Genomic DNA, 139798 nt, shown 5'->3' with positions numbered 1-139798 from the left:
CTGGGGTTTGGCCAATTTGAAGGAGGAGCGACACTGGGGTTTGTCCAGTTTGAAGGAGGAGCTACACTGGGGTTTGGCCAGTTTGAAGGAAGAGCTACATTGGGGTTTGGCCAGTTTGAAGGAGGAGCTACACTGGGGTTTGGCCAGTTTGAAGGAAGAGCTACATTGGGGTTTGGCCAGTTTGAAGGAGGAGCTACACTGGGGTTTGGCCAGTTTGAAGGAAGAGCTACATTGGGGTTTGGCCAGTTTGAAGGAAGAGCTACATTGGGGTTTGGCCAGTTTGAAAGAGGAAGGTACAGCCGCTATCTGCCTGGAGTTCGTTCTGACTAAAAATCTCATGAAGAAGCTCAGCTAGATTTGTCTTGTGCAGTTGAGGGCTTCTGCAACTTCTTCTCTTTGTCACCTGACCTCCATAAATAAGTAAATTCATGGAGCCCAGGATTGTTGTTGGCTGTGCTTGTGTGCTTTGTAATAGGTAATCTATAGAACTGAATCGATATCCAAATGGATGAACCCTAAAACAGACCAGCAGCCCACCCAGGGAGTCTCTCTGCACTTCCAGAAGTAACTAAGCATATCAAGAGAGTGAATCATAAAGAATTTGCATTCTTTACTGATACTATAAAAGACATGGCACATTTTTTTAAGGAATTTTTGCAGCTGCAACAGTTGACAATTGCTTTTAAAATCTGTTTTTAAAATAGGATTCTGTAACACTGTAAGTCTGAGCAAATTGCCACATGGATTGTTCAGTGTGCACAGACAGCAGCCATGTGAGAAGCAAGCGTCTGGAGGAGAGCACCCGGCTTCCGGAAAAAGCCGTCCCGGTGAGATGCCAATTCTGCTGCGGCTGCTCCTATCCCACCCTCACTCCTGTGCTCCTAAATCTGAGTCTTTAGGTTTTCATCTTTCCTGACTACTCCAGTGGGAGGGGCTTTACGTTCTGACATCAGCCGAAACCACATGGCCATGATGTAGCGTATTAGCTGCATCATTATTATGAATCATTAACAGTGCAGACACTATGAGCAGTTTGCAGACCTCATTTGACCAATCACATGCTTTTGGGGGCGAAGCTGCATTACAGGGAGTTAATTCAGCTCAAATTGGGGGTGACAGGAACCCCACTCCACCCATTACTATTATAAGGATTCAACCTTGGTGCGGTATAACGACGTAAACTGCACAGCATCTTTTCAAGTCAAAATGTATCAGTACAACATTTTCCATGTGACGCAAAAGTCTATGTGACCCAAAGCTTGTGAGGGACCGCAGAGAAACGTCAGCGTGACCTAATCACTCATCGAAACAGTTGCGTTACAATGCCCATATCAAACGAACCGGGCGACACAAAATTATCACTGTTCCCGTTAGGAGCAGATGTCGCGTGCAGCCTGCAGCTGTACTGTATTCAGTGTGTAGCGTCTTTTCTGGATGTAGCTTAATAACAAGTTTGCTTCTTTTAAAAATGAAAAAGACAGACGCTCTTATCATTCACATGACGACGAGCAGGCCGGGGAATATAAACACCCCCCCCCCATCTCCAACCCCAGGGTCATCTTCTGCTCATGATCTTCCTGGATTGCCTCAGCATGCTCGAAGCCCCCCACCCGGTCTGCCTCCACACTTGTCGCTCCTTATACAGAAGCTCCACTGCCTGCTTACATAGATAAGCCTCTTAGTCAAACCCTTTCCTCACTATAAGAAATGCAGCTGTCATTCCCCTCAGTACAAAAAAAAAAAATTTAAATAGCATATTTGTACACACGGTGTATCTCTGATATTGAGTTGTGGGGCAGCACGGTGGTTAACATTGTCACTTTACACCTCTGGAACCAGGGTTCGAGTCTCCGCCATGGTTCCATGTACGTGGAGTTTGCATGTTCTCCCCAAGTCGATGTGAAGTTTCCTCTAGGTACTCCAGTCCCACCCTCCCACAGTCCAGGAACACGCTGAGGTTAATTAAAGTTACCAGATTGTGAGTGCGCCTTGTGATGGGTTGGTGCCCCATCCTGGGATGTTTGCTGTCTTCCACCCATAGGCTTTCAGACCTGTCCCCCCCCCCCCCCCCCCCCGTGCAGTTACTGAAGATGAATGGATCCAGCTGTGGTCAAGCTGCATGTAGCCTGTCTCATAAGTGGGCAGGGGGGGTGGTCAGCGTTACAACAGACTCATCGCTTTCTATCAAGCATCCCTGCAACCTCTGGTGTCACATTATGACAACAAAACTGAAAATACTACTGGAAGAAAAGCCGGTGTCTGTTTCTGATGCATATGATGACAAGCGAGCAGATCTCAAGCTGAAGACTTAATGAGTATCGGTGACAGTGCTTCCAGAAGGTCGTGAAAATACAAACCATATTCAGCTGATTAAAAACGGATAATATGCATCCTTATAAATGGAAGCTTTGACTGAAAGAGATGCTTCCTGCTGCATTTATCTGAAGGGTTGCTCAAAAATCATGCTGAGTCAAACGGCCTTTATATAATTTAATTACAAGACTGGGTGCGTTTTACAGCTAACAAAACAGTCTGGAACAAAACATTGATTTTCTTTTTTAATGGTAACTGAGAGTCATGAAAAATCTACAGCACCGATACATCCCAAGGATATAATGGGCATCCGATAGTCATTATTGCATCAAAATCTAATAAAAGCTGCTGTATGGTCAAACTTTTTCCAAGATCATTAAAGTCTAATCAGCTTAGATTAAAGCAAAAGATGTGTATCTGGCGGCTGCATTGCATAGGTCGCGCTCAGGCGTCCATGGAAATCTCCATTGTAAAGGCGCGACTTTTCAGTTAGAAGGCCTGGATTTCATCTGTAAATGGAAAGAACAGGTATGAAACAAAAACTAAGGTAACATGCAGGTCATTTATGTTCATTTATACCACTTGTATAAGCCTTTAAATAAACATTAACTAGTCATTCACAAAACCACAATAAGACATTCATAAGCCTGTAGTTAAGGGCTAACTAATCTAATACTAATTTGCGAAACATTAATAAACATTTATAAGTGAATGAAGGGGGGAAATTAAAATAAACAAATCATTACTAAATGATTGCTACACCTGTATTTAATGATGAACAAATTCTTTACAAATGCTTAATCATTTGTAATCATTTGTTAGTAATGCGGTATGGTGGTGCAGTGGTTAGCACTGTTGCCTCACACCTCTGGGACCCGGGTACGAGTCTCCGCCTGGGTCACATGTGTGTGGAGTTTGCATGTTCTCTCCATGTTGTCGTGGGGTTTCCTCCGGGTACTCTGGTTTCAAAATGCAGTGCAAAGCATCTTTATTGCTTATACTGACCATTGTAATACATTATGAAGGTATCAATAGCGAATTATAGAAAAGAACTTCAATGGAGCTTACGAAGTATTATAATCAATGCTATAATGCCTTATGACTGGCAATAGATGATGCTGTAATGCTTTATTAATTCTTATACCGAACATTATAATGCATTATGAATCTATCTATAACACATTATATATGACAGCTTTAAGTAAAGTGTTCAAATGATCATTTCCTGTTTTAATAATTCACAAATGTTTAAGGTTTTGCAAATGATTTGTTAGTCCTCAACTACATGCTTATAAAAGTTTTATTAAGAATTTGTAAATGATTTGTTCATTATTAACTACAGGCTTCTAAATGTCTTATTGAGGGGTTGTAAATGATTGGTAAATGTTTAAAGGCTTGTATATGTGGTATAACTGAACATTATTGTAAAGTGTTATCAAAATTAATTTGGAGTACAACTGCCCACTTGATCAGGAGTTCAGGGCACAATCTTTGTACAACGCAGAACCCCCAGACCTGCAGTGAGGAGATATTTACAGAGAGCAGAGATTTTCTTCTTGATGAATCTGCATGTCTCTCCCGGCCCCTTCCAAGTCAGTCCTGATTACAGCCTTTCATGTTGCTATTATAAACTCATTCACTGACAATTACATTGTCTTGTGTTAAGAAATTCCAGTGTGTCAGACAGAGAGCTCAGTGACATATTAAAGTGAATTCTAGACACCGAATCAATTAAATATAAATTAAGCACTAGAACAAGTTTTATAACAACAGAGGAGGTGAGATTCATTGACTTTTATACTTTGTCATGATAATAAAAATGTGTCTTAGTTGAACCTTCTTATTTTAATGTATCAATTAAGCAGATTTGCTCAGCTGTGCACATGAAGATGTGAACCAGCCCAGCTGTGGTACTGTGGAGTCTGTCTGCCGGGGTTTTCTCTGGGACCTTTGGTCACTCTCCGGTTATTTCTATAAAAGATGCTCAGTCCATCTGAACGCCCTGTAATGGATGGAGGGATGGATGGCGATCGGAATATTAAGTATAATTTTGATGATATGCAAGAAACATCCTGTTAAATTACACACAGTTCATCTGCAGCACACCCACGAAGACGACGCTGCTTTCGGCTGCTTAATAAGCTCTTCCCATCTCCCATCTCCCATTTGCATCAAAGTCCTTCTTCAACTTGAGGTTCAACAAACAATAATGAAAAAACAAGTGAAGATGTTCCAGCCCAGTTTTGGTAAATATTAATTTATCAAGCCAAATCACTATGTAAGTAAGTATCCCTGCCTGCATTTGATGAGTTTTTCAGGATAAAATGCAAAAATTACACCATAACAACCTTTGCAATGTAATTGTATAAACCAAGGTCTCCCAGATATTGTGTAATATTTAGGGTTTTCCACAGCAGTCATTTGTCTTTTAAAATGGAATAATGCTCTTCCATTTATGACATCCTGCATAATTCATTTCCCATAATGCACTCTGTATTTTTATATTATTATCCCACAATGAAAGAATAATTCCTCCATTGTCAATTTCTAAAGAGGGAGATGATCATGAGTGAAAAATGTAAGATTTTAGGGGCAGTTACTGAAAACGAGGGCCAAAGTGCAGGTGTGATGCAAATGTTTTACTGAAAGTAGTTTTACTGGTGTTAGAATGGAGATATTTCGCATAGGAATGTTCCTTCTCAATATTTGGTGGATAAATGACAAAATATGGGAATGAGAGATAATTAAAAACACAGTTAAAACTAGGTGGAAATCCAGTCACTACAATGAACAGAAAACTTAATGAAAAACCTGAATGAGCTCACTCTCTAGATGTATGCCATCGGCAGTAGATCCAGAGTTCCGGAGACTGGAGAATATTTGGTGACCAGTCATCACTAATACTCATGAAACCCGAATCAAGGAGAGGAAAAGCTGGATCACTAAACAACAGAGAAACTGCATTACCTGAAGCAATATCGTTGCTGATTTGCCAACACTACTTCGGGGGCACATATACTTATTAGATACTCAGTTACTACTGAAGTACAAATCATGAACAAATATAGTAGCTACTTGTGTTATTCCTCATTTTTCCCTTCAGTAGGTCCTTCAGTAGTTCACAAAGGCTTACAAAATTAACAGATATAGTAACATATATAGCAACTGCTTGAGATAAAAGATGTGTGACGATTCATTCATGATGAACAAACACAAAATAAGTGTTTCACTTGTGTTATTCATTACTTGTTCCTTCGGTATTTAACAAAGGTTTGCAAAATTAACAGATATAGTAACAAATACAGTAATTGCTTGACATAAAACATGTGTACACAATTCATGAATGATGAACGAACATGAGATCAGTGTGTAGCAAAGACTTAGACTGTGGTTAATTAATGCACATGTAATAGCATAATCCTGTATTATTGGTGCCCCCTCAAGTAAAGTGTTAGCAATCAGGTTAATCATTACAAAACAGGGTACAATCAAACAACACAAATGTGATATTGTTCCTTTAGTTTTATACTGGTTGTGCATTAAAACCAATAGATATTTGCACAATCTGCTAAACTTTATTCAGCAACCATGTCAGTTGATCACCTGGAAGATCTCTACAAGACTTCAATTTCTTTTCGCCTTTTTCTAAGTAAATATTTAATTTGCTCACTATTTGGGATCATGACAAAAACTGACGGGCTTCATCCCTGTAAGGATCAGTCCCTCCTGTCTTTGTACTAGACCCTTGTGTGTTTCCCTGGCTCCCAAGACAGCCATGTAGCTCAACGGGCTGCCTGTGTGGTACAGAAACTGTAACCCTACAGTCGTGTATTTGAGGCCCACCTCATTCAGTCTCCAGCCCTTCAGATTGTTATTATTGTACTTTTAATTTAAGCACATGTTGCACACTGCACATTGCACTGCATGCACATTGCACTGTATGTGAGTTAATTTCATGCTGTGTATGGGTATAGTCTTGTACAGCATTGCATTTGTTGCATAACATTGCGCCTTTTATTATTGTACATGTACAGTTTGATGTTACTTTTTCTGTACACTGCTGTAGCTCTTTTGGAATTTCCTTCGGGATCAATAAAGTACTACTACCACTGCTAATATTGATACTACGATGACATTTTACCGTAATTTCAAAAATTGTACTAACACATTATGAACTTCACGTGTATAGGTGAATCCCAGAGAATGATCATTCTGTGTACTGTCCTGTTCAGGTTCTGACCTCAATGGGAAATTAAAAGCACAAAGTAGAAGAGAGAGCTGCTGAGCAGCTGACAATCAAACATCGTTCCAAGGTCAAAGTGGGCGCCGTGCTTTTCCGGCGAACGCGGCATCATTCTTTTTATTAGTGACATTTCAGAAAGCGGATGAGGCGGCAGAGTATGGGGATACCAGACCTTCTGGACAGACGAGGCTGGGAAGAATGAGCGCCTCATTCAGGCTAATTGTTTTATTCTTTATTGTATAAACGATTGCAGCACTCACCCAAGCAAAATGGGAGACACTTGTCTTCATTTTCATTATATTCAACATACAAAGGAGACGTCCAAGACAAGCTTCTCCGTGCAGAATTGAGTGCTCACATCTATTACATTTGAAATACTCCAGCTGAATCGTGCTGGGTTCATATTTACAACAGCACGCAAAGCTTAGTCTCCTGCGTTTCTGCTAGCGTGTGGTTCTGCTCCTTTGGAAAACAGTAAATAGCAGGATGGCCAGAACAATATCTCTCTCCTTACCTTTTACTCTGTGAATCTGAGGACAGGCTCCGGTTCTGTCTCACGTCTGGGGAAAATGGAGACATATACCTCTGACCAACTTTGCACGACACTGAGGACACCGAGCAGTTTTGTCCGTCAGCAAAACCATCTGAGCATTGCCGGTGTATGTATGTAAGTGATAATCCTCTCTTTAAAACAGTCTTACTCATTTATGGTGTGTTTTTATAAGCCTTACTGAACCACAAGGACTGAAGCTCTGTTTCAGCAGTGAAACAACACTGCCCCCTGCAGTGGAAAGGTTACTGGAAGGTCTTTCGTTTCATAAGCAATTTATGAGACATTTTATGGGAAAGAACCATAGTGACAGTGCAATACAGCATAATATATTTTATAGTACATATTTAATTTATGGAGCAGACACCTTTATCCAAAGTCTTCTTTTTTTGAACAAGCAGGGTCAGTCAGTCCCTGGAGGAATTGGAGGTTAGGGGGCCCAACAGTGACATTACTGTGCCAACCACGGGATTTGAACTGGTGACCTTCTGAGCACATGCAGAGTGTCCTGAAACTCTGGGCCACACACTGCTCCACTGCACATTTCACACGTGAGGAGTAATGCGGAGACGGTTATATTGGATTGATATATTGCAGCTTGCCAGTGTGGTGTGCAGTGAGATGGCTGTGGAAGGCCCTTGTCCTGGGTCTGGAGTGGGTGTTACGGACTCTAAGTGAATGAAGTCGCCCACTCAGACGTGCCGAAGAGCCTCCCGCTGTGGCGCCATAAGTGGGCAGCAGTATGTTTTCATGTATGTTTAACAGGTATGATGCAATTGTGCGTTTGCAGGACAAGCGCTGGAGTACTGCAGCTTGACGGTGTAATGGGAACAAATCTTATTAGAAGCCCTTATCCTTCTTTGGCGGCTGGGAGCCTCCGCAGCCCTTACAGCAGGCTCTGCATTCGTGCGGGACCTCAGTGCATTGATCAGTCCAGTTATAGTGCCATAGATTCATATTTAGCTTAGCTGTCAGGCAGTTGGGTTACATGATGGTGGCTGCTATCAACACATTGTCTTGGAATGACATGTCGATTCTGTGAAAGGAATTAATGAGCATCAGTGCAGTGAATGCTTCGAGTGCATTATTAACCCCAAACCCTCCTACTTCACAGGAAGTATCACTGTGAGATTCTGACACTGCAAGTTCCTTTATAGATACCACCGGAATATTGATTAACTAACACCAAGGGCTCCTGACTGGCTCCAGTAATGATCTGGTTAACCAGGATTCGAATGAAAGTCTCTTCTTAAAAGTCAATACACCAGACTATAGAATACTTTGGGTGAACACTGCAGTTGCTATGCTGGTGTTTTGCTTTTAAGGACATAAAACTTGATCACTTTTCAAAACAGAGTTATTATCATAATCAGACAGCATGTGCAGATGTGTCAAGGTGGTCCTGAAGATGCCGCCAAGGCTAGCAGCCATGAAATTACCCTTAGCCTGCTACCAGGGATCATGCAAATACCCCATTAATCTCACAGAAGACTCAAAACCTGTATGATGTCCTGCTCAGCTGAAAAGCCCAAAGGAATTACCGCAGTGTTCAGGATCGGACTCTGAGACCAGTAACACTCCACCTAACATGGAAATCCATAGGAATAAGTTAAAAAATACTAGAGACCAGCTAGCAGCAATTATCCTGAGAAGTGTTATGTTAACAGGGAGATATACATGAGTACTGTGGGAACATTATTTTCCCTGATGGCTATTCCACTCTACAGCTGTCTAATGCAGGTTTTATTTGTGTGGTGCATCCTATCAACAGCTTAAGTCAAATTAGCTAAGCTCTCAGTTGGACCTAACGAGTACATACACATGAGGAACCGGACTGAGACACCCAGAGCTGGGAGTATCCCAGTAAGGCATCAAACCATGGCACTAACACTCTGTCAACTGGGTCCAAGGGAACCCCCAGACAGGAGGGAGCAAAAATGTGTACTGTCTGTCAGGGAGCCAAGAGCTGGGAGGGAGCAAAATTGTGGACTGACTGGGGGTTCCTAAAAAAAAAAATCATATTCCAGATCTACTTCTCATTTATGTAATCGTAAAAATGTCAGCAAGTTAAAGTTATACAATAAAAATAGTCAGTTGTTGTTAGAATAGTGCATGAAATCTTCTGCACTTCCTTCAAAAACTTTGCTCAGATGCCACTGATTAATCAAGATAGTCACGTCGATATGTTACAATGTAAAATGTAATGAAAAAAATTGTGCTTTACATCTGAGCCACAGTAGCTAATAAATAAAAAATGTTCCTTTTTCACACAACCTCCATGGATGTTTGTTGGAATATCAACATTAACATTAGCAAAAAATACAACAACTAACAAGCTGGTCGGCATTGTAATGTGCAAATAGCCAAGTGGATATGGAAAAGCGATAATGGATTTTATAAACGTACATGGTGTTTGATATTAGCAAAGCATAGAGGCTGGTTTCCTGGCGGTGAGACGGTATTAATTACGGATTTAAAGGCAGTATGCAGTTTGGAGAGAGTGCCGGAGCACCAAGGGACCCGAGGTAGGGGAGGGATCAGTTTGATGCAGCCTGGAGTGATTTTAGTGTGGGGGATGTGAAGATGGGTAATGAGAGGTGACCGATCGCTGCGGGTGTGAGGAACCACACTGGCACATTGATTCTTCCAATCTGAATGTTTCATTTTGTCAATCAATTCTAACATTTAAAATGCAGATTTTTATTTTTTTTTTACATAGTAATTTAAATGTTTTTTATTTTTATTGGGGGCAGGACACCAACTACTCCGAGGGAGGGGGGAGAAAGGGGAAAAGGGACCAGAGGCATGAGCGACTAGTGAAATGGGCAGGTTGCTCCCCCGGCGTCCCTCCACAGATAGCAAACTACAGCCGGTTAAATTAAGAAGAAGATGATCAGGAAGAGCCACAGATTGGCAACAATCCTGGCCACAGGGAAGAAAAAGACCGAACAATTAATATGATGTTTTAAGTCATCCTTGTTAATCACCTGACACCCTAATTTGGCCACCCAGAGCGCAGAAAAGTACTGAGAACAAACGAAATAAAACACCGGAAAGAGGAACGCTTAATATCCGACTGATTAAGACCATCAATCTCCCGGCATTTTCACGCTGACTCAGCCGCGCCTCTCCGGTGATGTCGCCTTTTCTATGAAGTTATTATCTTTACAGGCAAATAATTTGAAAAAAAAAAAAAAAAGCAATCAGGAAAAATAATGAACTAGGCAATGATGACAATAATGAAGTGAGACAAAGAGGTTAAAGAAATTTGTACCATGGTGCTTGATGAGATTCTAATTTATCATATTTATAAATTTAGGTCCTGCGTGTGGAACCACAGCATCCACAGTGCCCGTGTGACAAAGTGTGTGCTGATAATCAGATGCAAAAAGCCATGGAGGGTGACACTGAAGAACACAACAGTGTTCCTGTGTTCCTCCACCTGACACACTATCAAAGACACCCACACTGCAGGCGTGACGCTCATCCGCAGCCTTAGATCACCTTTATACTGCTCCCAGATGTGAGGGGAAAATACGAAACGTACTTGAGAATTGAATAGGCGGGATACACCGATTTTAGTTACCTCCAAACCTGACAGACTTACTCTGATATTACTCTCTCTCTCTGCCCATTATAATTTGTAGGGTACAGCTCTTGTCATTCATGTTTTGCTACCTAGACATTATGATTCAGAGACAGAATCCAGTCAGGAAGAAATTAATGCACCACGACATCACCGTCCAGCACCTTACAGGCACCGCTGTCAGGGTCCTCCGGTCTGTCGGCACGGAACAGCACTGACGTGCCCGGTCCTTCGTTAATCGGGAGAATTTGCAGGGCAGTGGACAGGCTCCACTCTCACATCCCTCTCCCCGATTCCTCCGCAGAGTCCCCTCACCGCCTATGGAGGTGAATTTATACGCAGCAGCCTGGAGCAGCCGGTGTCAGCGGACCCCCTCTCTAGCTTCGCTGATGTGATCCTGCCCGAGGCCTCGTGACCTGCCCGTGTGTCCACTCACATCGCCCGCCCACCACCCCACATGCTAAATGCGTAACGTCCTGCCCGCAGGCTCCATCATTTTCGAGAAAAGACCCTATTGCCTTTCTTCCCAGCCCCCCTGCCAAATGTTGTTGGGCGCTTCAGAGAGGCCTTGGGGCGGCTGCATGGAGGAGGGGGAGGCCAATGCGGCCCCACAACAGTATCATGCAGCCAGTGCCCTCACCAGGGGGTGTGGCCTCAGCAGGGGGGCGGGGCAGCCCTCACAATGGGCACATCACCATTCTGATAGCTGTTAAGATCCGTACAGCAAGGGTGAGTCTTACCAAACCATGTGACCTGTCCTGACAAACTGGGAGGCTCACCAAGTCACTAACTGAATGACCTTTAACTGCTCTAATTGCACCAATCTGCCATATTTAGCACTGATTTCAGTGAAATTCGGGTTTGTTTGCTTTCCTCTCAGACTCTGACCTTTAATATCTGCCAGTGACTTTATTACAAGCAGGAACACGCAGCCTGTCACATCCTGGCTGCCACATCTGCCTGACCCTCTTGTCCCTTTCCTCACGTGGCCCTGATGGCCACACCTGACGCTTGTTGTATCTTATTAATCTCTGGATAAAAGTACCTGTTTGTCTCGTCCTTGCTAGTCCAGTCACTGACATCATATCTCCTTATTGCCTGTGCTCTGCCTCACTTCGATCCTACTGTTTTGATCCCTCGCGATCTTATTTATTCCCTGTTTATGTGCTGTGAGTTTAATAAAACCCCTTTTGTTTCACCTTACCGCCTGCCCACCTGCCTCCTTCGCAATGTGATGCAGAGTTTTCATTTAAAGGAGACACCAGAAGCAAGAGAGACCTCTGCCAGCATTGAGGATTGAGGTCCCTTATGAAAGAAATGCAATGATACTGTTAAACCAACATCAGTCACTCAAGAGAACCAAAGTTAGTGAGAAAAATGCCGGCTGTTCTGCTGGCAAACCCAGTCATACATGAGGGTAGATAACAATCCCAATCTTCCCTTGTATTGTAATCTTCCAAGCTACTGTAATACACTCTTATCAGCATAATCTCTCTGCAGTTCGGAGTCATTTTGTGAGAAAGGAGAAGATAATCCGTTTCCCCAGCAGGCACTGGGTCGGTCAACTGGCTGCTCCTCCACTTTAAGGCCTCATTCAATCATATACATGTACTAGACGTGACAGACACGCCCCCAGCTATCGGCCAATGGGCGACAAGTGTGAGGCCATCTTGAAGAAGTCGCTCCATCCATTGCTTGTACTTAAAACAATGTACACACAATTTTCTTGTAAATATCATACAGCTATGCACAGCATAGCTATGTCATTTCAGCTATGCTATGATATGGTGGCATTAAAAATTTATACTGTACAGGAAATCGTAACCAGTATATCGGATGAATGGGTATAGCGCCCAGTGCTGTTCCAAAGATTGCAAAATCTGTGTTTGCAAAGTAATATCACGACTGTCAATACAAAAAGATACAATAATGCGTAAACACACTAACCAGTAGAAGGTTATATCACTGGTGCATGATCCACCTGTTTCTGCAGCCAAATGCTGCAGTATGAGGTTTTGCTTTACCTTCTCCAGAGTGGCTGTCACATTGTTGCACTTTGCAGTCACGTGATAGCAGATCTAGTAAATATACATCATTAGCCGAAGCTGGAACAGCCAATTAGAGTGGGACAGGTCCCTCATAGGGAGGTTGTGACAAGCAAGCAGAAATACCACCTGCAACAACAGCATACATTTACAGGACAGGATGAAAGGATGGCACCTCGTTGGCATGGAAACACGGAGCACAGTGTTCTGGTGACAACTGGCAACAAGAAGGTCAGGGCAGCTTTCTACAGAATTTTAAAAACACACAACTTATGTGCTATCAACTGATTGATTGATTTTCCCTTGAAGGAGGAATCAATCAGTCTTTGGCCTCGTATTGAAAAAGCAGGATGTTTTCAAAGCTGTTGAATTATAAGTTGGTTCTTATTCAGTCCTATATTGACCATAATCTGAACTGGTATCAGAACTATGTACTAAAGCGATCTGATCAGTTAGCTGATCTTTGATGACTTGCTGTTCATATCGTTTGTGTCATTCTCCTTGTGCTTTATTATTGTTGTGCTGTAGTGGGTGTTTCTGCCTGTTTAGCTGAGAGCTTCAAACTTCAAAGCTTAGGTGAATAAAGTCCACAGCAGCCTTTGGATTCACTAGGGCCAGAACTGTACTGAACATCTCTGGAGAGCAATAGAGTATCACGATTGGCTTGGAATAGTGCCTGCAGGAAACATCCTGCGGTCCTGCCTCCAGTGAGCTGTATGGAAATAGCCAGTGAGACTCAGTCTCCAGCAGACAGAGCAGACGAATCCCACAAGCAAGACAGAAGGTTCCTTCTGTGAACCCAGGGAAGAAGCAGCCCTCAGTGCATCCTGCTTTGGCATCGGAGCAACTTCCCAGGAGGGCAGCTCAACGCTGCACGAGGTGAAATGCATTTGCTCGATTCTATCGATTTGCCCCAAGAACACCAAAGCCTCAAATGCAACAGATGAAAAGCAGAAAAGGCTCAAGGAAAGCCTGAAACACGGGCCAGAACCACTTACCTACTGAACTAAATGAGAAGGCAAGCTTTCCCACTCACATGGGACATTTCTGTCCTTCCAGTCCAGTAAGTCTGTCACTGCAACTCACTGGAGCAGCGACCAGCCCCTCCCACACCGGGCACTCAAGCCACCTGTCATCCGTCATGTCCTGCCGCCGGCGATGGTTAGGAAAATATTTCTCTCTCACTCCGACATAAGGGCCCATCAGGCGGAAAAGTAACACTCTCGGGCTGGGGGAAAAGATTATAATTGAGCACACACACCCAGTGACAGGGACAAAAGTCACAGAAATGGGGTGTGACATCATCGGGCTGCCAGCACAGGTGGGAAGCCCATGCAAAGATGGGGCTAGAGATGTGTTAGTGCTGACACAGTGAGCGAGATTTGGCTCTCATCCAGGGCCCCGCACACCAGCTTCAGGGGTTATCGGCATGGGTCAGGGATGCATGCCCCACCAAAAGCAGCCAGAAGGGGGCAGCATCAGGCTCAGGGCAGACGTAGGATCCTGTAGGTAGGGCGGAGGGACAATATTTGGTCTCAGCAGTTCAGATTCCCCATAGAGCTTCTAGGTGAACACACACATATGGCCTCCATCAAAGGGGACAATATCAAAGGGCTAAGAAGTAAATTAGCAAAGAAGCGACAGCCATTCTGAATGTAGCCAAATGTAGCACCTGGAATCAAAGCAAATATTTCTCCATTTCATTTGAGAAAGTCAGGTAGTATGTGTTTTATGGCAGGTGCGGCTGTTTCTGGGTTTCGAAACCCTGCTAAAGATCGACACCTGCATATTCCAGGTGGTGGGTTAAAACGGTTTCTGGGTAGGCAGAAAGCGCTAAAAACATTCCATGGCTAATGTCCCCCCCCCCCCCCCCAAAAAGGAGCATCTAATGCTGCCCCTAGGGCTCTGTATGCTGCACTAGATGGGCTCTGCAGCCATTTAATGTGCTCTCCAGACTAGGCTCTGTCTTCATAATAACATTACATCACTTCAACTCCAGCATGAAAGCACGACAGAGAGAAACACAGTACAAGACAAATAAATCAAAGCTAATGAAGCAAAAAGTACCCCTACAGCAGCAGCTGGTATGGTAGGAGTGTGTGCTTTCCATGCCCTGCAGCGCAGAGGGCAGGGGGTGATGATCAAAGTGCATTATTTCTTTTTTGGCCCCAGTGATAGGTGGTGTAAAAGCATTTTAAGTTGTACCTCTGATCTAGAGCACTTCAGTGTGAAGATCACTCTGTGACAAGAAAGAACTTAACAAAACCTTCGCCCACTGCAGGTTTGTCAGTATGGAAGGATGCCCTCCATGCCCATGGAACCTGCTCGTTTTTGACCCCTGCTTAGACGACACATGGACGGCAATCTCCTCAGAGCTGTACTGCAGCATTAACACTCATCGGATCTTCTCACAAGAAGCCGTCTCCCATCAGACAGCTCAGGGAGACTGCAGATGTAAGAGAGGGTCTCACTCCATCTCTGCCCCTGAGTGTCTACGGACATATCCACATGACCTCGCCTCTTCTCTTAACACATATTGAACAAGTCTCAGGTTGCAATTGTTCATTTTGCAGTTCAAAGATATACTGCTATTGTACCACTTTTTAAATGTACTTATTTTTTAAAATAGCAGTCCAGGAGTAATATTACAGACAAGAAAGATGCTTCAATGAGACACAATGAGATATCCAGGGTTTCTCTTGAGGTCCTGTGATGAGCAGTAAAATGTTCCTAAAGCATTTGTCACAAAACATCATAATCACATTACATGACATTGCAGCTCATTTATTTCAGGAATGCTATAATGTGTTTATGGGTACGTTGTCATTGGTTGCTGTTGTTCCTGTTTGTGTATTGCTTTGTTGCATTGTGTTGTCTGTATTGTAAACCGTCCATGAGTGTGAGGAAGGCGCTATGTAAATAAAACTTGCTACTATTATTATTATTATTATTATTACATATTAAGATGGTGCAGAGGCAGCAGAGATGTAGTACTTCAACAAAAAAGGAAAAGCAAAACATTCATATACTGTAACATAATGTATAATCACAACAAACATTTCCATGTGAAAACAAATTGCAGCTGCTTAAAAAATGTGTTACATAGCATTGTGCAAAACAGCACCGCCCTTAGTTTGATAAAAGGAACTTTTATGAAGCAAAACATTTTCTGCCTCACTAAGCTAATAGACGTCGATGTATCTCATCGTGTTCCATTTAGTAGTTGATTGAGTAGTTATGGAATGACGTGTTTTTAGACCCATCCAGTGATGCACGACTCGCCTTGTCTTTCCAATTATGTGGGCTTATGTTCGTTCCCAGTACGATGACACACATTTAACAGGACAGAACGATGACACACATTTAACCATTCAGAACGTTCAGCAATCCGGCAAGATAAATGTACTTGTTTGCCAATATTCCCTGTTGCTTTGTGAACAAGGAATTGGTATACTCTACGTGAAAGAGCCAAGAATTAAAATATTTTTAATTGTAAATATTATTCTTGGTGATTGATTGTAGCTAACCACAAGTATATACTGTAAATAAGATCGTTAATTTCTTTGTTTGGTTTTTTTATGCAAAGGGAATATGTCTGTGCAGTAGTGCAATTAGGTATTTTGGGAAATGTGAGGATTAGAGTTTGCACTTGTCCTGTATATTACCCAGTCGCTCCATACTGAAACTGAAACAAAAAATGCCGTCTCATTTTGAGCAAACATGCAACGCAACTTGTCTCGTATTTTTAGCCTGTGCAATTCATCCACTGGGTTCTTGTGGACCCGGATGGGTGGCGGGGTGGACTCCATAACTTGAATTTGACAACCCTAATGAGGACTGGAAGTCTCCATGACACGGTGAGGAAAATCCATGAGATTCTGAAAAGGCTGATTAATGCGATTTAATTCTGAGCTGTCAGGAGCTGGCATTTAGCGGAAAGGATGAGAGTGAAAACTCTGACAACAATGGAAAGCGAAGGAGTTTACAGGCGTGCTTTACCACGACGACAATATTCTTTTTGGATACTGTGTTTTTGTTGCTCATGTAATATAGAGCAAAACAATAATTACTTTGATCAATGTACTGCATTAATTTTACTTGTATTTCTATATTGATTGTATCTCAGGCCTTGTCCCACACATACATGGGTATTTTTAAAAACGTAGCTTTCTCTGTGTTTTGGCTGTTTGTCCACACGCAAACAGCCTTTTAGGTCACTGAAAACTGAGCTTTTGTAAAACTCCATCCAAGGTGAAGATTTTCAAAAACTATGTTTTCAATGTTTACTTGTAGACAGGGAAAACGGAGTTTTTGGTGAGTAACGTCAGTGTGCGTTGTTATCTACTTCGGTGTCAGAATGTGCGCTGTTTACCTTAGCTGTTTTTAGCCTAACAGAACTGCCAATAAAGCCTCCGATTGGCCAACGTGGCTTTCAATATTTAATGTCACAGCTTTATTTGTTGTCAAAGTTTTCAACATATCTCCCAAATGCCCTGAAAATCTTGGGGCCAGCTGTCAGATTTATTCTGGCACCAACACTACTGCAGAGAATCTTCACATCACAAAGCAGGCCGGACAGATTCCTGGCATTCCTGGGAATTACCTCACACAGTGTCTCCTTCCTAGCATTTTATCATGTCAACCACAGCAGGAAACTCCCTACCAAATGTGCGGGAAAGCACTTGACTTGATGGAGGGAGATAAGTGCAGAGCAAGAGTGAGACGAGAAAATGAGGAGGGAATGTGGGTTTGACTTAAGCCACAGAGACACAAAACATCAGGCAGGTCGATTTCCAACCGCTATCAAGAAGACCTCCCGTCCAATTTCAAATTCATGAGCAATTCAGAACAGACAAGTAACGTTTTATAGAATCCATCCATCCACTTTTAACCTGGAAAGGGTGATGGGGAGGGACTGCAGGCTATGCTAGACAGCAGAAGGACACAGGGAGGACATGCATAAAGCACACAGATACAGCAGAGGGTACCAGAGTACCCAGAGGGTACCTGCCTGGCACAGGGAGGACATGCATGCACCACACAGATACAGCAGAGGGTACCTGCCTGGCACAGGGAGGACATGCATGCACCACACAGATACAGCAGAGGGTACCTGCCTGGCACAGGGAGGACATGCATGCACCACACAGATACAGCAGAGGGTACCTGCCTGGCACAGGGAGGACATGCATGCACCACACAGATACAGCAGAGGGTACCTGCCTGGCACAGGTTTTCCTCTGGCTTTATGTTTTGCCCTGAATCGCTTGTAATAGCTGTTGTTTCAATATCAATTAACATAAGTTCTGTTCAATTTTAACTGTACAGCTTTTATTATTTAAAACCGCCCTATAAACACTGTCTGGAGGAAAAAATGATTCAGGTTGCCAAGATAAGAGATTTGGGCTTTTTACAACACCACTTCTAACTCACCAAATTTAATTTCTCTAAATTGATAAGACAGATGGTGTAGAGATATGTGGAGTTTTCATCTTGCCCTGCAGAAAAAAATCCAAGAAAAATATGCCAAATATAAAGCTTATGAAATGTGAAATATCACAGAGCAGTCGGTCAAGCAAACAGATCCATTCCTTCTTTCTAAACACTCTGGCCTTATTAATTGATTTGATGTCACAAAGGCTGAATAAGCTACCTAGCAAGGCCATCTGACCTATGGTTTTGTTTCTCTAATTTCTAGACAGACAAATTAACTATTAAAATCTGATATGATCCCGTCTTGTTTTACGTAAACAGCCCACAATATTCAGAGATTCCCTGTCAATTTCTACCATGTGTGTTTCCAGCAATGACCGACTACATACAGCAGCCAAATCCAGGTTATACAAACATACCCTGTCGACCTCCTTACTTCTGGGCAAATTGCGCTGCTTGTTTTGGTGCCTAGTTGATGCCCCCCCCCCCCTTATTTTACCAGTTGACACGTGCTGTTGGATATTCAGATCGTGGCCGGTACTGCAGCGGGTGTCCTCATGGGACAGGAACCAGCAGGCCCATATGCTAAGCAGCACACGGTGTTCTGTTGCCATGCTGGTACAATCAGGTGGTGCCCGGGCTAACGCAGAGGGAGGCCCTGCAGGGGGCGTGTTCACGCATCCGGGGCATTTCCCTTCTGCCCCTCAGAGGTGGCACAGTTCAGGTCCAGAAAGTATAAATCCAGACGAAAGTTTTGTTTCAACCAACCAATAGAGTATGTTGTGATTGTGACTCTTTGGCTCTGTCCAAATTCTTGGGCTGCACCTTTCTAAGGCTGCACTGGAAGACCGAATGCATCAGAGTGGTGCGACAAGGCTGTCCCATTTCGAAGGCCCCTTCAAATGTAGCCTAGGTAAGCGTCCTTCTTTTCCTGCTCCGTGAAGGATGCACCCGATGGATCCTTCACAACCCACCAGATCCCAAGATTCATTGCACAGAGGTAAAGTGGGCGTGTCCCAGACAGGCAATTGAAGCAGCAGTGGTGGCTTGATGGTTAGGGAAGCGCACTCGTAATTGAAAGATTGTAGGTTCGAATCCTCAATCAGCAAGGCACCACTGAGGTACCCTGAGCAAGGTACCGCCCCCAAGCACTGCTCCCTGGGCGCTGAATTAGCTGCCCCCTGCTATGTCACGACGTCACATATGGATGAATGAAGAGGACACAGTTCGTTGTTGTGCACTGTGTGCTGTGGTGTGTCAACAATGACAACTAATTACTAAATTGTAATTCAAGACTGAAGGGTCAGGGTGGGAACAGCTGGTGATGCAAATAGGAAATTATCTGTAGGCCAGACCGACAATGCTGCCTGTATGACCATCGCAGAGCACAGCCTGCAAAGGGATGCACTTTCATAGACCGTGTCCTTCGAAGGATGCAACCCCTGAATTCGGACACGGCTGAAAGAAAATCTCTGTCTGGATGTTTAAGTAAGTAGAGCTCTATTGTCATCCCAACAATACAGTGTATACAGTGAGACGAAAAATCGTTCTCCATGACCATATGTGCAACGTGAAAAAACAGCCCATGAGACCGGTGAAAGGGGCAATTTTAGCTTCCGGACCTGAACTACCCAGCTCTGCAGCTCCGTCTAACATATGAAAGTAACTCCCACCACGACTGACACTGAACACTCTTCATACACTTCTGCTTTTCTTCTTTACTCTTTTTCTTTCACAATAATAGCCCTGTCAACAGAAATATGACTTACTCATCAAGTGCCAGGTGGTTCTTAAAGTGCAGTGATTTGCCACAGCCAGAGAGACGCTTACAATCAATCATCAGGACCACAGAGGGAAGTGCAAGATTCGTATGTGAGATTTTTGACCGTGTGCTGAAGGATTAAACTGGCATGCAGTCCAAATTATGCATGTTCCCAAAGATTAAGAAGGGTTATGATTACACCTTAAAGGTGAAATGTTTCATAAAAGTATTCTATACTATAAACACCTTTTAAGTACTAAGGAAAACAGGAAAGTCCCCCGGTGCCTTCTGCTGTGATACGTCAATTGTGTTTCACAGTCTAAAAAAAGTGTGCACCTCTGCTGCCATCTAGTGGACAAACTAAGTGTCTAAATCGCAGGTATAGAGTGAGCATCTCCGGCAGGGGAATCACTTACTTGGTGCCCTTTGCTGCATGGGACATGCTCCAGGCTCATTGCCCGCCATGCATTATTTATGTGGCTCTAACAGACAGATGAAATCAATCAAACAGTCTCAAACAAAGTCTATGTACATGTCCACTGGGTGGTTGATAATGTGGTGTATATCAAACATCCAACCGACTTTCAACAATTCATTCAGTGCCTATCCCAGAAAGGGGGCATTCTAGATGGGATTCCAATCCGTTGCAGGACATATGAACATATTGCACACAACCATAGTTACACTCGTCCATAGTTAGACATGTCAATAGTTACACGAGTCCATAGCTAGCCATATCTGCAGTTATAGTAGTAGTATCGATGGTAAGGACATGCTCCTATCATTACCATGAAGGTGTCTGTTTGGGGGGTGGGGGATTCAGGGCTGATTTGGTTCCTACCAGTTCTGAAATCAAACCTAATCCCTTGGTCGTGCTTGTAACCTGCAACCCTGTGCATGCCCCTGGGGGGTGCCATTTAACAGCATGATCATCCCGCTTCTAGCATGGAATTCCACAAAATCTGCCCCCCCCCCCACCCCCCGGGTCTCTCTATTGAGGCGTGCAGAGCAGCCCACCCAAGGAAGCTCCAAAATACTGCGCGAAATGCAGCACTAAGCCCTGCCGCCTGTCGTCTTCCCAGTGCATGATTATTCCATCTGGCAGGGAGCACAGCACCCTCTGCACAGCACCCTGCATGGCAGTGGGCACATTCTCAAAGCCCCGCCCCCTTGGCTCCAGACGTCATTTTCATCCTCTTCCCCAAAATCCATCTCCCTCCTAATGGGCCTTCATTCTCCAGCTACAGGGCACTACAGGCCACCGGTGTCGACACATCATTGAGTGTAACCCACAGCCTGCTATCCTGTAAAGGCATTCTTCCAAACACACCAAGTCCCAGCCATATGACCTGCGGACTGAGGCCAGGAGCCCCCCCCCCACAATGCCATCCCAGCTGGCCAGCACAACGCCAGCTTGCCAGGACCCTGCAGGCTGCTGGTCACCAGCCGAGAGACCTGCCACGCCTCCCAGAATGGTGCCAATCAGGGCTGTAGGGGGCTGTGAAAGCGAATGAAGGCATGGAAGATGCATTACAGAAAGTACTGCGCTGTAGCACAAAAAGGAGCTAGAAAATGTGCCCAAACACAGGAGAAAACACAAAATGCTCAGTTTTATATTCAATTTTACCCTATTATTGTCCTCTAATATTGAATGTTAATTTCACTCTATTTCTTCTTTATTCCATGCATATAAACTATCAAATAAAATTCAGAGTATAATCTAATTTAAGTACGACTTGGAACATAACACAGGCAATGTTGCGTCGCTTAGCAACAGACTGGAGGCTGTTATGGTGTCACTAAAACTGGCAGAACAAGCTTCCCGCCCACTCTAAGGTTGCAGCCAGGTTGTACATTGAAACCAGCCTGTTAAACTTACAGTTAATCCATAACCCAGTGAAGCCAGTGGCTCTGATCTCAGCACACCTTATAGACTGCTTGTGGGGTAGTAAGCATGGTCTCTCTGACGACCGGTGAATTTTACTGATACCAATGTTATGCCATATATTCCTTCTATTTTAATGGTATTTATAATCAGACGTGGGTTGTAACGCACTACATTTACTCCATTACATTAACTCCGTTACATTTACTTGTAATTTCCGTGACTTTTTTGACTACAGAGAGCCAACTGCTGGTAAAGTTCAGCAGTCACATAAGTGACACATGGTGACAAATTTTCAACCCTACACAGGCAGCTGCACAGGCACACAGTATTTTATCGTACGCACAAAAAAAAATACATGTTGAGCACTGTTGCCTCACACCTCTGGGACCCAGGTTCGAGTCTCCGCCTGGGTTACATGTGTGTGGATGTTCTCCCCATGTCGTCGTGGAGTTTCCTCTGGGTACTCCGGTTTCATGCTGAGGCTGATTGGAGTTACTAAATTGCCCATAGGTGTGCATGTGTGAGTGACTGGTGTGTGAGTGTGCCCTGCGATGGGCTGGCCCCCCATCCTGGGTTGTTCCCTGCCTCGTGCCCATTGCTTCCGGGATAGGCTCCGGACCCCCCGCGACCCAGTAGGATAAGCGGTTTGGAAAATGGATGGATGGATTATGTTCATTTTAAGTATTACAAATACAGGTCTTTAAATCATATTCATATTGTCGATCTGTCGTTTTCATTATGCAGTCTCATCATCAACACTCTAGTCGTTTAGACATTTAAATCTGATCGACATAATAGGTAACTCGCTACCCGAGCAGTACTTTTAATTGATACTATGTTACTCTTACTCAGGTAGTTATTTGGATGAATACTTTTACATGTATTTGAGTAATAATGTTTTACCGCAACAGTACTTCTATGGTAATAATATAACTGCCAATGCCATACTTGCAAGGTTTAGCAGTTATCCTTAGATTGTTGTATGTGCTGAATTTTGGTTATACGCTTCGAAGAGTCACTATACTCTTGGGTGTAGTTACATGCATATTAGAATCCGCGAAGGAGGGTGGCGTTCACTTCCGGTTTGATTTTCTTTCGCTATTGGTTCCCTTTTGATGACGTCTTATTTCAGCGTCCAAACGTTATGAAATGGCAGAAAGGAGGGGCAGATATCAGTACGATATTTAGTCATTTGTACAGCAGATCTATTTTAACCCAGTAAACAAATACGCCTCGGAGTGATTTATACATTTCAGAGCTCGTTGCCAACTGCAGTCAGTCATGTCTGTGCATTTCGAGGAAAGGAGCGGCGTCGTGCCGTGTAAGACCCTGTGGGGGTCTTGGTATCAGACTATGGAGGAAGTTTTTATAGAGGTAAACGTATCTCCGGGGACTTCGGCCAAAGACATCAAGTGTAATCTCGGAAGCAGCCAGATCGAGCTGTGTGCGAAAGGAAAGGAGATCATTAAGGTAGGAGTGAACATTGCTTTAGCGTATCAGCGCACTCCTGGTCCGATCTGTCATGATGTGAGCCGTCCGGTCCCTCGGCTGGACCAGCATGGGTGTCTTGCTGAGGACCTGGCAGCCGTGAGACATTGCTCACTTTCTAGGTGTCTAGGCTGAGAGCCGTATGGATCGTGTCGCTTTAGTGACCCATGCTGTCTGCCCGTCGGGGCTCTGCTTTACTCGTCGTTTCTAGTGATGGCGATAGAGATAAAGATTGTAATGAAAATCATGACATGGTTAACGCTAACAGGTATAAGCTATCATTTAATTTCCGGGTACATTTTGTGTGACTGACTGTTTAAAAATGCCCACAGTTATTTTAGGTCCGATGTAACATCGATAGTGTCAAAAATGGTATAATGAAGATGTTAAGCTCGCATGGGGTACAGAAGTGCTCGTAATACATCCGCAGAATCTTACTTAAATACACAAGCGGCTCTGGTCTTTAATACTGGCACCTTAGTTTTAGTCTGTGTTGGGGCGGTTCTGGGGGCGGAAATAATCAAGCTTTTGGAAGCAGGACAGTCTAAAGAAATCAGAGTGAGTTACATATTTGTAGGAAGTGTAAAATGCTACTGCATTGCATAAATAACATCGGTTTTCAAAATTGTCTTTTGCTTCTTATTACTGGCAATCTAGTGTAAATAATACATGGAGGCCATTAAGGTCAAATTAATCTGGCCCCCCTAACAGGGCAACTGGCCCCAGTCTGTTTTTTTTTTTTTTTATAAGAAAAAGGTGTGATATCCCCTCATAAGCTGTGTAATCCACCCATTAGGAAAAAAAGATTCATCACTGGACTCTGTGTATTTGCACTGACTACTCTTTTTGCGTAATGTATATCTCTAGTTTGCATCTTGTTATATGTCCCAGCTCAGTCATTCTCGCTGTACTTACAGTCTGCACTTTATGCTTTGCATCACCTCATGCATATTTTGCATAGAACCATAATTTACACTTGTATATTTATTTGTATATTGTATATTTTATTTACTACCTGGTTAGATGCTAACAGCGTGTCATTGGCTCTGTATTTGTACTCAGTACAATGACAGTAAAGTTGAATGTAATATAATCTGATTTGCAGGGAAAGCTGTTTGGTACCACTGTTTCGGATGAAGCAACCTGGACTCTAGGTGAGATTATTTTTGAAAACCAGCAGCTGATGAAGAATGACCGCTCGATGTTATCAGTAAGCTTGGATACGTATTTCAAATTTTAAAGCTTTTTAAGAGTGTTTTTCGTAGATTAATTTATTAGCTGTAATTTCGGTTGATTTTTGTCCAGCAAAGCACCCACTTGGGCAGTAAATAAAGGGTCCATATTTTGCTTTTTTTGGCATGTGAATAGCGAGTAGTTTAGCAAAATATGCAGGTCAGGTTTTACTGTTATTTAGACTCCTTTGTTTGGCACCAGTACATGCGGAGTGTAGGTTAGAAAAGGATAAGGGGGCTGATTTGAAAATAGTTTTAAGAAATTTTCTTTTAAAAGTAAATAGTAATTGAAAAAGATAGCAGATGTGGTCGCGAGTAATACTAAGAGTCTGTAAGCTTCAGAATATTACTCGATCCTCACAGGCCACAAATCAAACTTCTGGTGTGGATGGTGAAAACACTATGTATGTAATAAACTTTTCTATGTATGTAATAAACTTTGTTACTCATTGATCAAAGAAACTTGGCATTGTGACGTCTGGGTCTTAAACATATTATACTTGAATATAGGATACATGTTAACATGAGAGCATTAGAGTCCATGATCCATGTTACCGTGTCAATGACTGCAGCTAACTGTCGTGCTGTCTGTCCAATCAGAGGACGGCAAGCTAATCCGCATCATTCTAATGAAGACGAACCGGGAGGCAGGAAATTGCTGGCTGTCGCTATTGGAGGGCCAGTATTGTGCCGACCCCTGGGTCCAGGACCAGATGCAGAGGAAACTAACTCTGGAGAGATTCCAGAGAGAGGTATAAAGACAGAAGTTGTACTCTTGGTTGAGCATTTTTGTGTGTCCCTGTAGATCATGGGTGTTTACATGACACACCTGGGAGTGAAGTGTAACAAAACAAGATGGTAGCCTGGGTGTGTGCAGAGGCTGTGTACTGCTATCACTGCCATCAGCTGGTTTCGGGCAATCTGGATAGGGACTTTATCGGCATAGAGATGAAGGACCAGGGTGTGGGAGTCATGGTTTGTGAATTTTTTGTAGTGACTTACTGCTGTGCCTTTACAGAATCCTGGATTTGACTTCAGTGGTGCAGCAATTTCGGGAAATTTTGCTGGTGGCGGACCAGATTTCTCGAACTTGAAGTGAGACATTTAAGGGTGACCCCAATGACAAAAGACGCAAACTGCAGTCTTCCATTACCTTCCCGACCCGTGGAGGACCGCGCAGTGAAATTTGGTTGGACGAGTTCTGTGGAGCTGGCAGCACGACAGGAGAAGGTGTCAGTGTTAGTTCAGTTCTGGGAACTGGCAAAGCGTTGTGACGCTGGCTAAATAAAGACTGCTTGTGATTAAATAGGTTTACTGTCTGATCTGATGAGTTTCATTGTGGAAAAATAAAGGGAAGCACAGTCTTCCATTTTACCGTAAGCATATAACCGGTTTTCACAACGGCAAAGGATGGATGAGACCAGGAACTGCATTTCAATAACATTTTATTGAAAGGTATATACTTGTCACATTCTGGCACTCTGGAACATCACACACACTCCCTCTGGGAGCCCTTAAAGACTGGGTGTGTTCACATGCATTATGAAGTACTACTGGCATCCTTCACAGTTTGGCTGGGTGAAATATTTCTGCATTTGGGGAAAATTCACATCTAGATAATGTTCAATCTGTAGTCCGTTAAGGAGAATCCAATTCAGAAAACTAAAATTCAGAGACACGTTAATAAAGTGCAGTTTTAATGTCGGAAATGACATCATATCAGTAACCAACTGTAGCTCTTAATTTTTAAACTTCATTTCACAGGTTTAGGATGCATTTCCTGGAAACTGTAGATACCTTAGTTTGTTTATGCTGCTGGCATGTTTAAAAAAAAAAAAAAAAAAAACACCTTGGGTAAGAGTGTGCACTAGGATAGTTCACTACCTAGGGTGGAAGTTAAGGGTTTTGGGCCCGATTTCTTGGTTCCATTTTGCACATCACAAAACCCTTCTCCCTCCTCTTCCACATGGTGGACTGAGGACCTAGGTGGTACAATACTTCACTGCTCAGAACCATCACCAGTGCCAAGACCTTCTAGAGGATCACGGCACCGATTCAACTGAGAACATACAAACGTAAGCATTAATCCAAAGTGGGTTTGAAAAAAAGAAAATAAATTACTAGCTTAGAGCATCTTAGAGGTGCTGGGATCGGATGGAGTAGGAGGTGTCCAAGGGGTACTCTTCAGGACAGGAGCCTAAACAGAATCAGTAATCAGACCATCTATTAGATTAGTGAACATTACACGCAAAGCGAGCATTTAATTGGATATGAATTCTGATGAGCCTGTCCAGATTACCTAACAGGAAGCTTCTGGGATGGTTGGAAGATGGGCGATCTTGTAATAGCTGTGTTTCAGTTGCCTAGCAGTCCTGCCTGAAATGATCCATCGCAGCTTCTGGCTGTTGGGTTTAAAGCGCTTGGTGGAGGAGTACTCAATCAGGCACTTGGCAACCAGTTCCCTCACGCACACCAGGTCTCCGTCTTTAATCTGAAGGAAAGAAATCTGTGACCATTAGCGAAATTTTAAAATGTCAAAATCGCTGTTGAGATGGTCAGCATGAAATACAGTATAAAATTTATATTTAGCTAAGAACCTACATTCGGGTTAAACCGCTAGATCTCCACACAGGTGACAGTGTAAACGCACGTTTCTCATAAGCCATCTGGGACCTTGAGTACAGACGTCCACCGGCACTTACACTGGAATGCTGCTGCAGGCACTGCAGGTCGTCAGCAGTGCTGTGTAGGCCTTGTTCCTGCACTTCCAGAACCAGCGTAGCCAGCGCTAGCAGAGAGGGCTGCAGGGACATTTCAGCTCGTCAAACACAGTGACGATATACCCACCTGTAAAGCTTGCTCTTTCCCGCTGTTCTTAAGTTTGGAGCATTTGTATGACTGTGACCACCAGCCTATTGTATTTGTCACTGGACATAAAGACATTGTGAATATGAAGTGCTCAAGATGTGTCGGCACAAACTATACAAACTAGTGTTGTATGAATTCTGGTATGAATGCTCTATATTGACAGTATTACTGCTGTCACATAATGACAGTTGATGCAAGGAATGGCAGCTGCTATACGGGACAGAGCGTGCGGCACGGCAAGGCCATCCTGAGAACAGCCCCCCCCCCCCCCCCCCAAGTGTACACCAACTCACCTTCACTTTCGAGAAGACAAAGGAACAGTGACAAGCTTTCAGCTGTGCCTCCAGCCTTTCGATGTTTAAAGCTTTTCTTCTAAAGAAAGAATCGTTTTGGAAATATTAAAATACTATAATAGAGTAAACAGCCGACGCAGTGCGAGTGACTCATGTCATCCTTACATTTCCACGTCCAGATGCTCCAAGATGTACGAGTGATAGAGCCTCAGGAAGTTCATGGCGGTTGGAGCCTTAACTCTCCAGCAGAGCTTCTCCAGGATTATCTTCTCCATCCGCATCATGTCGGAGACCGTGAAGCGGTTCTGGCTGATCCGGATCAGGTCGTGAGCCAGCGGAACATTCCGCTCTTCCTCTGTGGACTTCACGGCGATATAGAAACAGCAGAGTCCAACACAGGACAAGTGTTTCGGCTGAATCTGGGAGAAAAAAAAAAAAAAGTATAATGATGATGATAATAAAACCATTCAAAACTGACTGCCTCCAGTAACCTACCCTACACAGAGGCAGTGTCAGGCACTGAAAGCTCACAGGGAGAAACTGCACACAGATATAAATAGACTCTTCTAGGGTGTCACACACTACCTTCATCAGGGCAAGGAATCGATCTAGCAAGTTGACAGTGAGGGAAAACGTCTCTGCGCTGAAGCCAAAGAAGCGGGTGAGGGACAGCAGGTCCTTGACCTCAAAGTCGCGCAGCCTGGAGGTCATCCTCAGTCCACTGTCATGTGCCACCTCCAGGACCCTCAGGCCAGACAGCTTGGGCTGATAGCGGCTCTCCTGCTCCAGGAGGACCTTAAGCTGCATGGCAAGGGGCACTCCATCTTGTCCGTTCACAGTATCGATCATCTGCAATGTAGAATACGATGAAAATCAGAGAGGGGCGTTAACATACCGCTCCAGATTTCTAACACTGAGTCGGATTCCCATTTGTAAAAGGACACGAGCCGGGTACATGTGGGACGTGTCGTTTACAGTCGGGAGTAAAGATCACAAAGTGAGCAATAAGGGCAACGACGAATACTTCCAACGCGATAACGCAAAGCGCGGCTCAGGTTAGTAGGACTATGCAACTGTAAATGATCAGGCGGGCGGCTGGAAGTGCGCCACCACCGGGAAAAGAGCGACATCAGCGGCAAAGGCCGGGAACAAGCAGAGGTGCTATGCCTGGGCATGTCCGCGGCTCGGGGAGCGCAGCGCCGCTCACTTACAACTAAAACAGGCCGATTGCATACATTATTCATATATATACATATACACACATATATACAGAACGCACGAATTACTCTTTACTTTAATTCCTTAATGTACTTATACAGTGACGGTTGTTTTAAGGCGTAATACGAATATGGCCATGAACGCGTCCATTTCTATAAGGAAAGCATTTTCAACACATAAATATTCTACTACCACTACTAGTACTACTACTAATACTAATAATAATAAGTGCACAATTAAAATACTTACCTTTGTTGGGCGGAAAACGCGATGAAAATGGTGAATTAGCCAAATCCTATCAATTACAGATAGTGACTTGGTAGAAGTTATTTAATTTATAAATAAGTAAATACGAAATTTAAAAATAATAATAAAATAAGTATGAGCTCTTCGAGTTCTAGGCACTCCCTCCGCCCTACCCCTGCACACCCCTTACCCTTGGCGTACAGAACTCCCAGTGCCGACGCGTGACTATAAGTAGCATCAGAAACTATGCCCAGCCCGAGAAAGATGTCATTGGTTAATGATGAAACAACGCCCCCAAATCCTGGACGTTCATTGGTTCATACATCTATCAATCATCACGTAAGCACCACCTCTTGAAGCGGAACGTGCGAGAGCGTGGCCTATCACGTGCCCAGACCCAAAGCGGACGGAGGTAGCGCAAAGCAGCCATGGGCTGTCGTAATTATTAAAGCCTGTCAGGTTTTTGGCAAATAAATCTTCAGTTTTCTGCCTGGCTTTTGTCAGACCCATCTCGCAATTGACATGTAACTGCTGTTTTATAATATACAATACATATCGTTCACACATTTTATTCTGGTCGCACTAATATACCTGCATGTACGTCAGACTTTTGTATTAACAATGTCAGGGGCTAAGTTATTATTCCAGAGCACAAACTTTGGTCATCTATTTGTTTTAAATTTTAGTATGTCTTTTTAAAATGTAGAGCAACTACATTCTGTTTTGATTTTCAGACCATAACACATATGCAGGCATAAAGGGATCCAGACAGTGCCATCGCTTTGATGGCTTTTGCGTTATTTTTTAGACTCCCAGTGCAAAAGAACAAAGTATGTAAATAAATAAAACAGGACGAATGATTTAGCAAATAAACTGTTTGGATTGTGGTGAAATACCATCTCATTATTAAATTATTCAATCAATAATTAATAATTTATTAAATTACTAAATTAATTTTATGGCTGTTGTCTACTCATTCAACATATACACTGTTGGGCAAAAAGCGGGCCAAACCCAAATTGCACACCATTACGCTGAGACTCATTTTGCCCAGAAAAGAACATTAACATTGGCCTCGTACGAATATGCGCGTTAAATACAGTTTTATGTACGGAGCGCTTGGCGAGGAGGAGGAGGGGCCGCGGCCCCTTTAAAAGAGCGTCTGCAAGATCCCCGCAGCTCGCGTTTTCCCGGTCTGTCGCTGCGCGCTCTTCTTATATTTGTTGTTGTTGTTGTTGTTTTTTATTCATTAATGCAAGCTTTTGTATAAATGACTGGCGTTTTATTACGCCATGTTTTTTCCTTTTTAAACGTTTCGCAAAAAGATACTCAACGACCTTTTTTTCATTAAGACACCAACAAAGAGTGATTTTGCTGGTATAAGCTTGTTATTAATAGCTGGTAATATCTAAAAGGGGCGAATGAAGATGTAAAAAGCGAAAAATGCTGACTGCGTTTTGAGTTTCATCCTTTTTTAATACGGAGTGGTAAGGCTGGTCTTTATTTTACAACTGCAAACGTTTTGTCAAATAGATTTTAAAAAAAGACCCATCCTGTAGCCTCCGGTGATTGTAGGTAAATAGATAAATCGCGTTTCTATAAGTATAAACCAACGGCACTTAATGACATATACTACGGTATTTAGTAATAAGATTAAAGTTAGTTTTATTTCTCCTCTGGTGGAACTAGCCACCAAAAAGCGATTAACTCTCGGTCTAGTAATATTACTTATTTAGCTGATGCAATTTATTGTCATTTCCTCGTGCTTACGCCAGGAGAATTGGATTGACTGGCTAAAATGTGATCGGTTTTAGGGTTTTGTCCTAAACAAACTTGTATTGAAATGCAAGGAGGAAGTGTAATTTTAAAACAAACACCCGCAAATCCCTTCCTTGTCAAGTCGATATATGAAATAAACAATTTCCTATTCCGTAACGTAGGGCATTATATTTAGCTAGTTGCGTACAAGAGTGTATTTTAATTAACTTTCGGTTTTGCTTCAGTGAACTTTGTTACAGTGCGATTAAAGGGGAATTTTTACTGAAAAGGAAAAGCATAGAATGCATGTTTCTGAGATGTCAGAGAATCTACTTTCTCCGTTTACAGAGTTCGGCGTGTTACTGAGGCTGATCTGTGGCCCCTTTGTCCCCAGTAGGTGTCCATGTCCTGCGGCGAAGCTGGCCGGCCGCACGCTCCCCGTGAAGCGCCCCGGCTCTGCCGACGGCCCGGCGCTCCTGCGGGCGCTGGGGGGCGCCTTCGCCCGGGAGGCGCGCCTCTGGAAAGCGCCCATCTTCAAAAACGGCAGAATTCAAGTAATGCCTCTAATAGTGACATTGCTGTGCGCTGCACTCCCCTGGTAGCTTCTCCTTATTTAGCATTATTTTGTTGTTTTTAACAGGGTACGGACATATCGGCATTTCAGCAGGAGGATGCCATTTCATGGCTTGGGAACCTTAGTCGGTTATTAAAGTTTTGCCCTGAAACATTTGCTCTCGCTGTGAGCATTTTGAACAGACTCCTGGCATCAGTCAAGGTAACGGAACTTAATATTAACGTTCTGGCTCATGAGGTTTACTGATCTCTCAGAATCCATTCAATATTTCTGCATACGCTGATTTTTGCAGGCGCACCCAAAATATCTCCGCTGCATTGCCATCACCTCTCTGGTTCTTGCTGCAAAAGTTAACGAGGAAGACGAGGTAATCACATGTTCTATCTGATTTTGCTTGCGCAAGCTACATTAATAGTTTTGCATGGTATCCAGTGAGTCATTTTTATGTTTTTGTTTTATGAAATTGAACAGGGATAAATGACACTGGCGCTAAATTGTCAGCCAGCCTGATTGAAAACAGTGCAAACATTTATTACAGTACAAGGTGCAGAGCAAATGGTAATTTATTGGATTTTCTTTTTTTGAAACAGGTGATTGTGTCTGTGAAGGACCTTGTGTCACAGAGTGCCTTTCGCTTTTCGGCAGCTGAGATATTTCGAATGGAGCGGATCATTTTAGATAAGCTCCACTGGGACCTTTACACCTCGACAGCGGTTGACTTCGTCCACATCGTAAGTATCTACTGCGGACGTTCAGCTTCATCTTCAGAGCTACCCGTCCCATTAGCTTAGCATCTGTCGCCGAGTTTGACACCTGAACAGTAAGTTTAAACAGCCCCATACAACCATTCTGAGCTCTCAGTGGTGGTGAAATTGGCCCATGTGAAGTGGCCCTGGGGAATACAGGGGCTGAACACTGTGCTTGGAAGGTTAAGGCACTTAATCGCTACAGCAGAGTGTAAGTCTAATACATGGGCAGAAATGCTCATTTCTGTGTTTCCTTACATAACACTTTAAATACACATAATCTTTCCTGATAAATTTTATACATATTCAGTATATATCCAGTGAAGATCCTACAACCATTTACAACTGGTACTCGAGCACAGATTCACAGGACTGTCCACCATTGACTAAAACACATTCACAGCACTTAACAGCTCTGGCCTTGTGAAATGCTGAAATATCTGAAGTTACAAAAATATTCCTGGGTGTCGGGTCACATTTTACAAAGATTTTTTTTTTCAATGGCACTACAATTGCAGCATCCAGTGCAATGTCTGTTTGCAGAAATCCCATCTATTAGTTTCAGATTCCAAAACTAATTCTAATTCCTCATGATCCTAAGTGTGAAGTAGATGCAAGTGCTACTTGAATGTGTATGAATACGCAGTAACTTGACACACACAACCTCTCACTTGTTTGCCGTCGTCTTTCTGTTAAGTGATTGATATCACACCCATATGGCCGTTACTCCAACCTGATTTGTTTATAAATTCAGTTTCTAGAAACTGAACAAACGTTTCATGGCTCCACCCACTAACACAGCACTAATATGTTTGTAAATAAAGTTACACCAAAGACTTCAAAAGATTAGAATGATTAGAAAGTGTGAAACATGAGAATATTGTGAATCAAGTTTAACAAGGATCAGAAACTGGCGCTACCTGCAGCTTGGATGAAATGAGGGTTTTGTTCAGTTCATACAATGTTAAGACGAACGAGCGGAGCAGGTTGGCAGAAGGGTGAGCGTGTCACGTGAGGATGGGGTCGGCGGAGATGTCCTCCAGCGTCCCTGGCGAGTGAGTGGGGGAAGCTGACCGCTTTCTGTTTCCATTTTGACGCTTGCAGTTCCATGCTCTGGTGCTGTCCGGCCACCCACATCTGCCCCAGCTGTGTGCTCAGAAGGAGCCTTGCCCCCAGGTGGCGTTGTGGAGCAGACAGGTGCAGCACTGTATGGCCTGCCACCAGCTGACACAGTTTAAGGGCTCCACACTGGCCTTGGCGATCATTACCTTGGAGGTGGAGAGGCTCACTCCTGACTGGTTCTCTGTTTTTACAGATCTGCTAAAGAAAGCACAGGTAGGCGGGCGTCTTGAATGTCAGGGTTCTAACATACCCTCGATCGGTGATTCTCAAGCCGGCCCTCGGGGGATCCCCCAGGCATGGCCATGTTTTTGCTCCCTCGGGTAGCTGGGAGGGAGCAAAAACATGGACTGGCCGTGGATCCGAGGATCGGGTTAAAAAATGCATCTCTGCGTTCTTCACGTTAAAAGATGGGATAGATGCAAGTGATGAGTGAATGGATGAAAAAAAACGTTCTTATTCGAAATCCCCCTCTTTCTGCCCAAGATCGACAGCATGGAGCTTATCCGCTGCAGGGAAATGGCGGAGCAGCACCTCGCTCTGCACCTCAAGCACTCCCTCAAACCCAGTGTGGTGTACATCTTTGACCCCGCCTCCGTAACGTACTTTCAGAACAGCAGCTCACAAATTTCCCATCCACTTGTGATTGAGCCCGGTTCGCTGCAGGTGAATGCCATGGAGGAGGAGGACGACTTCTGCGATGGGTTCGGGTGCCTGTACAGTGAGGGGCTGGCGCTGGAAGTTGGGGAGAGTCACAGCGCTCACTCTGCCACTATGGAGGGCTGCCCCCCCCTTCAGCCACCTGATTGCTAGTGAATCTGGGGAGGGGGGTGCTGCAGAACACTGTCAGCAATTCAAAACTGTGCCAGTCACCCACATGGGGGGCCTCCTCTCAAAGTATTTAATACTTTCAGGAGTTACTCTCTTCAGTTAAAAATACTTCTAGACAGAAATGTTGCACTTTAAAAAATAATAAATTCTGGGCAAAACATTACATTACAAGTTTAATTTCTTAGATAGGTGCTACTTCAATGATCCCAGAGGAGGAAACTAGGGTAATTTTTATGAATAATTTGGATCTTGCAAAAAATCTGAAAAGCAAGTCGCCCAGCGGTGTTGATTTTAATATTGTCTTACGTTTGAAATGTTTTTCTTCAAAATGCAGTAGGTAGACATGCAAGATGGTCTACGAATCAGTACAACCTCTTGGTAACATTTAAGGGCGGCCATGGAACGGAATGTGAATGTCTTTGTAAATCTAAAACTATTTATACTTTGTAATAATACTGAGGGTTTTTTTTTATTTATTATTTAAACAAGGCATCCAAAACTGCAGAGGTACTTTTTATATATTTTTTTGCATACTGTGAAAGACAATGGCCAAAACTCTGAGTAAAGTTATTTACTATATTTCATGTCTGTGTTGTGTGGTTTCTTTTTTTTTTTTTTAAATTTAGCTTTAGCCGTCATGGTATCTGACTGAAGGTCACATGGATGACAGCTGGGTCATCATCCTGTTCCTTAGTCAGCAAGGTTTTTTTTATTCTACAATTTTTACTGTTATGAGTGATGCAGAAACGCAGATGCAAGCTAAGGGTTGTTTATTTTTAAAAACAAAGGCTTTATTGTTGGCAAGCAAATACAAATATGTACCATACGTCGACTATTCATAGCAATTTGGGGATCAATTTCAAAATCCATGTTTTTTTTTTTTTTATAAATAAGTGTATATCTTTTGTAACTGCTTGTTGGTTTATAAATATTCCTGATCAATAATGCATTTGCACTCCAAAAATGACACATTTGGCACAACACTTGCACATCTGGGAAGTGTGAGTAAAGATGAAAAACCAGCAGGGAAGTGTATATACAAACGCCATCGGCTTCCTGCAGGGCGGCGATAGCGTGCCTTACCACGAAACCTTGTGACCAGCGGCATCTACAGGCACAATGACATACGTAGATATGGAACAAAATGACCAACCCATATAACTGCAGCTTACCAGTTACAGTGACAGGAGCATGTGTCAAGCAAGCATGGAGCCAGCGTCACACAGGAAGTCATGACATCAAGGACCAGCGTGGAGAGCTGGGACACAGCGGGCTGGGCTACAGTGCTGGGGGCCACCGGAGGCTCGCAGGTACCTCGAGCTCCAAGCCGACATTCCTCTCACACCCTACACCCCCTCGTCATAAACATCACACCACGTAAAGTGCTGAATATATAACAATCTCAAGTGTGACAACAGCCAAAGTCACTCCTCTGCTTGTGGTGGTTGAGGGGGTGTGGGTTTGGGTTTTTAAAAATCTTCTAATTTAAATTCCTTCCTGAGGGTAAGGAGCATGAGCTTGGAAGACTAAAGAAGCTACAGGGAAAAAGAAAACAGAAGATCAGGTGACTAACCAGGGAAGGGAGCCACAATACCGCTTCTGTGCTATTACAGGACAACTCACAGGCACAATCGTTAGCATTTGTTGTAGGACTGGATGCTAAACAAACTGTCAGGTAACGAATCCCTGACACAGGTCTGCATTTCTTAATGAGAAACTGCTAATCTTTCACACAAATAGTGGCTGTAGCGTTTGCTTCTTTTTTGAACAGGCCCCGGTTGAGCAAGTAAAGCTCACTAGTGCAATAATAACAGAACAAAGACAGCCATTCATTTAATAAAAGAAGGATTTTCCCATGTAGCCTGTAATCTATTTATTTTTCAGGAATGTTAGGAAGCTTGTCCGAAAGCTGTACTGACGGTGATTCTAATGGGCAGAAATACAGGATTATTGGCACGCTAATTCTCGCAAAACCATTCCTACCCATATGCCGTTTCCAGAAAAGCAATAACAATATACCAGCTTACACAACAAAAGTTCACTCTTCTTTATCGCTCTAAAAGTACGAATAAATTAATTTTGCTAATATTTACTAATATTATTCAGAAAAACCTTTGAGATGAAATAACGCAAACGGGGCTACAATAATGCAGCAGAACCGTAGTTTCAAATCACTAAGTCCTGATAATACTGATGTTCTGTGTTAAGATCGTGTTGGTGCTTTAACATTAATATGGCTTGACAGTAAACGTGGCAGAAATCTGAGACATCTCCCCTTAGGTGCTGCACACTGACAGTACGAGGCCCTCACAGTCTGTGCAGTTCTTTATCACCCATATCCATCCATCCAACCATCCATCCATCCATCACCACCCGCTTGTCCGGGGATCGGGTCGCGGGGGTAGCAAATTCAGGAGAGATACCCAGGCTTCCCTCTTCCCAGGCCCCCCTCTCCCCTGACCTCCCTCTCCCCAGCCACCTCTTCGGGGGGGATGCCAAAGCGTTCCCAGGCCAGACGAGAAGCGGTTCTGAGAAGCGCTCTGCCCCACCGAACCCCAGGACCTCTGCCTGTATTTACTGCCCGCAAACATCCGCACTCTGACTTTACTGTCCTAGTACCTTCTTAAAATATCCGGATTTTTCACAAATGTGAAACGGAGAATCCCACAGATCACGAGCAAGCGTACATACCCACAGGACTATAAATATATATTTATGCATAAAGACGCGCATTGCAAATTCCAGTGCAGCCCTCTTTTTGTGCTTCGCCGAGGAACGGCTCGCTCGCCTGCTTCTAAACAGGAGGCTGCCCACAAGCAGATGGCTCCGGGCCGCACTGCCAGCTTTTTCACGGGGCATTGCAGAGACTCCTTGTTTGCTGCCTGTCCTCTTTCAAATCACCATATGTGCATTTGTGATTACGGGGGAGGGAAAGGGGGGAGGGCAGCCAACAGCCCTGCCTGTGGATGGGAGCTTCCACACACTCGCTAACCTCGGGGGAAGTAGCAGCACCTTTAGCCGATTCTCTCTTTTCTGCATCCCACCTTTGAGTTACAGACCCACATGTTTATGTTTGTCAGCCATCATTTCATATCATGTAAAACTTAAATATATACGGAGGGATCCTGTTACAGAGCTGCTTTACATGCAAAAGGGAGTAATAAAACACACCAAGATAATAAGGAAATGTACCTATAATTACACATCATACGTAATTATGAGTAAAAAAAAGATTAATCAATGAATTTGACAAAGACAAACGAAGATAAAAGTTTAGAGCAGTGTTTCCCGATCTGGTTCTCGGGGACCCACAGACTGTCTGGCAGGGAGCTGGAAGGGAGCAAAAATGTGGACTGTCTGGGAGGGAGCAAAAACGTGAACCGTCTGGTGGACGCACGCACCAGCTTGGGAAACACTGGTTTAGAGAATGGATGGATGAATGGATGGATGGATGGACATACCACTGACCCAATTCTGAAGTAAATGTCAGCTTCAGTGGTACCAGCTTATCTAGCACAGAATTGTGATTTTCTTAACTTATCTTCTATCTTCAATAAAAATGCCTACAGTAGTTCTTAGTTTAAAGATACTCTATATCCTAACAAAGAACGGTTCCGCATTTCTCCATTCATTTGCCACTGTCATATTTATTACTGTACTATGAATGTAAATATTAAAGAAAGTCTAATTCTAACACCAGTACACAGTCTACCTAAAACTACATTCTTAAGAACACACACACACATGCAAATCTGGAATTAATATAAAACAGCAATGGATTCATTACTGTATTCAGAATTTCAGTGATAACTATGTTTCTGCAAATATAAATATACATATATACCTTTTAAATAGACAAAGTTACATGAAGGTAGTTCAGACTCAGTACGGCTCAGACAATATTTGATACTGTACAAGGTGAGCTTTCTGACGCTAGTGCTAATCTACACACAGTACGTTAAATAGCAAGGTCAGCTTACCTGAAGGAACACACTGACACACTTATTAGTACCAAGTATCTCATGAACGTTTTTCTTTCTTTGCATAGATTTTTTTCCCTTCTGAACCGCAATCGTAAATCAGTCTTGGAAATAAAATGTAGTATTTAATAGTCCTGCATGTTCGACAACCTTGTTGATGTAAAAAAAAAAAAGTTATAATAATAAATACAAATACAAAGTAAGACTGTTAAATTACTCCACTGTCCACTTTCCATCATGGTCTTTGGTCCACAAACACAATGTCATGAGGTCACAACAAAAAACGGTGAAAACAGCTTTACGTCGCTATGGTGATGGAAGGCAAATGTGCAGCTGGCCTGGCTGGCTGTTCCCACACATTAACTGAAAGAAAAAAAAATGACAGAAATATGACAAAACAAACAAACCAATGAACAGGAATTAAAGCAGACGCCCTGGTGTAAACTGAAGTTTTTAGACAGCATGGAAATGGATGGAGGTCTCATCACTTTAGACAGAATGAAGGTGTCTTACACACTACAGCCAGTTCGTTAAGGAGACCACGAAAGACACCAATGAAAGGTGAACACGATGATGTGCTGTACAGGTACCTGAAATGAAACCAAAAGCTCAACAGAATAGCAGAATTACATGTTTAGCTGCTGAATACACTGCCAGACAGAATCTTACTTTGTTTTCTACTGGAGCTTAATTTTAAGCAATGCAAGAAGAAGAGGCTTCCTGCAAGGTTCCTGATGATAAATGTAAGTGGTCTTATTCACCAGCCTGTTTATTAAAACCCACGTCGAAACCCTTACTTCTTTAAACGCCAAAACACCTCCCCACACGGTGCTTGCTTCACACCCTCGATCCATTATCTTTCCCACTTTCTCGGGCTGTTCCCATTCGCTCAGCCTGATCGGAGCGTTCCCACCCTTATCCGGTCAGCAGCCGTGTTAGATACAGGCATCGCGGCCCCCATGTGAGACGCTGCTATGACATTATGTCCAGGCCCAGAATAGACAGTCCCTGCCGTGTCCAGGCCAGGGGCATAATACTGTGCAATCTCATCAGCACCCACCTGCCAATATCCCACTGGGCAGAGCTGTGCTCATTTCCTATCCTCCTATCATACTACCACCAAGACAGAATGCAGAGAGGGACAGAGACAGAGAGAGACAGAGAGAGAGAGACAGCAAGAGAGAGACAGAAACAGAGAGAGACAGAGAGAGAGAGACAGCGCGAGAGAGAGAGAGAGAGAGAGAGAGAGAGAGACAGAAACAGAGAGAGACAGAGAGAGAGACAGGGAGAGAGACAGACAGACCGATAGAAAGAGAGAGAGAAGAGGGACAGAGACAGAAACAGACACAGAGATAGAGACAGACAGAGAAGGCGAGAGAGAGAGAGAGATAAAGAGAGAAACTGTCCTTACTTTTTCTTGTCCTTGTCCTTCTTGAGGGGCTGCTGTGAGGATCCTTGCAGTGACTGAGCCTGTAAGGTCTCTGCTGCCATCTTCTTCCTGTTGAAGGCGTTCACGTCATCCTCCAGGTCCCGCCGCTTCTCCTCCATCTTCTTCTTCTCCTCCTGGTGCAGCCGCTTCAGCTGCTCGAACTTGTCATGCAGCTGAAGAGGTTGCATACAATCGCGTGGCTTAGCTTAGGTCACCTTCTGACAACCACTCAGTGAGACACGGTGGAGTTCCTCATTCCAAACATGAATAGCCAGACTTCACATGCTTTTCATTTACAGCCTGGTAGCCTTTGGTAAGTCAGTGTTATTTACTGCTATGGTGGTGCTGGAGAGCTTCAGCATAACATCAGGGCACAGGAAGCCCACAAACAGCTTCACCCACACAGATCTCGCCAGCTTCCTGAGGGGACGGCTCCTGTTTACCTCTTTCTCCTTCTCCTTTAGCTCCGCTTCCGTTTCCTTCACCTTATTGACAAACATCTGCCTCATCTCCTCCTCCTTGCGCTGGAGATCCCCAAGGAACTCCTTCCTCTTGGCCTCGTATGTCTCCTGTAGGCTGCGGGTGAAAAGTCCGCAACGCGTCTCTCCCACCGTCCTCACCATACAAACCACGGCCTTTGGATGACGGTCTTAAATGGTCTCATTTGCATACTGCCTGCTGACACCTGTGGGACTCCATGACAGCCAGTCCTGATGGACTCACCTGAAGGGTTTGCTGTCAGGGTCTGTGTCCTTGAAGCCCATCTCCTCCAGCTTGCAGCGGCGGTACAGCTCATAGTGCCGCACGTGCGTTTGCTCGCGCAGGTCCTCCATGTTGACGCGGAGCAGCATCTCTCTCAGCTTCACAAAGTCGCAGTGGCTCTCGTTTTCCACTGGCAGGAAACACAGTGACACAGCTGAAACGCAGCTGAAGTGCAGTTCGCCCCAAAGGACGACGGGCTAAGCACAGATGAGCTCCTTTCATCTGAGTGACACCTTCAGCTTGATCCATCGGAGACCCACCAGGCAGCCAGACAGAGACGCCTCTTTACAGCATCAAACACTTTCATTGTAGATCTTTTTACAGCTACTGATCTCCTGCTTTCTGTTTTTATTGTCTATTTTGCAGTCATTTTATTTTTCATTTATTTATTGCTATTCTTTATTTATTCTTCTCTTTTTATACTATTTTGTATTGCATATTTCCTTTAAAGCACAGTCTATGAAGCATGTACATAAAGCATTTCACTGCACAATAGTACAGTGTATTGACTGTGCATGTGACAAATAAAACTCGTACCTAAGGATGCAATATCCAAGAGAGACCATATGGACAGTACAGGACCTCAGATATACCTCCCTGGGGTCTGGATCCTGTCCCAGGCAACAAAGGGCACAGGCCTGGGGTTCACCGTGGACAAGATGCCAGTCCTTCACAGGGCACAGGCCAATAGCTCACCCTGGACAAGATGCCAGTCCTTCACAGGGCACAGGCCTGGGGTTCACCGTGGACAAGATGCCAGTCCTTCACAGGGCACAGGCCAATAGCTCACCCTGGACAAGATGCCAGTCCTTCACAGGGCACAGGCTAATAACTCACCCTGGACAAGATGCCAGTCCTTCACAGGGCACAGGCCTGGGGTTCACCGTGGACAAGATGCCAGACCTTCACGGGGTACAAGCCAATAGCTCACCCTGGACAAGATGCTGGTCCTTCACAGGGCACAGGCCTGGGGTTCACCGTGGACAAGATGCCAGACCTTCACGGGGTACAAGCCAATAGCTCACCCTGGACAAGATGCCAGTCCTTCACAGGGCACAGGCCAATAGCTCACCCTGGACAAGATGCCAGTCCTTCACAGGGCACAGGCTAATAACTCACCCTGGACAAGATGCCAGTCCTTCACAGGGCACAGGCTAATAACTCACCCTGGACAAGATGCCTGTCCTTAAAGAGAGAAGTCTGGGAAAAGCACATAGCAGGACCAGGGTGCTAATGGACGTCCGCATCCGTTTAGGACCCAAAACACAGTTTCCTAATTAACTAACAAGCCCAAAAACTCTCAAGAGAAGTCAATCCTGAGCTGACACTGGCATTAAAATGGAGGGGAAATCAAGGATGACGAAACGAGGAGGAAACTCCCATGCAGGAGGAGGACGGCCTGCACGCCGTTTCCGTAGCATCAGCCAGAGGACCGCCTGGCCCACCCCATTGTCATGGCAACCACAGCAACAGATACCCGAAGGTCATCATCAGAAAAGCTCGAAACAGAAGGGGTTTGGGTCGTTCTCGAGGGAAATAAGAACTGAACATGATCCCAGAGGCCTCTGCTAAGTCGGGGTCAGCAGCGGAGATGAAACGAAACTGCGGGCAGACCTCTAATGGGGAAAGTGTCACGCCTGTGAAGGATGAGGTGAATGAAAGGTCCTCACCCTGCACCGCGCCCCAGGGGTACTGCCGGACTCGCACCATCTTATTTCCCACTTTCACCTCTTCTGTGCTTCCCACCACAGCGAAGGGCAGGTACGCCTGTAAGACACAAGTAACAGAGGTCGTGTTCAAGATCACAAAAAACCCCATGCTGGAGATGGAGATATTCTCTAAATAATGTCCACAGCTTGCTATCTAACTCCTCAATTTACAGCCAGAGTTTGCTTGCTGCGTGAATGTGGTCTTGACATGTTTTCCCATACATCTCAATGTTCTTATGAACAATCTATTGTTGAACTGTCATTGTGTTTTTGCAGGGAGGTTGTTGACTTCTGTGTGACACATCTCCTGGTAGACTCACATTCATGGACGAGTTAACCTCTGCAATGGCCTCGTCGTCTGTGGGAAACTGGTAGATCTGGACACCGTTGCTAACCAGCTCGCTCATAATCTTGATCTTGAACTTGTCCAGTTCACTCTTGGAGATTGTGTCGGCTTTGGCTATGATGGGTATAATATTAACCTGCATGAAAACAAAAGAAGAACCATTCGAGAAAGAAGAGAATCACCTTACATCACTGCAATCAAACTAGAGCTTCATTTCAAAGCAAACAACAGATGCTTCACAGAGACCGAAATATTATGCAGTCTCATTAATCTCATTTGCAAGTATTTCCTTCTGTTGTCTCAGAACCTACGTAATCCCTGTGACGAGTGTGTACATTCTCCTTCAAGAGCACTACTCCTAAAGTGTCTCCATCAAGAACATACTGTAAGATACTGCTGACGATCTTGGACAAAACATGCAAAAAACACTACTATCTGAAGGTCACTGACGTAACTCTGCGTAGAAGTAATGAGTGTGTGTGCATGTGCGTGTGATTGTGTATGTGTGTGCGTTAATGTTTTAGTACCTTGCTATCCAGTTTTTTCATGGTGACTAAATCCAGAGACTTGAGCGAGTGTCCCGTGGGGGCGATGAAGTACAGGCAGATGTGGATCCTCGTGTCGTGGTGATCAAAGAGACAGCGCCGGATCTTCAGCTCCTCCTGAAGGTAATTCTCAAACTGGCTGTCAATGTAGTCGACGATGGGCTTGTAGCTGAGCAGAAACAGGGCAGGTGAAGTTTTGCGTCGCACCATACGAAGGCCATACAGGAACACAAACGTACACACCGGGGGTGTCTTATCCCAGGTAAAAGGAAGAATAACACTGCATGACCTTAACATGACAGGGGGGGCCGCTCAGTCAGGCATCCCCCAGCTCCCAAACGGTGGAGTTTTTCTCTACTCACTTCCTACCATTTGCCTTCTTCCTTTTAATATCTGTGTACGAATAATATACTGTCACACACTCCTGTTAAATGCCTTGAGGAAACCGTGTTGTGATTCCCAAATGATTATTCACTATGGATGTATGACGCATGGAAGCTAAGCCTCCCTACTCACATTGCTGAAATGTAACTGGTCCAAATTCCTGCATACTAAGCAATCAAATATGTATTTTATTTGTCATAGACCAATCGGTGAGCCATTGTATGAGGCAGCAGAGAAGGCCTTCATGCTTACACCTCACACACTTCCATTACAGCTGCTGTTACGCTGCTTTTATGATCTATTTTGTCTATTTTTCCATTGTCTATTTGGAGTAATTTTATTTGGTAACACTTTACTTATGGCATGTTTTTAGTAATGTATAAACATATTTATAATGCATTATAATACATTCATAAAGCATTATAAACATGTCTATAAATATTTATAAAAAGGTATAACACATTATAATCATGTTTATTATGCATTATGAATGCTCTATGAAGTTCTCATCTATAATGCACTATAGATGCCTTCATAATGCATGATCATGGTTGGGATGAGCATTAAGGATGCTTTGTACTTCCAGTTTGGATTGAATGACCTAACAGTCATCTCCTAACACCACATAAAGACAGATAAGGGCAGGGAGGGAGGTCACAGCATGTCTGCAGACCTGCAGAGTTCTCGCATGGTGACATACCTCTCGTCTTTGTTGATCTGGTCCCCAAACCCCACCGTGTCTACGATCGTAAGCTTGAGCTGGACGCTGCTCTCCTGCAGCTCGTATGTCCTGGGTCTCAGGTACACGCCATTCTGGTAGTGACTGGCTTCATCGGTCTCAAATGTCGTGTTAAAAAGAGTGTTCATTAGGGTAGACTTGCCAATACCGGTTTCACCTTGGAAACAAAGGAAGCGATGAGAATTATGTGACCACCTTATAGGGTAGGGGCTTGAAGGTATATCCTATATGAATGTACCGGATTATCAGGAAAGTATCTCCTCCAGAAAGGAATGGACAGGGATGGACGGCATGGACTAGAATGGGCAGGAATGGACAGGGCGAGATTTGCTTACCAACACAGAGGATGTTGAAGCAGAATCCCTGTGTTACCGATTTACTAACCAGCTGGTCAGGAAGACTGTCAAAGCCAACGCGTCCCCCCAAGTCAAGGGTTCGTTTTTCTTCATTCTAGGAAGTTCGAAGAAGCCACTATCAACATCCAAACGTCCCAAAGAACGTCAATGTCAATGCAGTCCCCAGCTGCCTGATGCACTCTGACAGTCTTTGTAGACATGAACAGTACAAACTTCTTAACATGACTATCAAGATGGGATTTAGCAGCGAGGGATAGTTGAATGTCCTCACTCTCTTGAAGACTATACAGAAAGTACAAGGGATCTTACATTAATGCAGCATTTCAAATGACATTCATTTTCAAATAGATAAAAACAGCTGGTATTGCAGGAGGTGTTATGTGATTCTAATGAAAATCTCACTAAATCAGAAAGCCATCTGTGTAAACGAAACTGGAATCATAAATGCGCTACAAAACACCTTATGTCATTATTATTATTTTTTTTTTTACAAAATACACATTTTAAAGATGATTTTGGTCCCACAGACACTTGAGTGACCAATTTTCCTCAGATGCTGTCTGTCGTAATAATAGGAATCTTCCAGATCATAGATCACTGACTTTTACATCTGATCGTGATAAACTGAGGCATCGGTCTGTTAGCGGTGGCTAAAATACAGGAGCGTGCTCTGCTGGGGCCGACTGCGCCACTTCCTGTCCTCGGGCGAGCCTTCACCCCCACTCCAGGCACTGACACGACATTCATTAGAGCCTTGGTGGCCACATACGGCGGCTCTTGGCACGGGACGCCAGCGAGCAGCTGCAGATGGGCCAGATTGGTGAGGCTGTGACATGCGGCGACAGCTTGTGACCAGCACAAACCCAGGCCTTGTGTACTTCATCTGCCGCAGCCTGAAAAGCTTCGCTTGAATCTCTGCCAGCACAAAGGAAGTGCAAGCGATGGAGATCAAATGATTTACCATCCTCATATGCCACAAGGTTTCCAAATGGTTTTTTTTACACCAATCTAATGACAAAAATAGACGATAAATACCATTAAAACAATTTAACTTAAGAAATCGGCAACTGGTTCACCGGTCTGGCCCCCAGCCGTTTTACTGGCCCGTGACATTTTTGTGTGACGTAAACCGGTCGGTGAACATCAAAACACTGGGAACAGTGACACAACCATGTTAATGATGTTTCCCTTTCATAGTATTGCTGCCTCTTCCATGACATAAACTCGCCCTTTTCAGGTCGGACAGCATTCTGCACATCACTGCTACACGCCATTCAGGTTTTTAATCCTGATTTTTCTCGTTTTCCCCCCCCATGTGCACTTCGCCAATGGTGACACATTATGTGAAATCACTCAGCCTGATGACAATAACGGTCATCAGTGCCACAAAACACAATGGGAGCTTTCTCGGCTGTTCTTCCATGGGCTTACACGGTTTCCATAACCTCAAAAACAACAGTTAGGGCAGTCAGCAGCCATCAGCTTACACTGTAGGCCTGCTAACAAAAATGCTAAGACCGCGCGGTGCGGCTTCTTTAGAGAAACCCATTGCCGTTTTCGTGTTTTCACTCAAGATAAAATCCACAAAAGGCAGCAGTTTTGCTATTAGGAAAGGATCGCAGTCGGAGCCACTTAAGTTATTTCCCCGGGAACACTCAGCAGCGAGAAACCTCTTCTGGCACAGATCTCTTCTGAAACAGAGACATGCAGAGGAAGTAGCGATTTTGCAAGGTACCTGTGTACGAAATGCTTCAGATGCAGTCACTAGATCAGGGTGAAAAGACTTTAAGCGCGTGCTTTGAATACCTAACTGCAGGGGCGTAGGAGAGTTTGGTGTGTGGGGGCGGGGACACGATATAATAATTTACATGCGAAGGTCTGTTTATTAGCTAAATTAAATATGGAGAGGGGGGGTACAAATTAAATATTGCGGGGTACACGCCTAACCCCCCGAACCTACGCCTCTGTCTACCTGTACTATACAGGTTAGATTTCAGTTCTGTTTTTTCACTAGCTGTTGGGTAGCTCGAACGGTTACAGCAGTTCCCAAGACAAACTATTCTTTCGCACGTTGTCTACACCAGTAGTACACAACTTTAGATATATCCCTGAAACATGGCAAAGCACATGAATTAAAACGCACAGGACCCATCAGCCTCAGGCAGATTCATGTGGGTCTTCTGAATGGCGTGTTTATTCAGCGCTTCGCTCTTCAGTGATGACAATCTCATGTTATTAGTCGGATGCAGAGGAGCTCAAGAAAATCTACATTTTTTGCACATTTATAGCTGATGCATTAGATAAGCACCGCGAGTTATCTATGACTGGGAAGCATCATTCGTTTTTGGTGAAACTTTCTTTTAATGTCTTGCAGAAACGCATGATTATCCCCATGAATGGCTGACAGAAAACCAGAAGCTTACTAACATCAACGCAGTTAAGCATGCAGAATATGGAACGTTTTCTCAAGCAGGAATCCTTCACACATGCACAAAAATAAAAATAAATTGCAAAACGTGAGCCCAGTCAAATGACAGAACCGCTCATACAAGTGAGTAAACTAGAACTGGGAAGCAAATCACAATCAGATCTCTACCCACTGTCTAACTACAGGATCCGTATGCAGAGATAAGAAATTCCCAGCACGTACTGTGCTGGACCAGCATAATCTTCCTCGCTATTTCTTGCCGAGGATACGAAAATATTGCACACTTACCGGAAATATGTCTACATCCGTGGCAGCCATTGTCCAAAGATATTACGGGGCGAAGAAGCGGCTGTCTTCGTCGGGATAACGCCGTGGAAATGCTCAGCGCATCCAATATGGCTTCTTCCTGGAAACTCCCACTTGGCTGTGGAATTCCGTCCCGCGAGCCGCCGGGAGCCGCGTACGGGGCACGGAGATGTCTGACAATGAAGTTACGAGGCACTCAGTTCCTGCTGTGAGAATGCTCTTAAATGATGCTACGGGTATAGGTACCCTATGTATTGCAGTAAATCAATAGCCATTTCCCACCGTGGATATAACAAATTACACGGTCAATTGCATGTTTTTAGTTTATGGATCCTCTTGTTATAAAGTGCGTTGTTGGGTCATCTCCCAATTTGCATGTACGCTTTCTTTATGAAATGTTGACATTTCGGTTCCGAAATGTAAACTCGCAAAATCATACAACGGGCAAAATATACTTCTACAATTAAGGCTGTGATCACAATTTCCACAAATAATTGTATTATTATTATCGTTGTTGTTATGTCAATTTAAATAATTGCTTGAAAGTTACTAGTATTCAATTTGTACGGTATCTAAATATATACTACAATGAATTGACATTCATATAGCAGTATTCTACACTGAGCAGCCGGTCTTGTTTTGTTGAATGTGTACTCGCATCTTTAATAAAGACAATGACGTGATCCGTCTGACATATCATCGCCCCGAAAGACTTGCCGATCAGCTACAGTAACCAGAACCTTTGCCGCGTCTAACCTGTTAGCGAAAGGCGCCTCCCTCCCGCACTTCTATACGCATTAATTATTATAGGCGCTACCTCACGAGCCTGTGCGCAGAAGCTGAGCGTCTCGGGAGGACGGAGCGCAGGGGATTGTAAAGAACGTCCGCGCTTCATGGGGAAGCTTTTAACTCACCGATTGTTAAGATTTCTTCGCGGAGGTCTAAAAAAATGGCCTTGACTCAAGACGTTATTACCAGTTTCTTGGTGGAGCGGGGCGGAAAAGCGAAGAACTCCGACTTATTAAAAACGTTTAATGACCTGCTGAACTGCAGCGATCCCGAAGAAAAGAAACGAAACCGGGACCTTTTCAAGAAATTCGTCAACAACATCGCTGTTGTAAGGGAAATTGATGACGTGAAATATGTCGTACTTAAGAAAAAGAACTTATATGGGGGAAAACTCGCAGTAACTGCGCAGCAGCCTGATTTGGGAGAAAAGCAAACCGGTGTTCGCTCAGCTGGCTCTGAGGTGGAACACAAGGGTCATGATCGAAAAGACGGTAAGATCTTACGTTCACAGCTTGAGCACAGCACGCTAAGCCTTCCGAGTGCCAGCAATGAGAACCTAATGAATGTTAGCTATACCTCCACCCCGCGTCTCGTAGATGCTCCGCAAACACGCAGAGCAGGGGAGGTTACCTATGCAAGCAATCCAGGTTCACCTGTGGTGAGATCACAGAAACATGATGAATCCCCGAAAGTCGAAGATCTCAATCTTCCAGGTGAAGCTAGAACCAGAAAGACTGGATCTCCGTACACTGTGGTAGATGTGAAGCCCCAGCCAGACAAACTGAATGCAGAACGACGTGTGATGCACCTCAAGGTGGATGGACCAAGCACCGCAACACCTTTGACTGAAGCACAGAAACCGGGCCCAAAACCCTGTGCATTACCTCTTCGCATGCCCCCTCCTGAGATTAAAGTAGAATCAGTCGATTCGGATGCAGCGAAAAGTGACTCGGGGACAAGTGTCCCAGAACTTTCCATTGAGAGATCGCCCAGATTCAAAAGGAGACAGCAGGGGGGTGGAAGTGTGCCCGGGTCCCCACAGGTCAGGAGAACCTGCAAGACCCCGAAACCAGGTGATGAGGTCCACTTCCCCGAGTGCATCCCACTGGAACCTGCAGAGCACGAGTGGATGGTGAGGTGCGCTGCAGGGCACTGGAGTCATGTCCACGGCCTCCTCCTGCAGGATACACATCTGGCCAAAAAGAGAGATTTTATATCCGGCCTCACTGCCCTGCACTGGGCGGCCAAGAGCGACAATCATGAGATGCTGTCCAAGATCATTGAGATAGCCAAGCGGGGCGGCATGGAAGTCGACATCAACGCAAAGACGCATGGCGGCTACACTCCCCTGCACGTCGCGGCTATCCACGACCGTAGGGCCACCATGGCCATGCTGGTGCAGGAATTTGGCGCCAACGTTCACCTCAGGGACAACAGCGGCAAGAAGCCTTATCACTACCTACACCAGGGGGCGCCATCCGAGCTGAGGGCGCTTCTCGGGGCACCACAGGTCCTCTCCAAAGAGGTCTCTCAGGAAAAGCTGGACAACTATGCCTTTCCAGATCATCAGAAGGGCTTTAACACGCTGAGTCGCATTTTCCAGCCTCACGTGGCACATAAGAAAAAGTACAAGAGTCGGCCGAGTTTCTCCGCTTTGAGCGGAGTAGCAGAGGAGGAGAACGGAGCCAAGCAGAGACCCTCCTCCGACATGTTCCACTGAGAACCCAAAGGCCAACAGCTCATTTGGTTTTCTGCTGCTTTCTAACAAGATATTATTTTAACCACAGTAAAGGAGGACATTGGACTGTAGTTATTTTATAGTCTGCCTTAAAGTCCGGATTGTACTGCATTTTTTAATACTGAGGTCATAGTAGCTACATTTATATAATGTTATTAAGGCCTAAATTTCCTACATTTTTATAGCTGTCGAGTTCCAGCAGCCTGTCCTTGTGTTGTGATGTCTTTTTATATTTATGAAAAGTCTTTTACTGTAAATACATAATGATGAGACCTGCTGAATTCAAAGATGTTTTACTGCACTTTCTTCCTGGTATACAGGGGCGTCAATGTCCTGGCAGATTCAGGGGGTCCAGCATTTCAGCAGGGCCCCTGAATATGTAAAATTATATGTAAAATCTGTAAGGGGCCCATGGTGATATTTAGTCAGGGGCCCCGAGCTCCTAGGTATGACCCCGCTGGTTTATACCAAGTTGAATTCTTTTGCAGAAACCGAGGTTTGGTTTTGGTGTAACATTCTGTACGCTGTAACTAAGGACAAGCAGCCCCAGCGCCACCTCCAGTCACACGTGCTGCTCTCGTCCCTGAATTTGTTTACAGCTGCGGGGTCCCGCTGCCCAGCGCCCTGGCATTTCACCCGGGGCCACTGTGTTCCCTTTCAGGTTGTTCTCACTGCTGAGCTCGGCATGTAACACTGGGCACACAGAATCTTCTGCTCCTCCCCCACACCACCAGTGCCCACACTTATTCAGCCAAACCTCCTTCTCGACTGTGTATTTCTTGGGGTGGGTGGAGTGAGCTGTGCAGTGAATGAATCTTTCATTGTATTTTACCCCCCCCATATGTTTATATAGGGGAAGGCCACTTATTTGCCAAGCAGATATGACTGCATTCCTTTACATGTTCCCAGGTTGCGGGTCGTCTGACTGCAGGTGAGGACTGTAGAAGAACCAGCACCATCTCAGCTTCTGTCTAACACTCGCCATGAGCAACCCCCCTTCCTGCAGCGCGTCCTGCACGCTGCTCCGTTCCGTCCGTTTCTGTGTCAGACCAAAGGCTTGTCCTACATAGCTGCAGTTCGGCAAGAGCAGGTTATGAACACAATCCCACCCTCTAGTGACACACACGCACCTCCACCTGGGTGGGTGTTCGGGCTTGTTCCTTCAGGCAGATGGTCTCTGTGAGTCAGAGTCTGGGGCCGGGGGTGGGGGTGGGGCTGAGTCTTCAGCAGCCATTGGAGTTTATGACGTCAGCGATCAAGTGAAACCAGCCTAGGTTTCATAACTGAAGCTGTCACACCAATGCATGCGTGTCTGTATGGCCTGGTGACAACTGATGAGGCACACCCAACGGTACGAGGCTTTACCAGGAAATACCACACATAACACGCATGGACTCCGCGGCAGCCTGAGCGGGACAGGGGTGGGATGGGACAGCTAGTCCAATCAAAATGCGACCAGTGGTTATGCAGAGGAAACTGTTCAGCTTTAAAGCAAAAAGGGAGATTGCAGCGCGAGTAAATTATGTTTACAACATTTGGTTCGAAATTTCTGTGTGGGTTTGTTTTCTTCCTCCTTTATTACTTTTAAGATGGGAGCCATTTTTTAGTGGGTGCAGTTAAATTTTGTGTATTTGTACAAGGACAATTAAAAGAACCTATGTGTGTGTGTGTGTGTGTGTGTGTGTGTGTGTGTGTGTGTGTGTGTACGGGCTATGGGAAGCTGTAGTCCTACAGCTGTTATACACGGTAATTTTCCTCCCAAAACAGACTCAGAAATCTGTCATAAAACTATACATGTATGTCTCACTTAGGGGACAGGCTGGGAAGTACACAGCCAAAGAGACATCAATGGGAAAATGGTTTATTCACCCACGACGAGCCTGAGTGCACACAGCTTTTACTGCAGTGAACAAAATAACTGCAAGGAGAATGTTTTATAGCAGATGTTTTACAGCAGGATTTCTGAGCTGCAGGGTGAAGGCACATCCATTGCAACGTCAGGTTTGTGCATGTCTGTAATGTCACTGCAAGCCAGGGTTCTCATGTAATTACCAACAACATGCTTAAAGGAGACGGTAGCGAGAGATTCAGGAATGCATTGAACAAAAATGCTGCACTGCATTCTATACTATACAGTAGTTATACCCAGTACAAATAAATGTAAGAGAGTAGCTATACTGACTAGAAATGCATTTGAGTAGTAGCATAGCTATACTGAGTAGAAATGCATGTGCATAAGAGAGTAACTATACTGAGTAGAAATGCGCATGAGTTAGAGTGACCTGAGGTCAGGTCCATCTAAAGATAAAAGGTGTTTGCATTGGTTGGTTTCACACAATACATAATCATTCCCATACTTTTTCACATATAATCACATATAATTTGAGAAATTATTATTCCATTAACATGTACAAAATAAATACACTTCAGAAGCATTGGTGCTAAATACTAAAAATACTAGTTTTGGGACTTACTGTACTGCATTTTAGAAAATGGTTTATGTTTTTACTTTAGTTTTGTGTCAGTTTTAAGGTCACTGGTTTGTCTCTTTTTTTAATTTTACTCTTCGGCAAATATAACCAAGGATGGAAAGGAACTACCCCCCCCCCCCCAACAACAATGAATTCTCAAAAGATCCAGGTTCTGCTAGCTTTACCTGCTACCTTCGGCTAGCATTAATTAAAACAGCAACAACAAATAGTTAACAAATAGTTATCTGTCATATCAGACCTGCACTAAACCTACTCAGAATATCCCAAACCATTTGATTAATAAACCTAGACAACCAAAAAACATCAGACTTGCACGGTGATGAAAATCTCTCTGGAAAAGTTGCACATAACACTGCAAGACTAGAAAGGAAATTGGACTTGAAACAGTAAAAAGAAACCGTGGGTGAATGTGTGGTCGAAAATGCTCCACTTTGTGGATAAGCCTTTGAAAAAGGCTTCATAAGGCCATGATCTTCTCTCATAAATGAACAAGCAGGACTGACATTATTACTCAGATCATCCACTAAAGGTTCAACAGGAATGAGAATGATGGCGTCCGAATAATATCTGCCTTCTGGCATACATTTGTATTTCAGAGGTTTTGGACTCGGAAGTCTGTAGTAAAAAAATAAGCTATAGAAATATTTCTGGCTAAATACTATTCTACCACCATTCCTGGGTTGAGGCATGAGAAGCGAGTCCGCAGAAGATGCTGTATTTTACACAAGATCCCTCGCAAAGGGAATCGTAGGAAATCAAGCAGGTCCCAAAAGACCATGAAGATACAACCAACGCGAGTTTCCCAGGTTACCGAAGGAACCGGGAGAGAGCAGGCTTGACTGGCAGCCACGCTAGGGGGCGCCATCACGCGACTACGGGGACAGGCTGCCCAGCAAAGCCTGCAGCTGCTCCTCCCTGAGACGCTGCCTCTCATCCAGGTCCTTCTGCTGGATGAGCAGTGAGGCTTTGGTCTGCACTATCTGCTTGTACTCCTCCTGCTGCTGGGCAGTCATGTACTTGGCCAAAATGGCAGCCACCACACCCTGCCTCTTCTCCAGATTCTCCCTCAGGCCCTTGGCGTCGTCCCTCTGTCTACACAGCAAACGGTGGCGGTTCTGCAGGGATTCCTGAATGACGGGGAGAGGACCAAAGGAGAAAAGATTCTCAGTGGAGCCATCGTCTGACCATCCACAAAAGCAGGCCGTCTTCCGAACCAGGCTATGATTATTATTACAAGGTCATGAACAGAAAATCATCCGATGGAGGTAAAGCACATCTATAAAAAGGTTTTTTTTTTTTAGGAAGCTGCATGGCAGTTTTGAGGGAATAGGATGTTATGGATTAATTCAATAAACAAGAACTGTTTTACCACTAGAGGGCAGCACAGATAGTAGAACAAGCAGTTCAGCATTAATCGGTTTCTTAAATGCTTTGGCACATTTGATGAACGATAACATTCATACAACTATTACAGCATTTCTCAAACAGCACGGTTAAGCCCCAAAAGGTTGTAACTCCCAAAAAGTCAGCTCTTGCCTCAAAAACAAATAAATCAAATAAGTCAGTGAGTGCCACTAAATTGAAAAAGAACCTGTCATTGTTCATACCATAAAAGTCGAAATGCTTAGGAATATTGTCAAAATGTCAGTGTCTACGCAGTAAATCTGAATGATGGTTGTTTCCCATAAAAGCAAAAAATGACAACAAAATCGTGTATAGTACTGTGGGAACCAAAAATACAACAATGCCATATCACCGCAATTTATGGAATATACTCTTGAATCATTCTGAAAGTTTGTGAGCTGTTTTGCATGCAACAGCTTACACAATGGTCACGTACATGTATACTTTTGGGTGTGAAATTACTTCACTGAGAAAATACAAAGTCCATTTTGACCAACAAGACTTAAGCAACAACAACATTTGCAATTTGTGCCGAAACAATGACAAATAATGTTCAACTGTGCACAAGTTACACACATTGTATTGCAAATGTCAATTATCATTTGAGAAATGTGCCAAAGCAATGGAAAAACATGGTAGATACTGAGCCTGTGGAATAACAAAAAGTCAGTCCTTTATGACCTTGGAAATGACCTTTTCAGAAATATTCACAAGAACCAAAAAAAGCAGGAAAAAGCAGAGTGGTCTCCATCTGGAGGAATCACGCTCACGGATCTCACACCTAGAACTTAATTAGTGGAAACAGATGCACCATTCTGCTAATTAGAGACAAGATGAATCATTAAAGTAAAAAAGGAAGAAAGACAGATGAGACTGATAAGTGGGCTCAGCTTTTCTGTGGTTAAAAACTAAACTTTTCAAGGCATCAGGTAACAAACGACACAAACACAACACCTCCTAAAACTAAACTTACACTTTAAAATGAATATGGGACAGTCGCAGAGCACTTTTTCTATCACATTAAATCTACTCTAGCTACAGACCAGGGATTTCTGGTGGCAGCTTGGACAGTTTGATCAATGAGGGTCGGATGAAGAATTCGAAGGCTCGCATGCTGATCCGTATGTCACTCATAATGCACGTCTATAAGCGCTGATTTCTGTTTTTTCCCCGGTTCCGGTCCTGAAGCACCAGAATCCAACGGTTTGCCGATCTCCCTGCTCAAACACACCTTAATCACCCAGTTACCAGGTTTAGTAGGTGTGTCGGAGAACAGGAATCTGCAAACTGTGTTGCAAACTGACCTCCATGACCAGAATTGGGGAACCCTGGCTAATTCTGACAAATTAAATACGGGAGTCATTTTATAACCCACTCATTTCAGATCTCTGCCTTATACATGGAGAAGGTTTCTGCCTTCAGGTCACTGAAGGTAATTCCTGCCCATATCTAACTATTGTGTCAAACATTTGCTCTCCTCAACAAGCCAGGAGTCCAAATCAAGGCACAAGCAGTTGTGATGGACAAAAAAACGCTTCATGAACAGCTTGGGTTGGGGAGCATGGACTGATGCAGCACGTTGCCACACCCACCGCATGACGAAACACCTCGGCATCCCGGCTGGTGACCCCCCAAGCAGATACATGGTCCAGTCCCACCCTCTAGAAATGGCCATTTATCTGCCACAGCCAGGTGTTACGTGGGCGTCCCCTTGGCCTGGTCCTCAGCAATGAGGATCCTGTGAGCCGGATCACCCTCAGGGAAACGCGTCACATGGCCGTAATGCCGTAACTGACGCTCCCTCACAATGCAGGTAATGTGCCTCATTCCGGACTCCAGCAATGAGGATCCTGTGAGCCGGATCACCCTCCGGGAGACGCGCCACATGGCCGTAATGCCGTAACTGACGCTCCCTCACAATGCAGGTAATGTGCCTCATTCAGGACTCCTCTAGCAACCGCTCATTCCACACAAAGTCAAACCAGCGGTGCCAAAGGATTCTCCGAAGAGACTCTGTCTCACTGGAACTCTAACTTCATGAACCATTTGTCGTATTTTTTGACCCCACTAGATGTTGCTCTCTGTTCAAAAAAAGGCACAAAGCATGCACCAAAGCAAACCAAGAGCGCCATCTAGTGGAGTCAAAAAAATACAGCAAATGGTTCATGAAGTGTCATTTTGTCCATCACCAATAAGCAGTGCGCTGGCCCATTCTGGCACAGAGTTGCATGTACCTTCTCCTCCGGGTCCATATGTTGGTCCGAAATGCTCAATGCATTCTGCACCCGGGCCAGACGTGCAGATAGGCACAGAAGCAGGTTGACCACCCGCTCCAGGTCATCCAGGAACTGAGTGTAGCGCTCGTACTCCAGAGGCAGACAGCGCTCCTGAACCAGGGAGGCCATGGCACTGGCCCGCTCCCCATGGGCCTGCAGCTCCTGCCTGAGGGCCGCCTGCTGCTCGGCCAGTGCCTCCAGGTGGCGCTCGATGCATGACATCAGCAGTCTCTGAGGGCACGCAGGTCACATGACTGACATAACATTGCACTGGTCCGTTATGGCCACCTTCCACTGATAGCTTAAATAACGAATAAGGAACCAATTCAATGGAGATTCTTACCTTCTTCTTGGTGACATCACTTGCTGCCCCGCCTTGTGTCTGGCCAGTTGCTTGAGCTTGATCTTCAGTGGTTGCATGAGCAGCATTAAGAGAACACACCACATCCACTGCAAAGCTGCAACAAACCAAGTGGAGCACTGTATTCATCCAAAATTTCATTTCAAATGTACATAAACAGGGCAGCTCTCTCTCCGTTTTCTTTTAATTACAGTTTCAACTCCGGTCCTGGAGGGCTACTATCCAGTAGGTTTTCTGTCCCACTTGGCTTCTGATGAGCCACACCTGTTCCTGGTATTTACCTGAGAGCAGGTGTGGCTCATCAGAAGCCAGGTAGGATAGAAAACCTACTGGACGGTAGCTCTCCAAGACCGGAGTTGGAGACCCCTGCTTTAGAATGAACAGATTAGTGGTTCTCGAAACTTTTTGGTTTGCTGTGCCCACCACTGCCGTTCTGTAGCAGTAATCACTAAGTTACCCGTCCTCTGTGTCTGGGCCGCTGGCCTCCTGAGCTTGCTTCCTCCTGTAATGCTCTCCCATCAGTAAGGTGTCCCCAGAAAGCAGCTGCTCTATCAGTGCGATTGCAGTGATCCGATTGGCTGCTGGCAGCATCACATGCGCTAATGTCTGATCCTCCGCCGCCACCTGCTGCACCATGTCCTCCCACTGCCATTTCACTATGGTTTCCCTGGTGGGGACTGCAGGAGACTCAGGATCATCCACCGAAACTCCTTCCTCATCTTCCTCCTCCTTTCTTGGAAGTTCTTCCCTGGTGCTTGTGTCCGTCTCCTGGACTTGACACTGGGTGTCTCTGGTTCCCTGGGAACCTCCTTTGCTCCCTAGTGGGGGACGTTCTCCATCCGTGCTCCTCAGCCACGAGTTTGAGTCTGTCGTCACTCCTTGGTTTAAAAATACCTCAGGGAAGGACCCAAATATCTCTTCAGGATCGTCCACCGAGAGCTCCAGCAGCGAGGGCTGCACCGGGGACGTCTTCACTCTAAAGAAACAGTGAACCACATTCAATTTACACAAAGTTAAATGCCAAATTTAAAGTCTCAAATTCAAGGTTAAGGACCTTCTGGATGAGGAGGCAAAAAAAGCCTTGTCGTCATACCTAGAGCTGGACCTGCCTCTGGATAAAGACTGGATCCATCTTTTACGGAAATCTAAACCACACACAGGGAGGGATGAGGGGCTGCCAGATGGACTGAGAGAGGGGCTTGATGGGAAGTGGGTCGTGCCCCCAGTGGCGGATGGTTCAGGGATGGCCCAAGCCTTGCTGCGTGCCTGGTCGCGGCTCCCGAGCTCACCGACATGGAGCTGTGGGGCAGACTCCTGTTTGAATAGTGGCTTCCTGTGCTCTAGCACCTGTCGCCTCTCCTGGCCCTCAAAGAAGGACGGTGAACTTCTCTGCTCGTGGGCCTGGGCCATGCGTCGGCCTCGCAGCTGCTCTGCGGACTCTGAGCTTGAAGCAGAGGCCCAGAACCTGCCGACCCGGAGCGTGGCTGCCTCCTCCCTGGGCACCCTGCTAGAATCTGCCGCACAGACAGCACGGCCCATTTGCCCCACGTCCACTCTGTCCACTAGGTCCACCCGATCCGCTGTATCTGCCCGATCCGCTGGGTACTTGCTCACTGAAGACTTCCCTTCAACTGATTTCTGAGAACTGACAAGACATTTACCTTATAGCTACATCACTACCATGTGAAGAAGGTTTAATACAATCAACCTGGTGTAGACCGCATAGATGATAATATTAGCATATAATACCAAGCGAGATTGCTGGTGTCTGCTGTGCATGGCCAGCCTGGTGTAGAGCACATTTAAATGTTTATGACTCATACGGAATGACCTACAGGAAATGCACTGTAGGTAACCTATCACACATGAGGATTATGACAGAATGTGTGAGGAGTGCAGGGACAAAAGCCACTGTCAGCTTTCAGATGTTTGAGACACCCCAAGGTGTGGCTACACACGGCAGTCAGCCGAGACGTCAGCTCTTCCCCCTCAGCAGAAAGGCCAGCTCGCCAGTGCGTGTTTCGGATGGCTATCAATGCCTCAGGTACAATTTGTTTGTGTTATCTGACACACCGCTGAGATATTCCAGTCACTCACCTCAGTGTCAGGTTATTGAATGGTAAAGATTCATTGGAGCGGATCGTAGTCTAGTGACAAACACAAATAATTTAGTGTTACTTGCCACAGCAAAAGCACATCCCGATGCGTGAGAAGAGAAAGTCAAACACAAAAGATCTCAAATTCAGTACATTAACTCTGAGGCTGACTTAACCAAGAAGCAAAATGTACTTTTTCAACTTTACCTCATTAGCAACATGGATGGCTAAATCTGGGGAGCCACCTTTTAATGGCAAAAAAGCTACTTACAAATAATTTAAAACAAACTGATAAAACCTCATTTTAAAACGTGAAATTATATCCGTGTTGATACACACCATTTTCAGTGAATATGCTCACCACTCCTTGCTCAGATGCAGACCGCCTCCATTTCTGACTACTTACTCATCCGGTGGGGGTGGTGGGGGTGGGGGGTTGCAGATAGACAGACACAAAAATGGAGCGTGACACATACCTGCAGGGTATATGGAGTTGGAGTGGAACGGAATCGACAGAGGTTATCCGTAGAAGACGATCTCTCAGTAGGTGAGGTCGCTTTCTCATTAATGTGTCCAGGCTCACAGTAGGAGAGAGACCCCAGGTCTGCGCAGTCAACACAGCCGACTGGGGGGTCCAGCGGGCGGCCTGCAGAAAGGGGCCTGCTCTCCTCCTTCCCGAGTTCTGCATTTCTGCAAAGTGACCTTTGGCCAAATTCCGCCACCCTCCCAGCCATGGAGTGTCTCCGATCAGGAGATTGGGCTTCTGTGCTTCGATGGCCTGCCTTACACTCCATGTAGGCCTGCAGGGCCTCGCGCTGGATGTGCTTCAGTGCGCTTTTGGAGAAGCAGAAAGCTGACAGGGCACGGCCTTTGGTTTCAAAGAGCTTCCTTCTAGCCGCTACCAGACCCTGTCCGCTCAGTTTGTCTTTGCTCATCGGCTCCACCAGCTGGTCATCCACTGAGTTGTACCCTCTGTAAGCAGGTCCATCTCCGATGTGATTCAAACTGTCTGGATCAGAATAGCACAGGTTCCTCTGCTCTGGGCTCAGCATCTTCAGAAGTCCAGCTCGTGCTACCTGAAGCTGAGAGAAATTCTGCTTTCCCCCGATGTCTGATTCAAAGCTCTCGGGAGTCTCAGAGGAAACCTTGGAATTCGAGGCTCTGGTGACATAGCAAATTGAAGAGGCTGTGTGTCCAGGGGCCTGTGTGACCTTGAATGGAATGGGGGCGGCGTGCAGATCCGTCCTCTTGGAGGTGGTTTCCATTAGGACCACAGGCTGCGTGTCTCTCAAGCCATCGCAGGAGGTCATCCTGGATGAATCGTTCGGCGAGCTAAGAGCAGAAGCGCTGCTGCCCCCTCCGCCCTGGACGGTCATCTCTAGCTGGCGGCTGCTCTGAGTGCCACCACTGCTGGAGCCATAGTCTGAGGAAGAATCAGAAGCTTTGGTTCCCAGTTGCCCCTTGGGGCTGCTGTCTAGTCGTATCTCCTTGAGGGTAACATTAGTCTCAATCTCACCTTTTGATTGCCTTACTAATGTGTCTCTGCTCTCTCCCGCCAGGTGAAACTGCAGTGGCGTGGTCGCCTTGTCGATCTCATCAAGAGCCAAGTTCGCTATAGGCTGTGTCATATCTATCCCTGCACTCCTGTTAGCATGGTCCAGTCCCTGGAGAGAAAAAGCCCTCTCCTTTTTGTCAGGGTTGAACGCAGGGACGCCTTTTTCAGGGCCAGAGTAGAAGATGAGTTGGCAGCTGTTGTGATGCCTAAAAGTGCCGTGACGCTTTCCTTTGTGCTCCATTTTCTGCTGGACGGCCCTGGACAGATATGAGGAGCACGGAGAACCATATGGGCTTGTATGGAGGTCCTCTTCATCTCTCCTGTTTGAACATAGGCTTTGGTCACCTTGGCACTGCTGCTGAACGTAGTCCGGATCATCCATGTTAAGTTGACTTCGACAGTCCAGACAAGCAAGATTGTTATTTTCGCCAGTGATCTCAGGAGGCTTAACCTTATTGCTCACTCTGTGTTGGACATGGCTGTTGATGATGTTCTGATCTTTGTGAAGATGGTTCCCACACTGGAGTCCCTCGGTAAAGCTCTGATACTCCATTGGGTTTCTTGGATTGGCCTGTGAAGATCTCGGGCTGCGAAGCAATTCTGTTCTGGGACGTGCCGACTGAACCCTAGGGCTCCAACTACCTCCAGCGTTTTCCAGATGCCTAACTGCTATAAAGCTATCCAGCCGTGCTGGGGGAGCTGGGGGGGGCTCCCAGCTGCAATTCTTCCAAGCCAAAGTGTGCGGCACTCTGGGTTCTGGTGCATTTTCGGCTGTGCGGTACCAGTGCGCCACGCTTCTGGAGGGGGAGCTGGGTACCACGCACGGGTCATCCACAGCACTTGTAAATTCTGATGCCAGGAAGCCCTCATAGCCAAGATCATCAGCAAGGTGAAGTGGCCCATATTCAGGGGCACTCGAGCCCCCAGAGAAAGAGCTATACGCGGAGTCCCCGTTACCACGGTGACCCACAAACTGGTCGATGCTGCTGGTGGATTTAGCGGGGCTGAGTCTCCCAGCAGGGCAGCTTAATGGCCGACTCATGCCTTCTTGGCTGAACTTGCAGGAATCCATTTAAGCTGGAAGTACTGGCAGCTAAGACGAACGGGGAAACCTGGACTCTCACACCTTCAGGGGGCGTCTTTTCCTTTTCATCAGGGTCACTCTCATCATGCCATCAAGACCTGAGGGGGAAATCTTAGATTATTAGTCGTATTTGTTTAAACTTATTGTGATATTTGCTTTTGAAAAATGTAGCAGCCCGTCCAGTTAGCATGCTTTTGTTTCCCTGTAAAAAGAGTAAAAAAGCTGCATATTTATATACAGTGTAAAAAACCTTAAAAGGAATATTTCAGTGATACGATCTGCATGTGGTGGAATAGCAAGCACAGCAGGGCTGTGTTGACTAGCAATACCGTGTTTGTGTTGAGCCCCCAGTGCGTCGTGCCTCCTGGGGCAGCTGCATGTTACTCCTTTACAGACAACACAAAACAACTTATAACTTTAACTTTTCATAATTTGATTATTTACTCCACTAAACATAATTCTGTAATTCCTGATTGGTTCACAGTGTCTTATATATTGCATTTCTGGCTAGTTCTTCTTTGAAGAGAATCCCAAAGTGAAGAATGCCACACCCAGAAGGTGGACGTGAAGTTCGTGGTCAGGAGCCGGCTGCTGGTGGACCGAGTCACAGGTATCTACAAGGGCAGGGAGGAGCCGATCCGGTAGAAAAGGTCACGCTAAGGCACACACAACACCGACCCAAAATGTACCACAGTCAAGGCCAGCACAAGGGATAAGGCGGGGCTAGCCAGTTTTACCCAGAAAGGGCTGCTGTGTGTGCAGGTTTTCACCACAACTCCCTAATTAGCTTACTAATTATAGGACTGATTGGAATCCTCACACTTGGGTTTGAATAGCTGGCCCAAAAGTCACCCCTAACATCTGCATAAACACTGGCCTGTTGTGGATAAGAGTAACTACCCCAGGAGTAGACAAACCAAGCGGCTGCTTAAGGGCCAGGGACCACCAGGGGGCCCCCATCAGATCAGCCTGTCAGAATGGAAAGGATGACGACAAACGACAACTATTCATCCATAATCTGTCCATCCATTTAATGTACTCGTTCATCCTCAGTTAATCAAGTTGTTTGTAGAGCCCTGAAAACGGCTGAGCCAGCCCCGACCATAACACTAGGCCATAACCACTGCACAGCCCCGACCATAACACTAGGCCATAACCACTGCACAGCCCCGACCATAACACTAGGCCATAACCACTGCACAGCCCCGACCATAACACTAGGCCATAACCACTGCACAGCCCCGACCATAACACTAGGCCATAACCACTGCACAGCCCCGACCATAACACTAGGCCATAGCCACTGCACAGCCCCGACCATAACACTAGGCCATAACCACTGCACAGCCCCGACCATAACACTAGGCCATAACCACTGCACAGCCCCGACCATAACACTAGGCCATAACCACTGCACAGCCCCGACCATAACACTAGGCCATAACCACTGCACAGCCCCGACCATAACACTAGGCCATAACCACTGCACAGCCCGACCATAACACTAGGCCATAACCACTGCACAGCCCCGACCATAACACTAGGCCATAACCACTGCACAGCCCCGACCATAACACTAGGCCATAGCCACTGCACAGCCCCGACCATAACACTAGGCCATAACCACTGCACAGCCCCGACCATAACACTAGGCCATAGCCACTGCACAGCCCCGACCATAACACTAGGCCATAGCCACTGCCCAGCCCCGACCATAACACTAGGCCATAACCACTGCACAGCCCCGACCATAACACTAGGCCATAACCACTGCACAGCCCCGACCATAACACTAGGCCATAACCACTGCACAGCCCCGACCATAACACTAGGCCATAGCCACTGCACAGCCCCGACCATAACACTAGGCCATAACCACTGCACAGCCCCGACCATAACACTAGGCCATAACCACTGCACAGCCCCGACCATAACACTAGGCCATAGCCACTGCACAGCCCCGACCATAACACTAGGCCATAACCACTGCACAGCCCTGACCATAACACTAGGCCATAACCACTGCACAGCCTCGACCATAACACTAGGCCATAACCACTGCACAGCCCCGACCATAACACTAGGCCATAACCACTGCACAGCCCCGACCATAACACTAGGCCATAACCACTGCATAGCCCCGACCATAACACTAGGCCATAACCACTGCCCAGTACTGTTAGATTCCAGGGTGTCTCTTGAGAAGCTCCATGGAGACCAAGCAGAGGCCCATTGAGCAGAAACGACACGCTGGGATGCCGGTGACTGCACCAGGACACCAGAGGCCTGCAGCGAGGAGAGAATGGCTGCCCACCTCATAGAGAGGCTCCAGGGCTGACGTGCTCTTTCTAGAACAGTCTCAGGGCTGCCCTTACATTTACAGGTAACAGAAATACCAGCTCAAGAATATTTGTTTGATATTTATTTGTGTTTTACACACTAAGATGTGTGATCTTTATCAGAATTATTATTAGTAGCAATACTGATCTGACATACAGGTTAAAGAGGTGGTTGTATAAATACATCTCTATTAGACACTTGTTTGCAAAGCAAACTCTGCACGCCTTCTTCATTCCAGTGCACACTGGCAGGCAACCCAACAGACCAGTATCGTCCTAATCACTTTAAAAGGGTGAAACGTTACCATGGACACGGAGGGAACCAGCCTGCCGATAGGACACAAAAACGCAGTGGTACACGTCTTCGTTGCCTCATTAGCAAATTGCCAAAAGACAAAAGCTGCATATTTTAAATACGTCACGGCAAGCCAAGCCCCATCAGGGAGCTCAGCATGCACTCCATTATCTCCATTATCTGTGGTCAGATCCTACGGTTATTACTTACTTTTATGCACTTTGAAGTGCATGGTCTCTGTTAGATCCTCACTTCTATCAGAATAAACTCTCCTCTTAAGACCTTCTTAACACACAGTGGTGGAAGTCCTCTTCGCCACAGAGAGCCCCCTGTGAGATCCCCGTAAGGAGCCCAAAGCCCCATCCCAGGCATCCCAGGGAACCGGCATATTTCACCGCTGATAATGGCGTCCAGACAAAAAGACCTTGGATCCATGGGGAGCATCAAAGGAAGCTGGACAGGGGGGCATTCAGCCCCCGCCCGCTGCCGAAGGGGGAGCCTCTGTCCCCCCTGAGGGGCCCCGCTCCGCTGAGCCTTGCCAAACAGCCCCCCCCAGTTAGGTAGCCATGGTTCTCTCACAGTATAAACCCAGAGATGCTCAGCTGTAGGCAACGCTCACCTCCCCTGAAATCCCTGCATGTAACAGCCATTACCAAAAAAACTCGTTAAAAAGGATAAACCATTTCTTAAGGAACACAACCTTTTTCCTATGTACTTTATAAACTCCGCATACCTGGTCATGTGACTCTTTTCAGCGGTGCTTTAGATGTAGGCTGTGCTGCGTGAAGCTACCGTGACACACACACAAGCTATTTTTGACCTCCCATGGCTCTGGGGAATCTGCCTTCCGCATGCTGCATAAATGCGTAACTCTGACTGTCTGAGAATCCACGCTGATTCACTGTTAACTAACACCGCAACAAACTGCTGGCTCATAGTTAGAGTTATATGGTCACGGTTTGGGTTTATGTTTTAGGGTCAGAAGCTACAGGTCCTTTGTTCCACTGAATAAGTCAAACGCAATTTTTAATTTTACATACCATATTGCTCAGGACTCGACGTGCAATACACCTTTAGGCCTCTAGGTGGAGCGAGACGTCACACTGCCTGTCACTGATGGTGAAAACATGTGGCCGTTGATCTTATGAAGTGCCACTCTGCATCCTCCATATAATGACCCTCGGTAATGTCAAGGGCTGTTAACATGTGACTAGTCAGGCACCTGCTTCCAAGACAGGCGACCTGTGTGTACAGTGTCAACCCCCAGCACTGCAAATCCGGGGCTGCTGTTTACAGCCAGTCTGACTGCACCCAGTTAAGCTGAACCTTCCATCAGCACAGCACACAACAGCAAGGCATAGACGTGAGGGGACACACAGCACTGCGCTCAGTTTCACTCTCCTTCCTGCTATCGATATCTACAAAAGCAACTAAACATTCTTATTGCATAACTGCATACACTTTTGCACATAAATAGATTTGTCAAATGTTTTATGTTTTATATATTTATACTTTTATTTTGATTGTTAATTCGTGTTGCAGTACGGCTACTTCGAGAGGCTTTGCAAACAAACATTTCACTCACATATATCGTATCTGTATGCTGGTGACATGACAATGAAAGTGATTTGATCTGATTTTGATTTGATAATCCCTTAGGCAGCACAACCCTGGTCACTGTCTGCTATCTTAAAATGTAGTATAAAGTCTTAAAAAGGTGACAGACAGTACTGTACCTCAGTGCTTAGTCTTAGGCATTCGAAGCAAATACTAAGCTATTTAGTAAAAGTAATAAGTGTATATTTGCTCAGAAAAAAGACACAATTTAACATAGTGAACATGTGCTAATTATCAGTAACACAATTAAAAAATAAACAAGATACTCCTTTGTTTTACGAAAAGTCACCGATATCGTGCTTGATAGCTAGATAAACACTGCTTCGGTTCCCTAACCCCCTCCTCAGGAGCACCTCAGCCATTGAAAACCAACTCAATTCATTAATTCGCTTACTTTGTTAAGTAACAGGCTGGGTTAGTGGTCAGCAAACGCATAGGTGTATTGAATGGTCAGTGCAAATATGAAACGTCAAAGCTGACAAATTTAGCCAGACATACCATGAGAGTTTTACACCAAACTGTCGACATGGACTCAGAGCCTCTACCCCAAGCTGGGACACTTTGTACCCACAGTGTTTACAGCCATGGAGGAGGTCGAAGGTGCTTTAAGACACTCAGCGTTCCCTCGTCCCATTCTCGCCCCACGGCATTAGCATTTTTGTCACCGTTAATCTCACAGCAATTGTACTAAGAACTAAAACACTGGATAAAGAGGGGGCATGTTTGTTCCCCCCACGCCCAAGCTCAAGGGCAGAAGGAAGCCTTTGTGCGTGCTGTAGATGCAGTGGCGTCGTTGTCCCTGGGGAATGTGGAATGATGTCTTTTCACGGCGGATAGCGGCGAGGTCATCGCACATTCCACAGCGGACGGTGGAGTCGGAGCACAAATGGCCCCAATACGGCTGGACTGCCGGTATGTCAAGGAGCAGCACAGCACCTGAAGGAAACTGATCAAAGTGTCAATTCCAGAATTCCAACGGAGCACCATGAAATACTCTTAATATCCGGGATGCGGTGCCTAGTAATCCAGCGGTGAGAGGGTCCGCAACAGGTCACACGCTAACAAATACACTGGCTGGAGAAAATACTGCAAACGCCTAACAGTGCCTTCATGTCCGGGAGATGGCAAGGGGCCAGGCTGTGCTTTCAGAAGAGCTTCAGTCCTTCTTGGAACACTGCGAAAAAAGTCCTGAACTGTGCATGGCAGGACATTATAGTCATAAGGAAGAAAAAGCCTCCAATTCATTAATGGAGGAAGGTGTGGAAATTCACTCTGGGCTAATAGTGCTGGAACAGGGTTACATCGAAGGATGCACTATATCCTATAAAACAGCATCATTCCTTAGCCATTATGCAACCTGGTAGAGCAATCATTGGACCTAATAAGTCCCATGATGTTACTGCTGATTCCATGGAGGATCTTCCACCACATTTAAAAGCTGCTAACAGGCTTCTCCATACACAGAAAATAGCAAACAAAGGCAGCTCATCACATCTTGCATTTTTTGGTTACTCGTGGATCCAAGTTTGTGTTCCTTACACAAGCTTAAGGATCTCTGTGCCTCTGTCTCAGGTACAAAACTGTTTCTGCCATAAATTCCGATTTTCTGATGCTCACAACCTCTGGTTTATGCTGGATCAAAGTGGTACTGATTCATTTATGAATTATTATTGTCGTTGTTTTGGACCACCCTCTCCCCGCACCCCCACCATGTGACAATTAAATTAAACTTTCACAGAATTTAATGAATGAGCATTTTCAACAGTTTGAAACATCAGTTTGTGACAAAGTCTATCTTTGTGTAAAGGGAGCAAAACACAGACATACTTTCACCCACTTCGAAACACAGAGACAACCAGGAAGCCTACTGTCTGTGGAATGTACTATCCACTGAACAGGGTGACTGTTTCTCCCAGAATGACCCCAGCACAGAGGCTTTGAAAGCCAGACTTGTGTATTTAAAGACAGAGCTAATACTGATTCGTCAATCACCTTGCCGTGCAACCAGGGAAGGTCATCAGCGCGGCCTTACAGTCTATCTGTGTGTGTAGGTGAGAGAAGGACAGCAATAAATAATCTCTATGAATAAATAGGATGCATGCACACTTTACGGAGATGAAGACAGGGATTGCAGTGAGCCAGTGCGCGATGTCATTCGAAAAGGCAGATGCGTCTCCGGAGGCTGTAGATAACAGTGCATATAGCTGATGGAAGGAAGTGAAACGCTAATGTACAAGAGACCAGGGACTGTCCATCTGCAGAATCCCATCTTAAAATGTAAGCCAAAACCCTGAAGAGTTATACGTCACATACACAGGTTTGACCTGAAATTCACTACGCCAATCCAGGCTGGTTATACTTATAGTTTTGTTTATGTCTCCAGTGTGACGTTACTTGTGATCATCCCATGCCCCCCCCCCCCACTGCAGTTGGACGACCTCGGCGACCTTGGCGTGCCTAACGTCATGCCCCGTGCCCAACTCTTACTCCCAGGGAATTCTGGGACGGCTCCCTGCATGTAATGTCTCATGCTAACTAGGCACAGTCAATCTGGATACCATAACAGCGACGTTAACCTTAAAAAAAAGGAAAACTTCCTCGGATAAATGGGGAATAAATCCGAGAGGCTGAAATGCGGGTTATTGGGTTAAGATGCTGTGCTGGTGATTGGTTCAAGTCCTGTGGTTGGTAATGTGATTCCACTGCTGGGCCCTTGAGCAAGATCTTTAAGGCCAGTTGCCCCGGGGCCTGACTGGCCCTGCTTTCGCAGTGGAATATTGCTTTGGATAAAAGTGTATACTAAATGTAAACTAAATAAATGCAAGTCAGTTTAATGGGGTGAGGTTCATTAAGGGGAAGATTCTAAGGACAACAGATCCGCACTGGGAATGTATGTTTACAGAAGAGGGGAAATGCTGTTTTGTTCGAGTGCCACGGTTCAGATACAGGTACACCACCACAGACACAGGCGGCGCCAGGATTAATCCGACGAGCCTGGTGTCACCTTCACAGCAGAAAGCACGCCTTCATCCTCAGGCCATATCATAGTCAGGGCGGGCATGACCGGCTAAAGATGATAGTCAAATTTTACAGCTACATTCTTCCTTCAGCACCACATCATATCGCAGTACTTGTGACTCCAATGTCACCTTCTGTTAAATATGAGAGAGTGAAATGTGACACACCACACCCCTCATAGAGACTTCCGGGACCACACAGACCACAAAGGGTCTCTGCCTCTTTATCTGAAGAAAGTACTGCTGCTGAAATGCATGTATCAGTACGCGGAAACTATACGACTAACACACACAGACTGAGGTTTAACACAAGAATAATAACAGAAAGATTGACATAACTGGCAAGGAACGATTAATTTAAAAATTGTGACTACAGACGTCAGGCGAATATGTGTCAGACAACCTGTATACAGCAATGGTCCGTTATTCAAGGACAGCGGTGTAAAATATTCGACTAAGCGGTTTTAAACTAATTTCAAAATTGCAGTGAGATAATCCGAATCTAGACAATATGTATCTTGCTGATGTTTATCTCTTTCGCGGAGAGAAATGCGTTTGCAATTGTCTGAAAAGGGGCATGCCTAAATGCAATGAGCAATGGCACCAAACGACCTGTTCAGACTTCCAGAATGCATCCGAAAAAACTCCACATAAGACGCTATATTTACCAAAAGGTCTCTCAAATGTTACACGAAATCTCTCATGGATATGAATTTATTATGCAAATTACTTACATTTGATAATTATAGAAATAAATGGTTTTGATATGCTATACTCAAACTTTAATTATAACTACGAATCCCTATCATGGAGACAAAGAAAACCATTTCATTCTTCATATTCTCCCATTAATAGCTTAAGGAGAACGTGGACATGAAGTTACATTAATACTACGAGTGTGTTAATATCTGAACACAAAACAAAATATATTTTTACATAACAACATAATACATTAATGGTAGATGTTTTATTAATAGCATCCAAATAACCGAATTAAACAAAAAAAAAACATCCAATTTAATTTTTATATAGCTGACTGATCCAGAACAGTGTGTTTAACTGGAGCTTACCTGAGGCTCGCACCGCTTCACTTCGTTACCTTCCTAACCGCAGTTGAGTCTCTGCGCGCCTCCGGCTCCGGAGCTGAAGCTGAAGCTGACGACAGTGACCCGACTGCCGCTTAACCAATCGCCGGTATACAATAGGCGGAGTCCACCGTCAGAAACGGACTCGGCGTCAAGCTCATGTGCGGTGATATTTTCAACTTTTGTGAGTCCGCAGCTGCGTAAGCCGTAGTGAGTTCATTAGGCAGCGAAATTAATTTAGATCAGATCACCGCATATACGCAATATGACATAAAACATTATTATAAAAGTGATTCAGCCCATTAGTTTTATGGAACAGGTTATGAATGCTCCTCCGGAAAACAGGTAAAAACAAACAAACAAACAAACAAATTAAATATTAAGCTCTTCCATATAGGATTACAAGAGGCAACTACGGTGTCACTGTCATACATAGGCCTAATTGTACAATTATGAAGGTTTCCGAGTTTGAATGTACTGCATCCTAAAAGCCATTAAAACGACTGCCGTCCTGAAAGTCATCTTTATCCCAGGAGTCCAAGCTGAAGTTTGGCAAGTTTCTGTGAAGCCTACTTACAATAATATTACATCACGTTATTAAGTGACGTCATTCGTTAATATATTTTTATATAGGCCTATACTTTTCAATCGCGCTTAACTGCATGTACTGTACTGTTAAATAGTCGTATTGAAGGTGGGATAAAATGTATATTTGCCTTTAGTTAGTTCAGGATTTCGTCACATCGGTTTTAATCAATTGAACAGAAGAGACAGCAGGTTGTAACCACAAGATGGCAGCCTACGCCTTACAAACGCGCAGCCTCCAATCTTGAACTAGGTAAGCCTAGTTCTCTTTTTTCTTTTTCCTGCGGTCTAAACTCCGCTCCAAGGTAGTGATTTGTCTTTTTTGAAATACTACAGGCTGTTAGGATGTATACATGTTTGTCCTATGCAGGGTCAATTAAATATTTGTGTCATTCATACATTTAACTACCTGACAAAATATATTGTATGACAGCAGGTTACAGTTCTTAAAAATCTACATTTTCAATCAGTAGGTTCTTGGTTTAAGTCCCGTGGTCAATTTAGATAAAGATGTCTGTTTATTTCAAAACCTTGCCAAGCTTTTTAACAGATGTTCCTCAAATGGCTATTTCGCTTACATTTCTGAATTTGTGCTATCTCTCAAGGTTACTGCACCAAACACTTTTTGCATGTTGTACAGCTGAATCTGTCATTTATATACCAAAGAAATGTACTTCCATTCAGACATCTTTATGCACATCCTAGTAAAACAAGATCCTGTTCATGTCACCATTTGCTTAACCTACAGAATGACCTTTATAATATTGGATATAAATATGGCTTAACTCTTCCGTAGTTGGCACTACATTTTTTCCACATTAGGATCACGACTTCTATAACTGTATGATGGATGATGGACCTGGAGCTGATATCAGCCAGATGATAGACTCCCAGGTGTTTAGCAAGCCGAGCATCTAGTGTCTATTCACTACTGTCACTATTCTCTATTTTGATATCACAAAGACGTTGAATGAAGATTTGCTCTCTTACTTGTTTCACTTTTATGGCAGAATTTTAGGTTCTGCTTAAAAGGTAACATACTTCGAGGCGTGATAGCTACATTTCCCGTAAATTTACCCTTTTCCCTAACCCCCATTTTATCAGTAAGATTTGACATCGATTTACATTTGGTCTTCTGTTAGACGAGGACTCGTGTGAATTATTACAAACTAAATTTCAAAGTGAAGTGCTTACGTCCGACGCTCCTTCTCGGTATTCAACCACCTGATAGTAACGTCGCAGGTTTAAATGATTTAGATGCAGAAACGTAACGAAGGAAAACCATTATGAAAGCAGGGTTGCCAGCTCTCACGCATCTGGCGTGTCTCTCGCCCTTTCAGACTCACGCGAGCAATCTTACGGCAAATCTATATTATTCCATCATAAACTTAAAATTAGCTACATCAAGAGCGTTGGGGTGCTTTGCAAACCCTGCAGACTATTTACAAGGTAACAAAACTCTTACATACATGTAAAAGCGTGTGCATGTGTTTGCAGACATGTCTCTCCAACCAGCTGACTAGAGTTGGCAACCCTGTGAAAGCGCTACTTCGAGTTTCCGATAAAAACACTCGTGGATGTGTTTCTCTGCAAATATACTTCAATATACTTTGAAACTTCCGTGTCGTCTTTAACGTGAGGCTAACTTTTAAAACCGAGCAAATAAGCAATGCCTTTATAGCGTGTGTTTCTGCAGGGCGGTCATTGGCATGACAGCGCAGTGTTGGACGTACCTTAAGTTAATTGCATACACCTGTGATTTTATAATGACGTGAGTTGGTTGCTCTTGAAGGCTGGACTTTGAGTCGTATGTTAAGTATTTTGTTTTGTTTGTTTGTTTATTCAATAATTTACGAACATAATTACGATGGAGACTCTGATCAAAGTGCTCGCCGTGCTTTGCTGCGTCTGTGGCACCGGATTATACGGCTCGGCCGACAGATCGCCCGGAGCCGCAAGCACGCCTGAGTCTGCGGATCCCATCACGTACTATGGCAGTATACTTTCCCAAAAGTTCAAAGCCTTGTCAGAGCATTCCATCGGAGAAGACCTTATTCCGAGACTGAGACCTGACTCCAGATACGTGCGCTACATGAAAAGACTGTATAAGATGTCTTCGAAACAGGGCCGAGATCCTGGGAGAGGCACAAGCCATCTGTACAACACCGTGAGGCTGATCACACCCCGCGATGAATGTCTTGAGCAGAATCAAGGTATGAAACTGCTTCTAAATCCCCTGTAAATGACTGTCCGCTTCCGCTGAGCATCGTGTTGAATTACTATTAAATGTAACTAATGCTTTTTCCCCCAACGGCTGCTCTGTGTCCTTGTGCTGGTGTCTAAATTTAGTAAATGAGCCAAAATCGTGATCGATAGGCCCCGTCGGGTGTTTGATTTAACGCAAGCGATAAAAAAAAACCCACTAAATCCGTATACATGTTGTGACACATTTTGTCTTCTACAGAGTTTTTTATGCAAGATATTTCCTACAACTTAGCAAGGGTTCGAGCTCAGGAACAGCTGCTGAAATCTATCCTGCTGTACTCCTTTGACAAGGACCAGGCCACACCACTGAGGTCTGTCTGCTATCTGGATGTAAAAGAGCAGGAACCAGCGGGCCAGCAGCTCTGCTCCAGCGTTCATCACTCCGCCAGCTTCCGAGTCCGAAATGAGAAAAGGGGTCGCCACATATGGGTGGAGGTAGATGTAACCCCCTTCCTGTTACCTCTCATAAGGTCCCAGAAGAAGGAAATCCATCTTCTGATCAATTTAACTTGTGCTGAAGACAGAGACGCAGCTGGTAGCATCCAGGAGCATAGAGGCCCTGGGGAACTATTCCTCAGGTCCCCCTCTCTCCTTTTGTACCTTAATGATACCAGCATGGTGGCCTTCCAGAGGTGGCAGTCTTTGTCAGGGTCTGGAAGTTTTAAATCACCTGTGGGTGTCTTGACAAGTCTGTTACCGACAAAGGTGTCCGAGCCGGGCACACGTTGGAGACGACGCGTATCGAAAAGACAGGCGGCTCGACACGGCCTGCCAGCTCAGCTGACTGTGCACATGCCGAGGTATGAATTCCCAACTGATGATTGCAGCCTGTATGACTTCAGGGTGAGTTTCAGCCAGCTCAGGCTGGACCACTGGATCATAGCACCCCACAAATACAACCCTCGCTACTGCAAAGGCGTTTGCCCCAGGGCTGTGAGCTCAATCTATGGTTCCCCTGTGCACACGATGGTGCAAAACATTATTTATGAGCAGCTGGACTCATCAGTGCCTAGGCCCTCCTGTGTACCATCCGAGTACAGCCCACTGAGTGTTTTAATCATCGAGAGTGACGGCTCGATCGCTTACAAAGAGTATGAAGAGATGATCGCGACGAAATGTACGTGCCGTTAACGATCTCTACTGGGGTGTCATTTTACCAGCACGCAATGCGAAAAGTGTGTCACCTTGAAGTATTCGATATTCATTATTGAACTCTTACCTGTAAATGTACTAAATTGTTGAATGACTGGGACGAGGTGCATTCCATGGTATTTGGAAATCTGGAGGAAAATTTTGTATAAAATATTCAGATAAATGTAAACAATGTATAAATGCTGAAATATTTCTTTTTCTTTTTCCCAATTGTAACGATTTCCCTCAGTTATTAATGTTTGTTTAATTTAGTTGCAAAACAAAATGTCTTGCACAAAAAACAGAAGAGGTGAAATGGCATAGTTCTTCATTTCAGCTGTGATTAGAAATAACCTTTTGTGTTTTTTTTTTTTTTTTTTTTTTTTGTTCCTAGTTTTCGGTTTTTTTGTTCCTAGTTCCCTACTCTGTACATTTTTATGTAATTCTGTTCTAGGCAAAATAGGGAAAATTGTAGTTCTTAAAGCATTTTACTTTAATTTTATACCGGGTTAATGCATATAGTTGTCTCAGAGACAGCTGTTTCCATCCATGTCGAGACAGAAGGTTGTCTTAAAGTGGACTGCTGAAAGTCTTTGGCAATTATTATTCTCAGCCTTAAATACTGTGTGGAGAATGAAATGTACATTTAACTAAAGTTAAAAGGCATTTAAAAGCTATTTAAACCATGCCTGTTTATGGGAAGAGCTGGCCAGTCAACTTTTGGCGTCACATTAAATTTGAATATTTTGGAGTATTCAAAGGAGAAAGTGGAATTAAAAAAATAAAGCACATTCAGCTGTGTTTGTGAATTTTATATATTTACAGAAATGGAATCAAAACATCTCTCTTTAACAATGTAGGGGAGATGCCAGAGAATGGAAAGCTGAATAAGTGGTCTTAACAGTTCTTACTTGCTGGGATCAGTCGTATGTTACGAAAATGTCAGCATACTTGGATAATACTGAAAGGATTGTACTTTGAGTATTTTGAAACACTGATAACTCTCCGGAGTGCATTCACTTGTTAGATCTCATGAGTCAGGTGTACCTCTCATGTTATACACAAGTTTACCCCGTGACGACAACATCAACGTCATTTTGGTCCTCGGATTAAGTGGATAGCATTTCTGGAATGCCTTGGTGGAGTATAGGATACAGATGTCTGCCATATACTTTATCCAAAAATGGCTAGTTACAACTAAGCTTGTGCATCGGAGGAAAAATACTTATAAAGGAAACATGCTCAACTCAGTTTGAATATTGATTTCTGCAAATAATTTCAATACACTTGAAATGCATTATGTTATTATGTGGGAGTCTCAAGCTGTTTAATTTAGCACAAAGGTTTCAAATACTTAAAAATATTTTGCTGCTTATGGGTATTTTGGCCTAGCTGAGAAATAACTATATATGTCAAGATAGTCTTATGTCTGTTCATCCATCCAGTTTCATTTCATTTTCCAATAACTGCTATAGGGTCAACGTTGAGCCTGGATTCTCTTCCATTAAATAGGACAGAAGGCAGGTCTTGAAATGAGTAAGTATCTTGCAGTTAACTCGTCTTGCCCCGAAAACGCGCGCCATAACAGATGCACTGGCGGAAATTACGTCACAAATCACCCGGAAGTTTAAAGGCGAGGTCATCGGCGTTTGGACGCCATTGTTGCAGAGTTGCTGAGAAATCCAGGTACGGTGGTGGATGTTATTATGTATTAATTTATTTCCGCTTCTTTTGAGTATATGATATGTGTGGGTAGACGAGCAGTCGGTTTCTGCTGAAACTGCGTTTTGTCGAGTTTGTGTTTATTCAGCTTCGGGTTTAATGTTTGATATGTGTGCCGTATGAATGTCAAGCAAGGTCTTTTTGCACTAAAAAGCTGTCCTGGTTAAATAGCATTCTAACGTTCCGTGTTACATACTTGTCTGACCTGTTATACTTTTGCAGCATACCTAATACTAACTTTAAGTTTGGGTTTAACCTTTTAGTTAACTAGCTGCTCGTAACTAATTATGACAAGCGAATGGTAGAATTTGTTTAGTTTACGTAAGTAATTTAGTGCTAGAGGAAATAATTTGCGTATATTCGTTTATAAACGAAACACAAAATGTGGTTAATGATCTCATATGCAAGTGTTGGAGGTCTGGATCAAATCGAGGTAGTTTAACCATGTTTCACATAAGCTCCTGATTTTGTGGTGTTTCGCCAGATAGCAGAATGGGCCGTCACTTTGGAGACTTGGCCAGGGTCAGGCACATCATCACCTACAGCTTGTCCCCCTTTGAGCAAAGGGCCTTTGCAAACTACTTTTCCAAGGGAATTCCCAACGTGTGGAGGCGATTCACGTCATCTGTATTCAGAGTGGCACCCCGTAAGTATGATTAGGGAGGTCTTTGCTGTAGATGGTGTAGGGCAGTCAATATGGACCTCACTATGATATTCTGTGCTGCTCTGTTCCAGCAGAGATCCTCGTTACCATGTTCCCTTGTCGCCATCAAAGGCATTTGACACCCTATTAGTAGTTTAATGTAAAAGAGTTAATCTTGGAAAGTAGGGGCTTTGGAATAGGGCATCTTCACCTGTTCTATGTAAATAAGTTTTTTTTTGGGGATTAATAGTCAATATTTCTCCCCTCTTTTTAAGCAATGGTGGTGATGTACTTGACCTACACCTGGGGGAACCAAGTTCACGAGCAGGGAAAGAGGAAGGACCCCAAACAGTTTGAGAATGATGAGTGAAGCCTGTCTTGGATGTTCCATCTCATAAATAAAGCAAACCTGCGCTTTTCTTTGTATTTATATTCATGCTGATATTACAGTGGTGTTGCTGCTCATACGATGTGGTTTCTGCAGTGTGGAGAGGAATAAACTGAAAGACTCGCACTATGAATTTAAATCATTAACAGAACCCCAGTTATACAAAGGTGATCTTTACTGTACAAAATGTCAGTAAACAATTGTGTGACATTTCATTAAAATACAATGTGAAACAGTTACAGTATATATTATTCTTAATACAATACAAAAAATATACAGCACTGGAGTTTCCACTTCACAAGCACATCGTAATAGAATGTGAACCCAGGAGTACCTCAGATAGACATACTGCATTCATACTGTTTGAGTAAAACGGACGTGTTCAGAAATCAGGACGACGTGACGCAGGAAAGTGTTGTGTCAGCGGTTCTTTTTCTAGGATCTCTCATCCTGCTGACACTATTGGCAGTTAATGTAACATGAATACTTGATATCAGTGTAGTGATGACCAGACAGCAACATAAGGCAAAAGCAGAAGCCTTAAGACATGGTCATTTGTAACAGTCTTCACCCTCTTGCCTGGAGCAATTTAGGCAATCACACTAATAGATTTCATGGTATCATTCGGTCACAAACCAAAATCATAAGAATCTGATTTATACATATTGTAAAGAGGCATGATGTGCTTTGCACTTTTACAAACTTTAAATCAAAATTAAGTAACCTGGGACTGAAGGACGTTTAATAATTAGCCAGTATTTCGTAAATATTTCTAATATGTTTCTATGTATATACAATCTAATGGTTTTTGCCCCTTTCCCCCATTAATTTACTCCTGGCATACAGCATCAAGTGGGGTTAGCAAAACAACTACTACACACAGCAGGCAAGCCTCTCCATGACCTCTTATGTTACACCTGACAATATGTACTGAAACCATTTTTTTTTATTAAATACATGAAAATATAAAAGGCTGCATAGATTACACTTGTATCAGAGGCTCTGGGAGAAGGTGGTTTCCAAAAGAGCAGGAAACAGGTGAAGTTTTAGTGCAAAATGTGGCAAAGCAGTGGTGGGCCCACACTGTCTGTGACGAGAGAATCACGAGGGTCGCAGGATCCTCTTCTGCTTCCAAACCGTGTCCTGCGTCCCCGTCCTCTGATGTACAGTTTAATCCCTGTATTCTCATTTTTAATTTACATTTTTACATGTTGTTAAGCCAATATGACATATGGTTAAGAAATACACCATTCAGTTTGGTATATATAAAGACTGCACCAGTCTTTAGAAAATCAAAAAAAAAAAATTAATTTGATGGTCTTGCATCATTTAATTGCAGAGTTCAAATAAACAGTGACAATTTGCAAAACTATTTTAGAACCCAAATCTACATTTTATTGTTCATATCAACCCTGTGTTAAGCCCTAAATATTTAATAATAGACCTATTACATGATTATTAAAACCCATGGCAAACAAGCAGGTTTCACATTACTATAAATGTTAAGATGCTAGCAAATAGTTAAAAGTCAAGTGTACGTTTCCCCTGTTGAAGGATAGCTTCTGATAGCAACATCACACATTGCCAAGACTTTTTTTCCTTATGAAATACTGTACAAGATATGGTCTCAACTGCAGGATTTTAGATGAGGAAAAACACTTAGAACTCATAGCTCAGCGTTTCACCATGAAACGGTCCATAAAATCTTCGTTAATAACAATGTTAAAACAGCATCAAATGTTGACAGCATCAAAGCACTAAACACCCGTCCCTCGGACTGTGGGCACACCGCGCCATCTGCACACGTGTTTGAGGCACACGCCTCACCTCTCAACACCCCCACCCTTAGTCTCGCAGGGACGCCTGCGGTGTGACACTCTCAGTGTGACACATTCACCCGCACAGCTTTTATTACTCTTCCAATGAACTAGTTTCTTATGGGGGGGGGCGTGTTTACTTACCGGATGCAAATACTATGTGTGGTGCAGTATTGGACAAATAACGAGCCTATATTTAAAAACAAGGCCCAAAAAGACAACGGAGGTGAGAACAAACCTATGTGAAAGCACCTTTGGTTAAAAAACTGAAATAAATAAACCAGGTACTTTGGCTACAAGAGCGATGCAGAGGCTCAACCAAGCAGGTACTGTACTGTGTTTCCTGGGGAACCGTCCTAAATGAAGCAGGCTTCACCTGTCGTACAGTTTGGAGGAGACGGCAGTTCACTGCCGAGCCACACGGGGGCGCTGCCGGGCTCATAGCGGGGTCTGCGGCCGCTGGGCTGCAGGCTTGCTGTCCAGCCGCAGCCAATGCAGGCCCTGCCGCGTGTAGCGGACTAGCTCCGTCATGCTACTGCTGTTGAAGACCAGGGGAGACATCACCTTGTCCAGCTCAGCGAAGAACTCTGCAAGGAGGCAGTGGAGGGGGGGGGTTAGATATGCAGCCTGCAATGCTCCTCATCACCAGCAGGTGGCAGGCATGGCAGTCTCCAGATGATGGAATGTACTGGTCTTAAATGCCCCTCTGCCGTTAGGTAAATCAGAGTGGTTATCTGGGCAGCAGTTAGCGTCAGGTAGCCTTTGTTATCTGATGACAGCCCCTGCCTGGATTTCCCCCACCCTGCCTCAGAAAGTCCTCTCTACATGCCTGTCAGTTTGAAGATCATCACATACCGTGGGGGGCCAAATGTCAGCACAATGTGATTTTTTTTTTAAATTTACGGTCCCCACAAGGATGTGTTTGTATGACTCTGATCCTCTGGAAACTCTGCACTGAAGTACACAGATCCCCGACTCAAGGAATTACATTTGATGGTACATCCAGTCTAGTGTTCCTGACATCCCCAGTGTAATACTGCCCTACAGCCACTAGGTGGCAGTAACTGTTGTCCCAAGGCTATGGGAACGCGTTGTACCTTTCTGTTCCCTGGCCACCTGTTCCGCTTGGTCCCACACCTCGGTGGCATACAGGAAGTTGGAGGTGACCTGCACGTAGCTGGCCGCCATCTGGTGGATGCGCTGAGGGATGGTGACAGAGGAGGAGCCGCTGCTGTTGGACGCGCCGGATGAGTGGCTGCTCGTGCTGCCCGGGGACAGCTTGGGGGACACGGGGGATGGCATTCCCGCCGCTTTACTGAAACAGGGAGAAGCAAGCTGCTTAACACAGGAGCCTCCTCCGATACTGACCTATGACGAGGGCTCCCTATAGGAGCCTCCTCCGATACTGACCTATGACGAGGGCTCCCTATAGGAGCCTCCTCCGATACTGACCTATGACGAGGGCTCCCTATAGGAGCCTCCTCCGATACTGACCTATGACGAGGGCTCCCTATAGGAGCCTCCTCCGATACTGACCTATGACGAGGGCTCCCTATAGGAGCCTCCTCCGATACTGACCTATGACGAGGGCTCCCTATAGGAGCCTCCTCCGATACTGACCTATGACGAGGGCTCCCTATAGGAGCCTCCTCCGATACTGACCTATGACGAGGGCTCCCTATAGGAGCCTCCTCCGATACTGACCTATGACAAGGGCTCCCTATAGGGGCCTCCTCCGATACTAACCAATGACGAGGGCTCGTTACAGAGGCCTCCTCCGATACTGACCTATGACGAGGGCTCCCTACAGGGCCTCCTCCAATACGCACCTAAAGTTCACTAAGGTTCACTAGAGAGTCTCCAATTCCTACAGTGTGCAATGGACCACCTACCTTCCCATTCCAGGGGAAGGAGCCTGAGTATTGCTTAAGGAGTTCTGCAGAGAGAGAGAGAGAGAGATATGTACTGATGTTAGACACCAACCACGAGGGACCGTGAAGAGTAGTTCTACCGTGAACCAGAGAACAGTGGTTACCTTCAAGTGCTCGGTGAGGGTTTTGGAGTACTTGAGGGCACTCTCCTTCCTCAGCTTAAAGAGTCGCAGGTAGAGTAGGGCCTGGCAGCGGAGACTGGAGAAAGAACAGGTAGAGAGGTCAGCACTCAGCGTCACCCTGGCTCAGCCCCTATGCAGCTCAGGGCCATCACTGAGTCACTGACTTCACAGTGCTGACCACAGAGGCCGCTAACCACGGCTGTTTAGTCAAAGGGCCGCGGAAAGCGTCGGACAGCCCACCCACCAGAGAACAGCCAGCCTCTTGTCAGCAGATGTGGCGTCAGGGGCCAGGTAGTTCTTCAGCTTCATTGTGTACCTGGAGCAGAGCAACAGGAACCGTGACAACTGTTACGCAGCTGCGACAGACCCGGGATTCACGGGGGCAGGAGTGCGGCAGGGCCTTACTTGATGAGCTCCACGGTTTCGGCATACATGGGGAACGGAGACTTGGACTCCTGTGCACTCCTCTCCAGCGCATTACCGCACTCAATGAAGGAGACCACGGCATCCAGGTAGTACACAGCCTTCTCGAAGCGGTCCATCTGCAGAGCGTGACAGCTTCCCATTAACCCTGAACGCCCCCCACTCCTGCAGAACAGCCGCTCGCCCAGCACCGTGTCATATAAAAGGATCAAGACCATCTAGAATACTCTGGACCGCGGATCAGTCACTTTATATAAAAGCCTTAAGAAAACGTGACAGATGGCGGCAGGAATCTGTAAATCTGTAAATGCATGGGAATGTTCATGTCTGAGACTAGAGAAGCCCTGCCCCCAATTCTGAATCCAGCCAATAGGAACGCCTCGTACCAGCGCATCGGCATTGTGCTTCAGCTTCTTGGCCTCCTGCAGGTAGTAGTCAGCAGAGTGCAGTCTGAAACAGAGTTCAAAGGTGGAAGAAAGTTCAGCAATCACCCTAAATTCAGCACCCATCCCTGGGTATGGGCTAAGACAGATCTGGCAGCCATACACAGTGAGAATGCCGTCACTTACCGATCCTCAAATGTGAGTTTTGATCTTCGGGACTTTGAACCTTCTGAGGACAGCAGAGTAGCAGGCTGGCCATCAGAGACCTTGGAGGTCTTCTCCTATGGAGAATGAAGAGAGGCATCAGTCGCTTCCCTCCTTATTCACACCTCACTTCAGGTGGATAGTGCTGATCGCGCCTAGTGCAGTGGCGTACTACAGGATTATCCGCTTACAGGACGCAGATCCAAACTAATAAGAGATCCAGGTGCATGCTGGAACCAAATGATAACACATAGAACCCGAGGGCAGGGGAGATCTCCCCCAGCGGGGACCCACCTTGGGCTCCTTAGCCGTCCCGGCCTGCCGGTCCTCGCCCTTCCTGTGCTTGGAGGTCGAGCTGCCCCCCTTGCCACTGCGGCTGCCCTCCTTGCTGCCACCAGAGACAGGCGCCGAGGACTGGCTGGCAGTGCGCTTGCGGCTCGACGGTTCTGCCCGTGGCATCTTCTGCAGCCCGGGGATGGAGGGTGAAGGCGCCGGCTCCTCCTTCCTGTCCGCTGCCTTCTTGGACGACCTACAATCAGAGGGAGAGGCGGAGGTGAAGCCAGGCGGTACGAGGAGATGCGGAGGAGATGAGGGGAGACACAGGGGAGGTGTGGGGAGACACGCAGATGCAGCGAGGCACAGAGGCTGGCCGCTTACTCTTTACCGCCGGCTTTGTGATGAGATGAGCTCTTGTCATCCAGCTTGGGCCTCTTGTCGCCCTTTACGGCATCGTCCTCATTCTGGGTGGGACACAAAAAGACAGAGATGAGCTTGGGACCCCTGAGGAGCCCCAGCGATGCGGCGTCACAGTCAGTTCCCACCTTCCGCTTCCTTTTGCCTTTTCCGGAAGATTTCTCGCCCGGCTGCTTCTGGGACTCCTTGCCATCCCTTTCGCTGGCGGTGGCATCGCGCTCTGCTTTGGGCAGGTCCGGCTCGCGGTGCAGTCGGCCCGGGATTCTGGACAACAGGTTGAGGTCGATTTGGACCAGCAGCACCTGCCGGAAGGGGTAGGGCTCATCGGAGTCACTGAGTGGGGACAGCACCTCCTTCTCCACAGGAGAGGGAACACAGACTGGGGTGCGGATGCTCTCCGTATACTTCGGGGTCTGGGATGATGACGGCAGGCTCTCATTCTCCTCCGAATCAGATGAGGTGTCCGTTTCTACAAACTCCCGGGACTTGTTGAGCTTGGCCGGGCCTTTGCCTTTCCGCTTCTCGGCCGCTGGGCGGGTCACGGACCGCGTCTCCTTCTTGATGCTGGGCTTGCGGGAGCCCTTGGTGGCGGCTTTGGGCCGATGCAGCTGGATCTCTGGAGGCGTCTCGCTCTCCACCTTCAAGCCACCCTTGGGCTCCTCCACCACGGGTGCCTTCTCGTTCTTCTTCGGCTGTTTCTTTCCGACGGTCCTGCGCTGCACCGGGCAGCCCTCACTCTGTGCAGGGGACCGCTGTCTCCCCCGGCCGCCCTCTGAGCCCTTCTGCACCACCCGCAGGTCCCTGTTCGGCGCCAATGCGCCCGAGTCCTTGGAGCCGCCCTGGCCACCATAGCCCCGTCCCGAACCTGGGTCTCGGGGGTCCTTCTTGTACTTGGTGGGCACATTGCCATCTGCCGGAGAGGCTGGCGAGAACTTGTTGACTTTGTGAAGCCAATTGTCCAGCTGCCATTTATTGGTGGTGGGAGGTTCAGGCTAAACGGAAGAACAGGAGCGAAATGAGAATGAGAGGAGGAGAAGCCAAGGGAGGTTGGATAGGGGAGCGGCAAGGCAAGCCCACCTCTGGTGTGGCCACATGGGGGCGCTCGTTGGCCTCGCTGTCGCTGGAGCTGCTCTCGCTCTCGCTGTCCGAGCCAGAGCTGCTCTCGGACTCACTGGGGCTGCTGGATTCCTCGCCCCTGGACAGGTCCGCCCCTTCACTGTGGTTGCTGGGGTAACGTGGGAGGAGAAGGGGAGGAGTCTGCGTTAATGGCCCTCAATCCCCCACCTCCCTGAATGGTGTGAATGAACATGCTCCGTCCTGAAGGCACCTCGTGGACTCATTTCTGGCTACCGCCTTGGGGTCCTGCTCCTCGTCGCTCTCCTCACTGCTACTCAGCTCCAGGTCGCTTATTAGTGTACTGATTAAAAAAAAAAAAAGCATCATCTGTAAGCTGGCAGCTGGCTAGACCCCTGCCACACTCCCATGACGGCATCTCGCAGGTCACTCCTCTTACTTGGTTGAAGTGCCACCCTCGCCTCCTTTAGGGTGATGTGAGGCCGACCTCGAACCCGAACCATGTCGCTCTGCAGAGGTTTCAAAATACACCCGAGTGTGAGAATGCTTACAACCAAACAGGAGGCGCAGGGAGAACACAGGATCACTTGGGTTTTTACTGTCACTTAACCTTCAAACAGTAACATGCAAACATGGGAGTGCAAACTTACTCTGTCCCCCTCCGGGAAAACTGGAGTGCTGAGCCCCCTGTGGGAGGAAATGCACATTCGCTGTCACTTTTCACCCTACGACTAAAGTAATCAGACTGTCCTGCTGTTAATCTAGTCACTGACCTCCTGAAAGTACCCGATGAAAGTTAAAGCGAGGAAGTACAAAGTGAAATTGCCTATTAGGTGAACACACAGCACACCCCCCCCCCAAAACAAAACACAAATTACACTATCTGAGTCTGACCTTGGCAGGAAATGGAAACTTTGAGGATTCTGGCTTGCAGGGGGTTTGAATCGCAGTCAGAGGCGAGGGCAGAGACTGAGTCATTTCCTTCGGGGGAGAAATCAGATTGGATGTGTTTAGACAGACAGAGGGTGAGTGACCCCAGAGTGAAACAGTGAAGGAAACCTGCTCCTCTCTCTCACTGCTTATGGTCGGTCGTGTGAAGATCAGTCATTGTTCACACATCTCAGCACAATAAAACCATGCAGTACTTTGGAGGAGTTCAGGAGGACAGAGCGGCCAAACCCAAGCAGATGCTCCCGGAAAGTCTTACCTTTAAGATGTCATCCACACAGTTGGAATCTCCTGACATAGAGGCCTGTAAAGTAAATCAGAACAAATGAACTTTGACATTTTTCATAGAGAAAATGCAAACTGCATTACTGCATACTAACAGCAATAACTAATTTTACTAAAATGGTTTACAAGATAAGTGATACAGCGCCTCCTGCAGGGCCTGTCCGGAGTAGCACCCACCTCCAGCAGCTGTGAGGGGATCTTAAGCTTAGACAGGGAGCTCTTGCCGCTGGCCTTCATCTCGGTCACGCCGCTGCCGTGCGACTGGCTGCCGTAGCTTTCCAAGGCGCCCTTGGGCTCTAAGCTCTCCTGGCCGTCCATGGGCCGCACGTAGGCCGTGGGCTTCTGCTGTACAGGGCCTGGCTTGGACATGAGTGATGGTGGGAAGGCCTGGCCGGCGGGCTGCCCGCTGGGGAAGGAGGCATGCTGCATGCGGGAGGGCGAGTCCCAGCTCAGCTCGCGCTCCCGTGGGGATTTGGTGTGGTGCTCAGCCACATGTGGCCTCAGAGGGCCCTTGGCCGGGCTAGGCACATGGGTCTTGCCGTGCTCTGCTGTGTGCTTGCTCGCCTTTTTCCCACTGCTGTAGTCACGCTCGTGCCTCTGGTTGCCCACGGTCCGCTGACCGCTGCCTTCTTTGCTTGACGGACCAGACCTCTTCGGGCCCTGGGAGGACGAGCTGCTCCCCGAGGCTACTGGGGTCCATTTCCCAGACACACGCTCCGGAAACTGCGGCCGGTCCTCCAGGGACACGGAGCCAGTGGCTTTGGGGCCGACGAGCTTGGGCGTACTCTCTCCGATTACGTCCTTCATCTCGTCGTAATTACCCAGCATGCTCTGGATGCGGCTGGACAGCTTATCTTCCTTGCTGGACTGCAGAGAGACCAAAGCTCTGTTACAGCTAGAGCAGCACGCAAGCTCCCCATCTCACCGCTTGGCCTGCAAGGGGCCTTGCAGACAGATAAGAGCCAAAGGAACCACTGAGAAGGGAACGATAGGACCCAGATGTTAAAAGGGATGTTCAGCTTCCCACAGTCACCTTCACACGGGGATGCGTGTTTACAGAAGGGGTCGGTAGCATCATCACATGGCCTTTTATCTGCACTGAGTAAGGAAACGCACTCCAGGAGACAACGTCGATGCTCTACCAGGACATACCCTGTTAGGCCATATCCTGGCCGCATCTGTCGGCACGCTGCCATTTTACTGGATTATGCTGTACAGTTTTACACTGTCAAGTAACGAAAATACTGCAATAACCATAAAGCTTTGACAACAGAAACACAGACTTCATTGGAAATCTGTGATAAAGGGCAATCTGCCCCTGTCCCATTTCCCATGTCTCTTATCACAATCACTGCCCTACTTGCCCATGGAGGGGGGCGGGGGTCACACTTGACCTTAGACCCCCCTCAGGTCTCCGCTGTAATTCCTGCCCTAAAGCATCTACTTACCTCTGCACAAGGCCAGCTGGCAGGAATCACCGTGACCAAAATAGACTCTCAATTTATGCCTCGACCAGTGAAAGTTTAAACACTTGCCCATAAGTGGACCGACTATAATTGGACTAAGGGCACCCGGAAGTCTCTCTGTATGCAGGGGGTGTCGGCCGGTACGCGATTCTACATCAGGCTATAAATCCTGCCTGTGTAATCTGGAACACAGGAAATGGAAACCGTAAAGAAAATGCAGAGAATATCAGCTGACTCAGACCGGCCGCCGGAGCTGACACACAAAATCATTCCTGGAGCCCCATTTCCGCATAGTGATCATAGCTATGCCTTGCCTTTGAATTCCTCCGACTGTAGGGTGTGATGCATACAGTACGTACACCAGCACCGACACACAAACCTGACATAGGGACACCACAGTGTTAGTCCAAGACTCGACAATTGACGGGAAACGCACAGATAGGAATTTAAAAAGAGAGAAACTTACAACTTTGTAGGGCTCAGGGAAGAGGTGGCAGCTCCCTGGGAAGGCCTCCGCACCCTGCCGGATCTCCTGATTACGTCTCTCTCTTTCTTTCATACGGAGCACATTCCGGTCTTCACGGTTCATGTTGCTAACAACACAGACACGGTCACTAAGCGTTGGGGGGCAAACACCGTTTCATTCACAACTATGTGGAAAAATAAGAAACAAAATACGCCCGCATGTTTACTTTGACGCTAACCCCATCGCACTGCGCATTTAGCACATTAGCCTCCACTACTGTGGCCCATAGATGCCAAAGGGCTGCCTCTGATCGTTCGCTGGCGATCGGTGCTGCTGGGAGAGGTGAGACACTCGAATGCTGCTGTGCCGCCGGACGTTTCTGTACGCTGGGTTTTATTTTGCTAAGCCAGGCAGTGACCGGTGACACACAGCCACCCCTGTGACTTATGTACACATGATAGCAAAACTCCACGTTCAGAAACCACCTAAAAAGGTAAGCAGCCACTTATTCTTCGATTCTACTGAAGCGTTTATATCTGACAAACGGCGAGCTCGTCCAGACGCGTCACCAGCCTGGGGCACGGAGGCCCAAAGCCCTGAATGAATGTGAAATAGCGCCAAATGATTCGTTTCAATGCTCAGTGTGAGAATTCCATACATCTCAGCAGTGCTAGTCCAGGACAGAGTTTCTCAAAACTTTAATATGGTGAATTCAATATGGTGATCTTTGAACAGATTCGGTCTCAGGGTTAAGCCCCAAGCTACCCCCTCTGATTTACTTTTAAATTACTACCCATTCTCAGCTTCAGGACGAGGTCCCTTTGTCAGGCAATTTGGGCCAAATATGTCCCCCCACCCCACAGTACCTGGCTACCCTAACCTGCGTTCCCCTCCAAACCCTTCCCACCACAAACACATTTCTGAAAGTCCTGCCCCCTCTCCAACTGCCGGAATCCCTTCCAATCTGCCAATCCAAACTATTCTACGGTTTAATTTTGGCTGACTTCCATTAGGGACGTCACCTGCTAACGAAAGCCGAGACCCCACCCCTACTGTCTGTGGTGCCATCCTTGGCGATAGACACCCCCTGAACGGCCATGCAGCACAGGGCTTAGAGGGACCTTCTCTTCCCTTGGTATAAACACCCCTGTCACGTGACCAAAACACCCATCTCCTCGTACCCCCATGCATCAATACTTCCCAGTCTGCCAGGCTGCTGACTTCTTACGTCCACGGACGACACACCTCACCCCATCTTACGCAGAAAAGTGAAGCTTTTGCGTTTCTCTTCCAGAGGGATCGCGACACTACCACGCTTAGGCTAAAAATCCATCTAGGAGTGTCCTATTTTCTCCGTCTCAGCTTCTGATTAAGCTGACGAGGCCTTAGGAGAATCAGACAAAACGTTCTGTGCCGGATGATCTCGTTCGTCACACACTGTTCCCACAGAGCTGGGCCCTGCGGGATGCGTCCGCCAGGCCCTGATCAGGCCATACGCCGGAGCAGGCAAACCGCTACCCTGACCAGCTCGGCTGTTCCCGTCCTCAGCTCCATATGTGGCACTCTCTCGGGTACATCCCGGCGAGCTCCGGGTTTCTCCCGGGTTTCCCTGGCCTTCAGTGGTGCACAGTGACTTAACGCGCTGTCTCTGTAGGCTGGATGCCTAACAAACCTCCCCATTTCATTTAATGACCTCACTGAATACATCCAGCATAATCCCTGATATATAAGCAATGAAGCTGCATGACTGTTGACAAGGGAATCTAAGATTTTGTGCCTAAATTGGATTACCCTGCTTACCATGTATCACAGGCTCGTTTGCACCGGTTGTTACAGCATATCTGCCTGAAACTTCTAGAATTTCTCAAAACATTCATGTTTGATTCGGTAATCTAGGTTCTGTGATGTGTGCATTTTAAGGAAAATAATGTTTTATGTTTATAAGGAAAGAAAAACAAAGCTCTTATTTAAGAAGGCGACCGGTGGAGTTTTTGGCCAAAGTCACACAAAGCGACAAATGGCTTAGTGTAGAGAAAACAATTCATCTGTTTCTGGCAGTCTGCTCTGGTACTCCAGAAAGGGGAGATTTTGGAGGCCTACCAGTGTGTTGGTAAGACTGACTGTTCCTGAAAAACTGCAAGTCCAACGTAACACAAAGTTATGAGGTAATCATTCTAGTTTTATTGAATTACAAGGAATTATAATCTGAAGTGGTAACTAACACAGACTCACGGCTGACAAAACCCAGGCATAAAAAGTACAGGGGGAACGAAAACCCAACTCAGCCACAAAAGACAGAAAGACAAGCTGAGCAGATGGACGAATGATAACAAGTAGGGTCACTCACTCAGGAAGGTGACACATCAAGACCAAACACAACAGGACCAGAGAAAGTCGGTTTACAATTTAACACACGAAGATAATGTTTCCCAGGCAACTATATTCAAGTATGGCTCTCTTTTATGATGACAGTCAGGAGGCCATGCGAATGACAAATAATCACAATTTATGAATTCACATTCCATTTTCAGGACAAACCGATGGATCCTAGTTCAGCTGAAGATAACCTGAATCATATCATACAAACCCAGATAAGCTGAACCAAAGCATTTGTTAAGTCGCAGACTAATGTTACACTGAAATTTATATCAATTTTAGAAAATACAAAAAAAAAAATCATCAAATAACTAATACACCATAACTGTTTGAGTACACAACAGCATATCACCCGTCACCCAAATCATTCTTCAGTATTAATGATCGCTTGGTTCTTCATTCAACAGCCTCTGCCGTCTGTTAAACCCTAAAAAGGTATGAAACTGAACACCTTCTGGAACGACAAACCCAGCAGGCCACAACTCGAATAACAATAATTATCCATCCTAAGAACAACTGCTTTGACACCTTCATATATACAGGTAGATTCTGAATGTAAAAAGTTTGGATAAAAAAAATGAACTTTCTTAGTAAGGAAACCGGGTTAAACTGTTCAACTGCCATTTTTATTGAAACAAAACTTTCCTTGTCCATGTCTGTCTGGTACCAGTCCAGCAGATTCTAGTAAAATGCTCTTGCGTTAAATTTAAAATAAAACTCACTCTTCAGCTTACCCTGTGCAAGTAGCCATAGTTCAGGGCTCTGAAACATTGGAAAGAAGGAGCCAAGGAAGATCCAGGAGACGTCACGTCTGAGCTCTCATAGCCCGCGTCCCGCGCCGGGAGCAACCCGACCACTTTGGGGGCTGTACTTTAGAGACATCAACATTATCTGCTCAGCGATAAATCAGAGCGAGCGAAGGCGGTGCAGCTCATTCGTGGCAAAGTCCACTCCCTGGAACAGCGGGGGGAGGGGGTTCTGAGCACAGCAACAATAAGTGATATCTTAAGGGGGTGGAGGAATACATTTACAAGCACTCGCAGTAATTAAGTGGCCGTCTGAAAGGTGTCCTGTGAACCAGCTGTACTGGAATAGGCTAAATATTCAGCTAGTTAATACAAAGGACACCACAAACACTCAGTACTGCCCTGAAGTTAAATGATCTTTATGCACACACCAGTCCCAAGTAAGAACCACAAAGAAATAATGACTAATTCATTCTGAAACACAAAATCGTTAAATGCCTTCTTGGCAGAACACCTGAGGTCAGTTTACATTTGTGGAACTGTGTTATCCGTTACAGACCTGATTCTGAGCTACAACTCTCTGAGGTGCCATCGTACCAGGAGGCACTCCACCCGCTCGCTGGAAATGGAACAGTCCATCCTGTTCCATAAAAGGACATGTTATTTTAGCTGTGCGAAGCTAGTCCCCTTTCTGATGTCACAGCTTCATAGACAGCACAGCCAATCAGAGAGACCCGTATGATCAATCCTCTCCCTCCCCCACAAAGGTTGAAGTCCTGCAGAAGCCCCGCCAGAAACTTCTTTAAAAGAGCAGGTCCTGATCTGAGTTTGTGGGGGAAGGCCAGCACACTGACAAACGGCACGTCGGAAAGAAGCTCTCTTCCATTCTGAAGTGCGGTCAGGAGAGGGGGCTAGTCCCATTCAGCAGCCCCCACTCTCACAGAGCCACTGCAGGCACAGAGGCTGAACTGGGCACCACCACGCCTCACTGGCCTCCCAGTAAAACCACGGCACTCAAACTTACCGGAAAACATCTACACATTTGAGTCAATGAAAGAGTGAGCTGGAAGCTATGATGAAGAAGACAGAAAGGTCTCCCCAGAACTGGAAATAGTGTGTGACTAATTGTTACATTGTGGGGACCAGAATTCCCCACAATGTTACAAAAAAAAAACCGTTTTGCCTTGTGGGGGGATTTTTTCAGTCCCTACAAGAATAACCTCAATTTTATTAAAAATCTCTTAATGCAATAATAAAAACTAAAAATGCCAGACAAGTATTCAAACAAGTATTTTGTTTGATTACTTATGGTTAAGGTTAGGTAGGTTGTTAGTGAGTGAGAGTGTGTGTGTGTGTGTGTGTGTGTGTGTGTGTGTGTGTGTGTGTGTGCCCTGCAGTGGACTGGCACCCCATCTGGGATAGGCTTCAGGACCCTCATAAGACTGACCTCCATAAGTAGTGAGAATAATTATGCTGATTCTAAATTCCACGCCAGCAACTACGGCATTTTCATCAACTCTAACTCATGGACAGAATAAATAGTTTTAATACGAGTAAAGAACCAAGAAGGTAAAAACTTCAGTAATGACTATAATACACCACAGACCGTTAAAATGACCTAAATAAGAATAGCTTTCAATAAAAATAAAAAAATCTAAAAAAGCATTGGGCAAAACTTATTATTTTTATTTTAAGGAGCCAGTAAAATGGTAACTCCAGCTAAGGAAGTTAAAGTAATGAAAAGATGGATGGATGGATGGATGTATAATGCAAATATTGAGGGAAAAAAAGAACTTATTTACATGTGTGCAACTTCCAAAGCCCAAAATGCACTGTAGTAACACAAGGTGACGTGCTCTGATCACGGACGCGGTTGTTAAAGATAACAGCATGTGAAATACGTCAGGCAGGATAACGGGGGCCTTATCTGCTCTGCTATCCCAGGGTGTAAAGCCTGTTGCCACACTAGCCAGCTGTCACAGCACCGAGACTCAGGTTCACTTCCCACACCATAACCACATAGGACAGCCTCCTCACTTCGGTTCATCCCAGCCTCATTAGCGAGATCTGATCTCCTCAGATCTCTTGTCTGCTTTTCACTGGGGGATAACAAATAGACGCAGGTAGACTAACAGGAGACTCTAAATGTGTGTGTGTGCCCTGTGATGGCCTGGCATCCCGTCCAGGGTGCATCTCGGCCTTTATAAGCCCTGTGCCGCATGGGATTGGTCCCGGGCACGTTCACACACAGGACAGATTTCCCTTCTTTCTTAATTATGATTCCGCATTTGAATAATAAATTCGATGATATTACGGCTGCGGACAGATGTTCGGTGTGACAGCAGAACTGAGGCGTTACAGAGAGCAGCTTGCTGGCAAAACAGAATAGCGACACCAAAAAGCAAAACACACAGTGGGCAAGGACTGCAATGAAACTGAATGAGCCTGCAGGAAATGGCCACAAAGTCACGAAGGTACATCAGCGTGCAGAAGAGAGAGAAGAGTCACTAATCAAGCAGGTCATTATACAGCAGTATATTCACAACACTTAAGTGGGATCCAACAAATTATCCCGATTCCTGAATTATCTGCATGTTAGGACAATAATACCACTATAACAGGCACCACGGGAAGCTTCCAATTTAGGGCCCTTACTCAGCTATTGATATACCTACATTGTCATCTGTACTTTGTACGTATGAAGCTAATATTTATCAGTGGAAATCAGTGATGACTTTTGCATTCTGACTCAGTGGTAAAACTGCAAATAGCGTCCCAGGAAATACAGCTCCCCCTGCTGGCCACCACCATCCCATCCTATTTCAATGTACGGCTCAATGTGTTCATCATGCGCATGACAATTAAAGAACTTTGACTCGACCCATCGAGCAGCCCTGGCCATCCCATCATTTCCATCAACTCCAGGCCCAGTCAGTCCGATTAAACTACTCGACTGGTTTTCGGGCCCTTAATTAACAGAAGCGGGTAGATTATAAAAGGATCATGGAGAGGGTGGATGCTTGTTGAGAAGGTCTGGAAATCGCCATTTTATAGAATATCAATGAATCCTAACAGCACTGAAGAGTTGTGGCTCTTTAAGGGCACGTGAAGCAAAAGCTTTGTCGGTGCCACAGACAAGCTAAATTAAAATGAATTCAGTGTTCAGGGGAGCTTCTGGGGGACAAAGAACCGACTTACAGCATTACTGCCCGCTTGTGTTAAACATGCGCTTATCCAATCAAAACCGCAGCCAACCCCAGACATCTGGCCAGGTGACATCCATGGCATTGATCCACGATGTCAGGGCAATTAACAGCTGCAAAGGCTGAGAAAGTGCGGATTCCACAGGCAATGGATCAAGGGTCCAATCCCCAAAAGTTGCCGATTCAATCAGCCTCACCGAAAGACAGGCATTAAGGGCCAATTCAGATGTGAGGGTGTGAAAGAGCTCATACTGTCAGGCAGAAGTCAGGCGACACCAGGCTCCCATACACTGGACCATAATCGCAAGGTTGGGAGAAACCCAAACGGATACTTTCACCCACGCAGGTATAAGGCCTAAAACGGACTGAGTTCAGCTCTGAGTGTCTTGCAGAGCTCTTTAAAACAAAGATAATACAAGTATGTGAAAAATCTGCCAACGGTCATGGTTTTTTACGCTGTATGAAATGCACTGTCTTTCTGTCTCGCTTAGAGGCAGGTGCTGACTTATTAGCCATGACAGGCAGTTCCAAGAAAACTTCTTCTTAAAGAGACAGAGACCAAGGTATTAGGCAAAAGTTTGTTTTTTTTTTGTTCTGATAGCCAGTTCCTTTTCATGTTTACAGTCAAAGCAAAAGGGATCATCCCCAAACTACAGACATCCATGCATGTTACGTGGAACAGGTCAGGTCGGGGGGGGGGGGGGGGCAACGAGTTGCCGCACCCACTACATGGCGAAACACCTTGGGATCACAGCTGGCGACCCCCCCTAAGCAAACACATGGTCCAGTCCCATTCTCCGAAAACGGCCATTCATTTCCCACAGCCAGGGATGTGAGCCGGATCACCCTCAGGGAAACGCGCCACATGGCCGTAGTGCCGTAACTGATGCTCCCTCACAATGCAGGTAACGTGCCTCATTCCGGACTCCTCTAGCAACCGCTCATTCCACACAAAGTCAAACCAGCGGTACCCAAGGATTCTCCAAAGAGAGACAGTACCAAAGGAGTCCAGTCTTCGTCCCAGCTCACTGGATAGTGTCCATGTCTCACAGTGATACAGCAAATCAGGGAGCACAAGGACTCTGCAGACTTGAACCTTCGTCCTCTCACAAAGACATGGGGAGGGACACACAACCCTTTCCAGCGACCTCATGACGTGGAACAGCTGCTGTCATGAATGTGAAGGTGCTGCGGGCGGCTTGAACCTGCAGCCGTTGAGTCGCCAGCCCATGACATTAACTCCTACGCTGCCTGGCATCCCAGAGAGCCAGCTGTCTGTCACTTTGTTTTCACGCCAAGTCAGCTTCAGTTGACCAGCTGGCCCCCAGTGTTTGTGAGTCTTGCTGCATTTCATCTCACTTTTCCAGTTTAACAAGTTCACTGCCGACAGCAGCTGCAGAGACCCACAACTGAAGGTCAGCAACGGCAGAGCACAGTAATGCTCTTCCTCATTCCAAGACAAAACTGTTCTCTAGGTTCTTATAATCGTGTCCATTCTAAAAGCGGGCTGGTTTACTGAAGCAATCTGTGTGAACTTTCTCAGGGGTGAAACAGTGCAGCTCCTAATGGCATCGGGCAGCCACCCTTCAGATTATAAAACCATAACCTTTAATTAATGTAACCCCACGAGCCCCCATCACTGTGGCCTAACAGTGACATGCTGTATCCAAGCTGAATAGTGATTAAGTATACTACTCACCCAGTGTTACTGATTACTCAAAACCTCTAATACAGTAAACATCCTTAGATCGATCAATGCTAAAATTACCTGGCAGACACAATCCCATACCTGCATTCCACTCGAACCGGAAGACACTTGCATCAACAATTCCCTTCTTAGCACAATCTACTTCTCCTTTCAATATCTTCAAAAGACTGCAAAGCAGTCAAAATGTAGCTGCACTTTAAACATGCGATAAAACGAAGACAGTCACTTTACGATGAAGATTTTAAATAAGGATCAAAACTTCTCCAGAGATCATCACCCTCACCATCAAACCTTTAACCTGAGATGGAGCCGGCAGGATGCACAGCAATGGCCATGTATGATTATAGCTAATCCTGTTTCCGCAGCTTCTGAATCACCAGGCTTGGTCAAAGGTAATAAAACTCTGGTTAGACCAGGGATGGGCAATCACCCACAAAGGGCCAGTGTGTGTGCAGGTTTTCGGTGCAACTCCCTTATTAGATTACTAATTAGAGGACTGATTAGCTGGAGTCCTCATACCTGGGTGAGAACAGATGACCTAAAGATTACCCCCAAAACCCGCATACACATCGGCCCTTTGCAGGTTAGACTGTCAAGCGATGGTATAAAGAGGATAGCTAGGCACATTAAGGCTGGTACAAAATTCCCTCTTAGAAAGGTTACTTTTTGCAAGTTGCCTTTTGTTATTCGTGCCTGTACTATTCATTCGGATTCATGTAATCAAACCGCCGTGACCTGCAGCCGCAGAAACGGACGCACGTTGTCATGCTAGTCAAATTATACTCGGAAAAACGCAAATGTATATATTCATGTCAACTGGCATATACTCCAAGAACAACTTTATCTGTAACCATATTTTAAAAGGTTTAGAATTTCATAGTCTCCGTAGAGCTTAAAGATCATTACAAACAGGCACGAATTTATTTCCAGGTGGATAATAACCACATCTCTTCACTGCGTCGCGCAAACTCCATTTGGATTGATTTGAGGCTTTACACTTTACACAGATATGGGGTGTCACACAAGTTAAACTCGCGTCATCTTGCCAAATCCGCGATTTTCCCCTCCGAATCTCCTGAAGTCTGTCCTGCGCCCGTGACGGGAACAAAGCGCTGACGTCATGGCCGAGCGCGCACACGCGCACGAGCACAGAAACATACAGACAGAAAACCGTCATTGCCCAGATTTTGCCTGTTTAATTAGCGGATTGCACTGGTCGAGTTTAGTGTCTCAAGCACGATTAATAACCCCACAAGCACAGTAACGAGCTCTGGGTTTATTTTCAAATGAACTTGAGTGTTTCGCTTGCAACCACCGAAGCAGGCAAAGCAGCCCCGATGTCTGCACACACATTTCCTTACTCAACTCATCCTTCATGACAGGTGCTGTGCAAATTTGCGTCACTTAAAACTGCAAATACTATACATCTATAACTGCAATGGTACGTATGGAGGTGCTAACTGCAGCAGTCATAGCGAACAAGACGGACGAAGTGCCTGTGGTTGCTGAACGTATTCCCAATGTGTTGTGTTAGCATCCCCTCGATAGAGCACCAGTGATATTGTAGCTATGTGGCTACACACACGTACACTACAGCAACACAAAGGGCTTTGCTATAGGGATACATCGTAAAGTGAACATCTTGACTTCATCTCAGCAACTTCTGGGCTATTCTTCCTGTATGATAAAGAAAGCCATCGGTGGCTTGGCAAAGCAGCTTCTGTAATCATTAAACTGCTAAAGGCGCAAACAGTCTCCTTTGAATTTCAAGTAATCTTCGTCATGTACACTCAGCTGCTAGTTATTACCACGGCTATTTCATGTCCAAAACACACGATCGTGCTTACCTCTGCGATCTCCTATTAGGCCCGAACCATCTCTATGGAAAGCCTTTTGTCTTTTTCACTTTCCAGTTTGTGCCCCCAAGTGACAAAAACAGGCAGCGATCAAGAAGGTACGACTATGCTGAAATATTTTTCTTCTTCATCATCATCAGTGCCCACGTTACCGACGGAGTAAAAGCACTCGCCTCACTTCCTCAGTCCATCGAAGTGCAGCTAATCGACTAACTAGCCAGCTGATGTTTGCTAGCACATACTGCCGAGCAGAGAGCGTCCCGGTGGGCTGCTGGCTGCCAGACTGCCTTCAGCTCCTGACCTACGTCACATGCCTGCGATGTTCAGCGCATCCACCCTTCTGGAAGAGCCAAGCCATCACAGGGCTAATTGCTCCACTTCTCTTTTCGCGTCGGTTCATACTACTGGGGATCTCCACTTTCGTGCACGACACAACGAAACGGTGAATATGATCCTTAAAAGCCGCCCCCATCTAAAAATCCAGAAACAACATTGACCTGTGCAGTTGTCCTTGATTCTGATGTAACGGGCGTCAGTGAGAGGTTTCGGCAGGAGATTTGCGCATGTACAACATTTTAGACTGAGTTGCTTCTGGAAAAGCTCGGTTAAGGGTTTAACTTTCATAACCATCGGGTGCAGCCGACCGGCATCCATCCTGCTCCAAACCTGCTGCCAAACGCAACATCGCGGTGCGGTCGTGGTCCCTGCAGTCCGCTGTTTGTTACAGGTTTTCCGTTCAGCTGAGCTCTTTGATTAAATGAATCGAGAGATTAAAAACCCGATTATCATTATGAAAATAACTCGATCTTTGGAAATATCATTAGTTTTTAACCCTGAAAATAAATGTAGTGCTCATTTAAAAGACTTAATTTCCAGTTCGTTAGTCATTCAATTTGAGTTCTTAAAAATACAGCAAATTTTCCAAATTGAACTGCTATTCCCGTAGAATGTCCACAATTTCTTTCCATAATGAGGACACAGTTTAGTAGGTGACACGTACTGGAGCGTTTTTAAGCAACTAAAATTATAGGAAATTCTAAAATCTTTCCGAGATGTGAATTTAAGGTACAGTACTTTAAATTCCAGTCTAAACCCCGTCTAATTAATTAGCAGCTCACGTGGATAGAAAATTGCGGTAGGTCACAAGTAATGGGAACAGGAAAAAAGAACATACAAATCACTAAAACACGTTCCTCAGCCATTTTTTGTAATACAGTGTGTACTGTATAAAAGGTCCGCATATGCTATGTACTTCGCCAGAGGCTTAACAATACAAGGTATCACTGACTGCCACAAATGACAAAGGTATTTCATGAAAAGGTACACAAGTAGTACTTTTGTCATCGACCATTTTGCTGTAGACTGTAGATTCAGCTCAATGTCATGAAATTCAGGGGCCCATCTTCATGCGCATGCGTAATGCAGTTTCTTTATGATCCGCTGTACGGGCAACTGCTCCAGCTCGAGCCCGCGCACGACGACAGCGACGTGGACGCGCTTGGTCAAGCAGAGTAACTTAATATCGTGCGGTAAAGCTGTTAAATGTTTGATAATAAACAAATTAAACGTGTAACTATGCATCTCAGTTAATAATATGGCTAAACACTTCACGTTTTACCACTGGAAAGCCGAAAGGGTTTTCTTTAAATTGTAGGCCATCTTAAGAATTGGAAGGACCATTTCTATTGCCATTCTGTGAACTAGGCCTACATGTTACGTACTAAAATGCGGATACCAGTTAATATAAAACATAAGCAATACAAATAGTTAATTTCGTTCATCTAATGTTGTATTCGTCTTATGTCGGATGATTTTTTTCTTGAACGTTTTTATGCATGAGTCTTACAATTATACAAAGCATTACAAACTTATAGGACTCGACATCGCAGATCATCAGTTAGGCAGCCATGAACATATTTTAAAAAATGATGAGGTCAGGATCGGGAGCATTCGTTTTAAAAATGTATTAAGTTTTACTGTTTATTGTATCTACATTTAAAAAAATCACACAGGGCAATACTATATTATGTTGTTAGGGCTAACCTTTCTCAACAGGTAAGAACAGCTGTCAGTAGAAATTGCATAGTATAAGATAAGTAGAACTAACACGGCAAAAACTAAAACACTGTCGTACTTAATAATATCGGTAGGAATGTGAACATAAGTGATTACCCTAAGAAGAAATTATCGCATAAGCTTTTGGCTAAATCTTAAGCACGTATGTCAATTCAACGCCCATTAGAATTAACGACACATAGATGCGAATGGCCATGTCAATAGATCATGCAGGTGAAACGCCTGCGGTGTCTAAAAATAGCTGTACTGAAAAAGAATGGTTTAATGTTCCCTAGCTTGCTCTCATTTTACATCCATCCAGTGCTTGATATTTCACTAATGTGTACCATGCAATAATTGGACGCAAGAAAATAAGTGATTTGGATATTTTTTAAAAACGAGCTACCATTTACTATTACCGAGGGACTCCGTGATTTTTTCAAAAACGCTGTTGAGCGTTTGGGCTCAGACCAGACTTATTCCCGATTATTTGCAGTCTCGCGAGAATGAGGCGAGATTTGGCGGAAGCTCCAGTGGGCGTGGCCGCCCTGCCGGCTCTCTGGTGTCTGGCCGGCTCTCATTCGGTGATGCGGCGGGCGATGAGTTAAAATAGCCGAGCGTTCCGAACAGCCACGGCTCATTCTTCATTTATAAATATCACGGCCTCTGTTGTTTACACACATTTTAAATACACAGGATACAATGTCAGTGGTGGGCTTTGATCTCGGCTTCCAAAGCTGCTACGTGGCGGTAGCCCGCTCCGGAGGGATAGAAACGGTCGCCAACGAATACAGCGACAGATGCACGCCGTGAGTACAGCCGCACCGGGGATGCCTGCCGGCTCATCTCCAGCTTCACTTTATCAGCAGGCTGATGCTATATAAACCAGTAAGGCCCGAGGATGTGAACTCTTTGATCAGTACCTGATGGGTAACTTGGTGATCAGTACCTGATGAGTAATTAAGAGTATCACCTGAAGGTTTAATGCTAAGTCCCCGTCAGCGGTTATCCCAAAGCCCCCTTGTCCATACCGACTGCGCTGATCACATCCCTCTATGCGGCCAATAAGATGATTTGTGTGTGTGTGTGTGTGTGTGTGTGTGTGTGTGTGTGTGTGTGTGTGTGTGTGTGTGTGTGTGTGTGTGTGTGTGTGTGCTTTGACGTTCTGCTGCACGATGACAGCCCGAAAGGTGCTGCTGGTGCTGTTGATCCCCATCTCGGTCAGTAGCCGCAGTCTGGAATATTCTACCAATGTCCGACTACCTAACTGGTATTTATATCTGAAGTTAATCCCGGTGGGTTCATAACGACTGCTTATGTAAATGGTGTGTTTTTTGCTCCCATTTTTTTTGGCGGGTGAATTGATAAAAACGGACAGAAGTTTTTTTTTTCCACTGTAGTATCATATTACGGAGTTAATTTATTTATTGGTAATTGATGTTAGTTTGCGGCATCTTTCATCTTGTGTATTGTACTGGTCTTATTAGGTTATTAATGAACCCGAAATTTGGGGAATTTAATGGTGAGGACCCCCACCCCCCAAATAAATGATTGTCAACAGTAAGTGACCATTTGTACAGTACTCTCCGTGTAAAGATACTCTTAAAGTTATGCCACTTATTGTAGTGAATGCCTTCTATTTTTTAGCGATACATAAATATATGTACACTTTTCTAGAAGTGATTTCCATTAGCATATGTGTTCCTGTATGCGTCACTGTCTCTTGGAGTGCAGTGCGCACACTGCCATGGGCTGAGAATAAATGAAAAACGAGGGGAACTCTGTTATCGCAGTGAAACGGAAACTCTCCCGTGTCTCTCTCACTTTAGCTTGGTTTTGACACCCCCCCCCTGCACACACACAGTAATGGTAGCGTCCTGTTCCTTCAGTCATCCCCAAATCTGTGCCCTTGGTTGGCTCCCCCTGACTTATAAATAATGTTGAAGAATGTTGTAGTTCAGTGAAAATATCATCTCAAGAGGTGTCATAAGAGGACCTTTACATGGCCAGGGTTAGAAAGAATCAAAGACTTTTGGTCAGATGTTTTTTTCCAGGTGTTTTTCGTCATCTTGCTCAAAAGCTGTGCTATGTATTTTCTTCTTTTCTTTTTAGAGCATGTGTGTCCTTTGGACCACGGAATCGTTCATTTGGAGCAGCAGCGAAAAGCCAGGTAAGAGTCAGAGTTTGTGTCAGTCTGTGTGTCAGTCTGCAGTTCTGTAATTTTTTATATAAGTGGAACATAGTTTATTTATGCTGGCAAGTGTGAAAATGCTTTATATGTGTTGATATAGACAGGCAGCTCACAGAACATCCCTGGGCTTCTCCCACCCATCCCCCCACGCCCAGGTTGTCACCAATCACAGGAACACGGTGCAGGGCTTCAAGCGCCTTCACGGTCGGCCATTCTCAGACCCCTTTGTCCAGGGCCTGAAATCCAGCCTCGTCTACGATCTCACCCAAACCCCAATCGGCACAACTGGCATCAAAGTGAGAGCTTTTCACTAAATCTTGGTGAAGCTTCTGTCGTAGTTAGTGCTCTCTGAAGCTGTTCTGGCTGTGATCAAAGAGGTTTTATTTGTCATTCTGCAAGTGGTATGCCTTTGTAATGGCATAGCACACATACATACAGCACCAGTCAAAAGTTTGGACACACCAAGCCGCCTGCAAAGGGTACAGTGTCACATGACATGGCCTGGCCAACTCACCCAAACACAGTACGGATGGTTTTGAAGGAGTTTGACCAGAGAGTGAAGGTAAAACAGGCGATGAGTGTTCAGCATATGTGTGGGACCTCCTTCAGGACAGCTGGAAAAGCATCCCAGGAGGCCACCTCAAGAACCTGGTGTGGAGGTGACTGGAGGGTCAGCCAGTCCCTGGAGCTATTGGGGTTAAGGGTCTTGTTCACAGGCCCAATGGTGGGATTACACTGCCGACCCTGGGCTTTGAACTGGTAATCAGTAAAATTAGTCTTTTGTTTAATACGTTTTTGATTAGTGCATAATTCCATATATGCTATTTTATAGTTTTGATTTTTTTAGAATTATTCTAAAATGTAGAGAATAGTACAAATAAACCTTTCTATGGGTTGGTGTGTCCAAACTTTCAGCTGGAACTGTATATACGTAACAATCAACATAGTATTAAATACTTATAGAAACCTATAGAATATATGTGAATATATACTGATGGATGGATAGAGTAGCCTGTAGGTATTGTGCTGGTTAATATGGCTTCCCATAAAACAGCTGCAGAATTCTGTATTATAATTGTGTGTGTATTTAACCCTTATGAAAAATATGTGGTCATTTTCCTACAGTTTTAATGTTAATAAGGAACTGTAGGTAATGGATGCAGGATTGTGATGTGATTCTTATTCTAGAAGCTGTCACTATGGACTCAGAGCAGATGAATGGTCCCAGAAAAATACCTGACTGTTTACAGCTAAACAGCAGTCTGAGGGGGGGATCACTGGGTGAACAGTGAAATAATGAGCCATAAAAATGTGATGATGATTGTGAATTGTGCCTACAGGTGATGTACTTGCAGGAGGAGAAGGTCTTTAGCATCGAGCAGGTCACTGCCATGTTGCTGACCAAGCTGAAGGACACTGCTGAAAACGCCCTGAAGAAGTCAGTGGTGGACTGCGTCATTTCTGTGAGTGCTGCGTGGCTTGGACAGACCTGAGGTCCTTTAATGTTACAGGAGGAAAAGCCGATACTGCATATGGTAACCTAGGCATATTCCCCTCCCTCAGTGAGCTTAGTGATCATCTGTCAGGTTTCAGTATGTCACGTAGCTTTCCCCAGGTGCCCTGCTTCTTCACGGATGCTGAGAGGCGATCGGTCATGGACGCGGCACAGATTGTCGGGCTGAACTGTCTGCGCCTCATGAATGACACCACCGCAGGTAATCCAAAACGCGGCTGGCTGTCAGAACGTTAAAGCGGCTGCTACAGTCAGTTTATAGCCCTCAGAAATCCGCACGTGCTCGGTGAAGTTCTGGCATTTACGGGAATTGTTTTGTATTGATCAGTCTTTTTCAATGCTCCCATGTGTACTCGCTTGTAGTGGCCCTGGCGTACGGCATTTACAAGCAGGACCTGCCCACTCCCGAAGAAAAAGCCCGGACGGTGGTGTTTGTGGATCTTGGTCACTCTGGATACCAGATCTCAGCCTGTGCTTTCAACAAGGGCAAACTCAAGGTCTGTGTGGTTTTGGAAAGGACCCTTTCTATGCGGCCATGTCCACCTTTTCAAGAAGATTTTGAGCCACTTCCATTTTGTTTCTTTTGTTCTTTTTAAGGTTCTTGGAACAGCGTTTGACCCCGAGTTTGGTGGGAAAGACTTCGATGAGGTGTTGGTCAGACACTTCTGTGAGGAGTTCGGCCAGAGATACAAGGTGGACGTGAGGTCCAAGCCGAGGGCTCTGGTGCGACTCTACCAGGAGTGTGAGAAGCTGAAGAAGCTAATGAGCGCCAACTCTTCAGATCTGCCATTAAACATCGAATGTTTCATCAACGACATCGATGTCACTGGGAAGCTCAACAGGTCAGGAAACTTGCTGTTGTCACCGAATGCAGGTCATTCACCTCTACGTACACCATGATTTAATGCGATGTCTATTTGTGTCACGTTGCGTCAGAGGACGGTTCGAGGAGATGTGTGCATCACTTCTGGGCAGAGTAGAAGGTCCTCTCCAAGCCGTCATGGAACAAGCCAGTGAGTAGCTAACCTGACGTGTAAAGCACAGCTCACGCTGTTCTCCTGGCTTAGGATCCCCCCAGCCAGTCAGCACTGATGCTTCTTTCCCGTCTTGTCAGAACTGCGGAAGGAGGACATCTACGCCGTGGAGATCGTTGGCGGTGCATCCCGAATCCCAGCAGTCAAGGAGCGAATCAGCAGATTTTTTGGAAAAGAGCTGAGCACCACACTAAATGCGGATGAGGCCGTCGCAAGAGGATGTGCCCTGCAGGTCGAAGCTCTTCCGCGTTCTTGCCACTCTAGCAAAAGGGCAGGCTGGCCAGTGTGTGTCCCAGTTTAGTTGTGAATGGTTTAGTGTGCCTGTTCCTGGGGGAACTGGGCGCCCTGGAGGACAACGGTGTTTCATTCACAAATACAGGCCGAGCATTAGCCCAAGTGCTGCAGCCACTGTGCTTACGTATCCCTTTACATCCCTTTGCACACTCACTGCAGGTCTTTGATCATACAGAAGGGGGGCACCTTATCACTGGCCAGTGATATGCTTTGAATTGACAGGTTCTGAGAGCAAACTTTCAACTGGGGCAGTACCCTCATGGCCCCAGCCCTGCCTTTGAGGGAGTAGGCTAGTTTTCTGTTTAGCTGGCCTTTCTGAAAAAGACGTTTATCAAGTGCCAGACCGGTATTACTGGGTGGCGGTGGGGGAGGGGGGCAAAGGTCTTTGTGCTTTATGAAGCTGAAAATGTGCATATTTATGAGTATTAGGCTTTGACTCTATGTTCCAGAAGCTTCTTGAGGCAAATATTTGTGTTACGGACCTTGTCTTCCTCTTTTGTTGAACCTGAATGTGCCATTTCCTCCCGGTCAGTGCGCCATACTTTCCCCCGTCTTCAAAGTCCGGGAGTTCTTCATCACGGATGTGGCCCCCTACCCCATTTCTGTAAAGTGGACTCCAGCAACAGATGAAGGTTTAAGGTACAACATGCAGCCCGATTCCAGCTCTGTGAAGCTGCCACATAGAGTTTTCAGCTGGTCTATGGCAAAGAGTTTTTATGCTTGTGTTAATTTCAGTGAGTGTGAAGTGTTCACAAAGAACCACGCGACGCCTTTCTCCAAAGTGCTGACTTTCTACCGTAAGGAGCCGTTTGCCCTGGGGGCCTTCTACAGCTGCCCTAAGGAGCTGCCTTATCCAGACCCTACTATAGGTATGGGAATGCCGGGGTGCAGCGGCGTAGGGCAGCAACACAGCCCTTCTAGTTGCTTTTATTTGGTCATAAAGCTCATCTGTGGGAATTCACACTGAAAAACCTGCATGCAGGTCAGTTTAGGATCCTGAAGGTGGTGGCTCAGGCCTCGGGGGAGAGCTCAAAGGTGAAGGTGAAGGTGCGAGTCAACATCCATGGGATTTTCAGCATGTGCAGCGCCTCGTTGGTAGAGCTGAGTAGGTCGGAGGAGGACGAGGAGCCCATGGAGACGGAGCCAGCCACGAAGGAGGAAGAGGTGCGTGTTTCTGATGGGACGGCCACTGCTTGGTGTCCATGTGCACTGTGAGGTCAGGCTGCCTCTTTTTTCCTGGCCCTTTTTTCCTGGTTTTATGTTGTCTTTGCCTCTCTTTAGAACAAAATGCAGGTCGACCAAGATGAGGTGAATCCCCACAGCGATGTCCAGAAGGGGAAGTGTGAGGCGGAGGAGATGGAGGTGAATGCAATGGCCTTTGTGACTCCTCATCCGTGCAGATGTGCTGGTGTCCAGGGTGACTCACTGTGCGGCTGCTGCCCTTTAACACACACCCTGATATTTAATACTGTTAATTATCCTTTGAAAGACTATACTGGCCTCAATCTGGAGACGTCTTGGTCCTATTTTCAGGTGTGTGTGTGTGTGTGTGTGTGTGTGTGTATGTGTATGTGTATGTGTATGTGTATGTGTGTGTGTGTGTGGGATGCAGACTGTCAGCTGGCCTGTGTTTATGCTAAAGTCCCCCGTGATGTAGGCTTGGTGTGACTGCTGGCCATCTCTCTGTGTGCCATGTTCCAAATTATTATGCCGATGCCGTTTTTGGTTTATACTAAAAAAAGAGTCAACTCTGTTTAGGGACTTGGGCATTGTCGCTTCTTTTTGAATGTACAGGAGTAGCGATGCCTGATCATTTTTTATAAAACCTGAAAAGAAAACAAAAATACTGTGTGCCAAATTGCTATGCAGACCGCCATCTTGAAACTTCAGTCTGTCATAAATGACTGAATCTGATTGATCTCAATCTGCCGTATCTGCTGCGTAAGCATATTGTTCTCCTAATAGACCATACGTATTACTGTATAAGCCATTCCTTGAAATTACTTTAACAGCTCTCTCATCCATCGTCAACCTGTGAGTGTAGCTATAGTAGCTGCTCCTGTTTTAGGAGAAGATGCCTGTGTGTCCTCCCATAGCTGCCGTTTTCAGACGTCTTTTACGTTCAGACGTTTTTTTTTTTTTTTTAGTATTTTCAGATTTAGAGTGATCATATTCGTCCCCATTTTTAATGATGACTGCGCACGATAAAGCGGAACAATTTTAAGTAGATTTCTCATTAATGAAGATCACTTGGCAAACTAAACTGCGATTGGTGAACTTCTTTTCTAATGAGGGATTAAAAATGAACAATAAGATCACAGCAGCTTTGCAGTTTCCTGAAAAGGCTACGATATATCGCTTGCATGATCATTTGGAACGCGGTGTACGTTTGTTGGTCTGTTTAGATCTCGCCGGAAGGTGAAAAGGGGGAAAAGATGAACGATCATCCCCCTGAGGCCAAGAAAGCCAAAGTGAAAACGAAAATGACAGACCTTCCCATGGAAAGCAGTCTGCAGTGGCAGCTTCCCAGCGACACGCTCAACCTGTACATCGAGAACGAGGTCCGTGCCGAGTGAGGAAACGCCACCCTGCTGAATGCACCTCATTGGTGCCGGGCTCAATTTGGGAAGTCCAGGCTTGGCCTGAGAGTGGACCGTTTGTAATCCTAGGTCATTCGCCTGTTTCTGTCAGGGCAAGATGATCATGCAGGACAAGCTGGAGAAGGAAAGGAACGATGCCAAGAACACCCTGGAGGAGTACGTGTATGAGATGAGGGACAAGCTCTACGGCACGCTGGAGAAGTTCGTCAGTGAAGCAGTGAGTGGACTTCACCTGCTTCGGGATGTAATCTTCTGCGTGTGCCACCAGGGGATATGGCTGAAGCTATCAAAAAAGCACAGCGGCTATCACGTGTCTTGGTTAATTTGATTAGATCGGGTTGGATTGGGGCAGCGTGTAGCTCAGTGAGCTAAGCCTTTGTGTCTGTGAGCAGAAGGTTGCCAGTTCAAGCCCCGCCTCTGCAGAATAGTCACATCCGTGTGCCCATAAGCGGGGTCCTTAACCTCCAGGGGCGGCAGGTTGCTGCCCTTCCTGTCCTACCAGTCTCACCTACATTTGTTGTCATGGAGTGCAAGACAGGGTATATGAAAAGAACTTTTAGATCAGATTAACTTTACTCCCCAGGGACATTCTTGATAAAAGGTGTTCATTGTGTCATTTCACTCGGTTGAAGTTGAGTCCTTTTAAAAGCTACACCTGCTTAAAGATCCATCTCTTGTAGGACAGAGACAGTTTCTCACTGAAACTGGAAGACACTGAAAGCTGGCTCTATGAAGATGGAGAGGACCAGCTGAAACAAGTTTACATTGATAAACTGGCCGAACTGCAGGTACTGGTGCCCCTGTCCTGTCCTCCCAGCTTCCAGGCCCGACTGCGCTGAAGGAACCTGAATATGATCTGCTTACCCTTAGAAACTAGGTCAGCCCATCTTGGAGAGATGCTGCGAGGCTGAAGAGAGACCAAAGGCGTTTGAGGAACTGGGTAGACACATCCAGCAGTACCTGAAGGCCATCGAGGCGTACAAGATGAAGGTGACTAGTGTGTCTGCGCATACCCCCCCATGTGGTTTGGCGCTTTTCCACTGGCATACAGGAACCAAGCCCTAACTGACCCGCACCCAAGACTAGTTACAGTGCGGTTCCAGCCAGTTTCGGTTTTCCACTGCAGAAGGCTCAGCTTGGTAAAGGCATTGCTGGGTTTGGAGAGTGACGGTGACGTAAAACTCAAGAGGCACTTATGTACTTACTGTTCACACGCTGTACATCACAATTTACTATGTGCTAATTTTCTAGTACATCTGTGAGATCTGCCATGTTATATTAGCATCAAATGCTTGTGGAATTAGCATTCACTTCCATAAATTAGCATTATGAATCCATTCCATTCTATGGCTTGCATGCTTTACAATGGAAAAGCGTCAGTTTGCGGTGTGCTTCAACCACGGTTCCTGGAGAGCGCCCTATGTGTTGTGAAGGCCTGGGGAAATGTGAAGCTGATGGTGCTGTTGTGGGTCACATCCATAGGAGACACAGTATGATCACCTGGACGAGACAGAGGTCCAGAAGGTGGACAAGGTGGTCACTGAAGCCATGATGTGGATGAACAGCAAAATGAATGAGCAGCGCAAACAGGAGCTCTCAAAAGAGCTGACAGTCAGAGCTCAGGAGATTAGGGCAAAAACGAAGGTGTGTCCACGTTAAACTTGGGCTGTTTATGCTTACGCCTTCTTTTCAGAGGCCTTGACGTCTCATGACACGTTGTTCCCATGATATGCAGGAGCTCTGCTCGGTCTGCAATCCTGTCATCAACAAGCCCAAGCCAAAGGCGGAGCCCCCCAAGGACGAGAAGGCTGAACAGAATGGGCCAGTGCGTGGGGAGGAGTCCCCCAGTCCCGCGAAGGGATCGGCTGAGGCTGATTCCCACTCCGCTCCCCAATCAACAGAGAATAAGATGCCTGAAATGGAGGTCGACTAGCTGGCCGGGGCGCCACTGTGCCTCTCTAGCTGAGATGTTTCAGAAGTGGCCTCCTCCTCTGTCCGCAGCAGTGTCAGTCTAGCCTGCCCCCTCTCGAGGAAACAGCTTGGTCTGGCAGTGCTGGGGCGACGGCACTGCGTCTCCTGTGCAGTAATGCAAGCGACATCTTCAGCTGCTGTTAGGTCATGTTAGCAAGCTTTTCTGTAAGAAATAAAACCTTTTTTTTTTTTGTATGTAAGTTGTGAGGTTCAGTAATGTTTGCCGTAATACTGACTTGACGTTTTGCTTGGTTTGTAAGCTGCCATTTCAGTACCTCTCCTTCTGCCCTTAGAAGTGTGTGTGTACCACACAGGACATCCCTGGTTTTCCCCTGGATTCTTTTTAGTAAAAGTATTCTAGATAGACTTTTCTGTTAAAACTGTTCGAAAAGACACAGGTTGTGAAATGTCTTTAGAGGTATGAAGAGCATGAGAATGTTACCAAAATGGCGGTTTGGTTACTGCAAGGCAGTATTTGGTTACTGAGAGTTTTTCATCTATAGAATATAGAGCATAAGATACTTGTTTGTCTTTGGTTAATGACTGCTGTGAAAAGCAGTTACGTCTCTGTTCGTCCAAAAGCAAAGATGCACTGCTTTGCTGAGCTGTAAGCTGTCAGGGTGTCACCGGGAAGACCAGAGTATACTTCCTGTCCCCTGGATCCTGCATAAATTCTGTTTGAAACATGGGACCCTAAGCCTGCTCCTTTGTGTTCATCATACTGCATAGCTTGGTATTGATGCTCTATTTATGATGTTCCACCAAACTGAAATAAATACTGTTCAGATGCTAATCATTGTCTTTTGTTGGGAGAGGGGTTCTGTGGTGTTCTGCCTGGCAAAAATGTTGCCAAGGATCTAAAGAAAATGAAGGTGAGAATTAGTTTTCTTTATTTGACAAATAGAGTGTATATCTCCACATCAAGGATGGGATGCCAGTCCACCGCAGGGGACAATCACACAGTTATACATCATAATTATACGTTATAATCCGTTTATAGGCTTCTGGACTGCAAGAGCAGACGGTAACCAGCTGCAGAACTGCCCACGGATCCAGCATGCAGAGTGCAGTTTAGTACAATAGGCATGAACTTGCATGCTAACTGTATCGACTGCAAGATGATTAGAAACCTTTGTTGTATTTTCTTTAAAACCTGCTAAGTTTCCCTGCTGTGATTCTGTGTTCACTCACCAGTATATCAGCATATTTTTAAGTGCTACCTGAACTTTGGCTTGTCTTGATGTTTTCTCTTTATGGGGCTAAAGTCTGATTTGGGTGGAACAAAGCAGAGAAGCTGCTTCTCCTCTGCTGTGTGAATACAGTGTGTGTGTGTGTGTGTGTGTGTGTAAACGCCGCTCTGAAGGACTGTCCTGCCGGGGAAAATGAAACTCATCATTCTTGATGACTATGACAAGGCCAGTGAATGGGCAGCAAAATACATTCGGAACAAGATCATTCAGTTTAACCCTGGACCAGAGCGGTTCTTCACCTTAGGACTGCCTACGGGTAAGCTGGCCCAGGGCAGGAGGGCCAGAGACCTTCCCTTCTTGCTTTGCTGTCTTCAAATACAATGCTCACAGGAAATCATGGGACAATGACTAAATTCAGTAAAAAATGTATTTATATCAAATTCATTGGTTTTATAACAATAATCATTGCTTCATTCGTTTAGAAAAAGTATATATCACATTAGAAACAACCGGAAGGTTTAAAGTAAATTAATTTCAAGTACTAATAAAGTACCAGCAAATTTGCAATATTACAGAATTAAGCGAGTGCCCCGTGACTTTCTGTGAGCGCTGCAGGTGATGCATCATATGCATTATGTTAGTTACACTCTATTTTACTCATTCTAAGTCATAATCTTACTTTTATGCATTTCATAGGAGGAACCCCACTTGGATGTTATAAGAAATTAATAGAATACTTCAAGAATGGAGAGATTTCCTTTAAATACATTAAAACTTTCAACATGGATGAATATGTCGGTACGTCATTCTGTTCCAAAATGAATACATTTGAACATTTATGTCAGTTTCAAATTGCTCACCAACCAACTGATCAATAGCAGCAAATCATGTCCAGTAAATAAGCTCCATAACTAACTTTGCGTAGGAATTCCAAGAGATCACCCAGAGAGCTACCATTCCTTCATGTGGAATAACTTCTTCAAGCACATCGACATCCGGGCTGAGAACGCACACATCCTGGACGGCAATGCTGCCGACCTGCAAGTGGAGTGTGACACTTTTGAGGAGAAGATCAGAGCTGCAGGAGGAATCCAGCTCTTTGTTGGAGGTGTGAACAGATACTCATGTTGTCTAGAGAAGAGCGCTAGTGACCTCATTAAGATGTAAATTCAACGACGGTCGCAAGTGTAAAGCCCTTGATACAGAAAAAATAATCACTGTAAAATAATATATCTTACTTTAGGAATTGGACCGGATGGACACATAGCTTTCAACGAACCTGGCTCAAGTCTTTCCTCCCGCACCAGAGTTAAGACATTGGCTCTGGACACCATCCTGGCCAATGCTCGTTTTTTTGATGGTGACCTGTTGAAGGTACCCACGATGGCCCTGACCGTGGGTGTGGGAACTGTCATGGATGCCAAAGAGGTACAAGTTCTCATCTCCCCGCACAGATTGGGACTGGGTTCTGTATACGCTTTGGATAACAGCTGCTAGCTCAAATCCTAGGAGGGAATCCAGTTGGGCTTCTTGGGCAACTGAATGCGATGTAGATGTTACAGGAGTCTACAACAGGGGTTGTGTCTTAAACAGGCAGAGGCAATTGCAATTAAAATCATCATAACGTAAAGCCATCTCATGATTACTTGCGGTTCGTTTTCCAAGGTGATGGTCCTAATAACAGGGGCACACAAGGCTTTCGCCCTCTACAAGGCCATCGAAGAGGGCGTCAACCACATGTGGACGGTGTCGGCCTTCCAGCAGCACCCGCAGACGCTCTTCGTGTGTGACGAAGACGCCACCCTAGAGCTGCGTGTCAAAACAGTCAAGTACTTCAAAGGTATGGCCCCGCCCACAAACGGCCTCACTGTTACCCTCAGAATGCTGCCATCATTGACTCGCCTGCTGGCCCCACGCTGAAAGAAAAGGGGCAGTGCTTGTTAGTCAAAGAGCTTGACCTCATGGTGGCTGGGAGTTTTCTGTGCTGTGTATCAGTTCCTGACTGAAGCCAATAAGTGCTGGTGGGGCCGGTGTGGGGTCTGCGGGCCGCTACTTCTGACCTGTTCATAATTCACAAGATATATTCTTTTACATTGCAGAATTGCACTGGTTTTATTGTTTAATTTTGTGCTGCAACTTCGTTCCTAAGGCAGGGCACCTTCATTTCAGTCCTGGAGGACCAGTGTGAAACATAGTCTGCAGATTTCCCTGCTCAAACATACCTACTAAACCTGGTAATTGGCTGGTGAGCTGAATAAGGTGTGTTTGAACAGAGAAATTGGCAAACTGTGATGCAGACTGACCCTCCAGGGCCAGAACTAGGGAGCCCTGGGACAGGGCAATGCACACAACTAAACAATGTTCAATGGATTCATCTATCTATTTGCAAATCTCATTAAGGTAGTGAAAAATGCTAAAAGTACAATAAGCACCAACTTACTAACAGCTTGTATATTAATCTTGAGAAAGTTTATTAACCATAAATTCATATTTTGTAAGTTTATTTTTTTCTTCTTTTTAGTTAAAGACAATGTATGTTTTTTTTAAAAAAAACTTACCTTTTGATGTCTTAAGAAATACAAATAAACAGTTTAATATCAAGATTATTGCATTAGCTTATTACTTTGATATTCATTCAAAAGACTGGCTACTACAATGACAAGAATGACCAAATATGGGTACAATTACATAGTCAAAGAAATTGTTTTAGTATTGACCGTAAATTTCTGGAATGTTCCCAAGAGTTTTGCTTCTGCTTCTCTATAAGTCTCTGCAGGCCAGTGCCAATGAGGACCAGTTATTTGGCCAGTTTCTCACTGGGTACATCAGGCAGTGCTTAGCTGTGGACAACAATGCCGAACAACCTTCATTTGTCCTTTTAGGAGCAAAAATATGTTTTTGGAGGAAATATTACTGCAGTACTTGTATCTACTTATGGCGACATTCATTACAGTGCTGCTCCATTCCCTGTTATTAGGGTTATTAGGACATTATGACAGTAACAGTGTGTGGCTGGTTCTCATTTCCAGGTATGATGCATGTCCACAACGAACTGGTGAAGCCCTTGACCCCATCGCAGAAGGGGAAGGCAAAAGTGGTGGAGAAGTCAGAGAATCCATACAGTGACTGAGACACCAAGAAATGCACTCATGAAGAGAATGAGTTCATGGTTATCTGAGATGTTTGCAATATTTTACTCCAGATCACAGTTCAGGTTCAATGATTAGACTAAATACGCAGATTCAGGATTTCTCTACCTACTCGGTAATGGTTTTTATGTGCACAATCAATTGCTTTAAGACAAAAGACCTTTTGAAATTTTGTATTAAGCTATAAAATAAAATGTTTGATCTTACATTTTATTGCATTTTGGCGTGTTCCTGAACACATTTCTCTTGAGAAGTTCCTATATTCTGTGGAAAAAAGAGACTCAGGATAACTTTTATTTTAAAAACCTATCAAATTTTTATTTTGTTTTTGTATTTATGATGTTACATAATCTGTGTTGCCAGAGATGAGCTGTATCCGGTAGTCAGTGTGAAAAAAAAGCAAATCGAAGCCACAAGTTCAGCCCTTTTTCTCCTACCCGACATTAACTGCTTCCAAGCGTGACAGCACATGAGTAAATCAACATTACATCACATGTTTACCATCCATCCATCCATTTTCCAAACCGCTTATCCTATTGGGTCGCGGGGGGTCCGGAGCCTATCCCAGAATCAATGGGCACGAGGCAGGGAACAACCCAGGATGGGGGGCCAGCCCATCGCAGGGCACACTCACACACCATCCACTCACACACACACACCTACGGGCAATTCAGCAACTCCAATTAGCCCCAGCATGTTTTTGGACTGTGGGGGGAAACCGGAGTACCCGGAGGAAACCCCACGACGACATGGGGAGAACATGCAAACTCCACACACATGTGACCCAGGCGGAGACACGAACCCGGGACATCACATGTTTACAATTTCTGAAAAATTTTGCTACCCTTGCATGCTAACGTGGTCTATCTTAAATGTTATTCATATTTCGTTGACATTTGTGTTTATTACACACAATCGAGGTAACTGTTGATATACTGTTTGTATTCTTACGGAATATGAAGTCTGTAAAAATAGGACCTGATTTTACCATTGAACTCGACGGTAAACGTATTTGTTTTATTTGTTCAGACTACTTTAAATTGTGGTCTTTGTTTTATAAATAAAATGTGTATTTTTAAATTAAAAATATTTAATTTCAATAATAATTAACAAGGGGTGGCATGGTGGCGTAGGGGTTAGCACTGTTGCCTCACACCTCTGTCTTCAGGTTACATGTGTGTGGAGTTTGCATGTTCTCCCCATGTCGTCGTGGGATTTCCTCCAGGTACTCCAGTTTCCCCCCACAGTCCAAAAACATGCTGAGGCTAATTGGAGTTACTAAATTGCCCCTTGGTGTGCATGTGTGAGTGAATGGTGTGTGAGTGTGCCCTGCGATGGGCTGGCCCCCCCATCCTGGGTTGTTCCCTGCCTCGTGCCCATTGCTTCTGGGATAGACTCTGGACCCCCCGCGACCCAGTAGGATAAACGGTTTAAAAAATGGATGGATGGATAATTAACAAGACACTGGCCTACATTTCTGTTTCACCTTGACCTAAATTTAAGCTGCTACCTCGTAAAATTTTAGGTATCAGTTTCTGACAGCATAAAACAACATGTAAGATTCTGCTACCCCAATATAAAGTACATGACATTTATTTTGACAATATATATCCTCATACAAATATCCATTCAAAACTATGGGTAGGATTTTTTTTCTTGCAAAGTAGCAAACACTGACATACACCTGCAAATTTCGGCAAAGGCAGCAAATTCTGGCAGGCAGTAAAATGGCAGATCCGGTTTAGGGAGGGAGAGGATCCAGGACAGGCATTGATGGATGAGGGGGGGCAGGAAACAGCAATGCAGAACTAATGGAAACAAAGCCGACTTTCATGTTGTAGCAGGATATTTTTTCAAAAAACAAGACACGTCGGTTAATCCCTTTGGCTAGAGTTGCTGACTCTGGATAACCTTTTTAAATCCCCCCCGCATGGCCCCGTGGTGTAGGAGCGGCTCATGCACTGCTTATCCACACTGGCAGCACAGCTCCGGATGCCCTGGGACCACGCTCAGAGCGGCAGGAAATTAAAGCACCGAAAAAGTAAGGAATGGACGAGAAAATACAAAGTATGCGTGTCTTTGTCTTTATCTCGTTACTTCATTAAACCACTGCATTTGTGTCCCAGCAGAGGTTTAAGCCTCTGATTGTAGTGCATTGAAATGATTTTTCACGTGTCTAATTGGTAATCCTGGTAAACCCTTTGAATATTTATGTAACAGCATAATTTCACCATCAAAACAGAAATGTACCAGATAAATAATTTGCTGCATGGTTTTAGAACCATAAACATGTTCCATAGTGCTGTCATTGTTATTTAATATTTCAAATAATGTAACAAATTCTAAACTATACCCAAATAACTTAGCTGATATGTTTAAGTTTGACAGTGAGAAGGTTTAGCAGCAACGTCCAGAGAAAATAAGTATGAGTGATATTAATTCTTTTGTGGAAATACAGTAGGAAAAACAAGAAAATTGTTGAACATACAGGAGAAGACTGAGTTTTCTGAACTAAGCAAGTATCACGCAGTCAGTGGGAGTGATTTAGCTTTATACTCTCACCTAAACCCATGATTGTGACTCTTTGATACAGCAGTTTGTGGACAGGGTAACCTTACAGTGCCCCCCGCTTACTCTGGTCAGATAGTCACAGCATCTGTGGTCTGGTTTGGACGAAGAACAGCTACTATGGAAGAAAGCGAAAAGGACCTGTGTGCAGTGGTGCAAGGACTATGGGACCATGATGTGAATCGACTGCAGCCTGGGAAAGACTACAGCATCTCTCTGCAGGCGAGAAGCCAGCAGCTGCTTTGCAGACGTTTTTAAACGACACATTTCTTTGTTGTCTTTTTCTCTAGCAGTCAGTCAGAATTCTGAGCCGTATATTCAGAAATTCTTTACTATTCCAACCATTCCATGGTCGTTATTATAAAAAAAATCATGGAAACATGTCATGCGATGGGGCGGCATGGTGGCGCAGTGGTTAGCACTGTTGCCTCACACCTCTGGTACCTGGGTTCGAATCTCCGCCTGGGTCACATGTGTGTGGAGTTTGCATGTTCTCCCCATGTCGTCGTGGGGTTTCCTCCGGGTACTCCGGTTTCCCCCCACAGTCCAAAAACATGCTGAGGCTAATTGGAGTTGCAAAATTGCCCATAGGTGTGTATGTGTGAGTGAATGGTGTGTGAGTGTGCCCTGCGATGGGCTGGCCCCCCATCCTGGGTTGTTCCCAGCCTCGTGCCCATTGCTTCCGGGATAGGCTCCGGACCCCCCGCGACCCAATAGGATAAGCGGTTTGGAAAATGGATGGATGGATGGATGGATGTCATGCGATACATTTATGGTGTTTAAAAAATTAATAAGTAACCTTGTGCATCCGGCTGTTCCAGGGGTGTGTAGAATCGGGGGATGCTCCTATGTGGAGGAAAAGGTTGCACCAAATAATGTCTTCCTTTCACTGAGAACATGTAAACAAACTACAGAATGAGACTATATCTGGTACCTGTGCGCTGATTTAGCCCAATTTACATTGATGTAACGTGATTTATCCTTCTTTTCACTGATTTACCCTAATGTAACATGCTCTACACTGATTTACACAAATTTATCCTGATCATCTACCCTGATTTACCCTGGTTTACATTGCTTCCCACATGGCGCCTCAAGGGAAGAGCTGGGGATGCAGTGACCACCAATGATGACAACGACACAGCTCATTCACCCTTATTCCTGTTTGTGAATGAAGAGATTTTCCAAAAGGAGACATTTTTAGGTAAAGTATGAGGAGGGTGGTGAAGGCTGTCAGCTGTGGGTGGCCTTGTCACCACCCCATAAGCCAGAAGGGTTCCTACCTTACAGCTTTCATTTCCTTACTTGACAACTACGAGAGTGACACAGGAGAGCCTGAGGTCGTGACTCCTGAAGAGACAGCTGAAAACCACAGGTTCCTCAATGCCGTTATGGACACCGCAGTCATGAAGGTGTGGTAACCCAGTATCTCTGCAGTGCGCATGAAGGAACCCACCACATTTGTAAGAACACGGCTGAACTCGTATTCCCTACTTATCTTAAGATTTCTCACATCTTTGTTACAGATTACTCACAAGTACCTTGCAGAGAGAAAACTCTCTCCCACAGACACAGAGGAATTTAAGCAACAACTTTATCATATGTGGTTTGAACTATATGCCAGAAAGGGATCAAGCAGGTATGCGAAAATTAACAACATATTTTCCTAAGGGCCAGGTTGCTCATGCTGTTTGTTAGATGCCCACATGCATTCTCTTAACAATTAAAGATATTTAATGCGAGCAAAACAAAATGAAAACCAACATATGAGGGGATATTTATTTTTGGATTTTTAATTTTTCATCCTAAAAGGAAAAAAAGAGGATAATATACAGTGGCAAACTTGAGTACCCCATGTCAAAATTTGTTATTGTGAATAGCTAAGCAAGTAAAAGATGACCTGGTTTCCAAAAAAAACAAAAAACATAAAGATCACATATTTCTGTAATATTTTAAGCAAGATTACTTTCTTAACTTCCATATTCTATAGTTTCACCTTGCATGATCAGTATTTAGTAACATCCCCTTTGGTGAGTATCACAGCTTGTAAATGTTGTTTGTAAATAGTTAAGAGACGTTCAATTCTTTTTCGGGGGATTTTCACCAGTTCTTCCTTGCAAAAGACTTATAATTGTATGAGATTCTTGGGCCATTTTGCATGCACTGCTCTTTACAGGTTTATCCACAGATTTTCAATGATGTTTAGACTGTGAAGGCCATGCCTGGGGTGTATTCAGGATCATTATCCTCTTGTAGAAGCCATCCTATTTACATCTTCATTTTTTCCCCGCAAACAATGTGATGTTTGCTTTCAGAATTTGATGGTGTTTAACTGAATCTGTTCAGTTCTAAATCTGTTCTAAAATGACCCCCTTGCCCCTAGCTGCAATAGAAGCCCAAAGCATGATCGAGCCACCCCCGTGCTTAACGGCTGGAGAGGTGTTCTTTTCATGAAATTCTGCAACCGTTTTTTCCTAACATACACTATATGAAGAAAAGTATTGGGACACACCTCCTAATCATTGAATTCAGGTGTTTCATTGAACAGTTTCTTCGGTTTTACGTCACTGTCATTCTCCAAACCCCTAGCCAACTCTTCTGCAGTGGAAAAGCTGGTTGGAACTGAGCTATAACTAGTCTCTCTTCGCAGTGCGGCTCGGGTATGGCCTGGTTCCTGTATGCCGGTGGAAAGGCTCCGTAAGAGTTCAATTCTGACCCCATCCTCTGTCCCTAAGACCAGATTCCTCTGGGTTTGAGCATGTGTTTGTTGGAGAGACCCGTGGCAGTCACACAGTAATTGGATTCCACAACTGGATCCAGCTGTACCTGCAGGAGCGGCTGGGACACATTGACTACAGGGGATATAATTTGGATGCAGACTCCCCAGAAGTAATCAACTACCTGCATTTCTATTTAAACAATAACTTTTGCTGCCTACCAGTGTAATCCCATTAATCATAAAAATTTTATGGTACATACAGCACCAGTCAAAAGTTTGGACATGCCAAGCTGCCTACAATGGAGACTGATAGAGTGTCGTATTACATGACCTGACCGTCTGGCCCAAAAACAGTAGCCATGATTTTGGAGGAGTTTGACCAGATAGTGAAGGAAAATCAAGCAATGTGTGCCCAGCGTGTATGTGGGACCTACTTCAGGACCACTGGAAAAACATTCACCTCATGAATCTGGTATAGAGGAGAAAGTAGAGTCAGCCAGTCCCTGGAGCTATTGGAATTGGGGTAAAGGGCCCTGCTCAAGGGCCCAGTGGTGGAATCACTCTGCCAACCCAGGGATTTGAACCAGCAACCTTCTGCGTCCTAAACCACAGAGCTGCTCTCCCCCTTCAACAAGTAATTCTTTTGTTTAATACTTCCTTGGTCAGTGCATAATTCCGTGTTATTTTTTAATTTCCATGTACAAATAAACCTTTCTATGGGTAGGTCTGATCAAACTTTTGCCTGGTGCTGTATGTTACAAGGGTAAGTTTAACTTCCAGTACTTTCTAAATGCTATCAACTATCAATGACACTAAATGGACTTACGTAATTGCATTCGTGAATTTTTTATTCTTCTAAGCTGTTAAAACTGGACTTTGGCCGTGGTGCATATGAGCAGACTGCAGTTTATAGCACCGTGTGGTGAAAGTCTGAACAGGTATCAGTGTAATAAAGTACAGTGATATAATGTCCTGGCAGTCCAGGATGGAGATTGTTGTTGAGAATCATTTATGCAGGGTTGCTCATTCTGAAATACAGTTTTCATTTCCTCTTCTTCATCAAGCCTGACGGGAATAAACATATGCTGGCCCTGCAGTTCAGCTGGAAGAATGGGATTAAACCGAAGGGCAGCATCTTTATAGGCGTCAGCCCCGAGTTCGAGTTCGCCCTGTACACCCTCTGCTTCCTGAGCTCACGCCACGAGAGACTCAGGGTCTCCTTTAGCCTTTACGAGGTCGACATCGTGTGTTACCACCACAATCACACGCACATCGGCACTACGTATCCTGTCCTCATCAGATACAGGCCCACCTGATCAAGTTAGGCTAAAGGAAATCTTAGTGCTGGGAGTCTTTTCTTTTGTGTTTTTATTTCAAATCATAATAAAACTTACAAAACGTTTGTGTGTGATACAGAAATTTATTTGGATGGATCTTTTTGGGCATTTGGTACACACATTAACAGTCCTGTGCAAAAGTCTTAGGCAGTGAAGAAAATGATGTTTAAATGATCTTCATCTTGGTGTAAAACTACGATACAATTTCTGACAAAGTGTGTTACTTTAGCCATTCCATAACCTCTCCTAAAGTCACCCCAGGATTTGCAGCAACCACTAGTGCATCGATCTCTTGTGGTTTATTAATACCTCACTGACTTTTAACTCTAATTAAATTAATTAGAGCTGGTGGTGAAATTTAACGAATATGAAGAACGGCTGGGGTGTTCCTGAGGAAGGGTTTGGGAACCAAGGCAGTGTTCTTCCAGCTATCCAACAACAAAAAAAAACTTTTTAGCGAACTGAAGAAATTCTTGTTGTGTTATTCTTGATTTGCATATGTTCCAATGTTACATTATTTTTTTGTCTGAAATAATATACATTTACCACCCATATAAGTAGCTTGATGCTTTTTATTTTGTAGATTACCATTAGTCAATTTTTCCCTCTGGCTGTAGGCAAGACATTCCTTCTTTCCGTCCATCCATCCATCCATCCACCTTATCCAGTATAGTAACAGATGCTTAAGAATTCCCTGAAGGAAAAAAAAAACAGCTTTGAAATCACCCAGAAAGATTTTATTATTGCCAATGTTGTACACTGAAACCGGATATCTTGCAAGCGTGAATGGTGAGGAACAGGATATCACGTTCAAGCAGCGGCACGCCGCCAGCTTTTGCAGCCATTATTGTTGTCATCCTCAGACGGAGAGCGGGGCTGCAGGAGAGTAGCGCCGTATCTCACTGCGCAGACAGTCAGCAGCCCTCAAGCTCTAAATTCGCTCGCTTTCGGGACAGAATCGCAGAGGCCTCGAGCCCGAGGGAAAATGACGGAGCCAAGCGGCAGATACCAGCCAGTAAGTTAGCCGGTGCGACGGGCGAGAAGCGGGGCCGCTTTCGAGTATCATGAGGCGTTGCGCTGCGCAGGAAACGGCCAGGATCGGCCGCGAAGATTAGGCCTTACTGTTTTCTCTTTAACCGGCTGTCCGCTGGTTCGCTTTGTAGTGTTTTTCGTTTAAAACTTGGGCCTTAACGCGATTTAAATCCTATGGCTATTTATTTAGAACCCCCAACGTCGAGCTACTAAGGTAGACGGTCGGTGGATCTTGGATTTGACCGGACTCTGTCAGTATGTCTAATGAGTCCTTATTCGGGACGTCACACGAACTTCTATTCGATTAATCATGTTTATTTTTGGCCTAAATAAACATAAATAACGTAAGTAACCCGACATAACCTATTTTCCTGGTATTTTTTTATGCGTATTACATTAGAACTGTAATAAACGTTGTCGTCTAATTGTTATGTAAGGCGGCAAACATTTCCCCTACCTGGAAGGCAAGCAAGCCTGGTGTTTCTCAGTAACACCAAATCGTTTAGCGGCACTTGTGGTCCTTTTTATCGTGTCACAATGGCCCTTTTCTGCCCGTCTCGGTCATACCTTCTTTCAGTCATTAATCAGCGTCTCGCTGCGACCCCGACACTCAGACCACGTGACAGTCGCGGGGCAGCGGGGGGCTTAGCGTGGCATTGCACTGTGCAAACAGTGACTGGGTCTTGCTCGGCTTTTCAGACCTCAGACGGCGTGTTACCGTGAAGCCTGGACCGAGCAGCGCACTGGCAGCCCGTCTTTGCATTGCCACTTTCCACATGTTTTCACTATGATCCCCCACAAATTTGATCTTTTCTGAGGAAGCGGTTGTGTGCCAGCAGGTGAGGCCTATGGGGCAGACTCTTCGGGTTAGGTGTTGGTATCAGGTGTGATGCTGGTATCCAGTGTCACTCCTCCCGGTGTTTGATGGCGGCTAACTAGTGCACCAGCTAGTTGCCTGTACTCATTTGTAAAGTCTGTCTGAATTCTGGATTATATGGTTTTAATGAAGGCCATTATAAGTGATAACTAATAAATATAATGACCAGGTTCGTCATTTATTTTGATGCATGCACTGTCCATTATTAACATTCAGATCATTGTGACACAACATCATTAATATTTCTGTTGGTTAATGCCGCAGTATATGAGGTCACCAGCAGAGGTAACCTGACGAGGCCGCTTTGTTGCCAGTAGCTGCAGTGTCACTGTCCTGTAGGATGACCGTGCGAAATGGTGGACAGCGGAATGACTTAGCTGGGCCTTCATTAAGGGCTTCGGCTTCTTCGGACATCTGGACCATGTGCCTTTGCACGCTGGGTGCGCGCCAGCAAAGCAGGGCTGCTTCACAGGGGACTCTCGCGTTCGTGCTGGCTGACCGACTCACCCTGTGTTCCTCCTCAGCTGACAGATGAAGAGGAGCCAGGGGAGGGTGCCCCGGGGACCCCTGATGCCCCGCCCCCCTACAGCAACATCACAGCACCTGATGCAGGTGAGACTCCCGACTCTCCCTGAGAAGCGTGGTGTTCGCGAGGCGTGGCCCAACCGGTAACTGGTTTGGGGCAACCGGTCGCCTGGCTCTGTAATGGCTGGTTGATCTGTGAGGCTCCAGTGAGTCTCACACAATGGTTTGTTGCTCGATGGGGGCTGTAAGTGAGCCTGTTGCTGCCTTTAGGGCCTTGGGGCTCACCTTGTGTGTGCTAGGCTGTGTGACTGCCCACCCCGCATCGTCACTATTGCGGGTCACGGGGAAGAGGGCAGGTACTCTGCAGGTCTTCCTGTAATCCTTATAGTAACTTCCCTCTGCGGTGTGTCTTTGTGACTTAATTTATTTTGTATGCCCCCCCCCCAGCTTATTTTGAGTTCAAAGAAGATGGGTCCTTCCCCAAGCCTCCCTCCTACCACGTGGCCACATCACTCCCATCCTACGATGAGGCGGAGAGAACCAAAGCTGGAGCGAGCGTCCCGCTCGTCACTGCCAGGGTGAGCTTGGAGGTCCTGAATGTCACGTCATTGTGGGCAGGGATCACAGAGGGCACCGGTTTCCCTTGACATGCCCTCTCCCTCCTCCGACTCGAACACTTGAACGTGAAGAGCTGCTTATATTTCTGCAGATGCTGTTGGTAGGTTGGACGGGTTGGTTAGGCCTCTGTGCCTGTCACCAGTTTGAATCCTGTCCTCGGAATAGTCACATCTCTGGTGGGCTCTTGAGCATAGCCCCTTACCCTACCGCCCCCGGAAAAATGCTCCGGGGGGGGGGTGCCAGATTAATGGCTGAAGAGAAACGAGAGCAATATGTATAAACTAAAGCATTCCAGTGTAGCTGTACCCAGTATTGTGCAAATGAAGCATCATTTCATTCACTGCATACCCTCTGCAATAGCTGCCTGCTCCCCGTCTTCTTGTTTTACTCGTTGTCTCTCTGCCGCCCTTGCTTTGCTCACACGCAGCACAGCGAACGTCTGGATGCTTCTGAGGACATAACACTCCGTTACGTAGAGGTATGCTGACAGAGTGCGTGTGTTGTGTAGCCTGCCCCAAGCACGTGGCCTGCACAGTGTGGCAAACCAGCTTAGACTGGTCTTAGACAAGCCAGCTTGGCCAGCTTTTGCTGCAGTTCTCCAAGTGGCACCAAAATAAACAGCTGGTAATATTGACCCCAGTTGCCAGTATGGCCGCCTCTTGGGGCGCCTTGCTCCGTGGTTCCTGCAGGCCGCTTGCAGACGGGTGTCAGCTTGTGTTGACAGCAGGACTGACTGGTGTCAGCAGGTCAGCACAAGCTCTTGAACGCAGCAGGTGGACGTGCAGAGAGCAGCTCAGACCGGCTGATAACCTTTGTGCGAGTTACTTTGAGCTGAGCTCCTCTCTTGAGTCAAACCGCTGCATAGAAGCTCTAAGATGCCTTTAGATTTCGATTTAGATTCAGGATCACAAATTCTGTCTCTCCCTGGAATCGTCATTCAGGTGTAAGACAGCGTGCGCTAGCCGGACTTGCCAGCGTCTCTCCCCCCCTGTACAGGATGACGACTTTGCGGCCAGGGACGACTTCGATGACGCCGACCAGCTGCGGATAGGAAACGACGCCATTTTCATGCTGACTTTCTTCAGTGAGTCTGAGCGAGTTTGAACCCATGTTCAGTGTGAGTGCAGTGACTGTAGCGGCAGAGAAGAGAGGGTCCCGGATGCTGCAGTTTGCTTGGGTCCTCCAGTATCGCTTATCCATGCTCTTAGTGTGTACCGGCCCTCTAGTGGACAACTGATGCCAGTGTGGAAAATTCCATTTTAATAAGAAAGACAATGAGTAAATGTGAGAGAAATACAGCAGGGTTTAGCCATGAAACTGAAATTATATTATAATTATAGAGAGAGGTGTAAATAAGCACAGTGTAACTAATTGCCCCCCCCTCCCCCTCGCAGTGGCATTCCTCTTCAACTGGGTGGGCTTTTTCCTGTCCTTCTGTCTGACCACATCAGCAGCAGGACGCTATGGTGCCGTCTCTGGGTTCGGGCTGTCGCTCATCAAGTGGATCCTGATCGTGAGGGTGAGATGGTGGGCGATAGTGGCTGGGTGTTGATGCCCTCCCCCCCTCCATTTGAAAGCTCTTCACGCTTTTATTTTCATTTCCCAGTTCTCCACGTACTTTCCCGGGTACTTTGACGGCCAGTATTGGCTGTGGTGGGTGTTCCTGGTGCTCGGTGAGTTATGGTCACAGTGACGTCAGGGCTGTGGGGTCACCGTGGCCCCGTCAGTTACACTGTGGTGCTGTCCTGCCACACGCTGATGAACACGCTGTGCTTTCTCTCCCCAGGGCTCCTGCTCTTCCTCAGGGGATTTATCAACTACGCCAAGGTGCGGAAAATGGCGGATTCCTTCTCCACACTGCCCCGAACTAGAGTCCTTTTTATCTACTAAAGGTATGTCAGGAACTGGTCTGTAAGGTGCAGTAGACAGGCTGGTAACTGAAGTGCGCTACCCAGGATAGAGGACGATGCATCTGTTTCTCTGCTATCCTGTTGCAGGTGCTTATTGTAACCTTGTTTTTTTTTTTTTGCTTTTATTATTCAGGGAACATGGAAGAAGCCGAGTCCACTAGGAAGCTATGGAAATCCTACAGCAACCTTCTGGATCTCTCTGAGATAGACCACTGATTCCCAGAAGGATCAGCGCTTCAAATGTCATTCCCCCCATACTTTCTATGTTTGTAGGTGGAATATTTTACTAGTGGATGCTAAGAATTCTATTGAATCGTTAGTGGCTAATGTTAAGTGCTACTTGAAAACGAGTCTGTGATGTACGAATAATGCCGTATGATCTTTATACAATTAGCATGCATTATCCCTTTGTTGGCCAGTAGAGGGCGCATGGTCTTTCTTTTCTGTCTTAAACTGCATGTAATCTGGTGACGCCGTTGCTCAGACGACTGATGACGAGTCACAGCGGGGGCGGGGGTTGTCCTTGCTCCACACAGGGGTTTGCACTTTCCCGTGTTTTAAGGCTGTTGTCCTAAAGCACTTATTTCTTATACAAGTTGTAAATTTTGAAATGGCTCTTTCTAGGAACAGTTTGAAATACAATTTAATTTTTTTTTTGGGTGAACTTATTGCACAGAAGACTATGAAGCGTGTGTGTGTGTGTGTATGTGCGTGCATATTTTCAGCCGTCCGGATGAAGCGGCTCGGCACCGGGCCAGGTCCGGGTGCGTGAGATCCGCTCGCCTCAGGTACAGCGAGCGTGATCAGGCCTGTCTGCAGAGTCGGACGCCCACAAGCTAGTGCTCGCTGGGGCAGAGACCGTGCAGCCGTCCTCTGAACTGGAGCAACTCCTCCCACTGGGCCGGACACCCCGGGCACCAAAATCTTTGCGTACTTTTCTCACCTTTTAATTAGAACAGAAGCTGCAAAACTCCTTTAAACAAAACGTGACAAGTAAATTGCGTCTTGAAGGTGTTTGATATTTCATTTCCATTGTTCTGATCTTGGGTGCCCTGTGTTTTACCTGTGATGGGAGAGTGCCTTGTTTGTGAAGAGCACTGTCACTGTAAGAGTTAAATGGTGAAACAAAACGTGAGCAAGACTGTAAATACCGACATCTGTAATAAATGTCACTTCTGTCTGTTCGCGGTGTTATTGCTAACGTCAGTGTGACCAATGGTGAACTAATGTGGGTATTTGTCCGAAGCGATTGCTTTACTATGATTTCATTAAACTATCAAAATTAATATAGAAAGAAACGTTCAAATTTCTGGCTCGAGTGCCGCTGCACCGTAAAACAGGGTTTCAGTGAAGATATAAATTATATTGCAATTATACGCGTGCATTTCTGTATATGAATTAGTTACATCTTTAGTGTGTCAAATAGTTTTGTCGTGTTTTGCTCCTCCATCCGGGTCTTTGTCTCGGCTTTGTATTTTGGCGGTGGTATTACGCAGTACCTCTTAGCCGCCACTGGAGGGAGTGCTTTCCCCATTCTTGGTTCACGGAAACGTGGCGACGGTTTCTGCCCGGTGGGAGCCTTGCTGGGGGGGACCGTGGCTGGGTGAGGCTGTTAGGGTCCGGGTCAGGCTTACGTTTTGCTGGACAGTGCGCTGAACAGATGCATTGTTGCGCGTCTTCCGGGCACCACGGGTCTTTTCAGCAGATTCTGGCCGACTTTAGGGCAGTGATGACTTACTTAAACCATTAAATTGACGGTTTTCTGCGGATGTGTACAAGACGTCTTCCTACACCAGAGCTTCCGGCTAATGTTAATGGTTCTGTTGAAAATCCGTTGGGGCATCATGGGGACGTCGCCATTATCTGCAGCTACTAATTTACGTTCAGCTCAGCCGCCTTGGCGGTTAAGATGAAGACTCCTGGTGGAGCTTCCTGACTGAGAGGAGTGAAAGATTTTCATACCCCTCTTCTTTATCAATCGGGGCAGGTAAATTAGTGAAGTTTTTTGCCGGACTGACACTTTTATTCTCTGTGATTTACGACTGTCACCCGTTTGTACAGCTGCACATTTTACTGGAGTAATTTAGCGCCTAGCTCAGGGATACCCCAGTAGGGGGGTTGACCCCACAACCTTCAGGTTATGAGGCAATTTCCTCAAACACTATGGTGTCTGCCTCCCCCAAGCCCATCCTAATAACGTTTTTGTCTACTGTGTACCTTCTGTGTACTCCTAGGCTGGGGTGTCGTAAGGCGGGGGGAAGTTAGGACGATTCCAAGGGCCCCTGATTGACAGGGGGCCTAGAAAATTTGGAAGACGTCTGGACTGGGGGGCCCGATGCCTTCATGGGGCACAAAATCTCTAGCAACACCCCTGCTCCTAGTACCCAGTATATTTTCGTTGTGCTCTAGTAGATTGACAGTTTGCTTAAGAAAAATTAGAACACAGAGTTAATGTCATGAATCATTTTCTCCTGCGAAATCCCATCAGGAGGCTCCTTCTGTCAGGGGAAGGGAGGGGAGCTTGCCGAGCCGACGTGTGTCTGTGATGTGTCAGGTTTGGGGCTCATGTGGACAATGGAGGGAGGGAAATTGAAGGTGGTGTTACCAAGGCACAATGAAAATGCAGCTCCGATTCCATCCTAGTGTTTGCCACATACCCGGCCAGGCAGGAGCGCAGGAGTGACGATTCATCAGCTGACCTGCAGGGGGCGTGAGTGAGTCAGCTGTCTCAGGCTCTGCCTCACCGTTGCCAACTTCGGTTTTTCTGTCGATGTTGGGAAATCCACCCATCCATCTCCCAAAGACTTATTTAGTATGGGGGGGAGACTGGAGCCTGTTCCAGTTAAGCAGCAGAGGGAACAAGGTGGGGCACATCCTGGGTGGGATGCCAGTCCCTCACAGGGGGGACACTGACCAATTTAGAAGTTCCATTTCACCTAACTTTATATTTGCGTTTATTTAGTAGATGCTTTCATCCAAAGTGATGCACATTTTTATAGATAGGAAGAAGGATCATGCATCCCTGGAGTGACTGGGGTTATGGGCCTCACTCAGGGGTCCAACGGTGACATCACTCTGCTGACCCTGGGATTTGAACTGGTGACCTTCACATCAATGACACAGCTTGTCTTTGGACTGTGGTGAGAAGCTGGATTTCCCAGAGGAAACTCAGGTATCACGGGGAGAACATGAGAACTGCAGACATAGAACAAGGGTGGGATTGCAGCCTCAGCCCAGGAGGCCTGATGTGTCAGTGCTGCCAAGCATGTCAGGAAAAAAGTACAATCGTAAAGAATCCGGAAATAATCCTGTTTCTATAAACTCTTTTCAGAAAACCGCCTGGGACAAGGATCCAGAAACAAAACTACTTATTTTGAGAAAAATGTGCATTAGGATCTCGGTTGATCAGTATCGAAAAGACAACCTACCTCAATTTAAGCAGCCAGCTCTACAAAGAGAAAGTGAAACATCTCAGCTATATTAGCGGTGAGAGGTAATTGGTCTTTGATGATTAATCTCTGGTTGCATTGATCTTCAATGATTAATCTATGGTTGCATTGCTTGCATCAGTTTTCCCTGGAATGTCACACCATAACACCGTGGTGTCCGTGGAGTCCCTCAGGGATCCTCATGGTACTTGGCTGTTCTCTTATCCCAGGAATAGCGCCAGAACGAGGCCGACTGCTGGGCTGGTTATGTTGCTCGTGACTCAGTGATAGTACGCGCCTGGGGTTGGGGGAGCAGGCCACTCCCTCAGGGAAACACTCATTAGGCACGCGTCTGTTTATTTTCCATCCCTCCCCCAATGCCTGTCGACACACTATCGTGAGGTGCTGTGTGCTTCCTTTTGGTGGGGTTCTCCTGTCACCTCAGTGACAATTGGCTTGTGTTTTCACATCTTTAAGTGTCCATGTAAGGCTTGTGGAGGTGGGGGTGTCATTCTGCGCGGGAGGGCTTTCCTGAGTGAACGCTGCACTGGCCTCCTGCTGCCTGATTCACCTGGATGAGCAGTAGTGAGTCATCGAGGGCCAGGGGGAGCTGGGCTCCGCAGCACATTTAGCTTCTCTCCCGGGTCAGCAGAGGCGCGCTGCCCTCCATTTGCTCACTGTAAAGATACAGCACTTCTGCCACTACGCCTGGCTCGTGTCCGTGCTGCTTTCTGAAGCTCAGGCTGTCTGAACAGCCCGTCTCTGGGTGCGGATTTGTAGGGTGCTTGGTATTGGGTGGTGGGGCTCTACTGTGCTTTGTAGGGTTCTTGTCTTGGTGCCGTAAGGTGCCGGTGGGGGTGTTGGGAGCGGCCACAGAGCTCTGGCTGATGTGCTGCGTCTCCACGCTGCACAGATAAATAGCCTGTTTCTGACTCACGCTGCCTGGGGGAGGAGGTCAGTTGATCTCCTTGGCTAAGTGACCCACATACTGCAGTAATGCATGAATTGAAGCAGCCCCCTTGCCCCCCTCCCTGTGTCTCCATCTTCTTTCTGTCCCCCCCCCCCCCCCCCCATTTCTCTCTCACTCGTTCTCACTTGCGTTTCGTAACTTCATTGACTAGCTGTATGAATGAATCCCACTCGCCCTCCCCAAAGTGAGTGCAGTGTGCAGCGACACCAGCACATCACTGCGTGCAGGGTGGAGAGGGGGCTGATGGGAAGGATGGGCCATGGGTGACCTCATCCTGTGTGCCACATGGGGTGCAGCTGTTGTGGGGGGGCCGCTCTGTGTGTCTGTGTTTGACGGCACGCGTGAGCAACGTCCACACGTATGTGAGCATGTGCTCCAGCCCGCCGTGTGTGAGGGGTGCAGACGACATGTGGGAGCGAGCTGTACTTGAGGAGGAAAAGGAAGAATGTTAGTCACTAGCCGCTCAGATGACGGGCTGATCGGGTAACACACTTCAGCTCTGTTTGCATTTCTCTGCTTCCTGTGTCTTCAAAAATTCATATTTCACTGTATATTTTAAATAATTTCACTGTTTAGTTGCCCAGCTGTTGCAGAGAGGTTTTTATTCAGTGACAGAATTGGCTGTGGGGCATTTCATGTCCTTGGGGGGTGGGGGGTGGGGGCTGCTGGAGCCCAGTGTGATTCAGCTCTCCTGCGTCTGTGGAGGGGCGGGAAGTTCAGCCCCATCAGTCATCAGGGGCCGAGCCGTCAGCCAATGAGCTCTGTCGTCTCAGCCTCCCCCAGACCCTGTTCTATAATTAGAGACACACTTTGTTGATTTCCTGTTATTGATCAGAAAAGGCATTCTCTGGAGACATATTCGGCTGAGGAAGCTGTGGGGGAAGTGAAGGGGATTGAGTGTTACCCTGGGGGGGTGCTCACCAAGACCTGCAGAGTGTCTGGAGTGTCAACCAGGGGGTTGTGGTCTTGGTTTGGTGTAGACATCCCTGGTGTTGGACGCATTTCAAATGGCGCTGCTGCCGCATGTGTGTCTGCGTGTGCGTGTCACTGCATGTGTGTCTGCGTGTGCGTGTCACCGCATGTGTGTCCGCGTGTGCGTGTCACCACGTATGTTTGTGCCTGTGCTCCTATCACCTCCCTTTCACGGTTCCAGGCTAGTGTGTGTCAATATTTGCCTGGAAATGTCTCGCTCACTGGCCAGAAATAAGTGTTCAGTGTGACTTCCCGTGCCCAGAGGAACTCTGCTGTACCGTAAAATAGCACGGGAGTGACATTTGCCCAGTCCTTCAACAGTCCTTCAGGCCTGCAAAACCTTTTCAGGGGACATGTTGTGTTTTTGAAGTCACCCTCACAGTGGGAATATCAGGCACACGACGTTTCCTAGAATACGAAGGGGCTGTGACTTCAGAAAGTGGTGAGAATTCACTGAATTCTGGCTCTGAACGCGGCGTTTTAGGGCGTCAGATGGACATCCATGGATGGACTGACATCTCCGGGTTCTCCTCTGCTGCAGCTGGAATGGAGATGATGGTTCTGGCTGGGAATCACCCGTCGCTGGGATTCCCAGTCCTTCGTTCAAAACGTCACGAGAGACAACAAAAAGCGAAAGGTCAGCATGTCTTAAGGCTGCGTGAGGTCGGCCACGGAGGCTCCCAAATGGCTTCCCAAAGCCCGCTGGGGTTTGCCGGCAAGCCCCCCACTGCGAGGTCCCTCCTCCACCCTGAGGTCCTACTTTTCATGGCGCCTTTAATTGATCTGACAGCACATTAAATTACTTTGGCCTATTGAGTTACTTGGGCAGCCGGAATGGCCCCCCCCAGCATGACACGACCATCGACAGCCCTCGGTGACTTCCTATTGATCGCAGGAATCAGCTTCTGTGATGTCAGCGTGAAATCTGGCAACCTAATAGTGGGTGTGGCTTTGGGAAGCCGGCCGGACGGCAGGAAGTGGGCTGGAGCTGTAATTTGGCCAACATGGGACCATCTGGGTAATGGCTGGAGTGCTTCCTTTGTGGGATTCCCTCTAAGGCATGGCACGGGTGCTCGGGGGAGATGATGGGTGTTAGCCTGTAGGGTGGGGGTGCTGCAAAGGTGTATGGGCAGGAAGTCTGGGATTCTGTTTGGGGGAGAATAACAGAGACAGGCCAGTACAGGGTCTGGGGCCAGTGCCTTTGTTCTCTCCCCCACCCCCCTGAAGGTGCCCATTCAAGACCAGCAGCCACTAATTGGTGCCTGACCCTCCTGAACAGAGGGCGAGTTTGCAGGTCCTTCTCCCTTGGAGGGGGCAGGCTGGGCGCTAGGACCCTTGTTGTGCAAGTGGCTATACTGAAAATCTGAGTGGATTTTAATGGCTCGATTTAGCCCCGGTGAATGAAAGTGCTTCCATACACGAGCCCCTGTGTGTGCAGAATCCACGTGGAATGTGACTGCTGGCTTCTCCGTGTTCATTTTCCATGTTTGGAATTGCTCTTGGTTTTAAGCAAGCACCTTTTAGGAATATGGACAGCTGGGGTGTAAAATGGCAAAAAGCATGGAGCTCTATGCTCTAGGGCTCTATCCAGGGCCACTGAGAATGCCGGTAGCTCTGCTTTGGGATTCAAAGGCAAAGTCTCCTGCTAACCGTACAAAGATCACATCGCACCCCTTGTGTCAATGTTTCTCTGCTTGCTTGTATGGGATGATTCGCTGCCAAAATAACGGGAGCCATCTTGAGTGAGGGATTCACTTTCTTCCACATGACCTCATCGTATACATTCACACCAATGCCACACAACACCATGCTAATTCCCTGTGGAAACATAGCAGTGGGAATCCTAATGGGAACGCAGCGAGTGGGACATGCTCTCTGATGTGTCACATGTTCCATGTTCCTCACTTTATCATGGTGAGCTCTGGTTTTTCCTGCTAGCTGATAAATGCCTTGGAAGATCACAGCAAAGTCACAGCATCACAGTCCTCTCCTTTGTTAGCCTGCAGCGGCGGGATTCCTGCCTTGCCCTCTGAGGCCCCTTTTGGCTGGGCGAGGCAGGTGTGAAAGGCACACTAGGAAGGTTAAGACTTATAATCCGCTTCCGCCCATCCTCCTCCCCCGAGACCAGCCGGCAGCAGCCGCTTCCTGCTTTGAAATGGCTAAGTCAAGCGTGCTGACTGTCGTGGTAATGGACTTAGGGGGACCCTTGATCTGCCACGGTTTCCTGAATAATGCCTCCTTCCGTCTAGCTTGTTCTTCTTGTGCCGGTAGCAGGTGGCCCGGACAGAGTGGGTCCTTAACCTCTTCAGCACAATTGAATAGTGCCACATGGAGGGGGAACACTTATTCTGCTGAACCTGCACCTTCTGGCATGAAGACTTGCAGGCTAGAAGAGTGTGGAGGTGGCCAGCAAGGACCCCTCACAAATGGTGCGGTCCAGTCTTCCGCCAGAAAGAACCCCTCATACATAGTACGGTCCAGTCTTCCGCCAGCAAGAACCCCTCATACATAGTACGGTCCAGTCTTCCGCCAGCAAGGAACCCTCATACATGGTGCAGTCCAGTCTTCTGCCAGAAAGAACCCCTCACACATCGTGCGGTCCAGTCTTCCGCCAGCAAGAACCCCTCATACATGGTGTGGTCCAGTCTTCCGCCAGAAAGAACCCCTCACACATCGTGCGGTCCAGTCTTCCGCCAGCAAGAACCCCTCATACATAGTACAGTCCAGTCTTCCGCCAGCAAGAACCCCTCATACATAGTACGGTCCAGTCTTCCGCCAGCAAGAACCCCTCATACATGGTGTGGTCCAGTCTTCCGCCAGAAAGAACCCCTCATACATGGTGTGGTCCAGTCTTCCACCAGAAAGAACCCCTCATACATGGTGCGGTCCAGTCTTCCGCCAGAAAGAACCCCTCACACATGGTGCGGTCCAGTCTTCCACCAGAAAGAACCCCTCACACATGGTGTGGTCCAGTCTTCCACCAGAAAGAACCCCTCATACATGGTGCGGTCCAGTCTTCCGCCAGAAAGAACCCCTCACACATGGTGTGGTCCAGTCTTCCGCCAGAAAGAACCCCTCATACATGGTGTGGTCCAGTCTTCCGCCAGCAAGAACCCCTCATACATGGTGTGGTCCAGTCTTCTGCCAGAAAGAACCCCTCACACATCGTGCGGTCCAGTCTTCCGCCAGAAAGAACCCCTCATACATGGTGTGGTCCAGTCTTCCGCCAGCAAGAACCCCTCATACATGGTGTGGTCCAGTCTTCCGCCAGAAAGAACCCCTCACACATGGTGCGGTCCAGTCTTCCGCCAGAAAGAACCCCTCATACATGGTGCGGTCCAGTCTTCCGCCAGAAAGAACCCCTCATACATGGTGCGGTCCAGTCTTCCGCCAGAAAGAACCCCTCATACATGGTGCGGTCCAGTCTTCCGCCAGAAAGAACCCCTCATACATGGTGCGGTCCAGTCTTCCGCCAGAAAGAACCCCTCACACATGGTGCGGTCCAGTCTTCCGCCAGAAAGAACCCCTCACACATGGTGCGGTCCAGTCTTCCGCCAGAAAGAACCCCTCATACATGGTGCGGTCCAGTCTTCCGCCAGAAAGAACCCCTCACACATGGTGCGGTCCAGTCTTCCGCCAGAAAGAACCCCTCACACATGGTGCGGTCCAGTCTTCCGCCAGAAAGAACCCCTCACACATGGTGCGGTCCAGTCTTCCGCCAGAAAGAACCCCTCACACATGGTGCGGTCCAGTCTTCCGCCAGAAAGAACCCCTCACACATGGTGCGGTCCAGTCTTCCGCCAGAAAGAACCCCTCACACATGGTGCGGTCCAGTCTTCCGCCAGAAAGAACCCCTCATACATGGTGCGGTCCAGTCTTCCGCCAGAAAGAACCCCTCATACATGGTGCGGTCCAGTCTTCCGCCAGAAAGAACCCCTCATACATGGTGCGGTCCAGTCTTCCGCCAGAAAGAACCCCTCATACATGGTGCGGTCCAGTCTTCCGCCAGAAAGAACCCCTCATACATGGTGCGGTCCAGTCTTCCGCCAGAAAGAACCCCTCATACATGGTGCGGTCCAGTCTTCCGCCAGAAAGAACCCCTCACACATGGTGCGGTCCAGTCTTCCGCCAGAAAGAACCCCTCACACATCGTGCGGTCCAGTCTTCCGCCAGAAAGAACCCCTCACACATGGTGCGGTCCAGTCTTCCGCCAGAAAGAACCCCTCATACATGGTGCGGTCCAGTCTTCCGCCAGAAAGAACCCCTCACACATCGTGCGGTCCAGTCTTCCGCCAGAAAGAACCCCTCACACATGGTGCGGTCCAGTCTTCCGCCAGAAAGAACCCCTCACACATGGTGCGGTCCAGTCTTCCGCCAGAAAGAACCCCTCACACATGGTGCGGTCCAGTCTTCCGCCAGAAAGAACCCCTCACACATGGTGCGGTCCAGTCTTCCGCCAGAAAGAACCCCTCACACATGGTGCGGTCCAGTCTTCCGCCAGAAAGAACCCCTCATACATGGTGTGGTCCAGTCTTCCGCCAGAAAGAACCCCTCACACATGGTGCGGTCCAGTCTTCCGCCAGAAAGAACCCCTCACACATGGTGCGGTCCAGTCTTCCGCCAGAAAGAACCCCTCACACATGGTGCGGTCCAGTCTTCCGCCAGAAAGAACCCCTCACACATCGTACGGTCCAGTCTTCCGCCAGAAAGAACCCCTCACACATCGTGCGGTCCAGTCTTCCGCCAGAAAGAACCCCTCACACATCGTACGGTCCAGTCTTCCGCCAGAAAGAACCCCTCATACATGGTGCGGTCCAGTCTTCCGCCAGAAAGAACCCCTCACACATCGTACGGTCCAGTCTTCCACCAGAAAGAACCCCTCATACATGGTGCGGTCCAGTCTTCCGCCAGAAAGAACCCCTCACACATCGTACGGTCCAGTCTTTCGCCAGAAAGAACCCCTCATACATGGTGCGGTCCAGTCTTCCGCCAGAAAGAACCCCTCACACATCGTACGGCCCAGTCTTTCGCCAGAAAGAACCCCTCACACATCGTGCGGTCCAGTCTTCCGCCAGAAAGAACCCCTCACACATCGTGCGGTCCAGTCTTCCGCCAGAAAAAACCCCTCACACATCGTGCGGTCCAGTCTTCCGCCAGAAAGAACCCCTCACACATCGTGCGGTCCAGTCTTCCGCCAGCAAGGACCCCTCACACATGGTGCGGTCCAGTCATCAACAGAGTCTGAGATCCTCACAACCTCTTCATACCTTATAGAGACATGAATAAAAAACAAAATAGCGAGCTAGAGTAAACCTTTGTTCTTCTTAGGGCACCTTTATATTTGGCGTTCGTAACGTGTCTGTTTATGCATCATGGCTGCCACACGTATCCTGGGTTCAACCCATGCATAGTTTGTCCGCCTACGTGTGGAATTAATGCTATCCATATGTGAGATGCAGTACCACCAAAAATCTTGGGGGGCAGTATGGTCAAATTTTGGTATGGGACTGTGTGTTTATATATTTACATTTTTGAGTTTAAATTTCTTCTGCTTCCTAATTCAGTCTGAACTAAGAAAGCAGTATCATATGTACAAAGTATGTATTTGGATGTCCTCTCCACAGACTACAGACAACAAGACAATGCAACTTTACATTACAAAATATACTAAGTAGGGCTAGGCAATGTGCGATATTAATACTGACATCGCATGTTATATACATCACTCGGATACATCACATGTTATTTTTCAATAAAGTTTTAGTATTTAGAAATCTTGGTAATAAAATTTGCAGAGTGGGGGGTTCATTTAGCCAAAACATTTATATTCTGTCATATGAAACAAAACTTAGCAAGGTTTGCAATTTCAAAAATTGTTCCTTTTGATGAATCTCTCATATATGTTTAAAGTTTACCGCTGCTGCTTTTGCACGAGCTCTGCATGCGCTCTCTAAACCAACCATAATCATTTCCTTCCATGCTGATAAATCATTTATAGACGATTTTGTGAAAAATGTATTGGAACCGCGTTCTGTTTTATAAATATAAATTTTTGTCACAAAAAAACAAAAAACATATTGTGATCATGCAGGTGCAATAGTAAGAAACCCAGACATATGGTAACCCTACTAAGTACAAAATAATAGTTACTGTGAGACACTTAACATAATGGAACATTCAACATGAGGTAGTACAGTGATGTGTGGCAGAGCAAAGTACCAGTATGAAGTGGAGCAGTAGGTAGAATATAGAAAACGCTGCCGCAGTATCACAGGATCAGCAGCTCGCTATGGAGACAGCGAGCGTAAAACGTTCCATGCCATAACCTCATACAAACAAGTGAGACTGGAAACGAGTGAGACCTCACACTGCCCCCTAGTGGCCGTAACTTTTATCCTCTAATAGTGACCCAATGTTTAACAGTTGCCAAGAGCATATTGATCTTATGGTCCAGTTGTTCCTACTGGTGGCCAAACAGAAATCGTAATCAAGCTTAAATAGATAGTGGTTTGGACTTTAAATGCTATTTTTCTGCAAATTGAGTTTGTCCAGCGTCTCTCTGTGAGCGCAGGGTGGGGGTGTTCATTATGGGTTTCCTGTAAGGCCACTTCCCACCATCCTGACGCTGATAACGAATTGCTAGACGAGCAGTAATCCATTTGCCGAGATAACAGCAAGTCTACGTTGGTACACAGCACTGAGATGAGCGAGTAGATCTTTGAACAAACACATCGTTTGCACACTCTGTCCTTCCTCTAAGCCAAGGAGTGCGTGGCTGCTCATACCTGGGGGCTAGGGGGAGGGACTCAACCTTCATGGTTGTCGGCCTTTCTAAGATGGTCCACAAGTCTGGTGGTGGGGGAGATCTGCCTATTAAACACCAGGAGCCCCCATCCGAGTGTCTGAGGCAGCTAATCCTCTCCTAAATACAGGCCTATGGAATCAGCGGCAGCCCCTATTCGTTTGTGCTCTCTGTCACTGGCTCTCCAAACGCCCATCGACATCTCAGGGTGGATGTAGGCACAGGTGAGCCTCACAGGAAATCCAGACATGTAGGGTGAGTCGCAGAGGTGAAAGGCTAGGGTGTGGGAGGGGGGGACATCCCACTGAGCAGATCCGGAGCACAGTGGGGAAAACTAAGCTTTGAATAGGCCTTGTGTTTGGGGCCGTGCACCCAGTCCTCTCCCTACACCTGGCCCTGGGGGCTCAGTGCCACTCACTAAGGAGGGCCGGGTGTACACTTTCCATCCCACAAACCCCAATCACATTTTCTCTGCAGCAGAATGGGCAGAGAAGAGGTCCGACCAGCACTGTCCTTTCATTAAGAGCAATCACCCCTCTCAGTGCATACGGGAGGCCTAAAATGAAGATGAATGTTCTAGCCTCACTCCTATTCATAATACGACATCAATCTAGCGGCCGTGGTGGACTGGGCCTTGTTGGGGTCTGTTAATGCAGTCTTATCCTGCCCTGCGTTGGGTGCCCTACCTCGCCCACCTCTAATATGGGAGCTTTTAGGTCACATGATTTAGACCATTTGTATGGTCGGGGATGGGTGCCGCTATTGAGAAAAAGCACTCATGCGTGTTACTGTACATGTAACTAAAAACACAGTGAACATGTATCTCCATGAGCTTGGTTACCATTAACCAGTTTTGCCTGTGAAATTAGAAGCGTAGGAGACGGTTGGTGAGAGACCAATGGGGACGTTCCTGGGGGTGTCCGAAAGGCCCACAGGATGTGACACGCTTGTCGAAGTGGTTGCTGATTGATCGCCCGTCTCCGAAATGCATCTCCACTGTCAGCCTCGTCTGAACCAGGCCCTTTAACGAGCGGGGGGGGGGGGGGGAGGGGGGGGGGCTTATTCATTTTGCCCTGACTGATCAGTAAATAAAGGGTGGTTGTAAAGTTAACAACAAGACAGATCCAACAGGAATCCCTTCCGGCACCTTCCTCCACCTTAACGACCGTAAATGAAGGTTAAAGAGCTTGACTGGTTCCAGTTGGTATCCCTTGGCAACCAGCCGGGGGTCACGGGGGCTCCTGCTGCCTGTATAAACAGAAGTGGCCTTCCGGACAGGAACATTTTAGCCAAGCCTACATTATTTACTGGATGCATTTATTTTTGCTTCCGAATGTTATTTAAAGGCAAAGCAGAGTGCAGGCATGTTGTATGACACCCCTGGGGTTCTGTACTTGCTAAGCGAGCGCTTTTCTCCAAAGTAGTTTACAACCATTTTTTTAACCCTCTGCGAGATCACATTTTTTAAACTAGTTCAGCTCAGGCCTCCTGCTCGAGGGCACAAGGACGCAGCCCCGTCGAGGTTCGAGCTTCTATCTGCTTTGTCTGTGTTCCTGCAGCTTCCTTTGGTTTTATCCTCAAAGCCCTCCCCCAAACACGTGTGACACATATCCGATGGTTACGCTGGATCAACACATGGACTCCATGCCCCGCGCCCCCTACAGGCCGGGGCACGGTCACGTGAGCGATGAATCAGCCGGTGACAGGAAGCTGCATCTTCGACTCTGTGATTCAGAGTGATGTCATCGCAGCGAGAGAGGAGCCACGCTCTCCTCCCGTCTCCCAGCAGAGCTCAGCTCCTGCTGTTCGTGCTTTAATCATGCAGCCATCGTTAAATGTCTCCACAGTAACTCTGAGTTTCCGTTCACGTGTGTCTCCCTCAGACACTGATGCATGTCTCCTCTGCTGGGACTTGACACATCAGTGGACAGTTCCAATGGAGCATGACAGCGAGCGGAGCGGTGTGGGTTGTGAAGGGGTTAAACACTGTTTACTTACAGAAACCCCCCCCAAAGTCTTTTTTTTTTCATCTGTTGATTCCTAAACAAGTTTGTCATTTGGCGGTTGAGTCGGGGCCCAGAACTGGCGGTATTTATAGCCTGGTGTTCTGACCAAAATTATCAGTGTACCACAAAATAACTTCCTCAATCCTGGCCACAAAATAACAGGATGCCTTCAATTGTGAGCATTTATTAATTTTACTGACGGATCTGTGCCTTTATAAATAGCTGGACTCCTGCTGCGCTCAGAGTGGCCTTTGCAAACATCCTCTCCACTTTTTTCCTTCCTTCATTCCCTGGTTTGGAATGAGGCCTGTACTTCGCTACAGCTCTGTTCCGCCTGGGCAGGAATGAGGGCTCGAGGTCGGCGGGTGTCAGGGGATGAGGGGAGGGCTCTGCTGTGCTTGGCTGGCTACTGTCACCACCTTCGCTTTGAGGCCAGAGCAGACGACCCATTGCCAATGTTATAGCAAAGCAGGAGAAAAACAGCAGATTTGCAAACATCTATTTCTCCTGGAGTCCCCTCTCTTAGGGTCCCCTCTCTCAGAGTCCCCTCCCTCAGAATCCCTTCTCTCAGGGTCCCCTCTCTCAGAATCCCCTCTCTCAGAGTCTCCTCTCTCAGAGTCTCCTCCTTCAGAGTCCCTTCTCCCAATTCAGCTGGCTGCAGTTTACTTTGTAGTAATTGAACATCTGGTTTTTGTACCTCAGAAAATGCTGTTTCTTTTTTTGATGTTTACAGTTTCAGAATGCCCTCCCCTTAAGCTGAAAGGCCTTCAGCGGGTAATCACAGTAGTGTGGAAACATAAATGACTTCACTTTTACCATATAAAACATGCAATCTGTTCGAATGTCGCATATTTGCGCTGTGTCGAGTTACCTGTGTGTTCCTGTTTAAATTGGCTTCATGCCAAACAAACGGAGGCTCCTTCGCTTCCTCTCACCTCCCACTATCTCATCCTGCTCTCTTTTAACTCTCCCATCTGCTCCTGAGCTCGGGAGGCCTGACCGCTGGACACTCCTCCTGTGGGGGTTTTCATGCATGGAAATGGGGGCTAACTGCCGTCGACGTGGGAGTGGCAGGATATGAGGGAGCATTATCTTTCTGTCGTGTTTGTCTGTATTCATCTGCAGACCCCAGCTCATGGTTCCTTGTCATGTGGGGGTCCGTAAAGACTCAGCGTCTGCTCACACTGTTGTGTTGCTCAACATCCGGCCCGATCTCCCTGCCTACTTATTTCCTCTCCTTCCTGCTGTCATCTTAACAAAAACAAACACGGAATTTTCTGGAAGCGCTCAGCCTGGCCCATTCCGTCACAAGCAGCGGGGACTCCGGCATAGTTGAGTGCTCACCTCAGCCAAGGGACGGAGGCATTTATCCTCTGGCAAATGCAACCGCTCATTTTATTTATCCGGGAGAGAGGATGTTATCGGCGAGGATATGATGAAACAGGTCAGTGAAGAATTCCTGCCGAAGATTCAAAACAAGCTGAACTCGATCTAACTTTCTCGTCTCTGCAGGGACGGAGTCTTCCCAAGGGAGGGGCTGTTTTAACAAGGACATTACTCAGGATCCCATACCAGACCTTCACCTGGCCTCTGATTGGGCTCTAGTGATAGAAGTCCACAAGTGCTACAGATCAACTCCACTGACCTCAAAGCTGAGATGAAGGCATCTCTGACCCACGACACGCCCATAGTCATACCCCGGTAGCCAGTTCAGGGCCCCCCCACTCTTGAGAGAGCAATCCAGTCTGTTCAAATCAGATGTAAGTCACTTTCATGTGTGATCCTACGTAGGATATGTACCGATTCTTGGCCACGTGACTTGAACGTGAAGTTGGATCAGCATTCTTGTGGACTTCTGCCTATACGCATGCACTCAGTGTTTATTATCGGTGACGTAGACGACATCAATGTGTGTGTCGTTTCCGAGGACAGATGCATTTCCCATTGCAGTTAGATACCGATCACTTGTAATTATGAATGTGGACCATCAAAAAAGGCAAATCTGATCTAAGCAAGAAGTCAGAATTGAACAAAGAGACCTGTAACGTGAACATAGCCAAAGTTCAGTCACTCTGGATAAGTTAAGCAACTAAACTTAATCCAGAAGGACGTGTCTGAGACCCCCTGGGCACTGCGCACCCCCCACATTGACAGAACTTGTTATGATCTGACAGGCTGCACATACAGAAAACAGCCTTATTGCTGTGATTTACTCCAGCAGCCTCCAATGCGCTTCCCACACCGGGCTGGGCCATTAACTTCACATCGGATCAGTGT

The 139798-nt window shown here is 46.1% G+C and overlaps 12 protein-coding genes across 23 annotated transcripts; 8 read left to right on the top strand and 4 right to left on the bottom strand.

The window, feature by feature from the left end:
• The first annotated feature begins 22932 nt into the window (after positions 1 to 22932).
• nudcd2 (NudC domain containing 2) lies at positions 22933 to 26357 on the top strand. Its single transcript, XM_049028630.1, has 4 exons — positions 22933 to 23290; positions 24414 to 24462; positions 25141 to 25292; positions 25559 to 26357. The coding sequence occupies exons 1-4, from the start codon at positions 23102 to 23104 to the stop codon at positions 25637 to 25639; spliced, it is 471 nt and encodes a 156-aa protein (XP_048884587.1). The 5' UTR covers positions 22933 to 23101; the 3' UTR covers positions 25640 to 26357.
• Positions 25969 to 29382, bottom strand: ccng1 (cyclin G1). The gene is made up of 7 exons (XM_049028629.1): positions 29169 to 29382; positions 28287 to 28550; positions 27867 to 28120; positions 27702 to 27780; positions 27243 to 27341; positions 26840 to 27031; positions 25969 to 26737 (listed from the first exon to the last, which is right to left on the bottom strand). The coding sequence occupies exons 2-6, from the start codon at positions 28548 to 28550 to the stop codon at positions 26840 to 26842; spliced, it is 888 nt and encodes a 295-aa protein (XP_048884586.1). The 5' UTR covers positions 29169 to 29382; the 3' UTR covers positions 25969 to 26737.
• Positions 29383 to 32044: 2662 nt separating this feature from the next.
• LOC125750418 (septin-8-A-like) lies at positions 32045 to 47811 on the bottom strand. 4 transcript variants are annotated; one of them, XR_007400336.1, is made up of 11 exons: positions 47160 to 47811; positions 44423 to 44537; positions 44049 to 44244; positions 42947 to 43133; positions 42394 to 42555; positions 42035 to 42131; positions 40326 to 40494; positions 40046 to 40178; positions 39585 to 39775; positions 38174 to 38536; positions 33431 to 35728 (listed from the first exon to the last, which is right to left on the bottom strand). XR_007400336.1 is itself a non-coding variant. In XM_049028222.1 (10 exons), the coding sequence occupies exons 1-10, from the start codon at positions 47187 to 47189 to the stop codon at positions 33398 to 33400; spliced, it is 1446 nt and encodes a 481-aa protein (XP_048884179.1). In that variant the 5' UTR covers positions 47190 to 47811; the 3' UTR covers positions 32045 to 33397. The 4 variants fall into 4 exon arrangements, 3 of the variants coding, with proteins under 3 accessions (XP_048884179.1, XP_048884180.1, XP_048884181.1); XM_049028222.1 differs by lacking the exon at positions 38174 to 38536 and having other exon boundaries at positions 32045 to 33563; XM_049028223.1 differs by lacking the exon at positions 38174 to 38536.
• Positions 47812 to 47988: 177 nt separating this feature from the next.
• On the top strand, positions 47989 to 49991 carry sowahab (sosondowah ankyrin repeat domain family member Ab). The gene has a single exon (XM_049028220.1). The coding sequence runs from the start codon at positions 48127 to 48129 to the stop codon at positions 49684 to 49686; it is 1560 nt and encodes a 519-aa protein (XP_048884177.1). The 5' UTR covers positions 47989 to 48126; the 3' UTR covers positions 49687 to 49991.
• A 1558-nt stretch (positions 49992 to 51549) lies between these two features.
• Positions 51550 to 69429, bottom strand: LOC125750416 (protein Shroom2-like). The gene is made up of 8 exons (XM_049028219.1): positions 69311 to 69429; positions 58810 to 61070; positions 58335 to 58384; positions 57331 to 57882; positions 56695 to 57213; positions 56220 to 56334; positions 55835 to 56107; positions 51550 to 53323 (listed from the first exon to the last, which is right to left on the bottom strand). The coding sequence occupies exons 2-8, from the start codon at positions 60958 to 60960 to the stop codon at positions 53069 to 53071; spliced, it is 3915 nt and encodes a 1304-aa protein (XP_048884176.1). The 5' UTR covers positions 60961 to 61070; positions 69311 to 69429; the 3' UTR covers positions 51550 to 53068.
• A 2074-nt stretch (positions 69430 to 71503) lies between these two features.
• gdf9 (growth differentiation factor 9) lies at positions 71504 to 74090 on the top strand. Its single transcript, XM_049028780.1, has 2 exons — positions 71504 to 72123; positions 72375 to 74090. Exons 1-2 carry the CDS (start codon positions 71778 to 71780, stop codon positions 73304 to 73306), a joined length of 1278 nt encoding a protein of 425 aa, XP_048884737.1. The 5' UTR covers positions 71504 to 71777; the 3' UTR covers positions 73307 to 74090.
• Positions 74091 to 74873: 783 nt separating this feature from the next.
• On the top strand, positions 74874 to 76294 carry LOC125750514 (cytochrome b-c1 complex subunit 8). Its single transcript, XM_049028415.1, has 3 exons — positions 74874 to 74992; positions 75513 to 75674; positions 75947 to 76294. The coding sequence occupies exons 2-3, from the start codon at positions 75521 to 75523 to the stop codon at positions 76039 to 76041; spliced, it is 249 nt and encodes an 82-aa protein (XP_048884372.1). The 5' UTR covers positions 74874 to 74992; positions 75513 to 75520; the 3' UTR covers positions 76042 to 76294.
• On the bottom strand, positions 76217 to 96046 carry LOC125750512 (AF4/FMR2 family member 4-like). 3 transcript variants are annotated; one of them, XM_049028406.1, is made up of 20 exons: positions 95752 to 96046; positions 85872 to 85998; positions 84117 to 84806; positions 83914 to 83958; positions 83601 to 83687; positions 83357 to 83393; positions 83146 to 83215; positions 82960 to 83049; positions 82710 to 82857; positions 81761 to 82624; positions 81597 to 81679; positions 81234 to 81468; positions 80922 to 81016; positions 80739 to 80802; positions 80335 to 80471; positions 80174 to 80245; positions 79912 to 80005; positions 79769 to 79812; positions 78974 to 79191; positions 76217 to 78463 (listed from the first exon to the last, which is right to left on the bottom strand). In XM_049028406.1, the coding sequence occupies exons 2-20, from the start codon at positions 85992 to 85994 to the stop codon at positions 78315 to 78317; spliced, it is 3345 nt and encodes a 1114-aa protein (XP_048884363.1). In that variant the 5' UTR covers positions 85995 to 85998; positions 95752 to 96046; the 3' UTR covers positions 76217 to 78314. The 3 variants fall into 3 exon arrangements, with proteins under 3 accessions (XP_048884363.1, XP_048884362.1, XP_048884364.1); XM_049028405.1 differs by lacking the exon at positions 95752 to 96046 and adding an exon at positions 88982 to 89213; XM_049028407.1 differs by lacking the exon at positions 85872 to 85998.
• Positions 95966 to 108211, top strand: LOC125750513 (heat shock 70 kDa protein 4-like). 6 transcript variants are annotated; one of them, XM_049028408.1, is made up of 20 exons: positions 96072 to 96202; positions 98512 to 98624; positions 99928 to 99985; positions 100162 to 100302; positions 101347 to 101469; positions 101622 to 101721; positions 101883 to 102016; positions 102117 to 102361; positions 102456 to 102532; positions 102634 to 102785; positions 103380 to 103486; positions 103583 to 103716; positions 103830 to 104011; positions 104129 to 104209; positions 105253 to 105408; positions 105539 to 105664; positions 106128 to 106235; positions 106318 to 106437; positions 106930 to 107091; positions 107183 to 108211. In XM_049028408.1, the coding sequence occupies exons 1-20, from the start codon at positions 96080 to 96082 to the stop codon at positions 107378 to 107380; spliced, it is 2640 nt and encodes an 879-aa protein (XP_048884365.1). In that variant the 5' UTR covers positions 96072 to 96079; the 3' UTR covers positions 107381 to 108211. The 6 variants fall into 6 exon arrangements, with proteins under 6 accessions (XP_048884366.1, XP_048884365.1, XP_048884367.1 ...); XM_049028411.1 differs by lacking the exon at positions 96072 to 96202 and adding an exon at positions 98400 to 98418; XM_049028409.1 differs by lacking the exon at positions 98512 to 98624 and having other exon boundaries at positions 95966 to 96202.
• Positions 108212 to 108713: 502 nt separating this feature from the next.
• gnpda1 (glucosamine-6-phosphate deaminase 1) lies at positions 108714 to 111963 on the top strand. The gene is made up of 6 exons (XM_049028828.1): positions 108714 to 108924; positions 109305 to 109406; positions 109534 to 109716; positions 109852 to 110036; positions 110274 to 110448; positions 111638 to 111963. Exons 1-6 carry the CDS (start codon positions 108801 to 108803, stop codon positions 111736 to 111738), a joined length of 870 nt encoding a protein of 289 aa, XP_048884785.1. The 5' UTR covers positions 108714 to 108800; the 3' UTR covers positions 111739 to 111963.
• A 1718-nt stretch (positions 111964 to 113681) lies between these two features.
• On the top strand, positions 113682 to 118446 carry endou2 (endonuclease, polyU-specific 2). The gene is made up of 7 exons (XM_049029006.1): positions 113682 to 113798; positions 114401 to 114547; positions 115424 to 115529; positions 115616 to 115737; positions 115852 to 115964; positions 117061 to 117214; positions 118109 to 118446. Exons 2-7 carry the CDS (start codon positions 114446 to 114448, stop codon positions 118358 to 118360), a joined length of 849 nt encoding a protein of 282 aa, XP_048884963.1. The 5' UTR covers positions 113682 to 113798; positions 114401 to 114445; the 3' UTR covers positions 118361 to 118446.
• A 739-nt stretch (positions 118447 to 119185) lies between these two features.
• LOC125750768 (NEDD4 family-interacting protein 1-like) lies at positions 119186 to 124527 on the top strand. 2 transcript variants are annotated; one of them, XM_049029003.1, is made up of 8 exons: positions 119186 to 119396; positions 120815 to 120902; positions 121263 to 121393; positions 122375 to 122517; positions 122828 to 122952; positions 123040 to 123106; positions 123220 to 123325; positions 123477 to 124527. In XM_049029003.1, exons 2-7 carry the CDS (start codon positions 120822 to 120824, stop codon positions 123321 to 123323), a joined length of 651 nt encoding a protein of 216 aa, XP_048884960.1. In that variant the 5' UTR covers positions 119186 to 119396; positions 120815 to 120821; the 3' UTR covers positions 123324 to 123325; positions 123477 to 124527. The 2 variants fall into 2 exon arrangements, with proteins under 2 accessions (XP_048884960.1, XP_048884962.1); XM_049029005.1 differs by having other exon boundaries at positions 119192 to 119396; positions 122430 to 122517.
• The last annotated feature ends 15271 nt before the right edge of the window (positions 124528 to 139798 follow it).

Source organism: Brienomyrus brachyistius, chromosome 10 (assembly GCF_023856365.1).
Source record: "Brienomyrus brachyistius isolate T26 chromosome 10, BBRACH_0.4, whole genome shotgun sequence".
Classification (NCBI taxonomy): domain Eukaryota; kingdom Metazoa; phylum Chordata; class Actinopteri; order Osteoglossiformes; family Mormyridae; genus Brienomyrus; species Brienomyrus brachyistius.
The sequence above is the reverse complement of the archived record's forward strand: the minus strand, read 5'-3'. Positions and strand labels throughout refer to the sequence as shown.

Bases quoted from the DNA above. Each gene is read 5' to 3' on its own strand.
- LOC125750512 (XM_049028405.1), bottom strand. The intron at 83,959-84,116 runs GTGGGTGCTACT...TTTACTTTACAG, and splicing joins TCCCCTCACAGCTGCTGGAG to GCCTCTATGTCAGGAGATTC. The intron at 83,216-83,356 runs GTAAGTTTGCAC...AAACCTCTGCAG, and splicing joins TTTTCCCGGAGGGGGACAGA to AGCGACATGGTTCGGGTTCG.
- LOC125750513 (XM_049028408.1), top strand. From the start codon at position 96,080: ATGTTCAGCGCATCCACCCTTCTGGAAGAGCCAAGCCATCACAGGGCT. The intron at 98,625-99,927 runs GTGAGTACAGCC...TTTTCTTTTTAG, and splicing joins TACAGCGACAGATGCACGCC to AGCATGTGTGTCCTTTGGAC. The intron at 105,665-106,127 runs GTGAGTGGACTT...CATCTCTTGTAG, and splicing joins AGAAGTTCGTCAGTGAAGCA to GACAGAGACAGTTTCTCACT.
- LOC125750418 (XM_049028222.1), bottom strand. From the start codon at position 47,189: ATGGCTGCCACGGATGTAGACATATTTCCG. The intron at 40,495-42,034 runs GTGAGGACCTTT...GTTTCCTGCCAG, and splicing joins CCCCTGGGGCGCGGTGCAGG to TGGAAAACGAGAGCCACTGC. The intron at 39,776-40,045 runs GTAAACAGGAGC...CAACCTCTTCAG, and splicing joins TAAAGGAGAAGGAGAAAGAG to CTGCATGACAAGTTCGAGCA.
- endou2 (XM_049029006.1), top strand. From the start codon at position 114,446: ATGGAAGAAAGCGAAAAGGACCTGTGTGCAGTGGTGCAAGGACTATGG. The intron at 115,738-115,851 runs GTGTGGTAACCC...TCTTTGTTACAG, and splicing joins TGGACACCGCAGTCATGAAG to ATTACTCACAAGTACCTTGC. The intron at 117,215-118,108 runs GTAATCAACTAC...TTCTTCATCAAG, and splicing joins TGGATGCAGACTCCCCAGAA to CCTGACGGGAATAAACATAT.
- sowahab (XM_049028220.1), top strand. From the start codon at position 48,127: ATGGCCTTGACTCAAGACGTTATTACCAGTTTCTTGGTGGAGCGGGGC.
- LOC125750768 (XM_049029003.1), top strand. From the start codon at position 120,822: ATGAAGAGGAGCCAGGGGAGGGTGCCCCGGGGACCCCTGATGCCCCGC. The intron at 122,953-123,039 runs GTGAGATGGTGG...TTCATTTCCCAG, and splicing joins AGTGGATCCTGATCGTGAGG to TTCTCCACGTACTTTCCCGG. The intron at 123,107-123,219 runs GTGAGTTATGGT...TTCTCTCCCCAG, and splicing joins GTGGGTGTTCCTGGTGCTCG to GGCTCCTGCTCTTCCTCAGG.
- gdf9 (XM_049028780.1), top strand. From the start codon at position 71,778: ATGGAGACTCTGATCAAAGTGCTCGCCGTGCTTTGCTGCGTCTGTGGC. The intron at 72,124-72,374 runs GTATGAAACTGC...TGTCTTCTACAG, and splicing joins ATGTCTTGAGCAGAATCAAG to AGTTTTTTATGCAAGATATT.
- LOC125750514 (XM_049028415.1), top strand. From the start codon at position 75,521: ATGGGCCGTCACTTTGGAGACTTGGCCAGGGTCAGGCACATCATCACC. The intron at 75,675-75,946 runs GTAAGTATGATT...CCTCTTTTTAAG, and splicing joins TGTATTCAGAGTGGCACCCC to CAATGGTGGTGATGTACTTG.
- gnpda1 (XM_049028828.1), top strand. From the start codon at position 108,801: ATGAAACTCATCATTCTTGATGACTATGACAAGGCCAGTGAATGGGCA. The intron at 109,407-109,533 runs GTACGTCATTCT...AACTTTGCGTAG, and splicing joins CAACATGGATGAATATGTCG to GAATTCCAAGAGATCACCCA. The intron at 110,449-111,637 runs GTATGGCCCCGC...TCTCATTTCCAG, and splicing joins AACAGTCAAGTACTTCAAAG to GTATGATGCATGTCCACAAC.
- ccng1 (XM_049028629.1), bottom strand. From the start codon at position 28,550: ATGATCGATACTGTGAACGGACAAGATGGAGTGCCCCTTGCCATGCAG. The intron at 27,781-27,866 runs GTAAGGATGACA...TTCTTTCTTTAG, and splicing joins GAGCATCTGGACGTGGAAAT to AAGAAAAGCTTTAAACATCG. The intron at 27,032-27,242 runs GTAAGTGCCGGT...TCTTTCCTTCAG, and splicing joins GCCTGCAGCAGCATTCCAGT to ATTAAAGACGGAGACCTGGT.
- LOC125750416 (XM_049028219.1), bottom strand. From the start codon at position 60,960: ATGGATTCCTGCAAGTTCAGCCAAGAAGGCATGAGTCGGCCATTAAGC. The intron at 56,335-56,694 runs GTAACTTAGTGA...GGTTTGTTGCAG, and splicing joins GGCCCAGACACAGAGGACGG to CTTTGCAGTGGATGTGGTGT. The intron at 53,324-55,834 runs GTACATGCAACT...CCCGTCATTCAG, and splicing joins ATATGGACCCGGAGGAGAAG to GAATCCCTGCAGAACCGCCA.
- nudcd2 (XM_049028630.1), top strand. From the start codon at position 23,102: ATGTCTGTGCATTTCGAGGAAAGGAGCGGCGTCGTGCCGTGTAAGACC. The intron at 23,291-24,413 runs GTAGGAGTGAAC...TCTGATTTGCAG, and splicing joins AAGGAAAGGAGATCATTAAG to GGAAAGCTGTTTGGTACCAC. The intron at 24,463-25,140 runs GTGAGATTATTT...CTGTCCAATCAG, and splicing joins TGAAGCAACCTGGACTCTAG to AGGACGGCAAGCTAATCCGC.